Genomic DNA, 143,638 nt, shown 5'->3' with positions numbered 1-143,638 from the left:
ACACATAAATCGATAAGTGTGAAATGCCACCCAAACAAACTAAAGGGTAGGAAAACACAGAGTCATCTAGAACGATGCTCAAAAGGCATTTGGCAGTTCAATATGTCTTCGTGATAAAAGTCCTAGAAATGGCCTGGTGTGATGGCACACACCTTTAATCCCAGCACTCGGGAGGCAGAGGCAGGCGGATTGCTGTGAGTTCGAGGCCAGCCTGGTCTACAAAGGAAGTCTAGGACATGCAGAGCTGTTACACAGAGAAACTCTGTCTTGAAAAACAAACAAACAAACAAACAAACAAACAAAGCCCTGGAAATGTTAGGAATAATCAAAGGTAATATACAACAAGCCTATAGCCAATATTATACAAATGGAAGGAGACAAACTGTTTGCTCTACCGTTAGGAAGGACATCAAGATACCCACTCTCTCTTTTATTATTTAATATAGTGCTTAAATCTTAGTTTTAATAATTTGATAAGAGAAAGGCATAAAAGGTATAAACATAGGAAAGGAAGAAGTGAAACTATTTTTATTTGCAGATGACATAATTCTATACTTAAAAGACCATATAGAATCTAATGGAGAACTCTTAGATTTAACAAATACAGTAAAGTTACAGGTTGCAACTTCAGAATAAAATAGTAGCCTTCATATACATTAATAATGTACTAATAATGTCCCCAAATCTCAGTAGGCCCCAGACCTTAGCATAGCTGATGCCATGTTGGAAGTACCATTCAGCCCATAAAAGTCAGCACGTGGAGAGCACCACCTGACAAAATAGGGAGAAAAAAATAAAATAAAATAAAAGGCCTAACCCATCAAAAGTCCTTAGTTATGGAAAAGTCTTTTTTTTTTTTTTTTTTTTTTTCTAAGACAGGGTTTCTTTGCATAGTCTTGGCTGTCCTGGACTTGCTTTGTAGACCAGGCTGGCCTTGAACTCACAGAGATCTGCCTGTCTCTGCCTCCTGAGTGCTAGGGTTAAAGGCGTGCGCCACCACATCCCACTCAAGTCTCTAAATCTTTTTGTTTGTTTGGGTTTTTTGTTTTGTTTTGTTTTTCAAGACAGGGTTTCTCTGTGTAGACTTTACTGTCCTAGGCTCACTTTGTAGACCAGGCTGGCCTCAAACTCACAGTGATCCATCTGCCTTTGCCTCCCGAGTGCTGGATTAAAGGCGTGCACCACCACTGCCCAGCCTAAATCTCTAAATCTTTAAATCCTTAAAGTCTTGCTTTTTGGCTTCTGTACTTCTACTTCTGCCTAATTGTTCTTGCTAACTGAGGTATCAACCTCGGATGTGGTTTTGTGCTTAATGGTAGGCAGCTGGTAACGACTTTCTATTATTTTAAACCCTGGCCTGAGTAGCCTTCTCTGGTGCACACCTCACAACACTCTTAGACAAAGAAATTAGGAAAAATATCCTGTTAGTAATAGCCTGGGACTAGTATGAAAAACAAACAGGTAAACTAGTGGGACAGAATAAAAGACCTGTAAAGTAACCAAGAAAGTTAGGGCCACCTAATTTTTTTTCCGAGGGGGGCGGTTTCGAGACAGGGTTTCTCTGTGTAGCCTTGACTGTCCCGAACTCACTTTGTAGACCAGGCTGGCCTCGAACTCACAGCTATCCACGAGCCTCTGCCTCCCAAGTGCTGGGATTAAAGGCATGTGCCAGCATACCTCGCCTTTTGCTTTGTTTTGTTTGTTTTTGAGTTTTTCGAGACAGGGTTTCTCTGTGTAACCTTGGCTGTCCTCCAACTCACTTCCATCCGCCACCCTCTGCCTCCCGAGTGCTGGGGTTAAAGGTGTGTGCCACCACACCCGGCCTTTTTTTTGTTTTAAAGATTTATTTATTTAGATATTTTGTGTGCATATGTCTATGTGTGGGTATCAGATTCCCTGGAACTAGAGTTACAGACAGATGTAAGCTGCCATGTGGGTGCCGGGAATTGAACTCAGGTCCTCTGGAAGAACAGCCAGTGCTCCTAATCTCTGAGCCATCTCTCCAGCCCCCATAAAAGGTTTCCACACAACAATAACAATAACTAAAAACTAGCAGCAAAGCAAGCAGCCACTTTAAAAGCAATGAAATGAACATATTTCAAAAGAAACACAAATTGCCAAATAACTTTTTTTTTTTTTAACCTATTTCAACTTCCCTTGTGTCAGGGAAATGCAAATTAAGATTAGTTTATGACACCATCTCCCTTAGTCAGTGGGGCTCTCACAAAGTCTGATTAAAGGTGCATGCCTTTCATCTCAACACTCTGGAGGCAGGGACAGGTGAAACTCTGGGAGTTTGAGGCCAACCTGGTCTACAGAGCTAGTTCCAGGACAGCCAGGCTACTCAGAGAAACCCTGTCTCCAGGTGGGCACAGGCCTGTGGGTGTGTGAGACTAAAAACAACAAAGGAACTGGCAAAGAGGAACCCTTCCTTTGTGTGCTGTTGGGAGTGCAAATTAACACAGCAATTATGGAAATTGACTTAGGGGTTCTTCAAACAATTAAAAACAGGACAACCATATGTCCCAGTTATATGTGGGTTTTTGGGGACAGAATCTCACTATGTAGCCTCAGCTAGACTAGAACTTGCTATGGAGACCAGGCTGTCTCAAACTCAAGAGAAGAGATCTGCCTGTCTCTGCCTCATGACTGCTGGTATTAAAGGCAGGCACCACCATCTCTGGCTCTAAAAAATATATTTTTAAAAACTCCTTTAAACTGGACGTGGTGGCACACGCCTGTAATTCCACCACTTTGGAAGACAGAGGCAGGTGGATCCCTGTGAGTTTCAGGTCAACCTGGTCTATAAAGCACAGATCTGTAAAAAAAAAAAAAAAAAAAAAGAAAGAAAGAAAGAAAGAAAGAAAGAAAAAGAAAAGAAAAAAGCGGGGTGGGGGTGGTGGTGGTGCACAGATCTGCAACCTCAGCACTTAGGGATTGCCATGAGTTCTACGGTCAGCCTAAGTCAGTGTAGACTGAGACCCCATTCCAACAAGAAGAAACTCCATGTGATCTAGCCTGTAGAGAATGAGCACTGGTCCAGCCTGGGCTACCTGTCTTCAGACCTTATTTCAGAAAAGAAAACAGGGAGCCTCTGTGATGATGCCTCTAGCAAAAGTGCTTGCTGAATAGGCTTGGTGACCTGAGTTCAACCCCTTGGGCCCCACACTGGGAAGAGAGAACTGCCTCCCTAAAGTTGTCCTCTGACTGCATGGGTGCTGTGGTACAAGCATCCTCACATATCACACACACACACACACACACACACACACACACACACACACTCACACATACACACCCACACACACTTACAGTCACATATATGCTCAAACACACACATATATACTCAAGCACACACACACACACACACAAACACACATATACATATACACACTTGCATTCACATACACACATATACACATATGCAAACACAAATACACACATACACACTCATATATATGCATGCACATACACACACATACACACATATATGTACAAATACATATACATACAAATACATACACATGTAGACATACACATATATACACACTCACATGTACATATGCACACACAAATACATATACATACAAATACAGACACATATACACATATACACACTCACATACACACATACAAACAATAAGATTAATGATAAAATTTTTTAATTAAAAATAATCAAATAGTCAGGCATGGTGGCACATGCCTGTAATCCCAGCACTTGAGAGGCAGAGGCAGGTGGATCTCAGTGAGTTCGAGGCCAGCCTGGTCTATCTATAAAGTAAGTCTAGGAGAGCTAAGGCTACACAGAGAAACCCTGTCTCAAAAAACCAAAAAAAAAAAAAAAAAAAAAAATCAAATATATAAATAAAACAGAATCAGACTCTTTGTATCATCTTTTTTTTTCTTCTCTAATTTGTCCTTCCAGCTGCTTCTGTGGAATGCTTCTAAAAATCCTGTGACCTTCTTGTTTGAAACCCTTCAGTGGCTCTCTGGTGTCTCATGCAATGAGTTCCTCTCAGGTGCGCACCCACAGGCATTAGTGGCCACGCCCTTAGCTGTGTTAGTGAGGAGTCTTGTTTATGTAGATGAGTTTCACCTCTCTCCTGACCCCAGGGGCGGAGTGAGGAGTGCTGGAAGGCTGCTTCCTCCTCCTCCTCCTCCTCCTCCTCCTCCTCCTCTTCCTCCTCCTCCTCCCTCCTTGGGACCTGTGAACCCGCCCCAGAGCTGCCCCCAATAAACTTGACTGTATACTTTAATTTGGCTTGAATTGGCTCATTTCATTGGTGGGAGAACACCTATCACACATGTGGGTGGACTTCTCTTTGTCTTACAGGGTGAGAGCTGTTGTTTTGAAACTGACCAACTGTGTAAGTCTCTGTGGATCAATTGGGGTTTAAGATCAAAGTGTAGGATATCATGGGTCGCTAAGGCTCCAAACGATGGTGACCCAGCTGGATTTTTGTTTGTTTTGTTTTATTGTTGTGCTGCTGCTTTTGTTTGCTTGTTTGTTGGCTTGGTTTTTAAGACAGGTTCTCCTGTAGCCCAGAGAGTCCTTGCTGTTGAGAGCAGGAAGATCAGGAGTTCATCTTTGGCTGTTCAAGGCCAGCTTTCCCTTACGTAAGAGTCTGTCTCAACCACCCACCCAACCAAAACCCCACCAAACTTGCTCTGTGGCTAAGGATTGCTTTGAACCCTGACCCTCCTGCCTCTAGGCCTCCAACGTGCTGGTGTGATACCTGCATTACCATCACACCTGTTTTGTGGCCTAGTTATTAAAATATGAGAAGTTTGCTTTTATTTTTGTCTCTACAGCCTGCTAGGAGCTGCAAGCCAGCCTGAGCTGCAGATTAAGCAGCTGTGGGTTGTAGCTCAGAGGCAGAGCGTGGGCTTCACTTACCTCAGCATTTAGTCCCCAGCAGCAAACACAGTTTTTTTCTAGGGACTGCCTGGCATTCCAAGTCTAGTTAATGTCATGTGTAGATCAATCAGTTTGTTTCTCAGTTAGTTTTTCAAAGGCCTGAGAGGGGTGCTAACTATTTTAACTTAAAAAAAAAAAAAGTCTGTAATCCCAGCACTTGGGAGGCAGAGGCAGGCAGATCTGAGTTCAAGGCCAGACTGGTGTACAAAGTGAATCCAGGACTACACAGAGAAACCCTGTCTCGAAAAACCAAAACTTAAAAAAAAAAAAAAAATGAGGTAATGGTTGTGATGCCAAACGCCTTTGATCCCAGCATTCAGGAGGCAGAGGCAGGGGAATCTTAGTTCGAGGCTGTCGCGAGCACTGAGTACTTTGCACTCAGGATCCCGAATGAACTCAATCCGAGACTGATCAGTGGTTTTGCAGTTGCTAAGTTTATTAACATAAACGGGTTCAAGAATATCAGTCACCACTACACAAAAACAACACCAAATCAGTCCAAAAACACAAATGGCCAAAATCATATAATGATACCATTCCATACTATTCTATCTTACACTCAAGCATTCATAACTATCTTAATTCTAATAGGAGTAGCATCTAACATTCCTAATCAGGGTTATACGACCTGATGGAGAGTCGTGTCAGCGACGACAGGTCCAGAGCTGCGACTTCTGATTACAGCAGTAGGGTCCTAGGAGCTTGAGCCGTCATTCGTGTTTGGGTATTTGGGCAGAGTCTCGGTCTGTTCGGTAGATCTCGTTCCAGGCAGTCGGGATTTATGCAGCCATGGTGGAAGTGAGATACTGAATGGCTTTCGACCGCGGTTTATATACTTTTCACTGAGTTTGTTTACTCTTTATCACATCACACACTCAGGTCTGCTTATCTATTACTATACGCCACTCATGTTTACTAGCTCAGCTGGCTACAGCTGTCCTTATCACTTCATAACACACTTATTATGGTTTTCTACACTGAGCAGTTGACATTGCTCTTACATGCTCATTACAGAGGCCAGCCTGGTCTAAAAAGTAGAGAAGGTGTTAAAAAACAATGTAAAACAAAACCACACACTACCACTAACAACAAAACAATCTACTGCGTTCCAGCAAAAGAAAGACAAGTCTCCAGCCTGTTGCAGTGGTACACCCCTTTAGTCCCAGCATTTGGGAGGCAGAGGCAGGCAGATCTCTGTGAGTTTGAGGTCAGCCTTGTCTACAAAATGAGTCCAAGACAGCCAAGGCTACACAGAACAGCCCTGTCTCAAAAAACAAAAGAAACAAAAAGCCCTGACTGCTTTTTCAGAGGTCCCAAGTTCAATTCTCAGCAACCACGTGGTGACTCACAACCATCTATAATGTGATCTGACGCCCTTTTCTGGCCTGCAGGTGTACATGCAGACAAAACACTATATACATAATAAGTAAATAAATCTTTAAAAACAAAGCAAAAAACGAACCAACCAAACAAAAAAAGATGCCTATAGATATGGCTCAGTGTCAGACAGAGCATTTGTAGTTCCTGGGTTCAGTCAATAGTTGTGTTTAAACAAAAACAAACAAGGTTCTATTAAACAAAGAAACCCTGTCTCGAAAAAACCAGACCAAACCAAAACAAAAAAAACAGGGCTTGAAGCTGGCAGTGGTGGCGCAGGCCTTTAATCCCAGCACTTGGGAGGCAGAGGCAGGTGGATCGCCATGAGTTTGAGGCCAGCCTGTTGTACAAAGCAAGTCTAGGACAGCTAGGACTACAAGAGAAACTCTGACTCAAAAAAACAAAAAGAAAGAAAGAAAGAAGAAAAAACTGAACGAAACAACCACCACCACAAAAAATCTCGGGGTTTTACTCTGTCCTTCTGGCTAACCTGGAACTCCGTATGTAGACCTAGCTAACCTTGAACTCACAATATCCAATTGCCTCTGCCATCCATGTGCTAGGATCAGAGGCATGGTTCATCATGCCTGGCTTAAAATATTTTAAACTTAAACTAAGTTCTATTTTTGGTGCCAAGGCTTGAACCTGTGGCTTTGCACATGCTAAGCAACTGCCCTACCTTTCGGTTGTACTGCAGCCTATTCAGGAATATTTCTGCTATTGTGCTTGCTTGTGGTGTAGGAGATGGGGCCTAGAGCTGGGAGAGAGAGAGAGAGAGGGAGAGAGAGAGAGAGAGAGAGAGAGAGAGAGAGAGAGAGAGAGAGAGAGAGAGAGAGAGAGCGCAAGAGAGCTTTCACTGCCTTCTGTTGAATTTAAAGTAAGTCTTGGGCGGCTGGGGCTATGGCTCCCTTGGTGGAGGACTGAGTTTGATTGAAAGATTGCAAAGAGCTAGGTCTGGAGAGCAAACCTGTGGTCCTAACACTCAGGATGCTGAATGAAAAGGATCAACAAGTTCAAAGTTCTTCTCAGCTATGTATCAAGTTCGAGGCCAGCCTGGGCTGCACAAGACCTTGTCTCAAAAACAAAACTAAAACTGTTTACACTCCTACCAGCTACACCTCGGAGGGGCACAAAAAGCATAATCCAAGAACAGTTTCATGTTTTGGAAGAAACTGAGGTCACAAGAGTCTTGTCTTGTTTTCTTGGAGATTTCTCACGAGCCCTCACAATTCTGACGTGACTCCATTCCTGCACCATGTTTCAACACTAAAACTACCAAATTTAGGGGTGGTTCAGGGTTGGGGGTGGGAGGGACCCTGAACTGGTGTCTTAGTTTCTTTTCTTGTTTCTGTGATAATATATCCTGACAAAAACAACTCAAGGGAGAAAGGTTTATTTCACCTCCTTGATCAAGAGGTCCATACATCATTGCAGGCAATTCAAGGCAGAAGGAGGTCAAGGCAGCTGTGTACATGACATCTACAATCAGGAAGTCATGACCTGATGAGTGTGCCTCCTTCGAGACAGGGTTTCCTCTGCATAGCCCTGGTTGTCCTGGACTCACTTTGTAGACTAGGCTGGCCTCGAACTCAGAGATCCCCAGCCTCTGTCTCCCAAGTGCTGGGATTAAGGGTGTGCACCACTGCACCTGGCTGGTTCTGCTTTCTTTTTCTACATTCGTAAAACCGGCTCAACAACATTTCTCACAGGTGTGCTCTGGACCTAATTACCCTCACAGGTGTGCCTGGGGGGCTCGTCTCCTAGGTGACTCCAGATCCTGTCCCCCTGACAACACTGACTATAGCCTATGGGAAGCTCTGGGTTTGATCTCAGCATTGCATAAATATGTCTGTCATTCCAGGACTGGGGAGTGGTGGTGGGAGGATCAGGATTCCAGGCAGCTTTGGCTACACAGTAAATTTTGGTCGCAGACTAGCTTCAGCTTACCTGTCTTAAACAAAAACTAGTGTTGGGGAGATGGCTCAGCTACACAAGCATGCAAACCCCTAAGACCTAGGTAAGGCTTCAAGGAGAGAACTAAGTCCATGTAAGTGGTTCTCTGACCCTTCCAAATGCACTGTGGCATTCATGCCCATCGTCATCGTCATCAAAAGAAGTCTATTTTACTTCAGCACAAGTCTAGGCAGGTTGGTTTTTCGTTTCCATTACGTTCTGTGAAAACTCCTTTGCCAGGCGTGGTGGGTTCTCCTCGAATCCCGACATTAGGAAGCAGAGGCAGGGGCATTGCTGGGAGTTGCAGGCCAGCCAGGGCTACCAAGTGAAACCTTGTCTCAAAAAACAAATGCGAAAATCAAATAATCAAACAAGAGCCTCTGACATCTAGATCTAGGGCAAATGCACAGTCAAAACCAAACAAACCAAAGCAGAGTAAAGAAAATCGCACAATTGTCCTCGCCTGTACTCACACGGTGCAGAAAAAGCCCTCTCTGTCTAGCCCAGCACACACAGAGCACACTGGGTTAAGCGGTCTGGGTTGTGACGGTCCTTATCTTCCAAGGTTGTAAGCAGTCTTGCCTCCATATTCCTGTCTCTTCCTTAGATAGCAGGCTCCCCAACTCTGGGAGTGTTCCATCTATCACTGCAATCCAGACTGTGACACTAAACATAAGACTCTCCATAAATGTTGAACTGAATTGAACTCATGCACTTGTATTTTCGGCAATTATTTCCTAAGTTCTTAGAAAAGTTAATTTGGAAAATGTCAGCCTGTCTCAGCTGTCCTCTGAGGAGAGAAGGAAAAGGGCATTTGTGCGCTCAGGGACTGAGAAAAAGCCAGGGATGGTGACTGCTGTAGAAATACAAGCGAGAGGTCAGATAGGAAGGGAAAAGTGGCAATAGGAAAAAAACTAGATTAAATGACAGGTGGTTGCCAGGCATGATGGCGCACGCCTTTAATCCCAGCACTCGGGAGGCAGAGGCAGGCAGATCTCTGTGAGTTCGAGGCCAGCCTGGTCTATAAAGCCAGTCCAGGACAGCCAGGGCTACACGAGAAACCCTATTTAAAAAAAAAAAAAAAAAAAAGACAGGTAGTCAGCTGGGGGTTGGCACAAGCCTGTAACCCCAGCATTTAAGTGGTAGAGACAGGTGGGTAAGAAATACATAGCCAAACATGGATATATAAGGTCCTACTAAAAACAAACAAACCCAAACCTGGTTGGTAAGATGGATCACTGGGTAAAGGTATTTGTCACCATGGCTGGTCCCCTGAATTTAATCCTTTGAACCCACATGGCAGAAGGAAAGAACCAATTCTCTCAACTTGTCTTCTGATCTCCACACTTGTGTCATGGCATGGGCATACACTCACACACACACACACACACACACACACACACACACACACACACACACCAAATAAATCAGTGTTTTTGAGTTTTTGTTTGTTTGGTTTTTGAGTTTTACTTGTTGTTGGTGGTTTTTTTGGTTTTCAAGACAGGCTTTCTTTGTCCTGGAACTCACTTAGTAGACCAGCCTGGCCTCAAACTCAGAGATTCGTATTCCTCTGCCTCCTGAGTGCTGGGACTAAAGGCATGCACCACCACCACCAGTGACAGGGAGGGGTAGTTTTGTTTTGTTTTGTTTTTTTAACTGGGAAAAAGACAGCAAGTCCTTGTCACTTGGAAATTACCTTTTCTTTTTCTTTCTTTATTTTTTTGCTTTTTTCTTTCTTTCTTTTTTTTTTTTTTTTTTGGTTTTTGAGACAGGGTTTCTCTGCGTAGCCTTGACTGTCCTGGACTCACTTGACTCACTCTGTAGACCAGGATGGCCTCAAACTCACAGTTATCCACCTGCCTCTGCCTCCCAAGTGCTGGGATTAAAGGCGCGCACCACCATGCCCGGCATGGAAATTCCCTTCTTAGACTTTGTATTTTCTCAAATCTAGAGAAACTTAGATTTTCCTACTGGAGGGCTTAGCTCTTTGAAGGACCCCTTTTCTGTCTGTGCAGTGGGTGGGGTCACCTGCTGAGTGGGACCTGTGTCCGGTGGAATCGAGACAAGAGGGTTGGTGCATGCTTGGCAGATGGCTATTACCCCAACCGCTATATTTTGGTTCTGAAAAACAGAAGAGCCATTGCCTGAGAGATGGGTGAACACAGAACACAGTGGAACATTTTTGGGGGGGCGTGAAGCAGGGTGAGATTGAGATGGGGTTTCAGGTAGCCTAGGCTGGCCCCAAGCTCAGGATGCGGCTGTGAAGATTGGTTTTGACTGTCCACTGGACACACCGTAGACTCACTTGGGAAAGGAGTCGCCAGCCTCCGTGGGGGGAGCTGTCGGTGGAGGCTTATGTTGATTAGGTTGAGACGGGAAGACTCACCTACCATGGGTGGCAGCATTCCCTAGGCAGCAGATTTGGGCTTCAGCTGTGAGTCTGGTCTTTAGTTAAGGCTGCTGAGATATGTAAAAGCGGAGAAATTGAGGCGAACACTGGTGAACGTACTTACATGCGTTCATTCTGCCTGCCCTTGACCATGGGTGTAATGTGACCACCTGCTTCAGTTCCCACCATTTTGACCTCCCTACAACGGCAAACCATAATGTGGAATTATGAGCAAAAACAAAAAACAAAACAAAAAACAACCCCAAAGAACAAAACAAAACCCTTCCTCTCTTTTGTTGCTGTTTGTCAGGATGCTTTAACACAGAAACATGAAACGAAACCTAAGCAGTAGCCAAGGGTGGCCTTGAAACCATCTTTTTCCTTTGTTCTATTTTTTGTTGTTGTTGTTATTATTATTATTACTTCTCACTATGTAGCTCTGACTAGCCTGGAACTCACAGAGTTGTTCTGCCTTTGTCCTGAAGGGCTGGGATTACAGATATGCCCCACCACTGCCCAGCTCAGAATATCTCTGAGATAAGGAGGTGTAGTTTCCCGAGCAAGCAAAACACAGGCAAGGGCATGGCTTCATGTTGGCTTTGTCCTTGCGTCTCCCAGTCTCATTCCCAATCATTTTTCGATCTTTACCCGATGTGCTACAAGTCCATAGTTCTGTTCTGAAGCGCCACTGACCAGGGGCCCCCAGCCTCCCTCTTCTATCTGGACTGTGTTTACTAGCCCTCAGCCTTGAATCCGCTTGTGGCGCTGTCCGCCTTACTGAAGAAAAATGGCTTTTGCCTCAATTCCTCATTCCTGTTTAAATATTTAGTTTAATCAGCACAGGCCCAAGTGCCTTTCCATTTCCCTGGGTGCCTGGAAGCCGTGCTGACACTGGCCTCATAAATACCGCATCTGACCTGAGCAACATGCCACTGGCTGGGGGGTTCCCCATTCCTCAAGTCTCTGGGCCTGCCTGCCTGCAGATGCTTCTGGAGGCTGAGTTACAATGGAGAAGCTCCAAAGGGTTGAACCTCAACGCTACTGCTGAAGAGTCACTGTGACTCCAGGCCAGAGCAGGGGGCCTTTGCAGGAGTGGGAGGCAAGTCAGGAGGTGCTGGTAGTTAGGTGCAAATACGGAGCCTGTGGAATGTTCAGACCTGGATGGAGAGTTGAGGGCCAAATTAGGCTCTGTGCGAATGCCAGGGTTCAGGGAGAGAGCACCAGACTGGCACTGGGGCAGCCAAATTTAAGGACAAAAATGCTGGAAGCCATGAAATTCTGGAAGCTTCTCTCCCTTGTCTACAGAACTCCAATATGGACCTCATCCTTCATTCTAAGGACAGGGTTGAGGTTTCATCAGGTTGCCTGTCTCCTCCTACAGAAAGGAGGGATTTGACTGGACAGGTTTTGTGTCTCCTTAGCCAAAACTTCAAAAAGGTCAAACTGCCTCCAGGTGACCTCTCTCTGGAGCCTGGGCTCTGATCTGGGCAATTAAACATGAATCGTTGCTCCAGTTGCCACTAATGACTCCTGGCCTGGCTGTGTAACAACGGTGTCTTGAAGGCAGCTCTATAATGCATGCCCCTCCCCCAAAAAAAACTTTGCAGAGATAAAAGGAGACAAAAACAATGATTTATTTATCCAGAAGTTCAAAGTTTAGCTTTGAGCTCTCCAAGATTTTTAGTTCTTTTTGAAATCAAAAGAACAAATAAACTGCCCTCTTTCTTTATAGAAGGGGCAGCCACTATAAACCTACAGATAAAGATAAAAAGAGAGGACGGAAGAACAAATTCTAGTCTGTCCCTTTATTTGACCGAGGGTAGGGAGCACTACAGAATCTTCCTCTAGCTTTCCAGGATCAGAGTTAAAAACCCCAAGAGGAGCATGGGAGTCATCGGGCAGGTGGCAGATGTCTTTAACCCCAACCCAGAGCAGGTTGGGGATGCTGGAAACTAGGTTAGACAATTTAGTAAGAACTCTCTTTTTGTTTGTTTGTTTGTTTGTTTGTTTGTTTCAAGACAGGGCTTCTCTGTGTAGTCCTGGCTGTCCTGGACTGGCTGTCCTGTCCAAGATGGCCTGGAACTCACAGAGATCCTCCTGCCTCTGCCTTCCTGATGAAAGCTGCAGGGATTAAAGGTGTGTGCCGCCACCACCTGGTTGGATTTTGGGTTTTTGTTTTTGTTTTTTGAGACAAGGTCTCACTATGTAACTTTGGCTGGCCTTGAACTTGAAATGTGGACCAGGTTGGTCTTAAACTCATAGAGAACCCGCCTGCCTTTGGGACTAGGACTAAAGGCATTCCACGGCAAGCCTGGTTTAAGCTAAATTAGAAGAGGAGGAGGAGGGATTGGGGATGTAAGTGAGCAGTTGAGTGCTAGTCTACGATACAAGAGACCCTGGGTTTGGTGTGTGTGTGTGTGTGTGTGTGTGTGTGTGTGTGTGTGTAGTGTTTTTATGAGTGTGTGTGTGTGAGTGTGTGTGTGAGTGTGTGTGTGAGTGGTGTGTGTGTGTGGTGTGTGTGTGTGAGTGGTGTGTGTGTGTGTGTGTGTGTGTGTGAGTGGTGTGTGTGTGTGTGTGTGTGAGTGGTGTGTGTGTGTGTGTGAGTGGTGTGTGTGTGTGTGTGTGTGAGTGGTGTGTGTGTGAGTGTGTGTGTGTGTGTGTGTGTGTGTGTGGTGTGTGAGTGTGTGTGTGTGTGAGTGGTGTGTGTGTGTGTGTGTGTGTGTGTTCAGATGCTGATTTCTGTGTCCCAAGATCAGCTTGCACTCTGGATGTGGGCACTGTAATTTCTGTGAAGAATCTCCTGTATCAATGTGTAAACAAATGTTCCCCAATTAACTCTGATTGGTTAATAAAAAGCTAGTTGTGTGCTTGTTCCTTTGTTTCTGCTTCTCTCTGCGTCTTCTGCACAGGTAGATGCACAAACGACGCTTTAAAAACATACCGAATTTTTTGGACTATAAGACACACCTGACCATAAGATGCACCTGGTTTTTAGAGTAGTAAAACAAGGAAAACAGTAAAGGCAGCAATTGGATCATAAGGCCCCCCCTAGTCCCCCCTCCCCCCCTACACCTTTGGGAGGAAAAAGTGTGTCTTATGGTCAGAAAAATAAAGTAACTCCATCTTCTAGAGAGCTAGTTTAGGAGTTAGAGTGCTTTATGGCCAGGTATGGTGGTGTTTGCCTGTAATCTCAACACTTGGGAGGAAGAGGCAGAAGTATCTTTGTGATTTTGAGGCCAGCCTGGTCTACAGAGTGAGTTCGAGGACAGCCAAGGCTATGCAGAGAAACTCATTCTCAGAAAAAAAAAAAAAAAAAAACCCAAACCAAAGTGAAACAAAAAACAAATCATAAATTGAACTAGGAATGGTGGAACAGAGCTGTAATACCAACAATTGAAAGGCTGTAGATGTGGGTTTTAAGTTTGAGGAAAGGCTGAGTAAGATTGTTATAAAAAAAATTCACAGGGCCAGCAGGGCAGAGGTGGCGCACACCTTTAATCCCAGGACTTGGGAGTCAGAGACAGGTGGATCTTTGAGTTCAAAGCCAGCCTGGTCTACTGAGTTTCAGAATAGCCAGGGCTACACCGAGAAACCCTGTCTCAAAAAACCAAAAGACAGCAATAACAACAAGCCACAAGGGCTTTAAGAGATAACTCAGAGTTTAAGAGGCCTTGCTCACTTGCAAAGAGTCTTGAGTTCACATCTCAATCCAACACCCATGTCAACTGGATCACAATGGCCTGTAAGCTATCTCCAGGGTTTCTGATGCCCTCCTCTGGTCTCCACTGGCCACACACACGCACCAATAAGCTAGATCACCATCACTCCATGTTTAAACTGTCTAGCTGCTGTGTTTGGTGGCTCACACCTTTAATCCCAGCGCTTGGGAGGCAGAGGCAGGTGAGTTTTGGGTCAGCCTGGTCTGCATAGTGGGATGCCAGGATATCCAGGGTTACATATTAAGACCCTGTCTCAAAAACAACAACAACAATTCTCCTATCCACATCCCATTGTACTTAGAATAAAATCCAAGCCTTTCTGGAGCTACCAGGCTGTGTGTGACCCAGACCCTAGTCACCTCTCTTACTTTACCTCCTACCCACACAGGCCATCCTATGTCATCATTGTCAGGTCTAGCACCTTCTAAGTGTGGGGGATTTGCAGGTGTATTTCTCTCTGCTTGGATGTGCCCCAAATGTCCCAGGGCTCTGGCCTCTCACTGAGGTCTCTGTTTAGTTCTTATAGTGTCGCAGAGGATTTTCTTGACCATACCAACTTTTTTGTTGTTGTTCTTGACTCCTGATTTTATTTTATTTTTCAAATCCTGATTTTCATCTCTGTAACATTCATCATCCATTGCCATCACATACATTTACCTATGCATACATTTATTGTCTGTTTTCCCCACTGAAATACAAGCTCAGGAGGCAGGTTTTTTTGTTTTGTTTTTTTCTGAGACAGGATTTCTCTGTGTTAGCCTTGGCTGTCCTGAACTCTCTTTGTAGGCCAGGCTGGCCTCGAACTCACAGCAATCCACCTGCCTCTGCCTCCCAAGTGCTGGAATTAAAGGTGTGTGCCACCACTTCTGGCAGGAGGCAGGTTCTTGGCTCAGCATGGGCTCTGGTGTGTCTGCAATGTCTTTCTCTCTGTCTGTCTGTCTGTCCGTCTGTCCGTCCGTCCCTCCCTCCCTCCCTCCCTCTCTCTTCTTAATGATTTCTTTCTTTCTTTCTTTCTTTCTGTGCATTGGTGTTTTGCCTGCATGTAGGTCTGTGTGAGGATGTTTGATCCCTGGAACTGGAGCTACAGACAGTAGTGAGCTGTCATGTGGGTGCTGGGAACTGAACCTGTATCCTCTGGAAGAGCAATCAGTGCTCTTAACCACTGGGACATTTCTCCGGCCCCCAGCAATGCCTTTCTCTGTGTTCAATGTGTATTTGTTGGTATTTGGTAAATGGAGGGGCTTTTTTTCTTTTCTTTTTCTGGGCATAGCAGTGCACCGGTAATCCTTGCACTTGGTTTACACGGCAAGTTCTAGGCCATTTAGGATCCCAAGATATAAGAAATAGAGGCCAGAGAGATAGTAAAGTTGGTAAAGTCCGTGCCACAGAAGCATGAGGACGTGCGTGGAGCTCTCCAGAGGCCACGTGAAGGCTGGGTGCACTGGTCCTGCCTCTTTTTTGTTTGTTTGTTTGTTGTTTTTGTTTTTCGAGACAAGGTTTCTAGGTACAACTCTGGCTATCTTGGACTTGAACTCACAGAGATCCACCTGCGTCTGCCCAGGAAAGGATATTTTTGTGAAGAGAAGATAGTTTTGCTAGTGTTCATCCTGCGCTATGGGAATGTTGACTGGCGTCTGAGGTGCTGGAAGGCTACTTAACAAAGAAGCCCCTCACCCGGGCGTGGTGGCACATGCCTTTAATCCCAGCGCTTGGGAGGCAGAGGCAGGCAGATGGCTGTGAGTTTGAGGCCAGCCTGGTCTACAAAGCAAGTCCAGGTCAGCCAATGCTACACAGAGAAAGCATGTCTTGAAAACCAAAAACAAACCAAAACAAACCAAAACAAAAACCAACCAACCAAGGAAACCCCAATAAGACATTAGTGGGGCAATACCTATATTGGTAATACACTGTGTTCATGGGGACATGTGATATAGTTTGGGTGTGCCCCAGAGAAAGAAAGTATCTCTCTCTGATTTTTCAAGACAGGATTTCTCTGGATAGCCCTGGCTATCCTGGTACTCACTCTGTAGACCAGGTTAAGCCTCAAACTTAACATAGATCCACCTGCCTTACCTTCCAAGTACTGGAACTAAAGGTGTGCTCCACCATGCCCTACATACATGGTGGCCCTTTCTGCTCCCCCCCCCCACCCCATTATCACTAAGCTCCCTGTAACAAGTAGGAGAGACACTAAGAAAGGCACACAGATTGAGATGTTTCTGTGAAGTTGCATTGGACTTCTCTGTATGCATTTCTCTTTCATTCTTTTATTCGATTTAATTTCTTGTTGTTCATTTGGAGAGAGCATTTCATCAGCCTAGGCTTGCCTCAGACTCTCATAGTAGCCAAGGCTGGTGTCAAACTTCTGATCTTATACCTCTAGTCCTGCATGCGGCAGTTAAGGGGGCGGGCTATCGTGTCCCACAGCGTGGCTTTTCTTTCTTTCTTCCATTCTTTCTCCCCCCCCCCCCCCCCAGACAGGGTTTCTCTGTCTAGCCTTGGCCGTCCTGGACTCACTTTGTAGACCAGGCTGGCCTTGAACTCAGCGATCCACCTGCCTCTGCCTCCCAAGCGCTAGGATTAAAGGTGTGCGCCGCCACTGCCCAGCTTCTTTCTTTCTTTCTTTCTTTCTTTTTTTTTTTTTTGTGGTGCTGAAGAAAGACCCTAGGACTTTGAGCACAGCCGACAAATGTTGTACCTCCAGGTTCTGCCATTTGATTTTTGTGCCTTTTCTTCTCTGTAGGCCCCAATCCACCCTCACTTTCTATAGAGCCTTCTCTCTGGTGATGTCTCTTAATATATGTCTTGACATTTGTCTTAGGATTTAAGGCCTATTCTAATCAAAGGTGATCTCATTTTGATATCCTTAACTTAATTACATCTATAAACAGTCTCTTCCTAAATCAGGCCATGTCCACAGGTTCCAGGTAAGTGTTCTTCTGTGCTCTCCTTCCTTAGATGAGATGAGAGCCAGGATGGTGGGGGGTGGGGCTGGAGGAGTCATTCAACCCATCGTACCATGGGGGGTGGGGGGCTGAGGGAGGAGCCATCCAATCCACTGTACCATGGGGGGAGGAGCCATTCAATCCACCATACCATGGGGGCATGGGGGAGGAGCTGGGGGAGGATGGGGAATCGGATTGGCTCTTTCAGCCTTTGGTCCTTTCCCTTTTCTGTTCTTTTTCTCTCTCTACCACAGGGGCTAGAAGAACTGAGGGTCAAGGCAGGACACCATGAGGGTATGCTCCATATTTGCTTCTGGCCACAGTGAGAGGGGGCAGCCCTGCCTGGGCACTGTGCCCTAGGCAGTGACTTGTGTGACCACTCAGGCCCTACCTGTTTGCACATTTGGGCCTTGCCTTCCTTGGGCAGAACCCAACTTGTTAAACCTGTTTCTGCTCTTAGGAGCTGCTGCTTCTCCCCGGGGCCAGGGTTTGGCTGACTTCTGAGACCAGACAGGCTGGGTTGTGGGCTAATGGTGACAGGGAAGACAGGGACTCAGGTCTGATCTTTCTCCAACACTCCAGGTCTGTCCATCCAACCTTTCCGAAAGAGGAACTATCTACCTAGACACATCCAAAGACACACCTGGGACCAACCTGTCCATCACTGAACCTGGTCTTGCCTCAACTCCTGCCTATACTCAGGGACCTCCACCTACCTGTCTCCTGCCAGTTGCACATAAGCCTTACGGCTTTCCTTTTGTTTCAAGCTCCATCATGCCTTCAGATCTTACTGTTCCCTCTTGGATGAACCCCAAACCCATGAACTGCTCTCTCAGCCTATTGCCTCTGCTCTACGCCAGATCAGCTTTTCTTTGACCCATCTCATGCTGCTTGCCTGCTCTCCTGCTCTCCTGTCCTGGACCCTGTCGTCATTTTTGCCCTCCCCACCCCCCACCCCGAGACAAGGTTTCTCCGTGTAGCCTTGGCTGTCCTGGATTTGCTTTGTAGACCAGGCTGGCCTGGAACTCACAGTGATCCACCTGCCTCTGTCTCCCGAGTACTGGGATTAAAGGTGTGTGCCACCATGCCCGGCTTTTACTTTTTTTTTACTTAATACTTCACTTGTTTTTGTTTCTCAAGACAGGGTTTCTCTGTGTAGCCTTAGCTATCCTGGACTCACTTTGTAGACCAGGCTGGCCTCGAACTCACAGTGATCCACCTGCCTCTGCCTCCCAAGTGCTGGGATTCCATCATCTTTGTGTGTTATTCTTGGCACTACAGCCTGATTCATTCATCTTGTTTTTTTTTTTTTTTTTTTTGTTTTTTTTTGAGACAAAGTCTCTCTGTATAGTTCTGCCTGTCTCTATGTAGACCAGGTTGGCCTCTAGCTCACAGGGAGGGGTATTCCTGCCTCTGCCTCTTGAGTGGTAGGATCTGAGGAGAAGGCTACCACACTAAGCTCTGGTTCAGTCTTGCAAACATCCTTTCTACATCTCGTATTGCTCTCTTGAATTTTTTTCTCCTGACCTCATACACTATATGGCAAACCTTCTCTCATTCAAATCCACAATAGGCTAGGAAAAAAAAAAAAAAAAAAAAAAAAAAAGGAGACCCACCAGAATCAATTAACAAATAATCAGCCACTGGGCCCTCATCTCAGTCCCCCCTGTAACTTCCAGGCCCTATTTCCATCTTCACTAGAGAAGGGACCTTCCTGGGTCAGAACCGAATGGCTCAGCTCACACCTCTCTGAGGGCCCTGGGGAGCTACATGGAATCGCAACCAGGCCTGGCAGTGTGTGTTTTAAAGCCAGCACATGGGAGACAGAGGCGGGAGGAGCTCTGTGAGGCCATTCTGGTCTACACTGGGAGTTCCTGGCAAGCCAGATCACACTGTATGACCACAGCTCAGAGAAAAATTAAGGAAAGGAAAAATAAACCTTCCTGGCCAGGTGTGGTGGCGCACGCCTTTAATCCCAGCACTGGAGAGGCGGAGGCAGGCGGACTGCTGTGAGTTCGAGGCCAGCTTGGTCTACAAAAGCAAGTCCAGGACAGCCAGGACTGTTACACAGAGAAACCCTGTCTCGAAAAACCAAAAAAAGAGAAAAGAAAGAAAGAAAGAAAAAGAAACCCTCCTGAAACTGGACTCTGATGTTTTTAGCCAGGGAACGCGTAATAGCTGTGACTGCAGAGTGTAGAACTCTGTGCTGGTTCCTGTCCCCTTAGGGCCATTCTTATTTTGCTTGTTGATGTCACATGCCTTTCTTCTAGGATTCATTTGTCCTTTTTTTTTTTTCCCCAATTTTTATTTACCTTTATTTTATGTGCATTGGTGTTTTGCCTACATGTATGTCTATGTGAATGTGTCAGATCTTAGAGTTACAGATAGCTGTGTGCTGCCATGTGGGTGCTGGGATTTGAACCTGGGACCTCCAGAAGAGTAGTCATTGCCCTTAACCACTGAGCCATTTCTCCAGCCCCTCGTTTGTCCTTTTTTTTTTTTTTTTTTTAACAGCACAGGCCCTCCCTAAAATATCTTATCAGGCTGGAATTTTCCAAAGAAATTTGCTGAAAAACAAAATAAGTTAATGGAAGGGAGGGGGCGATAAATCATAGAAAACACAAACAGGGTAGAGTTTCTTCTCCAAAGCCTGTGCTCCAGTTTCAGATTAATTACACCCGAGGCCCCAGGCTCCTCTCTCTCTTAGGTTCAATATCACAAGGCTCCCAGGCTGCAGCCAGCCAGAACATACAGCACTCTTTTTCTCCCACAAAAAAAAAAAAAAAAAAAAAAATTCCCTGACTGAAGGGAAAAACTGAAGGGAAAAAACAAACAAACAAACAAAAAACAAAACAAAATAAGAACTCCATCCATAAGTTGGGACAAAGCCAAGTTCTCTGCCTCATTCATGTGTGTGTGTGTGTGTGTGTGTGTATATATATGTATGTACACACACACACACACTATGTCACTTATTTTATTTATTTATTTTTTGTGGGGTTTTGTTTTTTTTTTTTGTTTTTTGTTTTTTGAAACAGGGTTTCTGTGTAGCCTTGGCTGTCCTGGAACTTACTCTGTAGACCAGGCTGGCCTTACAGAGATCTGCCTCCTGAGTGCTGGGATTAAAGGTGTGTGCCACCACGCCTAGCTCTTTTTGTATAAGTATTGTATGTTCAATTGTGTGGCATGTGTGTGCCTGTGTGATATACATGTGGAAGGTTGGAGAATAATTCTGCAGTAGCTATTTTTTTTTTCTTTCTATTATGTATGCTCTAGGGATTGTATTCAGCTCCTCAGGCTTGGTGGCAAGTGCCTTTGCTCACTGAGCCTTTTCAGCAGTGACCGCGTCTCTTTCTTTGTCTTTCCATTCGCATAAGGTCTCATAAATTAGGGTTTGACTGTGCGCACCTTTAATCCCAGCACTCGGGAGGCAAAGGCAGGTGGGTCGGATCGCTGTGAATTCTAGGCCAGCCCAGTCTACAGAGTGAGTCCAGGACAGCCAAGGCTGCACAGAGAGACCCTGTCTTGAAAAAAAAATAAAGATTTATGTGTATGTATGTGTGTTTGTGTGTAGGCATGTGCAAAAGCCGGAAGCTGCGCGAATTCCCTGGAGCGTGAGTTACTGACAATTGTGACTCGTCTGATACAGGTTCTGGGATCCTAACAGGTCCTCCGGAAGACCAGTGTTCACTCCGACTGCTGAGCCACCCCCTCCTCTCCCATTCTTTAAGATATCGAGCATTTCCTATAAGGAGGCCCCTGTCTTGGAGCTGGAAACGGAAGGGCCTTACTAAAGAGAAGCTAGGGGAGGTGAGGGAGTCTGGTCTGGCCACCACGTACTTCCTGTTCTGCCTCAGGCCTCTACGGGGCTCCAGGCTATGGCTGCTCCTAAGGAGAAAAGTTGAGTATGGGTGGGTGTGGGAAATGTTCTTAGCACTTTTCACACACTTATTGTGTGGTGAGTACAGAGACCTCAACAACCTGAGGAAATGGGACAAGCAGACAAGGAAGTAACAAAAATGCAGAGAAATATTTTGAGGAAGAAAAAAAAATTTTTTTTTTTTACTTATTGTTTCGACTTTGAGACAGAATCTCATAGAGTCCAGAATCTCTTCAAATTGTGTAGCTCACACCCACTGCCCTACCCCGCCCCACCCTGCCGCCATGCTCTTGTTTATTTATTACTTAAAAATAATGAGAAAACCTTCTAGAACGAATGATCCGTTTCCTTGAAGTTTGCAGGCCTCATTCTTACTAGAAGACAGACAGACTTGTGGTTCATACAGTCTGTGAGCCAGAGGGAAAAGGACTGAATTACATTTAGCGCTGATGCTGCGAGACTTAGGCCAGGTGAATTATTCAGCCCATTTGTGTGCCAGCTGAGAAATGGAAGGTAGTGTCAGATAAGTCACTGTATATTTTTGGTGGGATCCCCAGTAAAAGAATTGTGATAAATAACAGCTATCCTGACATTGTACCAGAGCAGGTTGGCTTTCTTCTCTGGGCCAGAAGGGCCAAGGGCTCACAGTTTGGAGCATGCTACAAACTGTGGTGCACGCCTTTAACCCCAGCACTCGGGAGGCAGAGGCAGGCGGATCACTGAGTTCGAGGCCAGCCTGGGCTACAAAGTGAGTCTAGGACAGCCAGGGCTACACAGAGAAACCCTGTCTCAAAAAAGAAAACAAACAAACAAACAAAACAAAACAAAAAAACCCCAAAACAAAACAAAAACCAACCAGCCAACCAACCAAACAAAAAACCAAACTCCTCTGGAATCTGAGGCTTTCTAGAGTAAAAAGGAAGCAACCAGCACCCACTATTTGTGTAGCGCTTTCCACTGTCTGGTTTACAAAGCGTCTTCAGATATCATTACTACTGATCCTTAGCACACCTGTGCCGCGGAAGTAACGTCTCCATTTTATAGATGAGCGAATAGGCCAAAGGATAATCAGTGTAACACTGGCAAAACCCATTTATTTGTCTCAGCTATTCATCAGATTATTTTTTCTCAGTATTGTGTGTTAAAGGAGCATGAGCCAAAACGCAGGCTTCTTTTTTGGGGACAACTCCTGCCCTGGCACAGACCTTAAACTCCATACTGCTGAACACTCCAAATCCACAATAGTGGATGTTTTCTTTCTTTCTTTTTTTTCTTTTCTTTTTTTTTTTTTTTTTTTTGTGACAGGGTTTCTCTGCATAGCCTTGGCTGGCCTCGAACTCACAGTGATCCGCCTGCCTCAGCCTCCCAAGCACGCCCCCATCTTCTTGTTTCTTATGCCACAATGTCTGGGATGTAGTTTGGAATGCCTGGGCTTCCCTAAAGGAAGCTATTTGCTCATTTGAGAAGAGCCAGGCAAGGCCTTGCTCTGTATCCCAAGCTGGCCACCAACTGGAGAGCCTACTGCTTTGGCATCTAGAATGCTGGGATTGTAGACAGGCACTACTGTGAGGGCCTTCTATACTCTAAGCCCCACAAAGGGGGGTCGGAATGTGGAAAGGGGGTGCATAGTTAATCAGCATGGAGAAAGTAGCCATTTAAAAGCCTTCCAGTGGAGCGTCACCCCACATCTGTAATACAGTCCCAGCACTTGAGAGGCAGACGCAGGGGGTCCCAAGAGCCAGCATGAGCTGAGAACCTGCTTAAAACAAATAAGGCTGGTGAGATGGCTCAGCAGGTGCTTACAGCCAAGCTTGACTGTCTGAGTTCAATCCCCGGACCCATATGATAGACGTGTGTCATGGCATTCATGCCCTCACATAAACAAGCAATTGTGCTACAAATTTAAAAACAAACCAACAAACGTGAGAGAGCTGAAAGTATAGCTTCAATCTCTAATGCTGGAGGGAAAAGTGTGTGTGTGTGTGGGGGGGTCAGGAGCTTTTTATATAAAACTAGTTAGCTGACACCAACCCGGAGCTGTTTGACATGACCTCCTCTTTTTGCTGCGGGGTGGGGGTGGGGGGGGCGGCGGCAAGGGCAGTTTATGGAAACCACGCTCCTCTACCTACCCGCTAGGGAAGCCCTCCTGTGTAGAAGGTCTCTGCTAGTCAAAGAACACGTTGTACACAGAGCCTGTTTAGAGGCAGGGCCTGAGCATGTGGGGGAGTCTGTTCTGTTCAGCTCGGTTTCAGCACAACCACCATAGACCGGCCAATGTGGCTGGGATGCCAGAGCCCACTTCTAGCTGTTTTCCTCACTGGGTCTCAGACTAGGCAAGTTGCAAGCACGTTGGGTCTTTTTGGCCCCAGGGCCTGCCGGCTCCAAAGGCACCAAACACCCTCTCATCACGAGGGAGGGACGCAAGCATCTGTCGCCTGCATTGACTGCATCGGAGAGTTGCGCCCAGAAGGGCGTTCATGTGCTTGAGGTCACACATAGAGGGGTGTCCCGGGGGGGACAGAAGGAGGAAAGGAGAACCTGTCCCAAGGTGGACAGGTGACGCAGGCAGGAGAGACGCTCAGAGTGGTTGAACCGCTGCCCTCACCCGGGTTCTTCCACAGCCCCCGGCCCTGCTGTGCAACCCAAGGACAGTGCGGGTGGCCCACGGGGTCCTCGGCCCCCCGCAGCCCGCCGCCCGGTTCCCGCCGAGCTCGGGCCTCCAGGGCCCGCTCGGCGTCGCTCGGCCGGCGCTGGGGGCGGGCACAGCCCCCTCCCTCGGTGTCCCCTCCCCGTCCCTCCCCCTCCCCCGTGGCGAGGCGGCAGCGGCGGCGGCGGTCGAGGCTGAGGCGGCGGCGGCGGCGGCGGCGGGCGGGGCTCGGCTCGGGCTCCGCGGGCGGGCGGGCGGACATGGCGGCCAACATGTACCGGGTCGGAGGTAGGAAGGCTCGGCCCTTCCCGGCCCGTCGGGGAGCGGGCGGCGGGAGCGGGGGTCCGGGCGGCGCACGCTAACCTCCCACAGCCCGGGAGCCTGGGCCGAGGGCGCCGCGGGCTGGGCGCAGGGTGCTCCCCACCCCCACTCCCCTCCCCCACCGCTCCTGCCCGGCGTCCCAGGGCCAGGCCTTTTCTGGGGCCACACATCGGACACCCCCTTTACGAACGCCCCCAAAGGGACAGGGCCCCAGCAAACCCTCCAGCTGAGTGGCTTTTCCTTCGCGTGGCTTTTGGGCACTGGGGGGCTGGGGACACCCCCACGCCCCGCTTCTGCTTCTGTGTTAGTGTGGGCTGGGGGCTGTGGTGGCCCAGATAGGGGCGCAGCTGGATAGGCTTGTTTGCAGAGCCAGGGCCCTGCACCTTGGCTGCTTTGGTTTCTCGTTCAGCCCCCCCTTAAGAGTGGGGCTGTGTGTGGGTCCCGGGGAGCCGCAGCCCCAGGTGGGGAGTTGAGCTCAGCCTGGACGTTGGCTCAGCGGTCTGTCTTCCCAGCCTTCTGCAGAAGAGAGAAATAAGGTCAAACAAACTTTCTCTGCTCACGACGCCCTCCCTCCCTCCTTCCTGGTAAAATAATAATTCAGATAAGCGGCGTGTTTGTGAGTGAGACTTGCTCTTCCGTCTTTGCTCATTAGCTGAGCTCCTGATGGATGAATGGTGGGGAATGGCCTGGCTAAATGAGGCCACTTAGCAGCAGAGAGCCGGGAGAGAGCCTCTGAGGTAGACAGTGACGGTGCAGTCTAGTGTCAGGTAAACACATAGTGGGAAGTTTCCAGCGACTCTGTGCAGAAAAAGCCACTCTTGGAAAAATCCTGCACGTTTGGTTGAAAACTTGGCATGGCTTCTTTGTAAATGGAGTTGGATTAAATATAATAAAAGGGTAAAAATCCCAACACCCTCCCCAGAGGACTCAGCCCCATTCCTCACCTTTCCAGGTAGAGTATGGAAAAGTTAGGCTTTCTCCTACCTATTATGCCCGCTGGAATTCTTTTTTTTTTTTTTAAAGTTTATACTCGAAATGAAATTGGGCTGGTAAGCCTTTCTTTCTGCTGTGATTTTGCCTTAGGTCAACAGTTTTATATGAGAAACATTGTCCAGGGATGACTGGGCTAGGATAGGGGTGAGGATGCTACCTTGGGAGCTCAGCTACACAGTGATGAGAGGGTCTGCCTAACAGTGGAGCACGGTTGTAGTTGTTGGTTGTTTTGTTTGAGACAGGCTGTCTACATAGGCCTGACTGCCTGCCACTACATAGACCATGCTGGCCTCACAGAGATCTGCATGCCTCTGCATCCCAAGTGCTGGGATTTAAGGTTTAGGCTTTTTCCTTCCTTCCTTCCTCCCTCCTTCCTCCTTCCTTCCTTCCTTTCTTTCTTTCTTTCTTTTTTTTTTTTTTTTGAGGCAGTCTTGCTATGTAGCTGAGACTGGCCTCTGCTTTGTGATCCTGTCTTTGTTCCTCCCCCCCCCCCCGCACCGCCCCCCCAATTACACCAAGACAGGCTTGCTGTCTGTTTCCTCCCCCTCCCCCACCATGGTTTCTCTGTGTATCCCTGGCTGTCCTGTAGACCAGGCTGGCCTCGGATTTACAAAGATCCTCCTGCCTCTGCCTCCCTGAGTGCTGGGATTACAGGCATGCGCCACTAGGCCTGGCAACTTTTTTTTTTTTTTTTTTTTTAAATTAAATGGTTAATTTAAGGCTGGCCATCATGGCTCGTGCCGGTAACTTCAGACTGTGAGAGATGGAGGCAGGGGATTTAGGAGCTAAGGCCAGTCTTAGCTACATAGTTGGTTCTTGTCAGCCTGGACTAATAAAGCTATTTCTAAAAGCGAAAGAAAAAGAAACTTAAGCAGGATGTGGTTGTGTGGTGCGTGCCACTAATCCCGACAAGTCGGAGTATGAGGACAAGTCGGAGTATGAGGCCCAGGGCCTCCTTAGTGAGAAGTGGGAATTCTAGGAAAGTAACAGATGTGGAACAGCTCATTGAGGCTGTATTCCAGGAGAGCCATTCCGAACTTCAACTGCCTACTGTAGAGAGTTGTAGCCTTATAATAGATTGCTGTGGATTTTAACCCCAGCACTTCAAACCCCAGCCAGAGGCAAGCATGTCTCTGTTGAGTTTGAGGCCAGCCTGGTTAACATGGCAAGTCTTGAGACATTCAGGGCTACATAATGTGACCCTGCCCCCCCTGTCAAGTGTGAACTTTTTGCTGAAAAGATCTGTAATGTTTCGATTGCAGATTATGTCTACTTTGAGAACTCCTCCAGCAACCCATACTTGATCAGGAGAATCGAGGAACTCAACAAGGTGAGCACTGTTGCGTCATCCGCTAAGCACCAAGACGCTTTCCCTTTAAGGGTGGCCGGGCAAAGGCCTCAGAGGGGATTTTCACTTTCAGTTCCAGACTATGAAAGTCAGATTTTCATAAATTACAGAGTTCTGCAGGCGTCTCAATGTTTGTTTACTTTTTATAAAGACCTTTGGATGTTATTGAGTAAAAGATTGCGAATTTCTTTAAATTGCTTTGAGCTTACAGATCAGGTTCCTGTTTAGAACCTGTAGTGTGTATTTTTGTTCCTTTGAGCCCGGGCTTTTACTGACATCGGTATCTCAATCCTCCTGCCTCAGCCTCCTCAAGCAGCGCTGTGCTTCGCATTTGTTAGCGAGTTAATATTTTCCTCCTCGGGGTTCAGGAGGAAGAATTTAACCTGGGCATGGCGGTTTATGCTAACAGTCAGCCACATGGGAGCTCAGTGTCAACCTGGGCTACAGCGTGGTCTAAACCGCCCCTCCCCCCAGCACACAGTAAAATGAGTCAGTGTGATCCTAGCACCTGGGAGGCCGACACAGGAACTTTTTATCTATCTAGTTTGAGTCTGGCCTGAGTTGTATTACTGAGACTGTCTTAAGCAACAAAATAAGAGTCTGGGGAGATGGCTTAGTTGACAAAGCACTTGGCTTGCAAGCAGGAGCACCTGGGTTCAATTCCCAGAATCCATGTTAAAAAAAAAAAAAAAAAAAGAAAGAGAAAAACCGGTTTAGTGGCTTATGCTTATCCTTGCCCTGGGGCTCACCAGGCAAGCAGGCTAATTACTTGGTCAGTTCCAGGCTAGTGAGAACCAGATCTCAAAAACACACTGGGTGTGGTAGTGCACGCATTTAATCCCAGCACTTGAGAGGCATAGGCAGGCAGATCGCTGTGAGTTCGAGGCCAGCCTGATCTACAAACGGAGTCCAGGACAGCCTAGGCTACACAGAGAAACTCTGTCTCAAAAAGACCCCAAAAAAACCAAGCCAAAACAAACAAAAAAACCCCCACAAAAAAAAAAAAAAAAAAAAGAAAGGGAAACAAAATTTAAAAACACAATGAAAAAGAAAGGCCCTCTCTAATCCTAACATTAGGGAGGCAGAGGCAGGTGGATTTCTGAGGCAAGCCTGGTCTACAGAGTGAGTTCCAGGATAGCCAGAGTTACGTAGAGAAATCCTGTTTGGAAAATCCAAAATTAGCAAATGAAGCGAAGTACTTGGTGAATAGTAATATTATGTATAAGCATAAACACGAGACAATTTAGGAAATAATTAGTTCAGCAATTATTATTTTTTTCTTTTTCTTTTTCTTTTTTTCTTTGTTTTGTTGTATTTTTGTTTTTTTGAGACAGTTTCTCTGTGTAGCCCTGGCTGTCCGGAGCTTGCTTTGTAGATGAGGCTGGCCTTGAACTCATGAAGATCCACCTACCTCTGCCTCCCTAGTGCTGAGATTAAAGGCGTGTACCACTACACCTGGCAACAATTGTTTTCTTTCTTTCTTTTTTTTTCTTCTTTTTGGTTTTTCAAGACAAGGTTTCTCTGTGTAGCCCTGGCTTTTCTGGGCTCTCTCTGTAGACCAGGCTGGCCTCGAACTTACAGAGATCTGCCTGCCTCTGCCTCCCGAGTGCTGGGATTAAAGGCGTGTGTCACCCCTGCCCAGCTAACAATTGTTTTCTTAATGCCTTTATTCCAACTTAATGCCATTATTGTTAATGCCAACCATTTATGATACACACTAGTTTGGGAAAACAGGTAATGAAAATAAATAATACAGTATGTTTTTCTCTGTATTCTTCTTCCAAAAGATTACTGTCCTCTCATCTGAGTACAGGTTAGAGGACAGTAAAAAAGAGAAGTTTCAACTGTTTTGGTTCCAGTTTCTGATTTTGAGACAGGGTTTCATGTAGCCCAGGCTGGCCACAAACTCCTGGTGCTCTAGCCTGGGCCTCCTGAGTGCTGGGCTTAGAGCCTTGTACCATCTACAGCGAAAGAAGAACACAAGATAAACAATATTGCGCTATGTTGGTCAAGAGGTTTTAGTTTTGAATCCAAAAAGCTCCAGAATTTTAAGGAGAGTGTGCAAGGTTCTGGCTTCTGTCAGTCTCCTAACTCAGAAGAGGCAACACATTGAATCCAGGTTCCATGTTCACAGAACAGTGTCCTGTGTGTGACATTTCAAACGTAGCACTTCTTTAATTTTGTTTTTATTTGTGAGACTATGTCTAATGTCTTTGTCTTGTAATTTTTACATCACTAGAGTGCTTGCCTAGCACACACAACGCTCTGAATTTGATGCTCAGCATTGAAATGGTGGGGCGTGGGGAGTGATCATCAGCTGTAGAGCGCTCAGGACCAGCCCGAACAACATGAAAGAGACCAGAAATGTCTCCTGCTTGCTTTTTTCCATGCCACTTATCACCTTTTTTTTTTTTTTCTGTTTTTTAAATTATTTTTTTATTTTTTTATTTTTTTGAGAGAGTTTCTCTGTATAGCCTTGGGTGTCCTGGACTTGCTTTGTAGACCAGGCTGGCCTCGAACTCACAGTGATCCACCTGCCTCTGCCTCCCAAGTGCTGGGATTAAAGGCGTGTGCCACCACTGCCTGGCCCACTTACCACCTTTAAATACTTAATTCAAGGCCATGTGGCCCAGCAGCCTAGCACTTGCTTACCGTTTCTAAAGCTGTGGGTTTCATCCCTAGCACTGTATACAGAAGGAAAGAAACTTTAAGAGGAAAGAGGGAGTCAGTGAGATGGTTCAGTGGGTAAGATTGCTTGACACCAAGCCTGAGCACCTGAGCTGCATTCTATCCTCGGAGCCTACCTGTTAGAGGCGGAGAGCCAACTCCAGAATCTCCGATCTCTTTGTGTGTGTGTGTACACACACACACACACACACACACACAGAAACACGGACACAAACACACATACTAGCCCATACATGTACCCAACACATACCAGACACACAGACACAAAACAAATGCACACACACACAGATACACACAAACCCGCATACACATACACACATACACATACACACACCACACGCACACACAGAGACATATACACAAACATAGACACACACACATACATGCCCCACACATACCCAACAGAGACACACAGACACACCACACACACACACACACACACACCGTAAAAACAAAGATTAAACCTGTATACTTTATTTTATTTTTTGAGACCAGGTTTCACTATGTAGACCAGGCTGGCCTCAAAAGCACAGAGGTCTGCCTCCCTCTGCCTCCTGAGTGCAGTGCTAGGCATTGAGACGAGTCTTGCTGTGTTCCCCAAGCTGGTCTTGAACTTTCTTGGTGGTTCCTGCTGATCCCAAAGTCTATTTCTTTTTTTGAAGGAGAGTCACACATAGCTCAGACTGGCCTCGAACTCACTATGAGGCAGAGTCTTGAACTCCTGATCTCCTGCATGCTGCAATCGACATGTGTGACTGTGCTGGGAGTGTTGAGCTATACTTCCAGCTTCATATCTGTCCTCACCTACCACCACACTACTCAGTGCTAAACCCTGAGCCAGTGTCCTGCCACTGAGCTGTATTGCTTCTGAGACCGATTGTCACAGTGTATGTAGCCCCTGGAATGGAACTTTCAATGCAGACAGAGCTGGCCTGGAACCTGGGCAATCCTCCTGCCTCAGCCTATTGAGTGCTGAGGTTATAACATGGGTGCTGTGCTGAGTTACCCTACCTTCACGTACAAGCTTTTGCAAGTGATTCCCAAAGATTCGCTTGAGCCATTTCTTGGGGCCTTAATCAGGATCCCCGTGGCCACTTGAGAGCTATTGGCAGCAGGCGTGGAAATTAGGAAACTTCCCCCATTGATTTTCCCCACTGTTCATGTGGGGTGTTGGGAATTGAACCCAGGGCGCCTTGAACACGCTAGGCCAGGGCTGTGTCATTGAGCTGTGTTTATAGCCCTTGATTTTGTTTTGCGGCAAGGGCTCAATGTGCAGTCCAGGCTTGTCATCAGTTCTTGATGTTCTGTCTCTGTTATCGTAGGAGTGACGTCCCCCCAAGCTCAGAGCTAACCCTTTACACTCATGACACATGCATTCCCCTCCCCCATCCCTGCACTCGCTCCTTTAGAACTTCCCTTGAGGAATGGCTCAGTGGATCGTTATTTAGAAGAGCAGAGTGCAAGAGAAATGGTGTGTATTCTGTGGAAGGAGAGCCGTGGTGTCTTGTCTTGAGGGAAGAACAAGACTGCACTATTGAGCAATCCAACAGGCAAGAGTGTGTATTGCCCAGGAGGTTTCTGTTGCTGGGGATTGAACCCCAAGGCTGTGCGCACGCTAAGAAGCCACACCCCTTAGTCCCTAGGATATTATTATTTATTTTAGTGCATTGATGTACGCTAAGAAGCCACACCCCTTAGTCCCTAGGATATTATTATTTATTTTAGTGCATTGATGTTTTGCCTGTATTGCATGTCTGTGTAGGAGTGTTGAATCCTCTGGAACTGGAGTTGCAGACAGTTGTGAGCTGCCATATGGGTTGCTGGGATTTGAACCTGGGTCCTCTGGAAGAGCCGCCAGTGCTCTCAACCACTGAGCCATATCTCTAGCCCCAAAGAGTTTCCTCTTCCCAAGATAGTGTTTCTCTGTGTAGCCCTGGCTGTCCTGGAACTTGATCTGTAGACCACCAGGCTGGCCTTGAACTCATGTAGATCTGCCTGCCTCTGCCTCCCAAGCTCTGGGACTAAAAGTTTGCACTACCACACCCAGCCCTGCCCAGATATCCTAATGTCCTGGTATGATCCTGCACACCTATTAATTCCAGCACTAGGTAGGCTGAGGCAGGAGGACTGCTAGTTCTAAGACAGGCTGTGCTGTGTAGTGAGATCTTGATTTAAAAAAAAAAAAAGTTAAAAGAAAAAATATCTTGAGCTACGTCTTTATCCCTCAAGCCGGTTTATCTGAAAATTTAATCATCTTTGTAGAGTGTTCCTGTTAGGCGAGCACATTAATGAGACAGGAATGAGAAAGTGCTTAAAGTAAAGCCCTAGATTTTATTTACATAGAAATATCGGCCTGTTCATTTAGCAGATGGCTGGCTCATTGCTTCTGGAGGATGACTTTGATCACAACATTATGAAATATATTGGCATTTGGGTAGAAATTTAATATGATTTCAATTTGAAGGGGCAGTATCTCCACAGTACCATTTCTCAGTAAAACAATATTGCTGCCGATCTTGATGAAATTGACACATTTATTATGGTATATGCTCTTTATATTTGAATATATCCATAAGTCCAGATCCGTTCTGAAACGTGTGCCACATACGGTAGGAATTGGACATTACAGTAAGTAACCCTTTATTGTAATCGATGTGTTTTTATGACGAGCTTGCCAGTGAATGATGGACCTGCTTGGAGGCCTGCAGACTTTATCGAGATGAGAACAGGAGCCTGGGCCTCAGCTGCAGTAAATTACAGCTGAAGACTGCCGATTGCATTCTAGACTAGTCAGAAAGACCTGAGAGATTCAGTGTTGGGAACTTACAGTTTTGGATATTGTTCATATGCAAAGGTCAACTCCGGATATTGACTCTGCGCAGGGTGTCTTTTCAGTTCTGTCCTGCAAGCTGGCTACCGCCCCCTGTGAAGGGTCAGAGAGCTAGGGCTAGGTGACCTTATACTTGGGGATGGGTTTGAGGGGCAATAATTCTCAACATCGTGAGCAAATTATTTGTGACTTTTAAAATTGGAGGGGTTAATTTTTCTGGTATGGTTGTGCATGCCTGAGGACCGTGGAGGCAAGAGGGCAGTGAGTTCAAGGCCAGCCTGGGTTATCTGAAACCCTGTCTTGTAACACACATACACACAAGATTAGCTCTTTCTCTCCAGGTTACGCTGTTGTGGCTTGTGTTTTGAGACAGTGTCTTCTATGTAGCCCCGGCTGGTCTGGAACTCTGTGTAGATGGGACTGGCCTCTCACTATGTACAATCCCTTTTGCCCGAGCTTTCCAAGGGCTGGGATTATAGACATGTGCTGCCAGACCCAGCTTTTAAGCACATTTTATCTTTGAGACTTCAGGTCCCGTTTGACTTTTATTTTTTTCTTATTTCTTAGACTGCAAGTGGCAACGTGGAAGCAAAAGTAGTGTGCTTTTATAGACGACGCGATATCTCCAACACGCTTATAATGCTTGCCGATAAGCATGCTAGTAAGTGAAATGGCTTTCTTTTGGGTCAAAAATAATGTTTTTATGTTTTTCACACACACAAAAAAATGTTTTCTGTTCCCATGAAACCTTTTCTTTCTTTTTCATCTATTTGTTTTTTTAATTTAATTTTTATTTTTTGTGTATGGATATTTTGCCCATGTGTATGCTTGTATGTCTGTGTTTCACGTGCATGCCTGGTGCCTTCAGCGGTTGAAGAGGGTGTAGGAACCGCTGGAGCTGGAGTTAGAGATGGCTGTGAGCTGCCGTGTGGGTGCTGGGAACTGAACCTGGGTCCTCTGGAAGAACAGCCAGTGCTCCCAACCTTGGAGCCAACTCTCCAGCCTTTCTCTTAAAAAAACAAAAAACTAATTTATTTTATAAATATGTGTGTGTGTGTGTGATTGTGTGTGCCATGGTGCCTAAGTGGAGGGCACCTTTCAGGAGTCCTCCGTCCTTCGATCTTGTAGTTCTGTGGATCACTAGGCTTGGTGGCAAACAACTTCATCCCCTGGACCATCTCGAGAACTCACTCCCTTCCTTCCTTCCTTCCTTCGTTTTGTTTTTTCAAGACAGGGTTTCTCTGTATAGCCTTGGCCATCCTGTACTCTGTAGACCAAGCTGATCTCCAAATCACACAGATCCACCTGCCTTTGAGGGCTGGGATTACAGGTGTGCACCACCATGCCTGGCTCTTTCTGCATCTTTTAATTTCCCTTTCAGTTTAAGTTTTTGTGTAATAGTGTTCGTCCTCTTTCTTTCTCATCTCAGTGTTCATACAGGCATATACTTTATGTATACTAATATGATTTATATATTTATAATGTTTGTGTGTGTGTTAGGGAGTGAACATGAGACCTCATGCATGCTAGGGATGTGCTCTACCTCTGAGCTACATCCCAGGCCCTGGTCACACTTGTTTAGATTATATTATGCATATTTTATTAAGTAATTAACATATTCAAATAACAACCTTTTTTCATTTATTTATTTTATGTGTATGAGTGCTGTATCTGCTTATATACTTGCAGGCCGGAAGAGGACATTAGAGGGTATAGTTGTGAACCACCATGTGGTTGCTGGGAATTGAACTCCTGACCTCTGGAAGAGCAGACAGTGCTCTTACCACTGAGCCATCTCTCCAGCCCCTAAATAACAATTTTGGAAGTTGGCATTAGCAAACCATCAGAGTAGTCGTTTTGTGTTTGCTTATTTTCAATAGTTTCTTTGTGGGTATGGGTTTAAGGACGTTTATGTTTCATTGTGAGGGGTTTTAATGGAGGATGCTTTTCTCTAAAACACCTGGGCAATATCTTGATTGTTTTTGGTTTTGAGTATCAGCTTTGTGTATACTCTGATCTTCTTGCCTGTCTCTCTCTCTCTTGTTTTTTTTTTTTTTTTTTTTTTTTTTTGGTTTTTCGAGACAGGGTTTCTCTGTGTAGCCTTGGCTATCCTGGAACTCACATTGTAGACCAGGTTGGCCTCGAACTCACTGAGATCCACTTGCCTCTGCTTCCCTGAGTGCTGGGATTAAAGGTGTTCACCACCACTGCCCAGCTTGTTGTTTTCTTTTTCTTTTTTTAATCTTAAAATGCCTCTGTGTGTGTGTGTGTGTGTGTGTGTGTGTGTATCAAAAGTTGACACTGGCATATTGTATTAGTTACTTTACTATTGCTGTGACAAAACACTGTGACCAAGACAACTTATAAAAGAAAACTTATAATTAGGCTTACAGTTCTAGAAGGTTAGAGTCCCTGATGGTGAGAGGTAACATGAAGTAGGCAGCAGATATGGTAGCAACTGAGACTTCACCTTATATCTTGATTCACAAACTTGAAGCAGAAAACACATTGGGAATGGCTTGAGTCTTTTGAAACCTTAAAGCCTGTCCCCAGCGATGTCCCTCTGCCTACAAGGCCACACCTCCTAATCCTTCTCAAACAGTTCTGCCAACTGTATTCAATATATGAACTTATGGGGGCAGTCTCACTCAAGCCATTGCAGGTGTCTTCCTATTTGTTTTTGAGACTAGTTTTCATGTATCCTAGGTTGGTTTTGAACTTACTACATAAGCGTGCACCACCACACATGGGAGTTGTTTTTGTTGTTGTTGTTTTTGTTTTTCTGTCTATCTCTTTAAGACAGGGTTTCACACTCTACTGCAGGCTTGTAGCTAAGGCTGGCCTCAAACTCTTGGCAATCTTTTAGTCTCATGTTCCCTAGTCCAAGGATTATGAGCCACTATGTCTGGTTTCAGTTCTTTATAGATTCAAGGTATTTAATCCCCCCATCAGATGTTTACTTGGCAAAGATATTCTTCTACTGTGTAGGCTGTCTGTTCATCCTTCTGGTTTTCTTTGCTGTGAAAAAGGATTTTGTTTTTGTTTTTTGTTTTGGTTTTTTTGTGAGAGGATTTCTCTATGTCACAGCCCTGGCTGTCCTGAGCTCACTTTGTAGACCAAGCTTGCTTTGAACTCACAGAAATCCACCTGCCTCTGCCTCCCGAGTACTGGGATTAAAGGCATGTACCACCTCGTCCAACATTAGTTAATTCTTTAAAAATACTTTTTTTCCCCCTTGAGACAGGGTCTCACTATGTAGCTGTAGCTGGCTTAGAATTCTCTATAGAGACCAGACTGGACTCAAACTCAGAGAGTCTGTTTGTCTCTGCTTCCCGAGGCCTGGCACTAAAGGTGTATGTTATTTGCCTGCATTAGTCAGGTTTTTTGTTTGTTGTTTCAGTTTCTTGCCTTTTGTTTTTCGAGACAAGGTTTTCCTGTAGCCCTGGCTGTCCTGGAACTAGCTCTGTAGACCAGGCTGACCTTGAACTCACGGATATTTGCCTGCCTCTGCCTCTGTGTTAGAATTAAAAGCGTGCCCCAACACCTGACTATTTATTTTGTTTGGCTTATGTCTTAGAGTTTTATTGTTGTGAAGAGACACCATGACCACAGCAACTCTTTTTTTTTTTTTTAAAAGATTATTTATTTATTTATTTATTATGTATAGTGTTTTGTCTGCATGTACACCTCCAGGCCAGAAGAGGGCACCAGATCTCATTTCAGATAGTTATGAGCCACCGTGTGGTTGCTTGGTATTGAACTTAGGAGGTTTGGAAGAACAGGCAGTACTCTTAACCTCTGAGCCATCTCTCCAGCCCCTCCCCCCCTCTGTTTTTAGAGACAGGGTTTCTCTGTGTAGCCTTGGCTGTCCTAGATTCACTCACTTTGTAGACCAGGCTGGACTCAAATTCATAGTGATCTGCCTGCCTCTGCCTCCCCAGTGCTGGGATTAAAGGCGTCGCCACCACGCCCGGCTCACAGCAACTCTTATAAAGACAAATATTTAATTGGGGCTGGCTTACACTTTCAGAGGTTAGACTGCTATCATCATGGCGAGAAGCATGGCAGTGTGTAGGCAGACATGGTGCTGGACAATCCAAGAGTTCTGCATCAGGGATGGGGAGTGGGGCAGGTGTTCCAAGACAGGGTTTCCCTGTGTGTAGCCTTGGCTGTCCTGGATTTACTTTGTAGACCAGGGTGGCCTCAAACTCACTGCAGTCTGCCTGCCCCTGCCTTCTTGGATGCTGGGATTAAAGATGTGCACCACTGTGCAGGCCTGAGTTCTACGTCTTGATCTGGCAGGCAGGCTGCAAGGAGAGACTGTGTACCACACTCGGTGTAGCTTGAGCATGTGAGACCCAAAGCCTGCCTGCAGTGTCACACTTCCTCCAGCAAGGTCACACCTTCTAACTACCTCTGGAAGAGCCACCAGCACTCTTAACCACTGGGCTGTCCTTCCGCCTAGGCTGTGTATTCTAGTGCATTTGTCGTGTGTCTGTTTTGTGCCAGCACATGCTGTTTTGTACCTGTGGCTCTAGCGTAATTTGAGGTCAAATATTTTTAGACCCTCTAGCATTTCCCTTTCTCTTAGGATCGCTTTGGCCACTCAGTGTCTTGGTGTTTTCATATGAACTTTAGGATCACCTTTCTATTTCTGTGAGGAGGGTCATTGAGTTTTTTGTTGGTTTGTTTTGTTTTGTTTTTTGAGACAGGGTTTCTCTGTGTAGCCTTGTCCTAGAATCTCTTTGTAGACCAGGCAGTCCTCGAACTCACAGTGAGCCACCTGCCTCTGCTTCCTGAGTGCTGAGACTACAGGCGTGGGCGGGCCATTGTGCTCAGCTGGTCATTGGGATTTTAATGGGGATGGTATTGTATTTGTAGATCCCTTTAGTATGTATGTATATATTTTTTATTTTTGTGTGCATTGGTGTGTTTTGCCTGCATGTGTTTGTGTGAGGATGTCAGATCCTCTGGAACTGGAGTTACAGACAGTTGTGAGCGGCCATGTGGGTGCTGGAGTCCTCTGGAAGAGCCAGCTAGTGCTCCCAATCCTTGAGCCATCTCTCCATCCCCTCTTCACTTTCTTTGTGTTTTCTGTTTTATTTTTATTTTTCACGCCTGGGTCTCATGTTGTCCAGGCCAGCCTCAGACTTGCCTCCACTTTCGGAGTTCTGGCCTGACTGGTGGGGATGACCACTTTTGGATTTTGTGGGGCTAGGGATGGGCCTCTTTGAATCTTGGGGCAGCACTCTTCCTACTGCCTTGCATCTGCCACTAGTCCTCTCCAGTTTTTTTCTTCACTGTTTTCATTGTGCCTCCTTGGTTAGGCTTATTATTAGGTAATTTAATCATTTAATATTTTGTTTTGAGATAGTGTCTCAAAGTAGCTGGGCTATCCTTGGATTCACTGCTCAGTGGAGGATGGTCTTAAGTGTAGACCCCACCATTTGCAAATAGGGATAATCTGACTTTTTTCCTACTTGTAGGAAAATACTTGCTGTGCTAAAGAATACAAGCACCGTACTGAAAGGGCGTGGGGAGAGTGGACCCTCACGATTTTAGAGCGAGTGTTATTAGCTCTTCTTTGCTTGCTGTCATGTTGGCTGTGTGTCTGTCCTGTCTCACCTTTGTCGTGCTGTGGTGGTACCCTTCTGTTTCAGATTCCTTCAGGCCTTTTGTTGTGAGCCGATGAGGGTCTCTGTCAAAGGCCTTTTCTGTGTCTACTGAGGTGGATTTGATTGATGGGTCGTGTTTTATTTATTGATTGCCAGGTGGTGAAAGGGGAGTTCTTGGACTGAAACCGACTGGATCTTGGTGTGTGATCTCTTTAATATGTTGCTGAGTTTGGTTTGAAGGCATTTTAAGTCATTAATTAGTTTGGACTGGAAGGGATCAAGCACATGACCTTGCTTGCTCTATGATTTCCCAGTGGTTTGCAGCTGTTTTATTGAGAACATCCATGTTCATCCAGGGAACTGGGCTTTAGCTTTTTTGTTGTTATTGTATATTACTTGGTTTTGGTGTCAGTCACCCTGCTTTGTGGAATAGCAAAATAGTCCCTCTTTACTCTCAGGAGTAGTCTGGCACAGGTGTTTCTTGTCCTCCTCCTTTGTTGCCTCTTGGTTGGGGGCGTGGGGGGATGGTACAGGGTCTCGAGTACCTCCTGCCTCACCTCTAACTTACATGTAGCTGTGGAGGACCACAAGCTTCTACCCTTCCTAATTGTGCCTTCCAATTACGGCATCACAGACCTGTTCGACTTCACCTGGTTTGCAGTGAGGATCCATTTCCAGCTCCGGGCATCCTGGGCAAGTGTTACGCCATTGCCAGCCACCTTCTGCTGAAGACTGAGCCCAATTCCTCCTACATCTGGCATCTAGCTATGGCACCAACCCCTAGGTGTCCTGCCACCGACCCCCAGCCCCCACCCCCACCCCATCCCCTCACTAGATCTTTGTGCATTCTCTCTCAAGGTCTTCTAGAATTGAGTGACTCTGTCTGCTTCTGGCCTTGCCTTTGTGCAGAGATTGTTGCTACCCCAGTCTCGTTGTTTGTTCCGGCTGTGGTGCTTTGCATCTTCAGTCCAGCCCTCCTGTAGCAGCAGATGCTGCCAGACAGTCTTTCTGCGGACTTAAGGCTTGAGAGACCTGTGGGTGTCTCTGCTGCTAGGACCGCAAGTGGCGTCTGCTTCGCTTCCCTCTGAGGAACTGGAGCTGGGGTTGCATTATTTTTCTGTATTTGTCTGTCACTTTGTTTCTCTGTGCCTTTTAGCTGCCTTGTCACCTATTTATTGATTGGTTTTTTGAGACAGGGTTTCACTGGGTAGAATTTACAGAGATCAGCCCGCCTCTCGGTCACCCAGCTGTTGTTGGCATTACAGGTCTATACCACCATGCCTGGGTCCATATCTACTTTTAAAGACTTGTGTATTTCTGCCAGGTGGTGGTGGCACACGCCTTTAATCCCAGCCCTTGGGGGGGAGGAAGAGACAGGTGAATCTCTGTGAGTTTGAGGCCAGCTTGGACTACAGAGCCAGTTCCAGGACAGCCAGAGCTGTTAAACAGAGAAACCCTGTCTCAAAAATCCAAAAAACCAAAAGAGAGAGAGGAAACAACAACAACAACAACAACAAAAACAAAACAAAACAAAAAAACAAAAACAAACCAATAACAAAAGACTTGTATTTCCCAGGTTAGAGAGATGGTTCAAATGTTAAGGGCACTGGCTGCTCTTGCAGAGGACCTGGGTTATAGTTCCAGGACCCACACGGCTGCTCACAACCATCTGTAACTCCAGGGCAGCGCATCTGATGCCCTCTTCTGGCTCAATGGACATCAAGTTATATGGCGCACAGCTGTACATGTAGGCAAAACACTCACACACATAACACAAATACACGAACAGAAAGGTATACACCTATGCATGCATAGTCAGAAAATAAACACATGAACAAAGGCTTAGAAAGGCTCGGCTTTCCTCTTCGTGGCCTTGTTTGTCTTCCCTGCTTCTTGTGTCAACATCACCTTCATTTTTCCATTGTGTTTCATTTTGCTGAACTATGTCCTTATTCAGTGTTTTTTTTTTTTTCCCCCACAAAATGTGTTGATGGTAAATGTTTTAAGTCTTAACGTTCCTTAAAATGTCTTTATCATCATATATATTGTTAGTTTGGGTCTTTATATAATTTTGGTTTCAAAGTGTTTTTCCCTTAGAACTTTGAAATTTGCTTGTTCTGAGGTATTCATTGTGAAATTTGGTGTCTTTTTTATTTTATTTTATTTTATTTTATTTTATTTGAGTTAGAGTCTTTTCCTATGTAACCCTGGCTGTCCTGGAACTCTCTGTGTAGACCAGGCTAGCCTCTCATGGAGATCTGCTTCCTGAGTGCTGGGATTAAAGGTGTGGGTCACTACACCCAGCTCTGTAGATTTTTATTCTTTTGTAAGTAAGGCTTTGTTCTCTTCCCGTGGTTTGTCCTTTAGCGTAGGTGTTCTGAAAATTTACCAGGATGCCTGTGTGAGCTTTACATCAATAAGCTGCTGTGTGCTTTTGGTGGCGTTTCTTTTCATCTCTGGGGATTTCTCTTAAGATGCCTATTTAGTGAGATTCATTCTGTGTTGTGCAGTCCTTTTGTTAATTTTTTTCTCTAGAGACAGGGTCTCACTGTATAGTCCAGGATGACTGCCAGCTCACAGAGCCCACCCTGGCCTCTAACTCCCAGTGGTCCTCCTGCCTCCACTGCTTAGAACCGAGAAGTGTGTAACTGCCCCGGCTTCTTAAAGTTGAAGGAAGTCTGTCTTAGTGAGCCTGGTGTTCTCCTTCCAGTCAGGTCTAAGGCCCCGTCTGGTGGTAGGGTGCCTTTCTCTACTCCAGGCACTTGGGAGGCAGAGGCAGGAGGATTAGGAGCTCAGGATGGCCTGGGGTACATAAGACACTGTTGCTGGGCGTGGTGGTGTATGCCTTTAATCCCAGCACTCGGGAGGCAGAGACTGGTGGATCACTGTGAATTCAAGGCCAGCCTAGGACAGCCAAGGCTACACAGAGACCCTGTCTCAAAAAAAAAGACACTGTCTCAAAAAATAAAAATCACCTGAGACAGAGTGCTCGTGGTGCCTTGGTGACACTCCTCACTGTTTTCCCTGCCTGATGGTGGGGGGGGGGAGGGGGAAGGAGTCCACATAAAATCTATATTCTGCTAGAACATTAAAGTAATAAAGTTGCATCTCAGGTTATTTTCCCCTTGCTGCTTTATAATGTTTTTATTTTTGTGAATAACATTTTATAATTAGCAGTTACAGTGAGTTTGTATCTCATTAGCCAGATTATTATCAACTGTAACTATTACAAAGTTTTATTGTTTGACAAGTTAATTATGTTTTATGGTATACATTTTCTTATTGATCTGTTCTTTCGAATGTTAATGGTTTCTATTTTTCTAAACAGCAAGTGCTATATTCCTACTTTAAAATGTATGTCACGTTGCTTATTGACCACCAAATGAGGCATTCTAGTAATTGGGTAATTCCTCTGCTTTTTTTTTCAAGGCTTTGTGTGGGTTTTACTTTCATAATTATGTGACATGATTTATGGGTTGGAAAAATATGTACTCAGATTTTGTATTTTTATGAATAGTTGAATGAAAGCCATTTTTATAATCAGTGTAGCTAGTCTCAAAATTTCCACAGATGATCTTCTCTGTTTTGTTCTGTTTTTTTGAGATGAGGGCTCAGTATCAGTCTCGAACTCACTGTGTAGACCAGGCTGGCCTCACACTTGGTGCAGTCCTCTTGCCTCCTGCTCTCCAGGCCTGGGCATGCTGCTGGGTTGGAAGTGCTTCTCTGGCATCCATGAAGCCTTGGCTTTGTCTCCAGCACCTCATAAGCTAGGAGTGGCGATGAGTGGAGATGTACGCTTGTCAGCCCAGCACCAGGGGGAGGCAGGAGGATCAGAAGTTCAAGGTCATCCTCAGCTACATAGCAAGTTCAAATATGGGCTACATGAAACCCTGTCTCAACATACACAGCATACTCAACAACAACAAAATAACAAAGAAAATAATTTGAGACAGGGTTTCTCTGTGTAGCCTTGGCTGTTCTGGACTCACTCAGTAGACCAGGCTGGGCCTGAACTCACAGAGATCTGCCTAGCTCTCCCTCCCTGAGTGCTGGGATTAAAGGCGTGCACCACTATGCCTTTGGTCAGAGTGTTAGTCCATTATCATCGTGACAGAGGGTGTGGCAGCAGGCCGACACAGTGCTGAGAGCTACATCCTGATCTGTAAGCAGAGAGAGTGAGATGGGTGTAGGGGGGGGGGTTGGGGGGCCAGACAGACAATAAGACATGGCCTAAGAACAGGAAAAATAAAGCAAAGAAAGTTTGAAATCTACACACATATACATTCTCCCCTCCTCACACACCACACAGACACACACACACACGCACACACCACACACACACACCACACACACATACCACACACACACTTATAGCTATTACTATTAATGAAGCTGTCCTTAGGCTACAGGCATCGAGGTCCCTCTGGCTCGACCACTCTTACTGAGCAGGGAATACAACTCTCTTCCATGACATCTGCCTCCCACGTTAGGGTCCTATGAGAAGTGTGTAGCAGGGAGAACCCCAGGCAGTGGCTGCTGAGAGGAGAAACAGAGGCTGTTTTCCATTCCACTTGACTGAAACCATCTTGATGAAGCAGTCTCAGACATATGCTCTCTAGGTGAGTCCTGGTCTAAGCATGCACTGGGATCCTTACTATGCCGATATTAGCGAGAACAGGAGCCCCAGGCTAAGGGTGTGCGCTGCTTTCACAGAGGACGCGGGTTTGATTCCCTGCAGCGACATCAGGCAACTCACAAGCTCCTGTTACTCCAGTTCTAGGGGATCTGATGCTTCCGGCCTCTGTGGATGTAAGCCTTTACCCATACCTACACCCGGATACAGACACCCGGACAGCCAGAGACACATACACATACAGACACCTGGACACCCAGAGACACACACAGACACACACACCTGGGCACCCACAGACCATACACACTATACCCAGACACACACACTTGGACACCCAAAGTCACACACATGGGTACTCAGAGAGAGAGAGAGAGAGAGACACACACACACACACACACACACACACACACACACACACACCTGGACACCCAGAGACACACATACACAATTAGTATAAAGAAAATTAAGGTAAGCTACTAAGCAAGACTACACATCTGTTTAACATCTATATATTACACAATTCTGTCTTTGCATGTGCTTCCAGGTATGTGACACATCTCCTTCAACAAGGCCACACCTCCTCATCCTTCCAAACAGTTCCACTTCCTGGTGACTAAGCATTCAAATGTATGAGCCTATAGGGGCCATTCTTTTTTTTTTTTTTAAGATTTATTTTATGTATACAGTGCTCTGCCTGCATGTACACCTGCAACCAGAAGAGGGTATTAGCTTACATTATAGATGGTTGTGAGCCACCATGTGGTTGTTGGGAATTGAACTCAGGACCTCTGGAAGAGCAGCCAGTGCTCTTAACCTCTGAGCCATCTCTCCAGCCCCCATAGGGGCCATTCTTATCAAACTACCACCATAGTTTTTTCAATTAATTCTATTTTTTGAAACAGAACCTTAGCCAGGTGTGGTGGCGCACACCTTTAATCCCAGCACTTGGGAGGCAGAGGCAGGCAGATCACTGTGAGTTTGAGGCCAGCCTGCTCTACAAAGCAAGTCCAGGAAAGAGAAACCCTGTCTCAACCCCACCCCCACCCCCAAAAAAACCCCCACAACTAATAAACATAGTCTTGCTTTGTTCAGGCTCGTTTTGAACTCAAGCTCGCAATCCTCTCTTTGTCCAGTGCTGGAATTACAGATGTGTGTTGTTTCATCAGGCCACTTCAGTAAATTCTTTATATTTCTGCTGCTACTTAAAACGCTTTGTTTTGTTTTTTGCTTCTGAGAAAGTGTTGGGGAGGAGCCAAGGCTTGTGCGTCCTAGGTGTGTGTATAGTGTGCAGATCAACGACTGAGCGCCTTCCTCTTTGCTGTAAGCAGGCTCGCCATGGATTTCCATTGTGTTTAACAGACTAGCTGGCCTTCGAGCTGCTGGGGATTCCCCTGGGCACACGTCCCTGCGCAGACCCTGCACATCTGCCAGTTTTATGTAGCTTCTGGGGATTCAGACAAGTGCTATTACGCACTGAGTGTCTTGCTAGCCCTTAGCTAATTTCCTTCTTTTCAAAGGCCTTTCCAGTGCTATTTTCCTCCCCTGTGTTGGGATTAAGTCAAGCTCCCCGAAAATCCTAAGAGATGTGGAAAGCAGTGGTCTTTGTATCAGTCAGAGTCAGAGAAATGAAGCAGTCGGGGTTGGATTTCTCACTGGAGACCAACGCTGATAGAACAGAGCCTACTTAGCGTTTTAGGGAACGGACCGTGTAGGTACCCAGCCCCTCTGAAACTCTCTTTGGAGCTGTGCTGATAGCATGCTGTTCAGGTGACTCAGCTATGCAGGTGGGAAATAGTCTTCTGAAGGTTGGAGCACAGTTTTGGATGCCCATCAAGAAGCTGGCAATGCTAGTGCCTTTTTTGCCTAGCAGGAATGTAGCACAGAATAGCTCTCACAACTTGGGTTGCAAGAGATGACAGTTTAGAGCTCCTGGAAGGTGTCCCCACACATCCTGTGTGGAGGTCAAAGGACAAACATTTAAGACTCCGTTCTCAGCTGGGCGTGGTGGTGCAGGCCTATAATCCCAGCACCCAGGAGGCAGAGGCAGGTAGATCACTGAGTTCGAGGCCAGTCTGGTCTACAAAGCAAGTCCAGGACAGGCAAGGCTACACAGAGAAACCCTGTCTTGAAAAACCAAGGGGGGAAAAAGACTGCATTCTCTTCCTCCATGGTGCTGTGTTCCTGTAAGTCATTTTAACCTTGGTTCTGGGGTGTGGTTTCTTTGGTTGTTTTGTTGCTGCTTTGTAAACAGCACCATGCATCGTGTCTGTTTCCCGTGTTCTGTTGGGGAACAGATGCTCATCACAGCCCTGTGAGAGTTCAGGTACTGTTCCTCCTTGGTCCCTGGCTGCTAACACCCCCCCCCCAACCCCCTCTTTGCTGTTTTGGGACAAGGTTTCTTGGTGTAGCCTTGGAACTCTGTAGTTCAGGCTGGCCTCAAACTTGGAGGTCCGCCTGCCTCTGGCTCCTGAGTGCTGGGGTTAGAGGTGTGTACCACCGCCGCCCATCGGCTTCTCTTCTTTTCTGAACACCATGTGTGCTTCTGGAGGGCCTTCTGTAGGCTCTAGGGTCTTTGTTCTCTAGAGCTCTGTCTTCTGAATTCTCTTTTCCCATTTTTGGGCACCCTGTCTACCAGGTCCTGCCTCTCTTTCCCTCCTGGTTATTTTTATTTATTTATTTTTTTAATTATGTATACAGTGTTCTGCCTGCATGTATACCTGCAGGCCAGAAGAGGGCATCAGATCACATTATAGATGGTTGTGAGCCACCATGTGGTTGGTGGGAATTGAACTCAGGACCTCTGGAAGAGCAGTCAGTGCTCTTAACCACTGAGCCATCTCTCCAGCCTTGCTTCCTGTTCCTTTTTTTTTTTTTTTTTTTTGGTTTTTCGAGACAGAGTTTCTTTGTGTAATCTTGGCTGTCTTGGACTGGCTTTGTAAATCAGGCTGGTCTCGAACTCACAGAGATCTTCCTGCCTCTCTGCCTCCCGAGTGCTGGGGTTAAAGGCGTGCGCTACCACTCCTGGCTCCCTCCCTGTTCTTTATATATACATATACATACACACACATGTACACACACACACACACATATATATATATATATAATTTTATACTTGTATATTTTATACTTATCTGCATGTATGTTTGAACATGTGCATGCAGTGCCCATGGGAATAGGAAGAGGGTGTAGGATCCCCTGAGTCTGGAATTGCAGATGGTTGTGAGTTATGTTGGGGTGCTGGGAATTGAGTCTAGATCCCCTGGAAGAGGAAACAGTGGTGTTAACCTCTGAGCCATCTCCAGCACCCCCAACTCCTCCTGCCCCCTATAAGACAGTGAGTAAGGCATGTCTGGTTCCCTCATGTTACACAGGGTTTTCTTCTTCGTCTCCTATGCAGTGGCCCAGTGTTAAAACAATGATGCTTTATGTCTTTTGTGTTCATTAATTATTTATTCTGTTACTAATAGTCAAGTAGATCTGGTTTCTGTCACTTCTGTTTGCCTAGAAACAAAAGCAAGTTGTATTTAAAATTTTTAAATTGAGCCGGGCCTGGTGGCACACACCTTTAATCCCAGCACTCGGGAGGCAGAAGCAGGTGGATCTCTGTGAGTTCGAGGCCAGGCTGGTCTACAAAGCAAATCCAGGACAGCCAAGGCTAACACAGAGAGACCCTGTCTTGAAAAACCTAAATAAATAAATAAATAAATAATAAATAAAAAAAGAAAACAAAACAAAACAAAGAACAACAACAACAAAAAAGATAAGAATTTAGAATATAGTTGGAAGCTCTGTTATTTAAGGAAAATGGCTGGAGTAGGCTCTCCTCTAGGGTCTGTGACCTCTCCAGCTGTGAGGCCTTGGCTAGGCTTACAGTACGAGGCATGAGTTCTCTCATTCTGAGCAGGCCTTAAGTCCACTTAGCTATTGGCTACTGTTGGGGGATATACCATGAGGCTGGTCACTGTTGTGGGTGGAAAGCTTTACAGCTGAGCAGGGCTATTGATTGCGCTTCTCCCTTGGCAGTTTGTATAGAATCCCCTAACACTATGAGGAGTGGTCCCCAGGGAGGAAGCTTCAAGGCCATAGCAGCTAGATTCCTCCAAGTCCTGTGACCAAACTGTGTGGAGTATTGAGCTGTAGGGTCTGACTCTCAAGATCCGGGAGGCTACCAGGGCAACAGCAAGAGTCTCCATTGCTTTGAGGATCTTCTGAATAACAACTTAGGTGAGGTGGCCGGTTCCTGTCACTGGGGTTTTTGTTAGTCTTTGGCTCCTGGGAGAGTAGTATCACCCTGTAATAATAAAACTATATATGTATATGCACGTGTCCACACATGCACCCCCCCCCCCAAGATGTAGGTACTATTAAGTACACCTATAAATGGAAAGGTTTTTTCCAGCATCCTTAGTGTTATTTATCCCTCCTCCCTCTCCTTCTGAAATACCCATTTTCTCCCTCAGTTAACTATCCCCATCCCATTTTAAGTTTTTTGTTTAACATTTATTTGTTTGTTTGTGTGTGCCATGGTGCATATGTGGTGGACAGGACAACTTTATGGAGGTGTGTCTACATTTAGGTACTGTAAATTGTAGTCCTGACTTCCCTGGAATTCACTATGGCTGGTTTTAAGCACATAGCAATCCTTTCTGCCTCTGCCTCCAGAGTGGGATTACAGGCCTGTGGAACTTTTTTCCTCGGTTTTGTTCTGGGACGAAGTATTCACCTGTGCTCAGGGAAGACAGTGTTGGTAAATTCAATAGGGTGGCTTTGGGAGGACAGTGCTGGTAGTGGGTTCAGGAGGAGGAGGATGCTCTGGGAGGATGGAGCTGGTAGTGGGTTCAGGAGGAGGATGCTCTGGGAGGATGGAGCTGGTAGTGGGTTCAGGAGGAGGATGCTCTGGGAGGACCGTGCTGATTACTGAGCTGGGAGGAGAGTGCATAAGAAAGCAGGCTGAACAAACCTTGAAAAGCAAGCCAGTTAGAAGCACCCTTGATGGCCTCTGCTTCAGTTCCTGCCTCCAGCTTCCTGCCCTGTTTGAGTTCCTGTCCTGGCATGCCTTCTGGTCATGGTGTTCTGTCACAGCAATGGAAACCCTAGCTAGCACACATGTGTTTCTTTTATTTTGTTTCTTAAGTTTCACAGTTTACAGCAAGTGGAAAGTTGCATGGTGGCAGGCTGAGGCTGCAGAATTCCAGATGGACTTTGATTTATTATAAGATTGGGCAGCCTTTGCCAGATGCAGTGTTCTTTGAATAAATGTAAAGCAGAAATAGCTTAAATTTTTGATGGGCTCCTAACTTGGTGTAGAACAGCTGATGAGTCATTGTAGCTCACTGTGAAAGGAACAGTTCGGAGACAGGCTTGTTTTTGTGCTTGACTTCTTGGGCATTGGCTGGTCATTTCCCACTCCCTTCTGTGGGGTCAGTGAGGTCAGGATAACATTCAAAGTGATGCTAAAACTGGCTTGCTCGTCCTCTCACGCATGTGCCCCAGAGTTCTGTGGAGATGGCATCACTGTGTAATGGAATGCGTGCTTGCAGTGTGTTTAAACGTGTGTGGCTGTATGTATCATTACACGCCTGTAATCCCAGCACTCCAGAGGCAGAGGCAGAGGCAGGTTTGTCTCTGTGAACTCAAGGCCAGCCTGGCCTACAGAGTGAGTTCCAAGACAGCCAGAGCTACACCAAGAAACCCTGTTTTAAAACACAAACAAATAAAAACAAATTCTGAGGCTGGAGAGATACTCAAAAGTTAGGAACACATGCTGCTTTGGCAGAGGACCCAAGTTCTGTTCCTAGCATCTGTGTCTGGCAGCTCATAAGCACCTATGATCCACCACTGGAGGACCCGATACCTCTGATTTTCAGGGATACCAGCATTCATGTGCACATCCCCACCCCACACATACACATCCCACCTCCATTTGTTAAGCTTAAAGAAATAAATTCTGCTTTTAGAGGCTGTAGAGATAGCTCATACTGTACTTGGAGTTCAGTTCCCAGCATCCACACTGGGCCGCTCACAAATGCTTGTAACTCCAGCTCCTGGGATCCAGCACCCTCTCCTGGCCTCTGTACTTACGTGCATATCCTCCCACACATAATTAAAAATAAGTCTAAAGAAATTCTGCTTTTTACAGTAACTCTTGATAGATATTACCTCCATTAACAAAAGCTTCGGGTCTTCAATAGGACTTAAACGTGTAAGCAACTCTTTAGGCTACAGAGCGGGAGAACTGGGTAGGTGTTCTGCCAGAAAAACACATTAAAATTGGGGTTAGAAAGTTTTTAAGGGACTGGGGAGGCAGCTCAGTCAGTGCTTCTTCAGCATGCATAAAGCCCTGCACGTGATCTCCACACCACGAGAGCTGGGCCAGCTGCTCATGCTTGCAGTTCCAGCATTCATGAGCACCAGGCAAAAGGATCAGAAGTTTTAATCCATCCTCAATTGTATAGATAGATCAGTGCTAGCCTGGGGTACATGAGACCCTTCTAGCAGCAGCAGCAGCAGGGGAGGGGGAGGAGAAAGAGGAAGAAGATGACCCCCAACCATTTAATAATGATTCTTTTTAAAATTATTTTTTGTATGCATGTGTATGGGACATATTTTGTGTGTGTGTATAAGTGAGGAGTGTGCAAGGGTGTGGAGGTCAAAGATTATGCTGTCTTTTTGTTAGTCACTGTTGTATTGCTGTGAAGAGACACCATGACCAGGGCAACTCTTATAAAGGAAAGTAATTGGGGCTAGTTTACAGTTCATAGGCTTAGTCCTTTCTCATCATGGTGGGAGCGTGGCAGCATACTGGGAGCATGGTGCTGGAGGAGCTGAGAGCTCTACATCTGGATGGGAGAAGAGGGAGGGCAGCAGGCCAGCCAGTCACTGGGCTGGGCCTAGGCCTGGCTTGGGCATTTGAAACCTCAAATGACACCCAGTGACACACTTCCTCCAGCAAGGCCACACCCACTCCAACAAATAGTGCCTCTTCGTAAGCATTCAAATATAGGAGTCTGTGGGGGCATTCTTTTTCAAACCGTCACAGTCACACTCATGGATTGAGCTAGACTGCCGTATAGCAAGCTTCAGGCATCTGCCTGTCTGTGGCTCCACTTTCTTCTTTTTTGATACTATCCGATTAAGCACACACTTTTAATATGAGGTCCAATTTAGTTACTTGTTTTTCTTGCTTATGCTTTTGCATATTGGCTAAGACACCACTTCCTAGTCTAAAGGGTCATGGGGATACCTGTCTTATTTTGAGTCTTACCTTTTACATTTGGCCCTTTGGTGTATTTTTGAGTTGATTTGGGTGTATGGTTTGAGCTGTGGGAGTCTATGGGAATTAATTCCCCACCCCCTTGTTTTTTTTTTTTGTTGTTGTTGTTTTGAGATTAGGGTTTGTCTGTGTAGCCTTGGCTGTCCTGGACTTGCTTTGTAGAGTAGGCTGGCCTCAAATTTACAGTGATCCACCTGCCTCTGCCTCCCGAGTGCTGGGATTACAGGCGTGCATCACCACGCCCGGCTGGAGTTAATTCTCTTGTGTATGGCTATCTAGTTGTTTCAGCCCCATTTGCTAAAGGAAGTATTGTCCATTCTCCGTCTGAGGACTGGTCCTGGTCACCTTGCTTAAATTCCATCGATGGGATGTTCAGGCTCGGCATTGCCAGCTGTCCTTTGTTCACCCATGTGTCCTCCCCTATGCCAGTTCCACACACTCTAGCGTTAGGTTCATTCTTACTCATGATGATTCTGGCTATTCTAGGTCCCTCTTTGTTTTTTTGTTTGTTTTGTTTCGTTTTTTTCGAGACAGGGTTTCTCTGTGTAGCCTGTTCTGGTCTCACTTTATAGACCAGGCTGGCCTTGAACTCACAGTGATCTGCATGCCTCTGCCTCCCAAGTGCTGGGTTTAAAGGTGTGTGCCACCACGCCTGGAAACTCTAGGTCCTTAAATGCCCATATGGATGATCAGATCTATGTTAATTTTAATGAAAAGGGCAGTTGGAATTTCATTAGGAATGGCTTTCATGTATAGACCCACCTGGAAATTCACTGCCATTTCAAGCAATGTTAGCCTTTCCAACAACAGTGCACCTGGGTTGTTTTCCAGTTGATTTGGTCTTTGGCAATGTTGTTGTTTTTAGGGTACAAGTTCTGTCATTTTCAGATGTACCATTATTATTGCTATTCCTTTGTGTTTTTGAGAGTCTTACCGCATACCCCAGGCTGGTCTCAAACTTGGACTTGTCTGACCATCGTCCTGGACAGCCATTAGTACTTAGAACCACAGGGTACTTCAGCTTCAGAGAAGCAGAGCTCTCCAGCCTCCTCAGGCACCTATAGTCACTCATTCTTATTCTTATTCTTATTTATTCTTGTTCCTGTTCTCTCTCTCTCTCTCTCTCTCTCTCTCTCTCTCTCTCTCAAAATTATTTGTGTATGTGTGGGTGTTTTGCTCTGTGCATGCTTGGTGCCTGTGGGTACCAGAAGAGGGCACTGTGTCACCTCCCCTGGACCTGATATTATGGATGGTTGTCAATCACCATGTGGCTGCTGAGAATCCAACCTGGGTCTTCTGGAAGAGCAGCTTTTAACCACTGAACCATTGCTCTAGGCCTTCACATGCACACTTAAAAAAGAAAAGCAAAAGCTTGGAGTAGCAGCACACATGTTTTGTCCCAGCACCTGGGAGGAGAGGCAGGTGGATCTCTGTGAGTTCAAGGCCAACCTGCTCTATATAGTGAATTCCAGGACAGCCAGAGCTACACAGTGAGACTCTGTCTCATAAAACCAAAATGAAAGCCAAAACCAAACCAAACAAAATTTTAGCAGGAGTATAGCTCAGCAATGGAAGGCTCGCTCAGGAGCCCAAGTCCTGTCTTTTATCCTCAGCACTACAAAAAAGAAAGTCAGCATTTGGTAGACTGAGGTAGGAGGAGGGCCTTGAGTTTAAGGCCAGGCTGGACTATGTAGTGAATTCCAGGCTAGCTTATGCCATAAACAAACAAACAAACAAACAAACACTGGGAGGCAGAGGAGGTAGAGGTAGGAAGATCTTTGTCAATTCAAGGCCAGCCTGGGCTACATAGTGAGACCTTGTCTAAAAACACAACAATAGCCGGGTGGTGGTGGTGCACACCTTTAATCCCAGCACTCGGGAGGCAGAGGCAGGTAGATCACTGTGAGTTTGAGGCCAGCCTGGTCTACAAAGTGAGTCCAGGATAGCCAAGGCTACACAGAGAAACCCTATCTCAAATAAGATAAAATAAAATAAAAATACAACAATAAATGGGTTATTTTATGTCATGAGGTAGACAGAGAAGAGCCTATCTATATGGCCTAAGTATTTGTGTGTCTGCATGTGTCTGCTTTATTTATTAATTATGTACTCCTGCATACCAGAAGAGGCTACCAGATCTCATTATAGATGGCTGTGAGCTACCATGTGGTTGCTGGGAATTGAACTCAGGACCTTTGGAAGACCAGGCAGTGCTTTTAACCTCTGAGCCATCTCTCCAGCCCCTACAAATATATTTTGAGTATCATGAGTCTTTATTCTGGGAACTCGGGATTGGGAGGAAAAACCCCCATAAGAATTAAAAACTCTCTACCAAGAAGAGACTTGATACCCTATGAGCATATACAGGGGGAGGTAATACCCCTCAGGAACAGTCATAGGGGAGGGGAATAAGGGAAAAATGGGAGGGAGGGAGGGAAGAATGGGAGGATACAAGGGATGGGATAACCATTGAGATGTAACAAGAATAAATTAATAAAAAAATCACACACAAAAAAATAATTAAAAACATTCAAACCAAAACAACAATGAAACCCAACCAGCCCCACCCCCACAAAAAACAGGCGAGGTTTGCTGTTACTACATGCAATGCTGCCTTTTGCTCTGTGGGGCACCATTAGAATTCAGCTAGCCATGCCTTTTAGAGCAACAATTTATCAAATTCCAATTAGGTCAGAGCGTAATTGTGCATGTGATATTTGCTGTACTAATAGTGCCAATGTAACAGTAACTTTATCGATCTCCGATGGTGTGATGCCAGTAGACCTGCAAGCGGATGGCTCTGTTAGTGCAGGGTTCCTCTTTGTAGACATCATGAAAAAGATCATCCAAGGAATGTCGAATTGCCTTGTTCTTTGAGCTTGGTGAGACTTTAGCTTTTGCTATACTGATTGAGTGTGTGTGTGTGTGTGTGTGTGTGTGTGTGTGTGTGTGTGTGTGTGTACGTACGTGTACGTGCATGCTTGCCACCTCTGTGCAGAAATAGAGGTTAGATAACAACTTGGTCCTTCTGTTATGTGGGGGCCCAGGGATTGGAACTCAGGTCACCCAGCTCCCTGGCATGTGCTAAGCTACCTTGCCTGCTCCCAAGTGAAGCTTTTAAAATCAGCCAGTTTTCCAGGCTTGTTTTCAGTTCAGAGCTTTAAAATTTGAAATTAGAGAGGATGGCAGGCATTCGTGCAATTAAGTGACTAAGACAGTGGGCTTGGGGCGAGCTTCTGCTCCCTAGCTAGAGTGCCTCCAAAAAAAAAAAAAAAAAAAGACGCATCATGTAGAACTTTGTCTCATATTCGCTTTGCCTGGTCTCTAGCCCTGCTTCTCAATGGCCAAGGAAGGGAGTCATTTCTCAGTCACGCGGTGTCCCCAGCACCCTGATGAGCACCCGCCTCACTCCCAGTCCAGGCCAGTTGAACAGGCGAAAGGACCTCTTCACTCTGCTCCCAGACTGCAGAGCTGGCTGCAGTCTGTCCCCGAGTGGCCATCACCACATCATCTGCTCTCCTCTTGGGTGGCATTGTGACGCCATCTTAACACAGGGCCACTGGGATCAAGTGGCTTCGCTTCTATTCCAGTTTCTTATGTTGTCACCTTTAAACAAATGAAGTGTGTGGAGGGCGCTGGAGGTGAATCTCCTTCCGGAAGGGAAGGGTTTCCTGATGCGCCCCCTTTCTCTGCCTGCCTGCGAAAAGGAAAGAGAGAAAAGATGGCCACATTCCTCTTCTCATTTCTGGGACTTTTTTTTTTTTTTTCTTTTTTTTTTTCTTTCTGTGATGTTGGTCTTCATAGGTTTTTGTTTTTGCTTTGGGAACAGGGTCTAGACTATAAAGCCAGGTCGACCTTGAACTCCACCCCCCTGCATCAGTCTCTGCTATTAAAACCATTTTTCCCCTCCCAAAATGATTGGGCTTATAGTGTTCACACAAGACAGTAAAGGATTAGTGTTATACACCTGATTCCTGTATAGACAGAGTAGGGTATGAGGCCCTCCAATACTGGGCCCAAACAATTTCTTTTGCTTTTTAAAGACAGTTCTCTTAACATCCCATGCTGGCCTTGGACTATAGCCTATGATGACCTTGTATCTTTTTTTTTTTGCTTTTGTTTGTCTGTTTGTTTCGGGACAGGGTCTCTCTGTGTAGCCTTGGCTGTCCTGGACTCGCTTTGTAGACCTGGCTGGCCTTGAATTCACAGTGATCTGCCTGCCTCTGCCTCCCAGTGCTGGGATTAAAGGCGTGTACCACCACTGCCTGGAGACCTTGTACTTTCTGATCCTTCTGCCTTTACTGTTGTTCTAACACCCCCACTCTGGGACAGTGCATCCTGGGGCTCAGTCTGAGGGTTTTCCTGCACGCTCGGCACTTGCAGATCCACGTCTGGGCTTTATAAAATGGCTTAGTTTTCTTTCAGTTATTCATTCCCCGCTTCAGGTTCTAATTTCTGGGCTTTTTATTTGTTTTTTGAGGGTTTCTCTGTGTAGCCCTGGCTATCCTGAAACTCACTTTGTAGACCAGGCTGCCTCCAGAGTGCTGGGATTAAAGGCATGTGCCACCACTGCCTGGCCACGTTCTAATTTCTTTTTTTGTTTTGTTTTTGTTTTTTGTTTTTGTTTTTTTTTTTTTTTTGTTTGTTTGTTTGTTTGTTTTTCGAGACAGGGTTTCTCTGTGTAGCCTTGGCCATCCTGGACTCACTTTGTAGACCAGGCTGGCCTCGAACTCACAGCGATCCGCCTGCCTTTGCCTCCCGAGTGCTGGGATTAAAGCGTGCGCCACCATGCCCGGCTTGCCATTCACATCTCAGCTGCCATTTTTTCCAGTCATTTACTTTCAATTTTACTTATTTTTTAAAAAGAAATCTATGGCAGCTGATGGTGGCACACGCGTTTGAAATCTCAGCACTTGGGAGGAAGAGGCAGGCTGATCTCTGAGTTTGAGGTCAGTCTGGTTTACAGAGTGAGTTCCAGGACAACCAGAGCCACACAGAGAAACCCTGTCTCAGAAAACCAAAACCAAACCAAGAACACTGGTGTGTATCTGTGTGAGTGTGTCGTTGTGATGTGTGTTTGCAGGTGTGCCTGAATAAAGACAGAGTTTTCGGTGTCCTCTTCTATTCCTGTGAGGCATGGTCTATCTTGACCCCAGGGGTCCCCCTCTCTCTGTTCCCAGATGTGGGGCTACAGGGTTAGTAAAGACCTGGGGCCTGTTGTGTGGATGTCAGGGTTCTAATCCTGGTCTTTGATTGTGCAGGAAGCGCCAACTCTCTAGGCACTGCTCGCTCGCTCGCTCACTCGCTCGCTTTTTATTTTGTTGAAGACAGGGCTCACCACGTAGCACTTGTTTACCTTGAACTTACTGTCTTTCTGAGATCGTCTTTGTGCTGGCGATCCTCCTGCCTCAGCGGGGATCACAGGTGTGTGCTACCGCGACGGATTCTGCCACTTTAACATTTGTGTTTGTCTTCTTCCTTGGCATCCCAAAGAACTGCACTTAGGGTTGGGATTGTAATGGACGGTTTAATGTGAAGTTCAAAAAGAATTAGTTTGAAGAAAATATAAAATGTATTAGTCTAACCTGTCTGTTCATTCTGTTTCGACATCCCATGAGGTGCACTAATGGGTTCTTTGAATCTTGTTTGTGTAGAAGAAACTGAAGAAGAAACCGAGACAACGGTTGAGGCCGACTTGACTGAGAAGCAGAAGCATCAGTTGAAACACAGGGAGCTCTTTCTGTCCCGCCAGTACGAGTCCCTGCCCGCGACGCACATCAGGTGAGACCGCTGGGAAGCTGCTCTTCCGCGCCTGGAAGCGCTGCGCCCAAAGCCTTCTTGGAAGTCCTTCCCAAATGCTCTTCAAAATCTTGGGACTTGTAGCATGTATTAGCAGACAGAAGTCCTGACTGAGCATGCTCCGCGGTGATGTAGGCATCTTCTCATTGCCTCATCGCTAACAATTTGTTTGAGTCTCTTAGCATTACACACAGTAATGCTGGATTTCCTCAGATTCCTAGCGCATGATGCAGTCGTGAGAACACAAGGAAAACACAGGGTTTGGTTTGCAGACACGTGACTTTAGCTCTCATAGGACATATATAGCCTTTTATTTTCTTGTAGGTATGTCTAGGATGGAAACCTCGCTCTTTATTTCTTTTTTTTTTTTTTTTTTTTTTTTTAAATTTTATTTATTATTATGTATACAGTGTTCTGCCTGTGTGTACACCTGTAGGCCAGAAGAGGGCATCAGATCACATTACACATGGTTGTGAACCACCATGTGGTTGCTGGGAATTGAACTCAGGACCTGTGGAAAAGCAGGCGGCGCTCTTATCCACTGAGCCATCTCTCCAGCCCCCTGCTCTTTATTTCTTGATCACTGGCATCAGCTCTGTGTATTTACTTAGTTTTAAAAAATGATAGATGAGTTTTTCAGTGTTAGAAATTGAAGCCTGGAGCACGGTAGACAAGTGCTCTGCCACCTTTGCTCTGTCCACTGGTGGCATCCAGCCCTTACTCTATAATTTGGAGGACTGCGCTGGAGTGGTGGTTGTCTTTTTTTGATATACTGATAGGAATTAAAAGATAGATGCAGGCCTGGGTGGCGGGGCTGGTGCACACTTCTAATCCCAGCACTTGGGAGGCAGAAGCAGGTGGATCGCTGTGAGTTTGAGGACAGCCTGGTGTACACAGTGAGTTCTAGGACAGCCAGGGCTACATGGAGAGACCCTGAGAGAGAGAGAGAAGGGGGCGGGGAGAGAGGGAGAGAGAGAGAGAGAGAGAGAGAAGGGGGCGGGGAGAGAGAGAGAGAGAGAGAGAGAGAGAGAGAGAGAAGCCAGGGGTCATGTGCACACCTTGGATAGCCAGGGCTATTATTACACAGAGAAACCTTGTCTCAAAAAGCCAAAAAAAAAAAAAAAAAAAGAAAAGAAAAGAAAAGAAAGAGAAAATTAGGCACCATTGAGCTTTTCATTTTTGCAGTGTAGTCTGTAGTAAGGTACATCTCAGCAGTATAATGGAAATTTTGAACTCAGAAAGGCAGGCGGTTTCTGGGGCTGTTGATGAAGCTTGGTTGGTAGACTGTTTGCTTAACGTGCAGTAAGCCCTGGGTTTGATCCCTATCACCTTGGAGGTGGGAGCAGGAGAATCAGAAGTTCCAAGCGGTCCCTGGCTATACAGGGACTCAGGGGCAGCCTGGGCTACATGAGACCCTGTCTCAATACCAACAACAAAAAGATGGCTGGCAAGATGACTCGGTGGACAAATGTACATGCTCCCAAGCCTGCGGACCTGAGCTCATATGGTGGAAAGGGAAAACCAACTCCAAGCTGTCCCTTGACCTCCACATGTGTGTACCATAGTGTGTCCAACGATACCCCCCTCCTCACATAAAATAAGCAAATGTAATAATAATAATAATAATAATAATAATAATAATAATAATAATAATAATAATAATAATAATAGTACCGTTAAATTAAAAAACAAAACCAAAAGACAAGCAGGTTCTGACCTTTGAGATCTGTAAAACTACCAAAGTCCTTGGGTAGAGGGAGCTGGTGGTGTATGCAGAGGGAGCTGGAGGCCAGGGCCGGGGCTGTGGGACGGTTTGGTATTGCTGTCAACGTAAACCTTCAGTTTCAGTTCAGAGTCTTCTTTGTTCTTTTCTTTTCTTCTTTCTTTAAATCCAGCTCCTTGCTGGTGGTGACAGTAAAAACTTGATAGAAAAGTCGTAAAGGTTTTAGAAGTTACCCATCCGCTTCCCCCAGTGTTAATGGTGAAACAGTCTGTGTTGCTGCTGTAAGGGCTGAGCGTCTTCTCTAAAGCTCTGGCTTGGTCCTCCTACCTACATACACGTGCCGGCTGGTCTTAGGTCAACTTGACACACAAGCTAGAGCCATCTGAAAGGAGTGACTTCAACTGAGAAAATGCCTCTGTAAGATAGGCCTGTAGGCAAGCCTGTAAGATGTGTTCTTAAACAGTGATTGGGGGAGGAGTGGGGGGGCGCAGGTGGGCTCAGCCCGTTGTGGATGGTTCCACACAGAGAGCAAGCCATGGGCAGCAAGCCAGTAAGCAGCACTCCTCCATGGCCTCTGCATCAGTCCCTGCCTCGACGTTCCTGCCCTATTTGAGTTCCTGTCTTGACCTCCTTTGATGATGAACAGTGATATGAAAGTGTAAGCCAAATAAACCTTTTCCTCCCCAACTCGCTGTTTGGTGATGGTGTTTTGTTGCATCAGTAGACGGACGCCCTAAGACAACACCCAAACTCAGGGCCCTTGCCTCTTTCCTGCACACACAAGCCTGAGGGTCTTTTATATGTAATTTATTTCTTCATGACTCGACACAGAGACAAGTTCCGGAATAGCAAATTTCAGAAAAGTTGACTCCCCCTATAGTGAGCACCCTGTTATGGCGTTCTTTAGGAGTTAATGTATTCTGTGTGACTTAAGGCCTCTGCAAGAAAACACAACCAGGTCAGACCATAGGAAAATCTATTCACTGGTCAGGATATTTTCAGAAAGAAAACTAGGTATGCATGTTAATACATGCATAGAATAGAACATGAAAACATGATGAGATTGTTTTATCTGTTTTTATTTGCATATATTAATTCCACATAATAATAGTTTTAATTATGATAGTGTCATGCATTATTTTTTACCTGTGCATATTTTTTTTGAGATAAGGTCTCTCTCTCTCTCTCTCTCTCTCTCTCTGTTTTTCGAGACAGAGTTTCTCTGTGTAGCTTTGGCTGTCCTGGATTCACTTTGTAGACCAGGCTGTCCTCGAACTCACAGGGATCCACCTGCCTCTGCCTCCTGAGTTCTAGGATTAAAGGCGTCCGCCACCACCACCACCCCCTGGCTGAGATAAGGGCTCTTATAGCCCAGGCTGGTCTTTACCTTATCATGTAGCTGAGGCTGGCCTTCAACTCCTAATCCTCTTGCCTCTACCCTCGAGGTGCTGGGGTTATAAGCGTGCACTACCTTGCTCAGCTGAAATTTTCTTAAAGATGTACATAATTAATTAATAAATACTTCAAAACCATTTGCATTAATTATTTAATTAGAAAAAGTTAGACTATAAAGATTCATTTTGAGCTTAAGAAGTTGTGGGGCCAGTCATAGATTCCTGTTAGAACACGAATCTGACAAATGGTTTAAAGAATGCATCCAAAACACACAAGTGTATTTTTAATTTACCCTTCTGATAGCTTGGAATCTGTTTACAAGTAATGTTGGTTTTCTTTAACAGATTGCTTGGAATGGAAAAATGGTGTTTTTCATCTTCCATAAGGCCCGAGAGAGTGTATTGGAATATAATTATCAAGACACTTATGCAAGGGCTTTACCTAGTGACGATGCTTTGAATTCTGATGAAGAGACATTTATGCCTTTTTCTCTCTGTGGTTTCCTGGTTGAGAGGGAGGAGTGCACAGCCATGCTTTCTTCTCGATGGCTCCCTTTTGCAAACACTGAAGGCAGTTAGAGACAGTCTCTAGCGAGGCACAGAGCCTGGCTAGGCGGCCCACATGCTGATATGGAACAAGGGCACGGTAGAGTGGTCTTGACATTTTGCTGGTGTTGAAGTCCTGCCCTATCTGCCCCTGCCTTAAAAAGAGAAAATTGCTGAAGCCCCATTGTTTTTTGGCAGCTAGAGGGCTAATTTGGTGAATACTGACTCTTTGTTCCCAGAGACACCATCAAATGCCCAGAATTTCCTTCCCACTGAATGGAACCCAGGGGAAAGCCTGACTGCGGTATTCTTGGGCTCTCTGGAGCAGCTGAACTTCAGTGCTCACTTTCTGTAGGCCTCCCATGTGGCTCAGAAGCAACTCTGTGTTCCTCTGACTCCACTGGGATTGAGAGAGGCAGCAAGGACTGGGCTCGCTCTGAGCAGAGTGAGAGGTTCACTTCACCTTTGTGAGCTGGGGCATGAGCTGTGAACATCCTCCCTCCACAGCATCCTCAGGAGTAGGGCCGCTGGGCACAGGCCGCGCCCTTGGGTTTTATGCTGCATGTATTATAAAGCACAGAGACTCACTGTTATTTTGGCAGTTCTTGTTTATTTCCATATATTAAGTCTTTTCTGTGTAGGTCCAAAGGCTTTCATGTATACAGCAAATGCTGCATGCTCTTCAAGAGCATTGTAGGATTGGTGAGCAGCCGTTCATTCATCCACAGGAGACGGAAGGTTCTAAGTTCGAGGATGGTAACACAGTTACAGTTGGGGAAGGCTACTGTGCCCATTATTTAGTGTGGCCACTGACTTCATCTCTAAATGTAGCCTTCTTTTTGCTTTGTGGCTCTGGGGCTCCTATATTTAGTTTTACAAAAGGCCCCGGCTTCTGTGCGGTTCATGTTCTAACAGCTATTGGGCTTTTTATGGTAGGGCTGCTTTTCCTGTGTTTAATCCTCACAGCGACCCGTAGGATCTGTTATTACCCCTGTTTACAGAAGAGGGGCCAAAGCACAAAACAATTATGCACTTGCCTAAGCTTCCGACTTTATAAATTGCATGGTTAGATATTGTCTGATTCGCATTTGCAGAGATTCAGCATTAGTGACTTATACACAGCCAACTCTTGACACATCAGATCCCATGCAAGCTACACACTAACTTCTTGAGTAGGTAGGCTTTCTGAGTATCAACATCACATCTTTCGTGTGTATGTATGTATGTAGGTATGTGTATGTATGTATGTATGTATGTAGTGTTCTGCCTGCATGGCAGAAGAGGGCATTAGATCACGTTATAGATGGCTGTGAGCCACCATGTGGTTGCTGGGAATTGAACTCAGGACCTCTGGAACAACAATCAGTGCTCTTAACCTCTGAGCCATCTCTCCAGCCCCACATCTTTCTTATATAGATTCCGGTCAGTTGGGTAAAGTCTAAAATCAAAGCTATTTAAGCATATAAGTTGTTTTATTATCCCAAAAGATACTGTTACAAAGCTAGCGGCAACAACCCTCTCAACCTGCGTTTATAGATGTATCCTTTCTGTATCTGACATTAGCTTCTCCACGTCGCAAACGCACCAAGCCCAGCTTTTAAAAAGCTGCTAATTACAGCATTGGTACGTGTAATGGTTACTCCCCTCCAGGCTGTGGCACAACTAGCCATAATTAAGAAGGGCGAATTCTTTTCTTCTTGCCAGCCCTGAGATTGGACTACAGCCTTTGAAATTGGGCTTCTGCGTGCCTTAAATTTTCCTTAGCATCAGGTGGTCGTTGGGCCCAGTATGTCCTCTAGCAACAGTTTTTGGACCTGAATATTCCCTGTAGGCATCACTTGTTGCAAAGCATGAACAGTGATGGAGACATCCATTATATCCATGCCAGTGGACCTTTCCCCAGTCCTGGGACCCTGTCTTCCCCATTGTTCTAACTCTGGCTGTGCTGACACCATACTTACCTCTCTCCCCTCCCCCAGCAATACTGGGATTGGAGCCAGAATGCTGTGTATTTTCAGACCTACTGTGCTGTTTTTTGTTTTGTTTGGTTTTTGTTTTTTTTTTTTTTTTTTTTGAGATAGGATTTCTCTGTATAACAACCCTGGCTATCCTGGACTCACTTTGTAGACCAGGCTGGCCTCAAACTCACAGAGATCAGGCTGCCTCTGTCTCCCAAGTGCTGGGAGGCATGTGCCACCACACTCAGCTGTGCTTTTCATTTTATTAAAACAATACTTACTGAATTTGTGTGCTTTAAGACAGAGCTTTGCTCCGTAGAGTGGGCTGGCCTGGCCCTCCCGATCTTCCTGATCTCAGCTTCCCAAGGGCTGGGATTACAGTCATGTCCACCATCTGCTTGGCCAGCTATGGTTTTTTTTTTTTTTAATTAAAAATTTTTTTACATTTATTTATTTATTATGTGTGTGGGACTGTGGGCATATGCATGCCAGTGACTTGTTGGAGTCAGTCTCTCAGTTTTTTTCAAAGGGATCCTGGGGCGTCAAACTCAGACTAGGATCAAACTCAAATTGTCCCCCTTAGCTGGTGGCAAATGCCTGTGCCTGTGAGCCCTATTGCTTTCTTAAGGGGACCAGAGAAACTGTTTCAAACCTAATTTTGCTAACAGTAGTAAGATAAGTTTTGAAGACGCAGGTGTATAGTCTCTGTGCTTCAGAGAAAGCCTGGGGCTCTTTTGAGCAGCTGTAGGTTACTCTAGAGAGTACAGACATCACCGACCCATTCCTGCCGCCCTGCAGGAAAATGGCTACCACCGCCATCTGAGAACACTTCCTTGCCTAAGGATGCCATGTGGCAGCTCCAAATGAGGAGTTGTCTGCTTTCATTCAGTTCTGAGAGTCTCGGACAGCTGTTAAAAATCTTGCACCTTATGTAAAATTTGCCTAAATAGTTCTGTCCAGACTACATCTTGGGCTGCAAGATCTCTCAGAGGTCAGCGTTGTGGTGTCTCTTTCTCTCTACTGTGGAGAACTGACCCAAGGGCCATTCAGAACTGGCGGCTTGCACAGAGCCAGCATTTAACTTAGGAAATAAATGTCGTTAGCATATAACAGACATGTTCTTCTCACTTACAGTTGACCTTACACAGAATTTGAGATTGAGAATGACAATTAGAATCGAATTTTATTTAAATCTCATTAGACTTAAAGATTGCGTGTATGACAGACAGGCCGCTCAGGACTTTTGGGAAGGAAGAATGACTTTCTTCAAGTGAATACCAAACTTCTAGATGGTCCACAAGGCAAAGCTGGAGAGAGTTCCTCTTTTTCTGTAGACTGTTGCCAAACAGAATCACCTAGTGAGCGTTTTACAGCAGCCATTGTGGGAGAAATGAAAATGTGTCAGGGCAACAAGAGGTTTTTTGGGAGGGGCTACTATAGTTCTGTTAGTATCTGTGTCTGTGAGGGTGGGGACCCTGCTCTGTGTGTGTGTGTGTGTGTGTGTGTGTGTGTGTGTGATGCATCTAACTCTTTTCTTTCAGACAGCCTAGCTCAGGCTGCCCTAGAATTTTCTCAGACTGATCTCAAATATGTACCAGCAGCAGCAGAGTTGAGGCAGACAGTGACTCTGACTGAGGGGGAGGGTCCATCTGCTTGGGTATGAGTTACTCCTGAGTGCCGAGATTTAGGACAGCCAGCCTGGTTTTCATAAATAAACAAGTATTATGTATCACATCTAACGTATTTTGTATATACATATGTGTGTGCGTGCGTATGGGTGCCAAGGGTGACCATGGGCCTTCTTCTTCAGGTGTTGTCTACCTGCGCTCGTGTGTGTGTGTGTGTGTGTGTGTGTGTGTGTGTGTGTGTGTGTGTGTATGTATGTGTGTGTGTGTGTGTGTGTGTGTTGGGATGTATTTGGCAGTTGTGGGTGTGATGGCAGAGGCCAAAAAAGGAAGGCAAATCCTCCTCTGGGCTGGAGTTAAGGCAGTGGTGGAGTGCCTGACATGGATGCTGGGCATGGAACTCAGGCGCTCTTAGCCAATGGGCCATCTCTCCAGCCCTATTTTCAGTGCTTTGATCAGGGACTCTCACTGCGACCTCAGGTTTACCAGTGAGGCTAGACCAGGCTGCCTGCCTTCACTTCCCAGCTGCTCAGATTTCCTGGAGCTTGCTTTATAGACCAGGTTGGCCTCAAGCTCAGAGACCTGCCTTCTTCTCCCTCCCAACTGCTGGGATTAAAGGAGGGTGCCACCATTCCAGGCTCCCCTTTTGTAATGTATTTGTTTTTACATTATGTACATTGGCATTTGGACTGCATGTATGTCTATGTGAGGGTGTGAGATCACCTACAAAAAGAGTTATCAGCAGTTGTGACCTGCTGTGTGGGTGCTAGGAATTGAACCCAGGTCCTCTGGAAGAGGAGCCAGTGCTCTTAAACTGCAGAGCCATCTCTCCAGCCTCCTCTTCTTTTGTTCTTTGTTTTTAAAGAAGTGTTCTGTAATGAAACAGGAAGTACACATAATTCACTTCTGCTTATTGAAGTGTGGTGCTGTCTTGAGAGAAATGGTTATAGGATTGTTTGAATTATGAGCCGAATTGGCTGTTTCATAGAACACCATTTTTATGTGACATACCCATTGAAGGATAAAGCCTAGCTGTCTAGATGTATTCGGCTGGGCTGGAGAGATGGCTCAGCAGTTAAGGGTACTGATTACTCTTCCAGAGGTCATGAGTTCAATTCCCAGCAACCACATGGTGGCTCATAACCATTTATAATGTGATCTGATGCATACTGTTTACATAATAAAAAAAATAGATGTATTCGGCTGACTTGAAAATGAAGTGTACCTGTTACATGGATGTCTAGTTGTGGGTCATTTGCCAGTGTGTGCATCAAACCATCACGTACTATTTAATGTAAACTTTTTGCATATTAGTCTCGGCTAGCCTCAAACTTGAGTAATTCTCCTGCCTCAGATTTCTAAGTCCTGGAATTACAGGTGTGTTCCACCCCACCTTACAAAATAATATTTTTCATTAACTTGAAAAATATGCTCGTTTATCTTTCTTCCTTTTGCTCTCTAACATGGTAAACTGTTGACAGACATAACTCGCATAAGCAGAAGGTCCTTGGATCATCAATAATTTTAGGGCTATAAATTGAAATGTAAGGTCAGAAAGTTTCAGAGCCATTCCGCGCTCTTGAAAAATGATGAAACAATAGACTTTGTGTTTAGAGTCACCTGGGAAGAGGGCATTCAGGAATTGCTTCTGTCAGATTAGCCGATGGGCGGATCAGTGGGGTGCATTCCTCATTAATGATTGATGTGGAAGGACCCAGCCTACTGTGGGTGGAGCCATGCCTGGACAGATGGTTCTGCGGGGTAGAAAACATGTCGCTGAGCATCCAAGAAGAGCAAGCCAGTGTGGCCTCTGCTTCGGTTTGTGTCTCCAGGTTCCTGCCTTGAGTTCCTAGGTTCCCTCCATGATGGACAGACAGTACATTGTAAGATGAAATAAATCTCCTCCCCAAGTAGCTTTTTGGTTATGATGTTGTATTACAGCAATGGAAGTCAAAAAATGCAAGGTCTTAGTAAGCAGACTGAAGAATAGACTAACAAAACAAAACAAAACAAAATAGCTAAGTCCAGGTGGTGTCACCTATAACCTCAGCACTTGGATTGGGATTGGGGGTTGGGCAAGGATTGCCAAGGTTGAGGTGAGCCTGAGTTTATGTAGATAAGACCTATTTTTTAAAAAAAAATCAAAACAAAAGAGCTGGAACAAACTCACATGTACAATGCAGCTTGATTTCTGGTACAAGTGTCTTGGCATAGACTGAGGTGGTCTTTACAAGGCCCTTGGTGGTTGAGGGGGAAGAGCATTTCCCCCCTCTTTCTCGCTTTCCTTCATATTTTCGCCGGGCAGGCGGTGAAGAAGTTTGTTTTCTCTGTCTGTTTTTCTGTTTCCAATGCTTCTCTTTACCTGGTTTTTCCATCTTGGTGCTTAGATTGATGACGTGGCTGGAGGTGGGATGGGAGGACATGACTCTTAGAGACTGTGTGGGATAGTGCTGAGTCTCCTAATCCTTCTCACGTCTTGCCATGTCCTGATGACTAAGCATCTAGCTATATGAGCCCATGCGGGCCATTCTTATTGAAGCCACCACATTCCACTCTCTGCGTGCCCCCCCATAGGTTTGCAGCCATATCATAGTGCAGAAATGCACCCAGCCCAACTTCCAAAGCCCCTGTAGTCTAGAACACTGTTTGAAAGTCCAAAGTTCAAAGTATCTTCTGACAATCTCTAAACTGTAACCTCCTTTAAAATAAAAAGAGCAGATGACGTGCTTTCAATGGCACAGACTGTGTACATCACCGATCCAAAAGAGAGGAACATGCTGCTCACTCTACAGTGAGGACCGAAACAAAGCAAGTCGGAAAACCAGCAGGGCAAACTCTTAAGTTTTGCATTTCCAAGTCTGGTGTCAAAGTGCTCTTCAGATCTTCAACTCAGCTGACTGCAGCACACTTCTCTTTTGGCCTGTTTCTACACCCAATGCGCCCCTTTCCTGGACATGTATCCCGCGGTGACTTGGCATCTCCAACATCTTGAGGTCTCCAATGAAATTCAGGGTCCACCTTCACAGCGTCACACTGTGGCTTCTCTGGGCCTCTACGCAGGTGCACCCGTATCACATGCCTGGCCTAGGTGGCTTTCCTTAGCCATCGAGAGACATTCCACTGCCTACATACAAGGTAGCTTGTATGCTTGACTCTACAGCCAGAACCATGTGGCGGAAGCTGCCAAATTCTGCTGCTACGTGGGGCTGGAGCTTGCTTGGTCCCCGTTTATCAATTACATTTGCACCAGCTTTCTTTGCTTAAGCTTTCCTTTAATTCCTTCTCACAAGTTGGAAGCTTAGCTGGGTATGCTCTGTCCCTGAGGTCACCACTCCCTTTAATTCCATTTAGCATCCGGATTTTCTCTAAACTTTACCTTTTTGAACACTGCCCTTAGCTCCATTACATTTCCTGGTGCTCTTCTCAAACGGTATATTTTGTACTGCCCCACTTGCTCCTTTTCATTGTAGGTCTGTGTAAGAATGGCCACTAGTAACCTCTCTATATGGCTAGTACTAAGCTATTGTGAAATCTGCCAAGGCCAGTAATCCAAAATTCTTCAATTTAGCCTCAGGCAGAATTTTAGGACAAGGGCAAAAGGCAGCCACTGTCTTTGCCAGAATATCACAAGAATGGTTCTTGGTCACATACTAATATTCTTCCCCTCTGAAACCTCTTGGTCTGGGTTCCTGCCGATCCAATTGCCCTCAGCACTGTCTTCTGAGCTCCTACTAGGATGGCACAGTAAGTCCCACTGCTCTCCTAGTCCAAAGTCCCCAAGCCTCCAAACAAAAAGCGTGGTCAGGCCCGTCACAGCAAAACCCCAGTCTGTAGGACCAATTTTTGTCTTAGTCACTGTTCTATTGCTGTAAAGAGAACCATGACCAAGGTAACATTTAATTGGTAGGTTGCTTACAGTGTTAGAGGCCTAGCTCATTATCATGGCAGGGTGCATGGTGCAGGAGTTGTGGCTAAGAGCTAGAGTGACCCGTAGGCAGAGAATGACAGTGTGTGGTGGGGGGTGGATGGAGATGCAGAGACAGAAGGCCTGGTTTGGGGTTTTGAAACCTCAAAGCCCACCCTCCCCCCCCCCCCAGTGACACACTTCCTCCAACAAGGCCACACCTCCTAATCCTTCTCAAGTTGTGCCGTTCCCTGATGACTAAGCATTCAAATATATGAGCCAATGGGGGCCCGTTCTTTTCCCTTCTACCCGCTACCCCCGGCAGAGTTTCTCCACATAGCCCTGGTTGTCCTGGCTTTGTAGCCCAGGCTGGCCTCGAACTAGCATCAATCTGACTGCTTCTGCCTGCGATGACAGGCATGCACCTTCATGGCTATGGAGGCCATCCTTATTTAAGCCACCACCTGTTGTTTGGTTGTCTCATTCTGGGGCGGTTATCTAGAACGACACTGACCCTTCTTTGTAAAGTCACTGGAAAAGTTCTCTGAAGAAAATCTTCCTTTTGTTAAGGATTTGATTGTGTTGGCATATCAACAAAACTCAACTACGCTGGCAGTGGTGGTGCACTCCTTTAATCCCAGCACTTGGGAGGCAGAGGCAGATTACTGTGAGTTCAAGGCCAGCCTGGTCTACAGAGAAAGTCCAGAACAGCCAAGGCTACACAGAGAAACCCTGTCTTGGAAAGAAAAATGAAAAAAAAAAAAAAAAACTCAACCACTTTTATGATTAGAAAATGAAAACGGCCACTGGCTGGGTGGAGACAGCTCGGTGAGTGTAGGACGGGGCTCCCTGCCAAACTCCAAACCCAACCCCCAGTCAGACAAGTAGCAGTGATGACCAAGCGGCTAGTGTGCGGGAGCCCTCCGCAGACCTGGGGCTGCCTCTCTGTGGGCCGCTCTCTGTCTGGGCATTCTTCAACACTAAAAGCGTCCTGTCCCTCTTCCCGGCGTCAGTTCCCTCACGGATCTGTATCCTTAATGTCTCGGATCTGAGAGGGAAGTGGTGTTCCCTGTTGACCAATGTGCTCTGCTCAGCCTCTTCTGTTTTTCAGGACATCTCTGACGTCTGTGATGGAGTCCTGGATTTCCCTTTACAGTTGTTTGGGGCCTTTTATTTGACTTCTCTTGCTGTCACTTTAAAGGCATCTCAAAAACCACTCGTGTGGGCTTTCCTGCCATTTATTGTTTAATTCGTTTCTATTGTGTTGATATTCTGGAATACCCCTCCTCCCACCCCATGGGGGTGCTTGCAGCTTATTTCATTCAGACCAGCGAATTAAAATGCTTTGCAGTAGACATGGGTGTCTCTGAACATGCTGAGAGAGAGAGAGAGAAAGAAAGAGAGAGAGACAGACAGACAGACAGACAGACAGACAGACGGAAAGGTGTTGCTGTTTTGGGACTGCTCCTTTCTGAAAGTAAGTCCTCGTGGCTCAAGTTATTCAGCACAGGTAAAGCATTTTCATATCTAGAGCAAGAAATTTTGAAGGCAGAATTTTTCTTTAGGTGGCTCTATATATGGAAGCTACTAAATAATTGAAATTCTATAAATAAATAAAATGTTTTAAGTACTCTGCATAGCTAAACTTAGTAGATAGGTGGGCAGAAAGGATTGAAATGGGCAGTGAGGAGGAGTTATGCCCAGTCTGGATGAATGCTTTTGTAACCTGGAGCCCAAAGTGGCAGGAGATAAGCTAGCCCTCTTGTGCATTTAAGGTCACAGAAAACTGCTAAGCCTCTCCACCTCTCAAAAACGGACACTTTCATTTTTGGTGGGGTTGGGTATGAGATAAATGGACAGAGTACACAAATAAAAATATATAAAGTGGATGCACACTCTTGCAGAGCCCATCGATGTTTCTAGATTCTTCTGAAAACTTCCACAAACACTTTGCTGATGCAGAAACAATGAGGGCTGTGCACCTGTGACCCTCACTAGCAGGACGTTGTGATGCTGTAGTGCTGTGCCCTCTCCCAGCACCCTCCTGGGCCACGGAATGGAACCCGGGGCCATGCTTGCTAAGCAGTCACTGCCATTGAGCCACACGTCTGGCCTTGACACATTTTCCCTTCTAGAACTGGAGATTGGACCTGAGTTGTTGTATGTGCCACACACACACTATTCACACAGATGGAGCCCCAGCACTTTCCCCTTTTCCCTTTGACACAAGATCTTGCTGGAACTCATTCTGCAGCCTAGAAAGTCTTCCCTGTGTAGCTCTGGGTTTCCTGGAACTCCCTCTGTAGACCAGGGTGGCCTCGAACTCACAGAGATCTGGCTGGCTCTGCCTCCCAAGTGCTGGGATTAAAGGCATGAGCCACCACTGCCTGGCTTAAAATTTTTTTTTAATTACTTTTTCATACAACATATTTTGATCATATTCTTTCCCAATTCTTCCCAGATCCTTCTCACCTCCTGACCCACCTGACTTTCTCCCTCTCTCTTTCTCACAGAAATAAACAGGAACAACACAAAACAGAAATCAAAACAAACAAACAAACAAAAAGGATCAATGAGATAAAAAACAAAATATTACCCAGACCTCCCCCAAAATAAACAGACAAACAAAAAAACAGCATAAATGTGGAGTCTGTTTTGTCTTGGTCAGCTACTCCTGTGTTGGTCAGCTACTCCTGGGCATGGGGCTGCCTTGGAGTGGGGGAGGTGCCCCGTGTCTACTTCCCTTTTTCAGTGCTGGGATTTTGTCTGGTTTGAACCTGTGCAGGTCTGGTGTGTGCTGTCACAGTCTCTGTGAGTTCATATGTGCAACAGTCCTTTGTGTCTGGAAGAAGCAGGTTCCGTGGAGTCACCCAGTCTTGGGCACAGGCAGTGAGGAAGGCTGATTAACACACCCCACCATCTACATCCTGGTGCAAAGGAGCAGTCTGTTCTGCGCCCTGTTTGGTGTTTATTGTGGCTTATGGTAAACATTTTAAGCCAATGGAGATCTTTCTACCTGAGATAACTTTAGTTTTTCTCAGAGCTCGCCTTTTAAGAGATTCTCAGCCAGGCATGGTGGTGCATGCCTTTAATTTCAGCTTTCAAGAAGCAGAGGCAGGTTTGTCTCTGAGAGTACAAGGCCAGCCAGGGCTATATCATGAGACCTGTCTCTTGGGGTTTTTGTTTTGATTTCTTTTTTTTGTTTTTTGTTTTTTTTTTCCAGACAGGGTTTCTCTGTGTAGCCCTGGCTGACCTGGACTTGCCTTGTAGACCAGGCTGATCTCGAACTCACGGGATCTACCTGCCTCTGCCTCCCAAGTGCTGGGGTTAAAGGCATGTGCCACCACACCCAGCAAGACCTGTCTCTTGGGAAAAAAAAAAATCTCAGCAGGGTACAGAAACAGACCTCTGTGAACTCTGTGAAACGAGCCTGGTTTACTACTAACCAAGACTAAGCCAGCCAAAGCTCCACAGAGAAACCCTGTCTCGAAAAAACAAAACAAAACAAACAACTCATTTCTGAAGTCCCACTAGGGGCTGCAGTCAGAGGTGAATGCTGCTAGCCCTCTAGACCTTTGCTTTGCCCCATGTTCTGCACGAGTTACTTGTGTTTAAAAATTGAACTAGCCTTTAGAGCAGTTCCAGCAAAGGCAAGTCAGTTTCCTGCAACGTTACCCCCAAGTTCTAACTATCCTCTGTGCTGGCTTGTATGGGACGACCGAGGATCCCTTGCGTGTGATTTTACCTCAGTACTTTTATGGATTGAGAGGCTTGTGTTAGCCCAAAGGTTTCATTGACTTCTCCTCTTTTGTAGTGAATAATTAGGAAGAGCCTGTAAAGTGTCTCTTGTAATGATTTGCTGTCTAGTCACATCGCTGGACCTGGCTAGATTCTATAAATGCCTGTCAATGCAGCTTTATTGTACAGGACTGAAGTGTTTAAATATGTCCCTCATGGCACCTAGACTTCCCTCCACCCTTACAGTCTGGGCATTCCTAACTTGTGTATGTAATCACTATGAATCTAACGCCTGCCATGTTCCTTTCTTTTAAACAGGGGGAAGTGCAGTGTTGCTCTGCTGAATGAGACAGAGTCGGTCTTGTCATACCTTGATAAGGAGGTAATTTGCAGCCCTTTCGCTTTGTGTTTACCCCCATTACTCCATATGAAGTTCACATCTTGTACTATATTTCCTTTTGTGTCATCCTGGCAAAGAAGTCACCGACCCACCGCATTTGGGAAATGGCTTTGTCCTGGCTGAAGTCAGCAAAAGCAGTGGCTCTCTGGCACTTGCCAGTGAGAGAGGCTCAGGATGGAGACAGGGATGCTTATCTCTGATTCTTGTCTTTCTCCCCGGGTCCTTGTTTTTTGAGTAAATGGCTCACACTCTAGTGGCTCTGCAGAATTCATAAGAATTGGTGGCCAGGACACCATGCTTATTAGCTCTTGGGCCCTGGAGCATTTTTGCTCTTAAAACGTAATTAAGTAATTATTATATGTGTATATGCCTGCCCACATGCACATGTATGTGATGATGTGATGGGCGGTGGTGGGCACGGATGCCACATATGGAAGTCAGAAGACAACCTGGTGGAGTCATTTCTCTCTGTCTACCTTCTATATGGGTTGCAGGCATAAGACCCAGGTCCTTAGTCTTGGGCAGCAAGCACCTCTACCCTCTGGGTCGTCTTGTTGGTACTACTGAGCCTTAGTAGGAGCCAGTGGGATGTTTAATGTGCAGATTGGTCGGTGTAATGGTATGTTTAGTTACACTTGTGTCTATCTTTTTTTTTTTTAGTTTTTTAAATTTTTTTTTTTATTAAGATTTTTATTTATTTATTACATATAGCTGCCAGAAGAGGGCACCAGATCTCATTATAGATGGTTATGAGCCACTATGTGATTGCTGGGAATTGAACTCAGGACCTCTGGAAGAACAGACAGTGCTCTTAACCTCTGAGCCATCTCTCCAGCCCACTTGTGTCTATCTTTGTGCACATGACTGTGCATCACAATTGAGAAGAAAACGGCAGAGTTATAATAATTATTTAATGGGATTTGTATGGCTATATTAACAAGCCACAGCAAGGAGGCTGAGGGATGGCTCCGTGGTTAAGAGCACTCGATGCTCTTGCACAGGACCAGGATTCAGTTCTCAGCACCCACATGATGGCTCACAACCATCTACAACTCCAGTTCCAGGGCATCTGGTACCCTTTCCTGTCCTGTGGGCCCCAGGTATACACGTGGTGCACAGACATACATGTACATGTGCACACATAATAAAAAGAAACAGATCTTAAAAAATCAAACTGCATTTAAGTTCCAGTCTTGTGTTTAGTCACTGTGTGGTGGTTTTTGTTGGTTTTAAGATGGGCTCACTGTGTCTCAGTGCTGGCCTGGAGCTCACAGAGATCCACCTACCTCTGTTTCCTGAGCGCTGGGACTAAAGCTGTGCACCCCACACCATAGCTTCATTCAGTTTTTGAAACAGTGTTTTGCTGTGGAGCTCAGACTGACCTCAAAAGACCCTGCTGCCTCAGCCGCCCTGCCAGCCGCCCTGCCAGCTTTGCAAAAACTCCGCTCAAGAGTATTTAATGGCTTTCTTTTATAGTAAAACAAATTATAAAATTTCATATTCTTCTTAAAGTAATTTGTCTTGGCTCTATGTAATTTCGTGCTATTGTACATGATGACAATATTGCCGTGTTTTCCCTAAAGATTAATCTATTCAGCAGGGCGGTGAAGGCGCACCGTTTAATCCCAGTGCTCGGTAGGCAGAGGCAGGCAGAGTTCTGTGAGTTCAAGACCAGTCTGGTCTACAGAGAGAGAGAGTTACAGGATGGCCAGGGCTACACAGAGAAACCCTGTCTTGAAAAACCAAAAAAAGAAAAAAAATTAATTTGGTCATTAAACTGAAATGTTATATACTCAGAAGTTAAATTTACATATTTCGATACTGTGATGCTGATTTGATTGCTTTACAAAAAGTAGAAGGAATTCAGCTTACTTGGGTGGTTTTTGTCTTTTTTTTTCCAGGATACCTTCTTCTACTCATTGGTGTATGACCCTTCAGTGAAAACATTATTAGCAGACAAAGGTGAAATCCGAGTGGGCCCAAAGTACCAAGCCGACATTCCAGACATGCTGCCGGAAGGTGTGTGTGCTTTGGCTTCAAGTCCTGGGGAACTGGTGTTTTAAAACGTGAAGGTTCCGCTCCTGGCGGAAGAAGTATAAATGGAGAGTTTAATAGTTTGAGCCTTCAGCTCGGCATGGTGGCTCATGCCTTTAACCCCAGCACTCAGGCGGGCAGAGGCAGGTAGATCTCTGTGAATTTGAGGCCAGCCTGGTCTACAAAGGGGAGTCCAGGACAGCCAGGGATACACAGAGAAGCCCTGTCTTGAAGAAAACCAGAAAAAAAAAGTTTGAGCCTTCCAGTTTTAGAACCATAATAAGTATCAGAGAATAATCTACTTGCCAGCTCACTCCTTCCTGACTCATGACATCGTATTTGTTCGTATGTATGTGCGTGCGTGCATGTATGTCTGTGTGTTAGTGTGTGCGCGCATGTGTGAATGTGTTCGCAAAACATGTTTGTGGTCTATGAGTGGGTGTGTATGTGTGCACCTGTGTGTATGTGAGCAAGCACTCGGAGTGTTTGTGTGTGTGTATGGTGTGTGTACGTATGTGTGCATGTGTGTGAATGAGGGGTGGGTAGGCCAGTGGTCACCATTAGGTAGGGTGTCTGTCACCTTACCTTTTGAGACATGGTCTTCAACTGAACTGGAGCCTGTTGACTGTGCTCAGACTGGCTGGCCAGCGGGTGCCAGGGATCACCCCAGCCCGACCCCTCCTCCTCCTCAGAGCTCATTTCAAGAATGCACAGCTGTGCCTGCCTTCTTTTTTTATATGGATGCTGGGGATAAAAGTGAGACCCTTGTGTCTGTGTGGCGAGCACTTCAGCCACTGAACCCTCCCTACGGCTCTGTGTCTAAAGCCAGCTTTAGAGTGTTCATGTTGTGAAGGGTGTGGGTGCACCTGCCTGTAAGTAGTTTGAGGGAAGCCTGGTCTGCACAGTGAGGTCCAGAATAGCTTGGCCAAGGCTACATAGACCCTGTCTCAAACAACAACAACAAACAAAGCAAAACAAAAACCCCCCAAAAGTATAAAAGCTTTGTTAGTCTTGAACTCTGGAAAATGTGCAATCCCCATTCATCCACATACTCCTCCTCCCTGTACCCCACCCCACCCCACCCCCAGCATCAGGGCACCCCTCTACCAATTGAGCTATATTCCCAGCCCTCTGTGTTGAGGTTCATAAATAGTTTAAGCTCTCTGGCTCAGGGACAGTGCAATCCAGGGAACAGTTACGTTTTGGTGAGAATTTGGCCCTTCCGTATAGTTCATGTGACTGAGAGGGTCACTGTTTTAAATTTTTTTAAAAAACCTTTGACTAGTTTTATCTTTATGTGTTATATATGGATCATGTGAGTATATGTCACATGTATGTGGCTACCTGAGGGGTCCCTAGAGCTGGAGTTCAAGGTAATGCTGTGGGCTGTCTGATACAGATACTGAGAACTAACTCAGGTCCCCTGAAAGAGCAGGAGCCATTGAGCCATCTTCATGCCGAAGGGAGACAGTTAAGGAGATCTTTCTAGAAAGTTGTATTTTTCTTTATTTTTATTAATTTTTGCTTGGCTTATTTTTAAAGTTATTACTGGTTAGCTTTATTTCTGTGTGTTTAACTTTAACAAAAAATACCACATTTATAACTCTTAGAGAAAAATGTCATTTAAAATGTGTTATTAGTCTAGGTCAACCTAGTCCACAGAACACAGAGGGAGTTCCAGGACAGCCAGAGGAACCCAGTCTGGAAAAACCAAATTCAAACCAAAACAAAAACAAAACAAAAGGCCTGGCCTTTGCTGGGTGATGGTGGTGCACTTGGGAGGCAGAGGCAGGTGGATCCCTGAGTTTGAGGCCAGCCTGGTCTATAGGGAGAGTTCTAGGACAGTCAGAGCTACACAGAGGAACTCTGTCTCAAACAAAACAAAACAAATTTGTTACGTTGTGTGTGTGCGTGTGCGCGCGCGCATGCGTGCACATGTGTCGAAACAAGTCAGAGAACAGCTTCCATGGTATAGTCCAGGGGATTTGAACTCAGGCTGTCAGGCTTGGAGGCATGTGACTTTACCTGCTGAACCACCTCCCCGGCCTAACATGGCATTTAAAGAAGTCATACATGAGCAGGTCATTTGGATTCTTCCTGGAGCCTCAGGCGTTACAGTGTTTCTTCTCACTTGTAAGTGGGGTGCCTACTGGATGCACGGCTTAAAGAACCTTCTTTCTCTTTTTCTTTTTGTCTTTGTTTCGAGACAGGGCCTCTCTGTGTAGCCTAGGCTGTCCTAGACTCACTCTGTAGACCAGGCTGGCTTCGAACTCACAGAGATTCGCCTGCCTCTGCCTCCCGAGTGCTGGGATCACAGGTGTGCGCCACCACGCCAGGCAAAGAACCTTCTTTCTAATTACTCTCTGGTAGGAGAAAGGAGCATAAACATTAACAGTGGATGTGTACAGGCATGACCATGGGCCTGGCGTGGCTGTAACCCAGCCGTGGAGAGGCTGAGGCAAGATGGTTGGTGAGTTCTGTCTTGAATTACACGGTGAGGCTATGTCTTGAAAAATAAAAGCAACAGACAAAGAACCAAACAAACTGCAGGCATTGCCACCACACAAGCAGCTGTACGCAGCCAAGTGCCTGGTTGCAGGGCAAATAAACAGTAGCGAGTGCTGTATTTGAGAACAAGAATTCAGGACCCGCTACAATTAGCGCTTCTGAAACCATTGGCAACCTCCAGTGGGTGCGCTTTGACCAGGGGCCAGATTTGCACTGGCATGGGAGGCAGACCTGGAAACTGTCCTGGGTAGGTGGCAGCAGCAGCTTGCCAGAACCTGACACAGGCTTGCTCTCGTTGTGACTATGTCCTGATGGATTCTAGATGGTTCTTGTGGTGTTTTAACATTCCCTTACGGCTCGCTGTCCCTCGACACGGCTCGCTGTCCCTCGACAAACACGGCAGATCTGGAATGATGAGTGTGTAGCTTATAATTGAAGGTAAAGATTAGAGTTTAAATATTTCATTAAATTCAAATAGAGCACCGAGTTTTCCATGGAAGAATATGTCGTGTAGGAAATTTAAAATTATTATTTAAATGTATTATAACACTAGAATTTTAAGAAAAATCTATTCTATATATGAAATGTTTAATTGTTAAGTGGCTAAACTAAGATTGACCCTAGATTCCCAGATTTGGGTAAAATGTGGCTAATAGATCTTAATTATAACCTTGGGAAATAGTTGAACCCATCTAACTTAACCTTTTCTTTCTCTTTAAAGAGAGTGGGAGTGGGGCAGTGCAGCGCTGCTCAGTGGTTAAGAGCACTGGCTGCAATTCCAGAGCACCCGGGTTCAATTCCCACTCACATGGCAGCTCACAACTATCTGTAACTCCAATATCTGACACCTTCTCACAAACATACATCTATGCTAAACACCAGTGTACATAAAATGAAAATAACTAAATTATTTTAAAAAAGAAAGAAAGAGCATGTGGCAGTAGTGGGTGATGCACACCTTTAATTCCAGCACCAGGGAGGCACAGGTAGGCAGATCTCTGAGTTTGAGGCCAGCCTAGTCTACAGACTGAGTCTATAGCCAGCGCTACAAGGAGAAACCATGTCAAGAAAGAAAGAAGAAAAGAAAAAAAAAGAGACCCTCCTGTCTCAGCCTCCTGAGTGCTAAGATTACAAGGCAAGTGCCACCACCATTTGGGAGGGGCTCTGTTTTGAAGACTGAAGAATAAACTTGTCCCACCACTCTGAGAGACAGAGGCAGGCAGATCTCTGTGAGTTCAAGGCCAGCTTCATCTACCAAGCCAAAAAAAAAAAAATAATAATTTGTGCATATTTCGTTGTTTGTTGTGTGTATGTGTGTGTGTTTCGTTTTTTGTTTTAGGTTTTTCAAGAGACAGGGTTTCTCTGTGTAACAGCCTTGGCTGTCCTAGACTCAATTTGTAGACCAGGCTGCCCTTGAACTCACAGAAATCCACCTGCCTCTGCCTCTCGAGTATTGGGATTACAGGTATGTGCCACCACCTTCTCTCCGCCTCTCCCCGCCCCCCCCCCCTTTTTTTCCAAGACAAGGTCTCTCTGTGTAGCCTTGACTGTCCTGGACTTGCTTTGTAGACCAGGCTGTCCTCGAACTCAGAGATCTACCTGCTTCTGCCTCCGGAATGCTGGGATTACAGGTATGCGCTACCACGCCTGGTTTTGTTTGTTTGTTTTAAAGATTTGTTTATTATGTATACAGTATTCTGCTTGCATTTACTCCTACATGCCAGAAGAGGGCGCCAGATCTCATTATAGATGGTTGTGAACCACTATGTGGTTGCTGGGAATTGAACTCTGGACCTTTGGAAGAGCAGCCTGTGCTCTTTAACCTCTCAGCCATCTCTCCATCCCCATTGTTAAGTGTTTTTAAAACAAGATTGGCTGACCTGTAGTTATGAAATAGGAAAATGTTGGCAGGTGGAGCAGGAATAGTGTCCATCCCTGCCGGCTCCGTGTAGTGCTCAGAGAGACTTAGGAGGAGAAATGGGGAGCTTCCTGAGGAGCCCTTCCATCCCACACAGGCCTCCTGGAGGATCATCTGGCTTCAGGGTCCACTGCCCTGCTCTGCTATGGACGAGTGATATGAGAGGCTTGGCTTCTAGAAAAGCAACTGTGTTTGCAACAGGGAAATCACTCCTGCACCTCGGATTTGGTTTTTAATCCCGCTGAACGCCTGTGCCAGTCGGTGGAGGCCAGAGCTCAGGGTTTAAGGAGCTAAAGATCAGCCAACCTCTGTGCCCCCTGCAAATGTCAGTGGAGCCTTCATTTTGGCAAGGTTTTAGTTGTCATTCTTTCGGGTCATTCATTTAGCTGCTGAGGACAAGCTCTCCAGATTTTGAAAGTTCTGTCCATTTCGCCCATAAACCTTGTTATTTTCTTCCCTTCCCCTCTCTTTCTCTGATGATTGAACCTGGGGGGCCTCACACACGATAGACAAGAGCTTGGTCAAAGAGCTACAACCCTAGGTCAACTGTGTTGCATGCGATGGATGGCTAATTAGTTTTATAGAATGCAGCTCTCTCAATACCGTGTTAGAAGCTGATGGGCTTAAATAGGAATCTCATGCTGGGAACAGGAAAAAGTTGAAGACTGCCTCCTGTTTGTAGCCCTAGTCTCCAGGAGAGAGACTTCACAATCAGTTCTGGTTTTTATGAGTAGTTTCTCACTGTGTAGGCCTGGCTGTCCTAGAACTCACACTGGAGACCACGTTGGCCCAGAATTCAGAGATCCGTCTGCCTCTGCCTCTCAGAGTGCTGGGATCACAGGTTTGCAGCACCTTGACTGGCTGCCTTGATATGTCCCGGCCTGTGGGACAAATCGAACCAGGGTTCACCTGAAAGAGGGAGTGAGGATTGAAAGTGGGGTACAGAGACTTGAGAAATAATGAGTCAAGTCTGGAAATTTCTTTTTGTTTTGTTTGTTTGTTTGTTTCTCCAGACACAGTTTCTCTGTGAAGCTTCGGCTGTCCTGGACTAACTTTTTAGACTAGGCTGGCTTCAAACTCAGCGATCCGCCTGCATCTGCCTTGTGTGCCACCACTGCCCAGCTAAATCTGGAAATTTCTGATCAAAACTCTTATGAGTAAGACTATATATAGCAAGGTCAATAGGATCTATTTTAATCCCACTCTCCCTAGCCCCCAGGCAAGAATACAATGGCCTGAATAGCTCCCTCAGGGATAAAATAACTAGTAACCAATCATTTTAAAGGAGGTAAAATAGGAATCTCCTTAATCCTCTTGGTGGTTCCCTGCAAGAATTTCCCTATTTCTTTCAAAGGTAAATAACCCAAAGATAGCCCAGAACACAAGACCTCCTTCTGCAAAGGTCTAAGCGTAAGCATGGAATTTCTAACATGGCAGAATTTAGCACAGCTCCCCACACAGTTTTGCAGGAGAGATGGAGAAGAGTCAGTGATGGGCAGGGCCACACCTTGGCCACACCCTTCCTCCCTGCGTGGTCACATTGATAGCCTCCCCTTAAGTTTAACTCTAGGCAGATATACATCGTTGACAGGTAGAACAGTAATTCTCCACAACAGGACAAGTTTTCCGCTTAGGAACATTAGGCAATGTATGAACATTATTGTCATATTGGTGAAGGAAGTGTGTAAGTGATAGTCTACAGGCACACCATAGATAAAGCCCAGTGATGCTCTCAAACATGGGGGACTGCACAGACTGTCTTAAGCCCCGAGTGTCAAGTGTCTAGCTTGAGAAAGTCTGCTATAGTGGCTTCTTGGGACACTGTGTTCAGTTAGTGTCATTATTATTTATATGATTATAATGCTTAACATTTCAAATATATATTACTATATACTCTAGTATATTTCTGTTTTTTAAAATTTAATTAATTTATTTATTTTTTATTTTTGAGACAAGGTTTTGTTAGACTTTGATTGCCAGAGTCTATTCCTGGAAGCCAGATTGAGACCCAGAGTCCAGAGTCGATGCAAAAGCAAGGGAATTTATTAAGCTGATGTGTCAGGGTCCACCATACGCCGGGGATATGGAAAGACCCTGTTCTGTAATGGCGGAGGGTTTAAATACCCTTACAGCCGCAGAACTTAGTACAAACATGATTGGTTAGTTGACCTTTAAAATGATTGGTTACTAGTTATTTTATCCCTGAGGGGCAAGAGCTCAGCTTGGGACATCACGTGCTGTCAGGTGCTTGGGACAGATATGAGGATGTGGCTTTTCTTGGCTAGAATACAACAGCCCTGAGGCCATCCGGGAAAGTACCGAGTAGCCAGGGTTGTAAAACAACTTTTCTGTCTCTTCGGTTTCTCTGTGTAGCCTTGGCTGCCTCTGTCTCCCAAGTGCTGGGACTAAAGGTGTGCACCACCACTCCCAGCTCTTCATTTTATTTTTTGAAGTAGGGTCTCATTTAGCTTAGGCTGCCCTTCTCCTGTCCATTCTCCTGCCTTCATCTTCCGAGCACTGGCAAAACTACCAAGCCTGGTTCTGTGTGGTGTTGGGGCTTGAACTCAGCTTTAGGCATGCTAGCAAGCATGTACCCGGCTGAGTCGTGTCCCGGTCCGTTCCTGTACTTCTGTGAACTCTTTTTGTGGTGTTGAGGATCAAGCTAAGCTCATCAATGCTTGGTTTTCTGTTGTCCTATATTAGAATCCCATTCAGAGATAATCCCATTTCTTATTAGCTTAATACTGCTTGATTTGTAGATTAATAAAATAATTTATCTGCTTCCAAAATTAAGTTCTTATATTTATACAATGAGAGAGTTGTGCAAAAATGCTATCAGAAAGACTTAAAACTTTACTATTTATTTATTCAAATCATCTTTCTTTTGGAAGTTGTAATGATTATATAAATATACTGCCAATGTTATTTGTATTTCTTATTTTCATTGTCACAATGAATGTGATTTTTTTCTTATATTACATTTTCTTTGGAATTCCACTGAGCTTTTTATATTTGTATTTATGATGCTATTCTAACAACTTATTGTTCCTTTGATTCATATCTCAGTATATCATCCAGAGTTTTCTGAGCATTATTCAACAAAAATGGTGATAAATGGCACCCTTGAGTGTTTCTAATTTAAGTATAACATAAAAATGCCAGGCAGCGGCAGCTGGTACAACTGAGATGAATTTTATTTAGGAAGCAGATATTTCCAGTTGTCCAGGGAAGGGCTTCTAGGATGTCTGGTACAGCCTTGGTCCTTCTACCACCACATGGGGGGGGGTACCCCGGGGGCTCGTAAGGAATAGTTTGTGTTTCCCAACATCTCAAAATGGTTGGATGATCGGTTCTCTGTAAGAGCATTTCTGGATCTATGTTTCTCCAACTTTATGTGATAAAAAAGTGGGAAGTTAGACAGTCTTGTAATTAGTTAGATAGAGCCTCTGTGTTGTCCTGGAACTTCCTGTCTCTATCTCCAAGGTAGAGGGGTCATGGGTATGTACCACCACACCTGGCCTGGGATCTCAGGAGATACTGGTGCTGGTGCTGGTGCTGGTGACGATGCTGGTGCTGATGCTGGTGCTGGTGCCCATGCTGATGTTGGTGCTGGTGCTGGTGCTAATGCTGGTGCTGATGCTGGTGCTGGTGCTGGTGCTGGTGCTGGTGCTGGTGCTGGTGCTGATGCTGATGCTGGTGCTGATGCTGGTGCTGGTGCCCATGCTGATGTTGGTGCTGGTGCTGGTGCTAATGCTGATGCTGATGCTGGTGCTGATGTTGGTGCTGATGCTGATGCTGGTGCTGGTGCCCATGCTGATGTTGGTGCTGGTGCTAATGCTGATGCTGATGCTGGTGCTGATGTTGGTGCTGATGCTGATGCTGGTGCTGATGCTGGTGCTGATGCTGATGCTGGTGCTGGTGCTGGTGCTGATGCTGGTGCTGATGCTGGTGCTGATGCTGGTGCTGGTGCTGGTGCTGGTGCTGGTACATACCACAGTGTTGATTTGGTTGTATCACAATCTCTATACACCTGCTGTCAAAGGTTGCAGTCAGATGTGACCACTGTGTACCTGATATTTGAGCGTCTCTAATTCGTTAGTGACCATAGTCATCAACCATAAGCTACAGTGTGAATAACAACACTGCCTTTCCTTGTCTTCGGGCAGGAGACTCAGATGAGAGGGAACAATCAAAATTGGAAGTTAAAGTTTGGGATCCCAATAGTCCACTTACGGATCGACAGATTGACCAGTTTTTAGTTGTAGCCCGGTGAGTATGCCATTATCAATCAAGCCTTTTAATGAAGAAATTACACTTATTTATAGTTCCTTTTTAAAAAGAGACTTGCTATTTTTATTTCATGTGTATGAGTATTTACCTGCATGCATATAAATGTACTATATGAATACCTGTTGCTTTTGGAGACCAGAAGAGGCCATCAGATCTCCTGGAACTAGAGTTACAGACAGTTGCAAGCCACCATGTGGGTGCTGAGGACCAAATCCAGGTCCTAGCAGCAATTTCTATAGCCTCCATTTTCCTCCCCCCGCTTCCCTCACTTCCTCCCTCCCTCCATACATTTTATTTATTTATTTATTTTTGAGGCGGGTTTCTCTGTGTAGCCTTGGCTGTCCTGGAGTCACTTTGTAGACCAGCGATCCACCTGCCTCTGCCTCCCGAGTGCTGGGATTAAAGATTTGTGCCACCATGCCGGGTATAGTTCTTTTCTTTATATTCTAGCCTTCAGCCCATTGATTGTTTTTTTTTGTTTTTTTTTTTTTTTTTTCCTAGTCTTGTGAGAAAACCCAATACATAGTCACACTGTCCACTAAATAATGTGACTTACTGTCATTAATTTTGTTGTAAGGGAAAATGTTTAACTTTGATTAAGAAAGTGGAAGCAAGGGCTGGAGTTGCAGCTCAGAGGTAGAGTGCTTTTTTAATATGCAGAATATCTGGTTCAGCCCTCAGCACTGCCAACAGCCTGAGCCAACAACAGCAAAAAAAAATGTATTGTTTGCTTTTTTAAAAAGTGGAATCACAAGGAAGAAATTGGACACCTGAATCCCAGGTCCTTTTGTTGTTGTTGTTGTTGTTTGGTGGTTGGTTTTTTGAGACAGGGTTTCTCTGTGTAGCCTTGGCTGGCCTGGACTCACTTTGTAGACCAGGCTGGCCTCGAACTCACAGTGATCCATCTGCCTCTGCCTCCCAAGTGCTGGGATTAAAGGCGTGTGCCACCATGCCTGTCTGAATCCCAGGTCTTTAATGAGAAAAAAAAAAAAAAAAAAAAAGCCCTTTGTTCAGGACATTGCTGCACTCTAAACTGGCTTATTCAGCTGTCTGTAGAAATGTGCAGCTTCATCCAGGGGTGGTCACACATACTTGTAATGGTGGGTGGAAGAAGGATGAGGAAATTGAGGCTAGCCTGGGGCTGTAGTGAGTTTGAGACTAGCCTAGGCTACTTAAGACTGTCTCAAAACGAAAGGGAAAAAAAAAAAAAAACACAAAAAACCAATCACAAAACGAGGGTGGGAGGGAGGAGGAGAAGAAGAGGAGATAGGCTGTGTGAGGCCGGGCAGAATGAGCCTGCTGCTTAAGCAGGGCTTTCTTCCGCATGCTTGGTTGCCTTGCTTCTTCCCTGGGCTCTTTTGTTAAGCGATGAACGGGGGCAGGATTTTATTTTTATTTCCTCAATTATAAAAGTGAATGATGCTTGTGGGGGAAACTGCCATAAAAAAGAAGGTGAATGAGATGAACATGCCATTGTAACAATAGATAAATTAGAAAAAACAGTGGATATATGAGCAAGCAACTGGTGTATGAATGAGTCACACGCATACACTGGGACAGTACTTTACAGCAATGGAAACAAGAGAGTGTGAACTTGGTGTAACAAAGAGGTGAATGTTCAAATATTGAATGAAGGTCCACAAAGTATGGCTGTTTATGTGTATGTACTGTGGTTATTTATTTTAAAAGACGATGTAGTGCACAAAACAATGTTTTATTTTATTAATGTTACACATTATACATTATGGATGTGAGAGACTGTGACTGAATTTATAGTGTTTACTTCCTTATGAATCAGACATGGCAGAATATTAGGATCAGCCCCATCCAAACAATGTCTGGAAGGGTCTCTGTTCTACTGTCTTATTTTCTGTTGGAAATAATGTTAGACTGTTTTCAGACAGCGTCCTTTATAAGGACAGTCACCGGGTAAGGTCACGCTCTGGTGCTCAGACACTTAGGGTTCAGAGCCCTAACCTTACAGCTGTGTGCCTGCATGAAGGCGTTAGGTGTGGCTTGCTGGCCAAGGGGTGGCCAGTGGAGTGGGAGGCTGAAGAGCTGGGAGCAGCAGTGAGCTGTGGGTGTGGACGTGGACATGGCGCCGGCGTGTGTTCAGGAAAATCTCTGGTGGTGGGTTGTTGGGGAGGCCTGCAGTTTTCCAATCTCTGGTGGTGGGTTGTTGGGGAGGCCTGCAGTTTTCCAATTTGGTTTACATTCTGGCTTTTCCCCCCCTTTCTCAGAATACTGTGTGTGTGTGTGTGTGTGTGTGTGTGTGTGTGTGTCTGTGTGTGTGTGTCTGTGTGTGTGTAGATATATATGTATATATATATTATAACTAAACATAGAAACAAAACCCCCAAATACAAATTCAAATTAAAATCAATTATTTTTAGCTTTTGGTTTTTTGAAACAGAATATCATTCTTTTTTAAAATTACTTACTTAATTAATAATTTATTATTTATTTATCAACCAGAATCTCCTTCTGTATAGCCAGACTGTCCTCAAACTTGTAGCAATCCTCCTGCCTTAGCTTCATGGATGCTGTGAATACAGGTTATTGGACACCATGCCCAGTGCCTGTCCCAAACACATCACTACAGCTATAACCCCCTACCTCCCACACACCCACTTGGGAGTTGGGTGAACTTTGGCCAAATTCACTTTATACTGTGGTAGAGTTTGCTTTTTCTTTTTCTTTTTTCCTTCCTTCCTTCCTTCTGAGACAGGGTTTCTCTGTTACACAGAGCCCTGGCCATTGTGGAACTCACTTTGTAGACCAGGCTGTCCTCGAACTCACAGAGATCCACCTGCTCTGCCTCCCCGACTGAGTGCTGGAATTAAAAGTGTGCCCCAACACCTTTTGAGTTTGCCTTTTCTAATATATTAGGTTTTGAGTACAATGAGAGGAAGAACTGTCTTCCGCAGCCGTCCTGTTTGGCAAAGCAGGCAGTCTATACACCCTGCACCCCTTGGGGCGAGGCTCCTCGCTTACAGAAAGGCTCTAGCTTATCACCAATGGAAATCAGTGCCATGGAAGTTGCTTTTTGGAAATGCTACAGTAACAAATGTATTATTTTGAGTCTCCACAGGAAGGGGTTTCTGTTCCAACGTTCTCTGTGAGAAATGTTACTGGGATTTCACAGTTGGTATTTAGAACTTGCTTTGCAGTGGTAGTCAAACTCTCAGTCAGTTTCCTTTTCCTATTTTGGGCACATCTGCATAACAAATGATGTGCCCTGTGGCACCTTAGATGCCATCTTCCCTCTCCTTCTCTGTGACCACACAGATTTGGTTTTTGGTTTTTTCTTGCTTGAATGATAATTACCTACACCTGCTGAAATGCTTGGAACCAGAGCTTTTCAGAGTCCAGGTATGTGGTTGTTTCGGATTTGGCATCTATGTCTTCCTGATGAGTTAGTTGTCTTGAGGAGGGGTCCCAAGACTAAACATGACGTTCTCCTATGTTCTGGAAGGAATTTCATTCAGTATCTTTTTGTTGTTGTTTTGTTTTGAGGTATGGTCTCACTATGTAGCCTTGGCTGGCCTGGAACTCACTATGTAGACCAGGCTGGCTTCCAACTCAGAGATCCTTCTGCCTCAGACTCCCGAGTGTTGGGATTAAAGGTATATGCCACTGCACCACCCTTTTTCTAAATGATTTTGTACATGAAAAAAAGTCTCCTAGAATGGAACTTTTTATTGTGTCACGTTAGTACTCATAAGCTTCAAACTTTTGGAGATTTTACTTCTCAGGATTACTCAGTCTGTATTAAATCTTAAAAGAGAAAAATGCTTTTCAACTGATGCATACTTCCGAAACATGCAACAGCTCTGCTTCCCTTCCGCTTAAGTGTTCCTCCATGGTCTCTGCTTTAGTCCCTGCTCCCAGTTCCAGCATAAAGGTGTGTGTGTGTGTGTGTGTGTGTGTGTGTGTGTGTGTGCGTGTGCGTGTGCGCGCGCGCGCGCGCGCGCTACTGAAGCTGAGTGTGTGCTTGTAACTCCAGTGCTGGGCAGGCAAATGGGGAGACCCTGGTGTTCCAGGCATGCTGTCCTCAGTGTATGAAAAACTGTCTCAAAAATGAGGGGACAGCCTCAACCATGAAGGCTGGAGCTGCCTTCTGCATGCATGTACACGCATACATACGGCTTTGCCCGCCCCCCACACCACATACACACCACACACTACTTATACACAAATTATAAAAAGAAAAATAAAGTAACAGGTGGTATACTGGGTTAGTTTTTGTCGCAACTTGACATAAGCTGAGGTCACTCTTGGATTGGCCTGTAGGTAAGTCTATGGGGGTATTTCCTTGATTAGTGATTCCCATCGGAAGCTCTGATATACTGTGAGCTGTGCTCCCCAGGCAGGTGCTCCTGGGACTTAAGAAAAACCAGGCCGCGTGACCCTTGGAAAGCACACTGGGGAGTGGCACTCCTCCCTGGGCTGCGCCAGCCTCTGCTTCCAGCTTCCTGCTTGGCTACCCCTAAGTGATGGACTGTGACTGGGGACATGTAAGGCCCATAAACTCATCCCTCCCCTCCCCGGGTTGCTTTTGTTCGTTGGGTTTAAGCATTTATCCCCGGCCTAGAAAACAAACCGGGATAGGCGCAGGAGAGATGTTAGCTCAGCGGCTGGGAGCACTGGCTGCTCCTGCAGGGTCTCCAGCACCCTCACACAGCTCAGTTCCAAGGGATCTGACGTCGCTCTCTGCCTCCCCCTGCAGTAGGCATGCGAGTGGTGCTTTTAAAAACATTCAATCCATAAATAAATCAGTAAGATAATCTTTTGTTAAAGGAGTAGCCGCTTTACTGTTCTCACCTGTGTTTGGCTTCCTCAGTGCTGTCGGGACCTTTGCCAGAGCCCTGGATTGCAGCAGCTCCGTGAGGCAGCCCAGCTTGCACATGAGCGCCGCGGCGGCCTCCCGGGACATCACCCTGGTAAGATGCCTTTTGCCATTTGGGGTTATTCCTTTGCTGCTTGATTAATTATAAAACCGTTATAACAGTTCTGGAGACTGGAGAGTCCTCACTGTTAGCCCGTAACTACTAAGTTGACTCAGGCTGGCCAGTTGGTTAACTAGGCTCCTGAGTCACCTCGTGTTTGTGAGCAGAGACAAGAAAGCAGTGTTCAGGCGTAGGTGGAGAGGAGCCGGTAGAAGTTGTGTGGGGAAACGTACCTCACCATTTTAGCGCGCTGTTCCTTCTGGCTTTGTGTGTTTCCCTGTTCGACTGCTCGGTTGTAGACCATTTATAGTATTTTGTTCTTTTTTATACACTGTTATCACTGTTGGTACTATTGCTGTGGTAACCATGCATCCAGTTTTTGGGTTAATTTTTAATAAATTTTAGTGCACAAATAATGGGTTGTATTATGACATACTTATTGTATTTTGCTCATTTTCAGGCATTTCACACATATTCCCAACCTCCTCCTTTAAAAAAAAAAAAAACCCCAAAACCCTATTTGAGATAGGGGCTCATGTAGCCAAGGCTGGCCTTGAACTCACTATGCAGATGAGGGTGCCTTGAAACTCCTGCTTCTACCTCAGTGCTGGGATTACTTGGTGTGGGTTTTTATTGTTGTTCCTATTTAATTTAATTTAACTTTTTACTGTGTGTGAGTGCATGGTGCACGTGAGTGTGTGAGCATGGCATGGTGGTTTGCGTGGAGATTAGAGGACAACTCTGGAAGAAGCTTGGTTCTCTCCCTCTCCCTTTATGGGTGGGTTCTGGGAATCGAACCCAGGCTTTAGCAGCAAGCCCCTTTACCCACTAAGCCCCTACCTCCTACCCTTGCTGTCGAGGCAAGGTCTCACTCTGTAGCCCTGCCTGGCCTGCAGCTGCTGGAAATCTTGCCTCAGCTTCTCAGATGCTGGAATTGAAGGTGCGAGCAACACACTCTGCGTTCTTTCCCTGCTTGGGGGTGGGGGTGCCATGTAGCTCAGGCTGGCACTGAGCTAGCTCTCAACCCTCTTATTTTGGTCTCAGGCATTACTGAGATACTGGCACATGCCATTATGCCAGGCTAGAATGTTGTTTGAAGAAAGAATTGGGGTTTTTTTTGTTGATGTTGTTTGGGGTTTTGGGTTTTGAGTTTTGGATTTTGTTTTGTTTTGCCTTTTTTCAAGACGGGGTTTCTCTGTGTCCTGGAACTTGTGCTGTAGACCAGGCTGGCTTTGAGCTCAGAGATCCGCCTGCCTCTGTCTCCTGGCTGCTTAGTTGCTGGTGTTGCTTAGGTTTAAGATGGCCTTGAACTCTGGGCTCAGGAGAACCGCCTTCCTAAGCCTCTGCTCCTGGTCCACATTATTCGTGTTCTATTACACTTGGAAACATTTTCCTTTTGCTTTTACTCATAATTCTGTGTTTTAAATTCCACAGCATTCTTTGTGAGCTCAGCACAACTAGTCCCTGACACAGCTGGTGTGGATTGAAGTGCTGCCCCCCAGGGCACTGCTTCTTTAGAGTGTGGCCACATGTTGCAAAGTCACCCTGCATACCAGGGTGCACATTTATAACCTCAAATGCCTTCTCAGTGTGATCTGCACTTTTTTGTTGTTGTTGTTTTTGGGGGTTGGGAGCAAGTAGCTTTATTGTCCACTCTGCTCCCATGTTCCCCTGATCTGTGCTTTGGGTGATGATGGGGGAGGCCATGGGATTGACCGAGCCCCACAGGTGCTGGCCATGCCTTCTATCACTGCTTTTCCTTGTCATTTTAAGCCCCTGCCCCCCACCCCCAGTGTTGCGTGTTCTCACTTTGTATACATGGAGTGTTGTCTGTAACCAGGATGGTCTACAGCACCATCCTCGGGAAATTGAGTCTCTCAGATGTAATGGGGCACACACTCCAATTACACTGTAGCAAGTTCTTTCTGCCCCAACTGAGGACTCAGATTGGGAAAGCCAGTCCCCAACCAGTGTCAAGCTGTGTGGCAGTTGGTGGTTGGGGCTGCTTTGCCCGATGGTGGTCTGTAGGGTACAGAGCCTGGGAGCCGCATGACTCTCTGCTAGTGAGCATGTGACACTGCAAGGGATTTGTTGAGGAAGACGGCAGAGTTTAGTATGCATCTTGTCTGTGAAGGCTCTGAGAGGTGTGTGTGTGTGTGTGTGTGTGTGTGTGTGTGTGTGTGTGTGTGTGTAGTATTACAGTAGTATATGTGCATTTCCCCCTTTTGAGCTGACATGTTGCTATGTTGCCCGGGTTAACCTGAAACTCTTGGGCACAGACAACCCTCCTGCCTCAGTGTCCAGAGTCATAAAGATGATGCCACTATACCTGGCTGAGGACTGTTTGTAAAACAAGCACTTTAAAGAGCCCAATTTCTATGTCTGTGTACTTACTAAGAAGTCTTTTTATTTGTTCTTGGGTGTATGACTTGTGTGGAAGTCAAGTAACTCCTAATCCTCCTGCCTCCACCCTTATGTGCTAGAGTTACAGGAGTGTTCTACTGTATACTAGACTTAATACTTGCTCTTATGTTTCTTCTAAGAAGGCGGCTTCCCTTTTTGTTTGTTTGTTTGTTTGTAGGTCACCTTTATATCGCATACGTTATAGGGGCGGGCGGGCAGGCAGGCAGACATCTTAACACCTTGGCTTCCTGTTTAATCTGCTGTAGCTTCAGGTTCACTTGGAATCCTAAGCTCCTGGGGATTCATGCACAAACTGATGGGCCTGGTTAAAACTGATGCTTAAGGGGCTGGAGAGACGGCTCAGTAGTTAAGAGCGCTGCCTACTCTTCCAAAGGTCCCGAGTTCAGTTCCCAGCAACCACATGGTGGCTCACAACCATCTATAATGTAACCTGATGCCCTCTTCTGGCCTACAAGCAGACAACACTGTATACATAATAAACAAATCTTTAAAAAACAAAACAAAACCTGATGCTGAAACTATGGACACAAGGTTTAGGGATTGCTTGCCAGAAGAGGTGCGTGAAAGGCTCTTAGTAGCGTTTTCGTGGGAGTTTTGTGGAGGAACTCCAGCAGGCTTTTAGCATTCCTAGGCTACTTGTTTATCCAGGTCACCCACACCTGTTGTCAATCACCAGTAGTATTTTGGGGGCAGGTAATTGTATGTGCCTGGTGCTGACTTCCTGGTCTTGAGGTCTGTTATGAAAGCAGCTGAAGTGCAGATTTCAAATGTTGTTACTCTAAGATGTGTAAAATTTATATTGTTAAAAGATACGGAAGTCCCTGGGCAAGGTGGTGCACACTCCCCCACCCTCCCCCAGCCCCCACCCTCCCCCGCTGTCAGTGCAGTCCTAGCACTTAGGAGGTAGAGGCAGGCCGATCAAGAGTTCACAGTCAACTATGAGACACTGTCTCAAAACACAAAACAAAACAAAAGTCACTGGACTTTTTGACACTCACCTCATAAAGTAGAAAGTAGCTTATATAGTATGCCAAAGGGGAGAACATCAACCAGAAATGCTTATATTCAGCTGGCATCCCCCCCCCCCCCCACACACACACGCCCCTCATTTGAGGAGTGAGAAGCCTTACAGTCATACCACAACCTGTTGTCTCGTGGGAACAAAGAAAGATGGCTGCGAAGTCACTAGGCAGTGTGACCACGGTGCCAGTGTTGTGTGTGGCTTGTCTACAGTCTGTCGTGGATTGAAACTTTGCTACCCTATTGTGAGCGGCATTGGTAGAATGCCAGCCTACTCCATCCCCGACCGTGGTGATGGCTACAAAGCTACCCCTCGGCCTGCAGAGCAGTGTCAGCATCATAGTGACCTGTTGCTCACTCCTGGAGAAGTGGTGTTCTGGCTTCTCTCTCCTGCCTGGACTCTGAAAACCATGCTGTTTTATAGGTGATGAGCCCAAAGTGCAGAACCATTCGTAAGGCAGGCTTTCCAGTGTCAGGTCTGGACTGAGGAAAGTTGGCTGTGTTGGTTCTGTAAGAGATGGACGCACTTAGAGGAACAGCTCCAATGCTTGCACTGCAGCTGATCTTCTGAAAATGCACCTCATTTCCCTGCTCCCATTCTATGTCTCTGTGGTGTCATTTAGCTGTGCTTATGACAAAATATAAATCCTCATGATACCAGCCAATCTCCTGGCTTTGACTTCTTTCTTGTTGTTATCGTAGGGTTTTGTTTGATGGTTGATAGAGGTGCTCACCGTGCTGGCCTAGAATCTCCGAGATCCACCTGCCTCAGGCTTTCAAGTGCTGGCATTAAAGGTGTTTGCCACCACACCTGGCTTATCCTAGACATTTGCCTGTGATTATTTCTCTTTCTTTCCTCCTCTGCCTCCCTTCTTCCACTGACTACTCACTTCTCACGTACCAGTTTTTTAAACTCTCCATCAGTGAGCAACTGTATCTGCTTGTCTTCACTGTTGACTCTCTCTAGCACCATGCAGTGCCTGCTATATGTATGAATTTGCTTAAAATCTGGTGTGTGTGTGTGTACATACATGCAGATACCAGAGGAGAACATCCTTTGAGACGGTCTCTCTCTGATCCTGGATCTGGGATGGCATCCAGCAAGTTTCAGGCTGTCCACATGCCACAGTGTACAAGAGGCCATACCTGGCTTTTCAAAAGTTCAGGTGTTTGCACAGCAGGTGCTGGCACTGCCCACTGGGGCACCTCTCTGACTCTGTGTGTGTATGTGTGCCATTGTACGCACACGCCTGTCTGATGACAAGTTGGAGAGAGAATTCAGGTTGTCAGGCTTGGTGGCAAGTGCCTTTGCACACGGATCCCTGTTCTGGTTCCAAACACTGATTTCCTTCTTTTTAACATTTGGTTTTTTCAGAAAGGTTTTAGGTATCCTAGTCCAGCCTTGAAACCCCTGTGTATCAGCCCTCCTGCCTCTACTCTCTGAGCACTGGGATCAAGGCGTGCGCGCGTCACTGTGACGGGTGTCATCTGCTGCTGGCTATTGGGCCCAGGGTTCTTGTGCATGTCAGGTGCGAGCCTCTTCGGCCAGTGCCTTACTTTTCTTCTTGAACCTCAGAAGATCTCACCATATTTGGATGTGGGAGGAATATACTAGAGAATTTTAAGTGCTCTTTGAAAAGGGGTTTGGACTTAGAGACGTGGATCAATAGCAGCTTATCATTCCTTAAGTAAACTCATAGTGCCCTAATAGAACCATGTCTTTGTATTTTGGAGTCTCAGAACAGTACAAAGGTGGCTTGTGTCCCTGTCAGATTGACCCCACAGCCCTTGTCATGGTCTTTCTCTCATGGTCAGGAGACCAAAGGATGAATAAGTGAATGTAAGGCTCTGACTGGCTTTATCTATATTGCTAGCAGCAGACAACAGGTTTTTCCTGTGGCCTCACAGAAACTGGGCCCTGACATCTGTAGGCGTTAGACTCCTGTTGGGTCTGATCACTTGGCTTTGGCAGAAGAGCCTCCATTCTGATTTGGTCTAGCCTGGTAATACCTACTGCAGGCGCCCAGGCCAAAAGACACAATGGCCACCTATCAATTTTAACTACACATGAGTTAGTTAAATGGCCACTTGTCAATTTTTAACTGCACACGTGTTATTTCCAGACAGCTTGAGAGTGAGTTTCAGAATGGGTATTTCCTTATTGGTAAGTGTTTGTTCCTAAATAGTAATTTTCTCCTGCACTAACATGGTACAGTGTCGCACTGTTACTGTAGTTAATGAAAGGCTTTATTCCAGTAAAGTCCACTAGAGTGGAAGACACAGCTCTTTTCTTACCCTAAATCTTGCTAATAGTTTGTGACAGTTGTCATTTGTGTAGTACCCATTAGTACTGTACTTTTGCTCAGTCTTTGTTTTTGTCTTTGTGCTCTTGTCTCTCTCTCTCGCTCTCGCTCTCTCTCTCTCTCTCTCTCTCTCTCTCACTCTCTCACTCTCTCACTCTCTCTCTCTCACATACACACACACACACACACACACACACACAGAGCAAGAGTTTTGTATTCTCTTTGATAGCTTTGCCATACACCTTTTTATTTATAAAAATGAGTTTTTATTGTATGTTTTCTACTAAATTTTAATTTTCCTTTTTTTTTTTTGGCCTTTTGAGATAGAGTTTCTCTGTGTAGCGTTGCCTGTCCTGGCTGGCTTCGAACTCAGAGTTCTGCCTGCTTCTGCCTCCCAAGTGCTGGATTAAAGGCGTGTGCCACCATGCCCGGCAAATTTTTTATTATTATTATTATTATTATTATTATTATTATTATTATTATTATTATTATTAGTTTTTGGTTTTTTATTGGCATTTTGCCTGCATGTATGTCTATGTGAGAGTGTCAGATATTGGAGTTACAAATAGTTGTGAACTGCCATATGGGTGCTGGGAATTGAACCCAGGTCCTCTAGAAGAACGGTCAGTGGTCTTAACCATTGAGCCATCTCTCCAGCCCTTAATTTTCCTCTTTATTTTCTACTTTCAGATTTAGTTTGATACTCCTTTTCCTGATTGAGGTGTGTGTGTATGTGTGTGTGTGTGTGTGTGTGTGTGTGTGTGTGTGTGTGTGGTGTAGGCTGGCCTTGAACTTGCAGTCCTTTTGCCTTAGCCACCCAAGTCTTAAAGATCACTTTCAGCCAATTCTTATTTTTCTTGTCCTTTATACATTCTAGATTGTAAATGTTCCTCTACCAACTTGGCTTTATTATTTATTTTTTAAAAGATTTTATTTATGTATTATTATATATATAATATTCTGCCTGCATGTACACCTGCAGGCTAGAAGAAGATATCAGATCACATTATAGACAGTTCTGAGCCACCATGTGGTTGCTGGGAATTGAACTCAGAGCCTTCAGAAGAGCAGTCAGTGCTCTTAACCTCTGAGCCATCTCTCCAGCCCAACTTAGCTTTAACTAGAATATTTTTTTTCAAGACAGGGTTTCTCTGTGTAACCTTGGCTGTCCTGGAGTTGCTTTGTAGACCAGGCTTGAATTTGCAGTGATCCTTCTGCCTCTGCCTCCCGAGTGCTGGGATTAAAGGCCACCGCCTGGCTAGAATATTTTCATTTATAGTATTTTTCTTATTATGTGCTTCTAATTATTTCCTTATTTTATAACTTTTTATTTGAAGTATTAGTTTATTTTTTGATAAAATAAAGTTTATAGCTGGATGGTGGTGATGCACACCTTTAATCCCAGCACTTGCAAGGCAGGGCAGAGATGAATCTCTGAGTTCAAGGCCAGCCTGGTCTACAGAGTGAGTTCAGTGCAGCCAAGGCTACACAGAGAAATCCTGTCTCAAAAAACCAAAATCAATAAATATAAAGTTTATAATGTAAATTAATTCTTTGTAGGGGGCGGGGCTTGTCATCAGTGGAAATGTGTACATTCCCAATTATTTTAATATGTTTCAAACTCTACATTTTTGGATGTTATTGCTAGAAGTTTCACCCTGGGGGTGGCTAGGCAACATCTGCTCTCTTCCTCATGAGGGCTCAATGGCTAGCCATAGTTTGAGTCCACCAAAGTTCTCCCTGGGGAACCAGCGTGGTACTAGGGTTACTTGCCAAGCATGGGAGACCCTAAGGCAATCACACTGGAAGGTCTGCATCCAGCATAGATGATGGTGTCCCCAAGCCCACATAGATGGAGATGTCCCCAGCACTAGCACTCAGACTCTCAGTCCCTGAGGCCAAGTACACTTAAGGGCAAAATTACATCCAACTGGTTGGGAGGTGTGGCTGGATACTGGGATGGGGTGCCACAAGCCTCCCCACCCCTCCTCTGTTCTCAGAAGGAAACTCAGTAGTCAACAAGTCTAGCTGTGATGAACATTTGCAAGTAGTCACAGCTGAACTCATGACCGTGGCAGCAGCTTGGCTCAGAGCACACTCCTACACAACAGAGGGGCATGAGGGGTCACGTCTGAGGCAGAGTCGTAGCCCAGGCTAGCCTGAAGCTCAGCATGAAGGTCTGGCTCTGACCTTCCTGCCTCCACCTTCCAAGTGTCTGGATTACAGCTGTTTACCACCCGTGCCCAGCTGTAAGTTCTCCTAAGGCTTGAAATCAGGATATAGTATGTGAGAAAAGAATAAAATAAACAAACTCTTTTCCTTTTAAAAAAAAAAAAAAGAAACATGGCCTCTATATATTGTTTCCATTGAAGCGACCATTGACAGTGGGTGGTGTACTTTTGTGTATAAAAACTTTTGCTTTGATCATATTTTAGATTTTTTCAGAAGAGTTTGTGTTCACCTTCTGCCTGGAAGGGAAACTTGGGTTCAGTATGCTTTGAATTGACTTAACATCTCGAATGTTGTAGTGTGTGCTGGAGGTAAAAAGTGTAAAGTTGCCGGGCGTGGTGGCGCACGCCTTTAATCCGAGCACTCGGGAGGCAGAGGCAGGCGGATCGCTGTAAATTCGAGGCCAGCCTGGTCTACAAAGTGAGTCCAGGATGGCCAAGGCTACACAGAGAAACCCTGTCTCGGAAAAAAAAAAAAAAAAGTGTAAAGTTTTTGTGAAATTGTTCCTGAGCAAATCAGTGCTTAGTATTGAGCGTGTGCGTGTGAGGCAGTGTAACTGCGGTCCACGGCAAGCGTGTATTCTCCGGGAAGCAGATTCTAATGATGATCTTCAGGCCACACGTCTATTGAAGGCTTCTTTGTGTAGCCATGAAGAGAAGTAGAAATAAGCAGTACTGGAAAACTGGGAGGGGCCGTTCTCCCTGCAGTCTGAATAGAAGTCGCAGCTGACTCGTGGGGTGCACCGAAGAGATGTGTCAGAGCAGGCTCTTTACACCCCGAGCCACCCACTCAGCCTAAAGTTGAAACAGTTCCATCTAGACCAAATGTGGAGGTGTCTGCCTGCGGGACTTGGAGCACCGCCATGAGTGTGTCCCGTTCTCAAGTGGCATCAGTCACACACTGACCCAGACAGAGCACAGAGCTTTATCCAGTACACCAGTACACGTCTCACCTCACACATTCAGTTGCAGATCTGCTACAAGTCAGCTCCGTGCTGGGCCACTCCCGCCCTCTGCGTCTCTTAGCCTTTGAGCACCTGCAATAGCACAAGAGACCAAGGCCAAATGCACAAACACACACCGAAGATTGGTTATGCTGTTAACATCCTCCTGGCCAAGCAAATCACATGGCACAACCCACTATCTGTGTAGGGGCGGAGTAGCCTCCTCCAGGGTCCCGGGCAGGGGGTGAGGTGTTTGCCGAACAACAATCCTTTTTACCAGGGTGTGATTCTGTTTAATGAACAAAAGATGAAAAACCCCACTGCCAAGATTTCCTTGTCAGTCTTTCTCCTAAAATACTTCTATTTGTCATTTCCATCTGTTATGAATGAGATGAAATGTGACAACACCTTTGCTTTTTGGCAGCGGGAACAGCTTGTGCTCAGTTATGATTTTTCAGAATTTAGATTTGAATGGGTCTTGCAGCGTGTGCTTGTATCTACTGAAAAGATGTGATCTTTGCAAGGTGGTTATCTGAAGGAAGGCTTAGCTAGCTTTATGCTTAGTTTCCTAATCCATCTTTCATTTTAAATTGAGATATCTGTGCAATCACCTATGTGGAGTGCCCTTCATGGGTGGAACACATACCTCCATGTAAACCCACTAGTAGGCGCAGATCAAGTGTACAGTGTCCTCAGAGTTAGTTCCCTTTTTTCCTCCCTCTCAGTATTCTGGAACACAGAGAAGGCTGCAGGACACTGAATTCATATGGCCTCTTAATTTTATTTTACTTATTGAATGCTGTTGTAGAAACTACGTTCTTTTTACTTAAAGCGTTTAAAGAGTACATTAAAAAGCAACGTCTGTGTTTCTCAGAAAGATTACACTAATAGGGATGTGTGAGACAGAACCCTCTGGTTCCCATCCTGAAATTGACCCACCCCCTCCCCCTTCTCCCCCACGCCTCATTCCCTGCCAAGGTCCAGCTCTTTCTGATTGCACAGTCCTCTCCACCAGACTCTGGTGTACTTACTAGAGATGACGAGTGTTGTTAATGCAGGCCGGAGCTGACTGGTGGGCCAGAAGCTGTCCTGCAGAAGCTGTCCTCCTGAGCAGCTTGTATACGGCTTCAATGGGGGTTTCTTCCAATCAAGCAGTTGACAGGCCGCCACCTGAGACAAATTTAATTCGGTGACATTTTGGTTTCAGAGCACCAGTTAATCATAAAAGTTGCTTTTATCTTTTGAGGAATTTAAGCATCACGGTTAATTTGCATAAATTTCTAGAGGAGGTGTTGAGGATCAAACCTCTGGCTGAAGACAAGTCTGGCACTGAGTCATTCTAGCCCTTGTGTAGTTATTGATTCTGTTGTTTTGTTTTTGTTTTTTGAGGCAGGTCTAATATATTCAAGGATAACATTGACCTCCTTCCTACACCTCCACATCCCAAGTGCTGGGATTGGCTTTTGAATACTACCTAGTCTTTTAGTTTTATTACCTGTTGTCAATTTAGGACATTACAAAGTAACAGTTTATGATCCTATCCTTAGTTGAAAGGATCCCTAAATACTGTAGATCATTCTATTTTATAGTGAGACAGTCTGAAAGAGCACTTAGATTTGGAGACAAATGAAACCGCTAAATCACAGGGTCTATTTAGTGTAACCTCACTAAATAGAGAATCCGTAATCCCCGTGTGAAGCTTGGCTGGGTGCAAGCAGGAGGCAACAGCAGGGCCAGTGTGCTGAAGCCCCGGTGTGGCAGGCAGAACTCTCAGAGGATGCTGCCCCACCATCAGTGCCTGCAGCAAACAGAGGCCCGAGCTGTGACTGTCAAGGGGGAACTATAATGATGTTTCTATTTGGCTTTTTTTTTTGTGTGTGTGGAATCCAGTGATTAGTTTTAAAGTTAAATTTGTGCAAACCTTGTTCACCCAGTTACTAAGCAGATCTGTACTAGTTATATTGTCAACAAATTCAATTTATGCTCGAATCGGCCATGCTGGTTAATGGCTCACACTGTAAATGCATCCTTGTTGTAGGATTTCTCTGGCTGGCTTCAAATCTGTAGTCCTCCTGCCTCATCCTGAGTGCTGGGCTTACAGACACGCACTACCACGCCCAGCTGTAAATATATTTTTAAATTAACTAATTAATATTTTATTTGTTTGGTTTGTTGAGAGCCAGGGTCTCACTATGTAGCCCTGGCTGGCTGGAACTCAGCGATCCATGCCTTTGCCTCTCAAGTGCTGGAATTAAATAAAGGTGTGTGCCACTGCACCCTGCCCATTTGTGAAATTTTAAACGGCCAGCACAAAGTGCTTGTGTAAAAGACGCAAGGCTTGGCATTCATGTGCACCAAAGCCTTTTTGTGTGGTGGGGACAGACACAGAAGCGGTATCACCTTGCCAGGCAGTCTGTGCTAAACATACTTGTGTGTATGTGTGTGTGTGTGTGTCTGAGCATGCATGTGTGGGCATATGCACGCGTTGGCACATACACGAAGATCTGGTTGTCCGCTTTGGCACTTTTCATGGTATGCATAAATGTGTGTGCACATATATAAAGGACCCTTCCTCCCAGTAGAAAAACTATCAGAAGTTGTCAGAGCTTGAAGTCTATATTTGCTGCTCATTGGGGGCCAAATAGGGTCCTGGGAATCGAGCCTAGCTTGGTGCATGCCAGGAAAGCACACTACCACACTGCCTCACCTCTAAAGTGGTCCTGGAACTTACTGTGTAGAGCAGGCTGGCCTCGAACTCACAGCGATCCACCTGCCTCTGCCTCCTGAGTGCTGGGCTTAAAATTTCTCTTAGAATATGAAACTTGCACTGGCCTCGCTGTTCTAAGCATGCCTGGTTGTCTATTACTGCTCTTTCCAAAGTCTCAGCCAAGTTGTAGGTCAACATGGATTTGTAATCTTACTTGTTTTGTGTTAAATATGAATTCTATTCCTTTTACTTATTTACTTTGCATGTATATGTATGTGTGTGAGTATATATGTTCCATGGTGTGTACATGTAGCCCAGAGGAGTCCTTCAGAGTCAAGTCCCTCCTTCTACTATGTGGGTAGGGAATTGAACTCAAGTTGTCAGGCTTGGCGGCAAGCAACTTTTACATGCTGAGTCATTTTGTTGGCCCAAATATATAATTTTGCTTTAAATATCATGCTTCATTCCATTCTTTCTTTCCATCTCTCATTCTTATTAATACTACGTTATTCTCTTAATTGAACCAATGCTTTTTCTCTTTCACGTAGTATATTATTTCCTGGTCAGTGAAGATTTTGCCAGTCTTCTCCAATAACTGAAGTGACTTGGCTATTTTGTTGTTGTTTGGTTGGTTGGTTTGCTGGTTTGGTTTTTCGAAACAGAGTTTCTCTGTGTAACATTCTGGGCTATCCTGGACTCACTTTTGTAGACCAGCCTGGCCTTGAACTCACAGTGATCCTCCTGCCTCTACCTCCTGAGTGCTGGGATTAAAAGCATGTACCACCACACTGCCTGTGACTTGGCTATTTTTAAGTAAATGAAATCTTGAAGTCAAATTGATTGTGTCTTTTTATTTTTATTTTTGTAGATTCTTTTTGGTTTTGTTTTGAGACAGGCTTTCTCTGTGTAGCCCTGGCTATCCTGGACTTTCTTTGTAGACCAGGCTGGCCTCAAACTCATAGAGACCCACCTGCCTCTGCCTCCCTGAGTGCCAGGATTACAGGTGTGCACCACCGTGCCTAGCAGATGGATATATTTTTTAATACCTTAAGTAGTCCAGTTAGCATTCTCTTAAAGCAATTATTAGGAAGTGTCAGGCTGTTTGATTTTGTTATTTAAAGGGAAATAATACAGCTTCTGTTAATTGTGCATGCCCTACATTCAGCGTCTGCGCTCTTTGCTGGCCTGGAAGCATATGTGCCCACTGACATTTCCCATTTTGTCTCTCCCCTCCAGTTCCATGCCATGGACACACTGTACAGACACAGCTATGACTTGAGCAGTGCCATAAGTGTGTTAGTGCCACTAGGAGGGCCGGTCCTGTGCAGAGATGAGATGGAGGAGTGGTCGGCCTCCGAAGCCAGCTTATTCGAAGAAGCACTGGAAAAATATGGCAAAGATTTCAATGACATCCGTCAGGACTTCGTAAGTGGAAACCTGGGAATGCACTTGGGATGGCAATAGCGCTCTAGCAATCCATTTTATCTGTTTAGTGACACATTCAGTGTGCCCCAGGTGCAGCTTTTTGTTGGTGCCTAGGATCAAAGTCAGGGCCTTGAGCATTTGTCCTGCCTCTGAACCACACCCTCAGGCCCCACAGTGATTTTATTTGCTTAAAATAGAATGACCAGCCACTTCTAAAGGAGAAAACTGACATTTACTTTGCATTGCGAATCTGACCCAGGGTGAGGAGTCCTGAGATCCTGGAATTCACCGCAGTTGCATGAATTTACCCACTGTGCACTCTGACTCCCAAGCAGAAATATGGACAGTTCTGAGCATCTGTGCACACTTATAGCTCGTGTGTACACTGACCCTAACTACCTCTAGTTGTATTACTAACTGTTGATGTGGATTTGTAATGTAGGTGGACGCCGACCAAGCAGAAGAGCCAGATTTGCTTTCCAGTTTTTGTCCATCTTTGACTCATAATGATGTGCAGTGTTCTACTTAAAATTTTATTATCTCTAGAATTTTTCCCTTTTCAGATTCATTGAGAAATTGTGTATTCAAGTTGTACAGTATGGTGTGATATGCACACACTGAGAATTGATAACCACATCTACTGAAGTGGTGTGTGTGTGCATGTATACGTGGATCTGCGCACATGCACACACAGGCACTTGTGTGTACATGTTCACTGGGGAAGACCTACTTTTAATTTTCAGTACTAGAGAGCAAACCCAAGTGTGTGACATGTCAGGAACACTCCATCATTGAACTATAATCCCAGGCCCACTCACACCCTTTTTGTTAGAGATTTGCTAAATTGCACAGACTGACCTTGAACTTGAGATCTCTTGGCCCCCGCATTTGGAGTAGCTGGCATTGTAACTGCACAGCCACCCCATGTGCAGGTGTCTTGCTCACCTTAGTTAAACTTATTCTCTTTGAAAAAGGATTTTTGTTTGAGATCTTCATAAATTACTTCCTATAATAACCATCCTTCATTTTAATTGGAAAAATAGACTTGTTTGTTTGTGGTAGGGCCTCACTGTGTAGCCTTGGCTGGTATTGAACACTGGACTGGTCATCCTGTGTCTGCCTCCTGAGCGTTGGGATTACAGGTGTATACCGTTATACTCACCTGAAAGAAAATACATACCTTGACTACCATACATTAGATATGAGCTGGTGCCCTGCCTTTCAGTTTATTGCATATCTCCTGAATTAGTTCTAAAGCAAAATTGCTACTGTCAATATGGATTGAATTATTAAATTCCAAGCACAGTACTTTTATGTTGTTGTCAATAATGACAAGAGCTCAGTCACACCTAGATTGTTACTTGCTATGACAGTAAATTCTAAAGCCAGGCAGATGACGCATCTCCTTAATCAGGAGGCTGAGATTAGAAGATCTTAAGTTCAAGGCCAGCCTAGGGATCTACATTTTATTAAAGGCTGGTTAGGTGACCATAGCAGCACAGTGCTATTGATACAAAAGTTATTAGCATAATAGACTAAAAGTGCAAGCTTAAAAATCTCCTGAAGATCCTATTCTGAGGCCAGTGAGATGCTTCAGCCAGCAAGGCCCTTCCCCAACTGCCCAGCCTCACAGCCTGAGATCCATCCCTCAGACCCACAAATTACCCTTGTGTGCGGGTACTCACACTCACACTCGTACTAAGTAAATAAGCAAAATAAGGTTCTTATTTTTATAAAGAACAAAATCTAGAGTCAAATATGGTGGGGTACCCGCTTATATAAGCCGCACTTGGGAGATGAGGCAGGAGGATCAGGAACTCAGACCAGCCGGGCTGAGTGAGAGCCTCTCTCAACAGCAGCGACACAGACCCACAGCTCTCAGGGTGGAGTGTTAGAGGAGAGACACTAACGTGAAACAGCTTCTCCTGTTTCTGTGTTCTGCTGCCAGTTCAGAATTCAGTGCTTATACGTTACTTCTCTTGGCTAGATCTTGCCAAAGGTAGCTGTGTACAGCAAATGCCAGCAGTTGGGTGGCAGTGTAGGCTCCTCCCCCTTTGCCATTATAGGGTGTGCCTTTTTGAATAGCACCTTGATGTCATCAGGATTTGCATCTGTGTGGCCAAAAGAACAAACACATGGCTTCTAAGGGCCCTCAAAATGTACACTGGGATGTCTTCGCTGAGGATCAGAACTAAGACAGTATTTTAAACCTCTGCCTTTGATCTGGAAGTCCCTACCAGACTGAACTGCAAGCTTAGGTTCTAGATCAAGTATAAAAATTCTACAAAATGCAGCTTAAATGGCAGAGCTATGAGACTGCACGCTCCCTAAGCAAAGCTCCAGGATGCTGAGGCTAAAGCCATGGGAACGTAAGACTGGGTGCTTGGCCAAACTGACCTCTGTGACTTGGCCTCATCCTTCGCTGCTGCATCTCTCACACAGCCCCTGTCGCTCCCGGCCCAGCAGGACATGGCTCCATTGCCCTAGTGGCTTCCACAGGCTAGACACACTACCCCAGTGGCCAGGGCGTCATACTTCAAATCTGTTGAATGCAGGCCACAGAATCCACGTACCTAGAGCCAGTCTTACCTCTCTCTTAGTCTTTTACTTCCGATGAAATCCCTACACTGTCCTCCTTGCCAGCTGCCATCCTCAGTGTTAATTGGGGCGGGGGCACAGCAGAGATGTGCTCGTGTGTATAGCCTGTACAGGGTTCTGGGTTGTTCCTCATACCCCACACCCACACAAGTGTACACTCTATTAATAGACGTATCTTAAAGTTTTTACTTGAATTTTCTAGCATTTGGGGCTAGTTTAGGGCTGGGGTCTGTCTTGACCACTTAAATCCCTTACAATGAGTCATTTCTTGTTTAGCCTGTGTGGGTGCGTGAGTGAGTGAGTGAGTGAGTGCGTGCCTGTTGTCAGATGCAGAGTTACCGTGTGCAAACTCTAACAGACTGAGTTTCCTACTGGCCATATGCTGAACTGAGCAGCATGTCTGGTCTGTTGAGGTCCATTCAGCTGTCCCAGGTCTGGGGCTCACTCTGAGTTTTCAGCAGTGCACTGGTGTATATGCTCCCATCTTAGCACCTCAAAGATCTGAGTCCCCTGCTTCTGCTGGACATCTTCCTCACCCAGCAGGAAGGGCTTCCTACCTGGCTAGCTCCCCTGGCACCCCACCCCATCCCAATCCTCACCTAATGGGTTTTACTGCCTGGCTAGCTTGCAAGATTATTCCAACAAACCCACTTCATGCACCCATGGTAACCTTCTGCAGTATCCAGGAGACACCTGGATGAGTAAGCCAATTCATCTGTTTGGTCTGTCGCCTTTTGTTATATCTTGCATATTTAGCTAATTGTACTGTTTGGGACACTGATGAAGATGAGGTGATCTTAGCCAAAATACTTCAAATTATTTTCTATTTATTTTTATTCTGTGTATATGAGTGCTCAGTCTGCATGCCTGTGCCTGGTGCCCATAGAGGCCAGAAGAGGACATTGGATCCCCCGGGACTGGAAGCACAGGTGGTTGTGCACTACCATGTGGGTGCTGGCAACTGAACCAGAGCCCTCTGACAGAGTAGCCGGTGCCAGCTCTCCAGCAGCCTTCTTTCTGATTTTTGAGAGAAAGTCTCCTTTAGTGCAGGCTGGTCTCAAACTTCATCCTCCTGCCTCAGAACCTAGGGCTAGGACTACAGGCATGCACCACCACACCCTGCTTGTCTAGTGTACTTTTCCTTCCATTCCAAGTAGCAAATCAGACAGCACGAGGAAATGTGCTTCGGTGGCTTACCTGGTCACTGCTGCAGTCACAATGCTGCGGCCATGTAATTCTGACAGGCACCAACCATCAGTTAGGCATCACCCTCTGGTGAGTGAGTGCCAGAGGGAGCTCTCTTGAAGCCATGGGGAGGTTGAGAGAGAAGTGACACTCCATCGTTGCCTGCAAGTGTCCTTTGTTGGAAGGCGCTGGAGCCGGGCCTGCCCTGTTTGCACTTACGGGCTAGATGAGGTGCAGCGTATGATAGTTTGGCCATTTGCCTTCCTTTCCTCAGATTTCCAGGTAAATGCCTGTCAGGTCCCTGTTTTCCAAGGAGAGAAACCAGAAACAGCTCTTAGCTTGCTCATCTCCTAGCCCCACACCAGGGCTGACCTGTGAGGCCTGGCTGGAGGCATCTTTCATGGACTTTCAGACACTTGATTCCATTAGACAAATGCATTGGGTTTAAAACCAAAAGTCCCAAACAGCTGTTTGCTTCAGCTGCAGTTCCTGCAAAGATACCACATTTGTAACTACTGTTTAAGTTGCCACCTGAATCAGCTTAAAGTGCTGCCTTTTTCTAAAATTCTTGTTTTTTTCCTTAGAGCAGGTAGGTAAATAACTGGGGGAGGGGATAGGATGCTGTGGGTGTTGTGACGTGGGTCCCAAGCAACCCCTAGGTAGCATCGCCCCTCACACACACACACAACTTTAACTGACCACTCCTTGCCAGGTTCTGGGAGTTGCAATGTAGTCGAGTTACCTTTGCAGAATCAGCCACAGCTCAGGATGGTCCTGTCAGCCCTCTGCCACCATGGAGGCGTCTCCACCCTCACTTCAGGGGCCTGTAAAGAGTATGTTCTTAAAAAAAAAAAGAGTATGTTCTTTGCTCTAGGCCTCATGAGTAGGAGTTTTTTTTAAAAAATATATTACGGAAAATAGCAAAGGTGAGCTTTTTAAAATAGGAAGCACACTTAGCTATGTCTTTTTGGTTTTAAAGATACATTTATGTATTTTATGTACTGTTGTTCTATCTTCATGAACATCAGAAGAAGGCATCAGATCTGAGTACAGGTGGTTGTGAGCCATCATGTGGTTGCTGGGAATTGAACTCAGGAACTCTGGAAGAGCAGTTGAGTGCTCTTAACCTCTGAGCCATCTTTCCAGCCTCCTGTTGTTTTATTTATAATAAACGAAATAGAGTTGTCAGGAAAGGGTTGAGAAATATTATGCCATATACCAAAAGACATCCAGTGCAGTGATGTCATTGGAAGTCAGAGTAACTTAGCCTCAGACTGCTTAAGTAATATTTCTAAAGTTGTGCAGCCCAGCGGATGCTTCAGGGCACAGCAGAGCCATTTCCCAGCATGCAGGAGGGCCACGTTCACTGGGTAACTAATTGCACCTCACTTCCTCCTGTTACTGCTTCACAGGGCTAAAAACTTCCCTGAATAAGTCAGGAAATATTCCCAGTGGTGATGTTCATAATTTTTAATCAGATTGATGAGAAACAGAATGCGTGCATGGGGTTGGATCTCTTACTAAATGTATATAACTCAATTTCTTTTGCTAAGAATTAATTTTGGGGTTTTTCTCCTGAAGCTTTTTTTCTAAATAAGTCTTTAACATATAGAACCTTGCTACATCCTTTCAGAGAAGGGGTTTTGAAGGAAAACACTTTATGCCATAGGTTGTTTCATTATCATCTTAAATATTTTTCAGCTCCCGTGGAAGTCCTTGACGAGCATTATTGAGTATTATTACATGTGGAAAACTACTGACAGATACGTGCAGCAGGTAACTTCTTGTGCCACTGGCATGGCTGCCTCGTAGCGAGCTTTCTCCCCGTGTTTGTTAGCAATGAATTAATCCTGACCCTGTTTGATCTTTCCTACACTGCTTCAGGTCCCATGACTTCATTCTTTAGGATATGACTTCTAATATTTTCACCGAAATAGCTCACTCCTTTCAGCCTTCACAACTACTTGAGGAAGATGAGAGGGAAGGGTATGGCGGCAGAGGCATCGAGTCCTTGTGTGACTGATGGTTCACCTCCTGCTGCAAGTGGGGTTTACTAGAAATACAGAACTGTCATGAACTGCTTGGACAGTATGTTCTTATGGATTGAAATTTGAGCCAGAGCCCATCAGCCTTATAGATTCAGATACGACCATGATTTTCTAAAACTTCCATACGTAACATTTTTGTGGACCTATCCCATAAACTCTAGTCCCCCCAACTATGTTTGGGGTCACCTCTTCCAGATGCTGGGTGTCACATCTAGAGCCTTGTGTGTGGTAGATGGGCACTCTGTCACTAAGCTACGTGCCCTGCCCTCCCCTGAGCTTTTGACCTTAATTGTAACACATCTGTTGTTATTTTTAGACAGGGCCTCACTGAGTCGCCCAGGCTGTCTCAAAACTTGAGTTCCTCTTGCTTCAGCTTGCAGAGTGGTAGGATGGCAGGTGTCTGCCACCAAGCCCGGGTATGGTAGATTTCGTCTTTATAGTTTGATGCTTTCTTCTTCAAAGTCATTTTAATGTGTGGAATCATTAAATGTTGAGTTCTTCACAAATGTCCTAAATTCATGCACTCTTAGTTACTTATTTTTAAAAATCTACCTTTGGAGAAAGGCATATAAGTGCCTGTTTTAAATTCTTGTAGTCACATGTTGGAGCAAGGCAAAGATTAAAAACAGACAGCATTTGCCTAAATGTGCAAGCTGTACAGTGGCAAGTACTAGATGCTCCACAAATTCGCTTTAAGGCTCACTCAAGTCCCAGGCACTGCCGTGGTCATGAATAGTGAATAGAAATCTACAGAGTATTGAACAATTTCCAGTGTCAACACCATATGCAATTCAGAAAGTGCCCATTTTAAACAACTGTGGTGGAAATGAAGGCTGTGCAGTCTGGGACCCTGTGCTGTTCAAGTGTCCCCAAAGAAGGCGCTAAAGACAGTTAACTGTGTTTGGGAAAGATGATTTCCCAAGAGTGTTGACTCCATTCTAAGTTTCAGGTTATCCTTGAACCTTTGTTTTCATCTGGTTGGACAGCTAACAGGAGGGTCGCCGCAGTCTCTCTGGGGACAGGAACTCTACATTCTCTCCCTTTCTATTTGCTTTTATTTTTGTGTTGATTAAGACCTAGATCTGATTATATATTTCCATTCTTTTTCTGCATTTGGCTCCTGGTTGACTTCAGTACAGCATTCTGTGAGTTCAGCCAAAGTTTAAAGTTACTACAGGGCCAGGCGCAGTGCAGACCTGTACTCCTTACACTGGGGAGTTTGAGGCAAGGCCGAACAACACAGTAGTGAGTTCCAGGCCGGTCTCAGCTACAGCTACACAGTGAAACCCTGTCTCAGAACTGACCGACTAACAGTTACTGCATATGGTCCCTCATTTGAGAGTAAAGCTTTGTTTAATTCTATTTAGAGTAACCACAGTCACTCCCTCTTTGTATGGAGTTTAGAGACTGTGTCTAAATATTTTTCTAAAAGCAAAGGTTGTGTGTGCACACATGTGAGAGGGTAGTGGTGGTAGGACAGCGTGTATGTGCATATTCCTTCTAGAAAGGCCAGAAATAAAATAGAAAACTAAATGTGCAAAAATAAGAATGATTATTGTCACTGTCCTCTGAGCGCTGGAAATGAGGCTCAGTGGTAGAGTGTGCACTTAGCATGTGTGAGGCCCTTAGGTTCAACCACATATGTGGACTCTTTCACTCACTCCCTCTCCCCACCACCCCATCCCTCTCTCTCTCTCTCTCTCTCTCTCCCTCTCTCACCAGAAAAGTCCTTTTTAGTTTCCTCATACAATAATTGCCAGACTATAGTGGTGCACGCCTTTGATCCTGTCACTCAGGAGACAGAGGCAGGTGGATCTCTGTAAGTTCGAGGCCAGCCTGGTCTACATAGTGAATTCCAGCACAGCCTGGGCTACACAGAGAAATCCTGTCTCAAAAAAACAAAAACAATGCAAAACAAAACAAAACAAAAGAAACCAGATTGGGAAGTGGAGTATTTTTATTGCATTACTTTAGAAATCTATTTGGAGCATGTCATGTGTGTTTACAGTTCTGCAGTCCAGAAGCTAATTAAACACTTTCTTAAAAGTCACTGAGGCTGTAGAACGGAAAAACTCTTAAGATAGTGAATTGTACTGTAGCACAACTTGCCTTCTTGTGTGTCCGAGGCGGTGAAATTTCACGCACACTGTTTTTGTCCATCTTTTGAATTAGAAACGCCTAAAAGCCGCAGAAGCCGAGAGCAAGCTGAAGCAAGTTTACATCCCAACTTAGTAAGTAGCTGAGTCTTCTGAGACTCGACCTGCTCTTAAGCCTGTCGTTCCAAGCGTCTCATTTGTTCGTTGTGACAAACCTGAATTTCTTTGTGTGTCTTGCCTGTCTTTCCTCCTCAAAGCCCAAAAATTGTTTTCTGTTGTCCACTACAATAGCCATGGAAAGCAAAGGGAGAGCTCAGAGGAAGGCCTGAGGTGACCAGCACAGGGTTCCAGGTGAAGGCCCGGCTTGCTGTTCTTGCATTAAGCTACCGGGCAAGAGTCCCATTTCCCAGGGAGAGAAGGAAACTGTGTTGCTTGAGGCAACTGTGTTCTGTAGAGCTAGAACTTTTTGAGACTTGTGCGTGGCAAATGAGTCTGTTTGCAGTTGGCATGCATCACGCCTTGGAGGTATGTTGTCTATGTGACTTGTTGAGGATGCCACGGTGTTTTCTCGGGCGGGGCTTTGTAGATGGTCAGCAGGTTTGGATTGCTTCCTGTGTCTAGCATTCTGTCACTGCCTTTAGGATTTACAGGTCACCATCCACGTAAGAGCTTCTGTCCATGAGGTCTTCGGTTTGCTTACTCAAATCTACTACAGCCTTCTCTGTACTGATTCAGATGTTTTCTAATTCTTTGAGCTAAATACAGTCATTTTATATAAATTTTTCTTTGCTGGATTTGGATATATTGCATAATACATGCTTTTACATGTAAGAGGCTTCATGGACAATTTTACCTCAAGACGTATAACTGGTTTACTTGGTGGTGGTGGTGGTGGTGGTGGTGGTGGTGGTGGTGGTGGTGGTGGTGGTGGTGGTGTGTGTGTGTGTGTGTGTGTGTGTGTGTGTGTGTGGTTTTGTTTCTGTTTTTGAGACAGGGTCTCATTATGTAGCCCTGGCTGTCCTGGAACTCATTATATAGACCAGGCTGACCTCAGACTCAGAGATCTGCCCACCTCTGCCTCCCAAGTGCTTAGATTAAAGGCGTTTGCCACTATGCCTGGCTCTGGTTTACTTTGTAAAAACTGTAATTTATGCATCGCACAGTTATTCTCTATCTTCTGCAGTGTTGTTTTGAGACCCTTTAAATTATATATTTACTTCACAAATTCAAAATGTGTCATCCCACAAGGAAAACACTGGTTGTGACTCAAGTATAATCTTCTCAGGGGCAGACAGCCCTCCGTGGGCCTTAGTGTGGACACCTCAGAGAGAACATTTAGCCAGGGGGGACTCAGCGCCCAATGGCTGTTTTTACCCAGCTCACATTGTCTTCTCTCTCTTTATCCAAATCAGGGATCCACACAATGACCAACTAGTTCTGTAACTAAGTCTCACTGGGGCATGGGCCTGTTTGTTTGTTACATATTGCCCAAGCACAGACGTTAGTAGTTCTGACTGTCACACACAAACCTAAATTCTTTATTAGGGAGCCCTTTACAAGAAAAGTTTTCTACATCTGATTTAAGTGATCCTTGGAGAGCAATTTCTAACCATACTCATAAAAAACGTGCCTCATTTGCATTGTTTAAAAATAAGCTGAGTTACAGAGTCATGTATGTCTGAGTCCCTCAGTGAATTTCCACATTAACGCTGAAATAGAATATTGTAGGGTTTGGGGGCTTTTTTGTTTTTTTGTTTTTAAGTTTTTTGAGACAGGGTTTGTCTGTGTAGCCCTGGACCCTGGACCTGCTTTGTAGACCAAGTTGGCCTCGAACTCACAGAGATCCGCCTGCCTCTGCCTCCCCAAGTGCTGGGATTACGGATGTGCGCTACTGTGCCCCGAATATTATTGTTTTTTAATACATTAAGAATTCTCAAGCTGGAGAGATGGCTCAGAGGTTAAGAGCACTGGCTAGCTGCTCTTCCAAAGGTCCTGAGTTCAATTCCTGGCAACTGCACATGGTAGCTCACAACCATCTGTAATGTGATCTGGTGCCCTCTTCTGGCATTCAGGCATACATGCAGGCAGAACACTGTATACATAATAAATACATCTTAAAAAAAAAAAAGAATTCTCTTTTCTGTCATGCTTCAGGCCTGGCAGTCTCCTGTAGGCAAAGCTTTGTGTTTAGTAGTGGGAGTGAAAGGTTAAGAAGACAGGTTGACTTCTTGAGGTTCATAGTACATTACCTTGCCTGCTGAAAACAGTGACCAAGAACATAGCTTTTTGGTTGGAGGGGGGTTGGCAGTTTATTATGTCCCCTGACAGAAGTCTTTGAGGAAATCTGAGTTCACTCTGCTGAAAGCTGTTGTGCTAAACAGCTAGTCGTGTCCTGAGCTGGGACAGGGCCGAGCCTAGTTGAAGAGCCCAGAGAAAGACGGTATGGTTGGTGTGGAAACAGTAGCCAGCCAGCCACAGGGTGGGTGGGGGTGCGGTGGGGTGCCCATGACGTAAAGAGTGGGAGAACTTTAAAGATATGTCATGATTGTGTTTGAAGCAAGCAGTAGGGTACATATAGGGACACCTCTTGTGGGTGCTCAGTAGGAGAGGTGACACTAGCTTGACTTAGAAAGAGTTCTGGGGGCGATGCTACCTTAGGAGGTGGGTTATCTTGCCAGTCACCAGGCTCAGAAATGGTGGCACAATATTAGGTTAGGCCTTTTTGAGTTTGTTCTATCAAAAAAAAAAAGGATAGTGGATATGTGTATAGTGCATACTGAGCATACACAACTGTGAACTTCACAGCGCACAGTAATCCACTTCAAACCGTAGACTAGGTCTCTGAGGGAGAGCAGCCAGGAGGGAGTCTCCCGACTCTGAATGAATTCCGTGTTTACAGAGTGGAGGGTGGCCCTGCAGAGCTCAGCTGCATCTTTGCTTTGTCCCCACCCCTTCAGGAGCCATGCGGAGGCCACAGGCCACCTTGACCAGGAGCAGTGCCAGGGCTTTCCCAGCCACACAGCACTGCCTTTAGCTTAATATTCAATCCAAAAAAAAAAAAATCTCAGGAAAATTTATGATGTGGAGGATAAAGTCTAGTGATGTGTATCTTTCAAAGGCACAGTGTGCTCTGAAGAAACTGCAGTGCCGTGACGCAGGAGACACCACATCTACCTCAGAGTGCCTGGCACGAGATAAAACTGGCTGTTTTATACTTTCGTTTGTAAAAATGTGTGCCTTGGTTTTATTTCATTTTATTTCTTCTTATCATTCTACCAGATATTCCCTCTTACTTGAGTCCCTGGAGTCATGTGTGCTTATGTATTTCAGGTGTGTGTGTGTGTGTGTGTGTGTGTCCTTAAGGTTTGTTGCTACTGTTATTTTTTGTAGGTTAGTATACAAAGTCCTGGGTTCATCGGAGCATCTTTGTACATGCCTATCATTACATTGCATTCTCATTCTCTCTCTTCTCTGGCCCCCTTACTTGGGTTGGTTCATCTTAGTACCCTGCTTTTGCCGCTCCGTTCCCTCACTAAATACATTGAGTATTTGTCTTGTGTTTTGGGGAAGGTAAATTAGTAAAGAGGTGCCAGCTTTTTGCCTTGTCCTAAAAATTATCTTTATCGTTTCACCTTGCATTTCACTGAAAGCAGCAAACCAAACCCCAACCAAATATCCAGCAGCAATGGCAAGTCTGGCACTGTGAATGGAGCTGTGGGGACCCCGTTCCAGCCCCAGAGTGCCCTCCTTGGGCGGGCCTGTGAGAGCTGCTATGGTAAGTTTGCTCAGGCGGTGCCTGGTTCAATGTGGGGAGCTGTCCTGCACTGTGGTTGCAAAGAAGCTTCTAGGAAGCTCAGGCAGCTCAGTGTGCCCTCAGAGTGAGCGGTAGCCCTCAGTCCCAGCTCCAGCCAGGAGAAAGGGGGTGCTCGCCAAGCACCCTTGCTCCACTCAGCTGAGGTGGGTGTACTTTTGCTCTGCTTTTCTTCTGTGGGCTCTGTGTTTGCTGGGAGGTTTGTTTTTGTTTTTGTTTTTGTTTTTGTTTTTGTTTTTTTTTTTAGTTTTTAATTGTGTACAGCGACATTAGCTTTGCCCAAACCACAGTACTGCAATACATACTAAATCCCCTTTTGGAGTTCCTCAATGTCATCTGACAAATTAAATGTGTCTGCTACTTCTTGAAGGAAAGGCAGATGTGTGGATAAACCAATGCTTACAGCCCTCAGGCTCCCAGAGCACCAGTAGGGGAAATGCCACGTTATGATATTTGCTTTTGGCCTCCGGCCTTGCTGTGTCTATCTCCACTTGCAGGGCTCTTATGTGCGCTCCTGCTGTTACTTGGGGTTGCTGAGATGATCTGGTGGGCAGTTGACACCGTGTATGTTTATTTAAAATCTCAGAGCAGCAGCAAAGCTCTCCTTTCTATTGGCGCTTCTCTGAGGTGGGTTTTTGAGGCAGCCTAGTCTGGCCTCCACCTCATCCTCCTCCTGCCTCAGCATCCTCTTGAGAGGTTTGATCACAGGTGGACAGGTGGACAGATGGATACGTGTGCATGAGTACTTGGTGTCCTTATTTGTATCTAAACAAAGTCAGCCTGTGGGCTAGCGAGCTGGCCCAGTGGTGAAGCCCAGGACCCCAACGACCAAGTTCTCAGCTCAGAGGAGCTTTATTTGCCCCAGAGCGCAGGGAATAAGAGACAAAGACAGGATACAGAGGATGAAGGAGACGAGGAAGGGGACTAGGGAGAGGGGGCAGGGGTGTGTCCTGGAGGGGACACAGGACTGCTTCTGATAGAGAGGAGACGGACAGACCATAGGAAAATGGTGGTTTATAAAGGTAAAAGGGTAAAGCCCCATGTTAGGATGAGGCATCTACTTTTAATTGGGTATGTTAATTAGGTGAACCAAAGGGGGCTTTTGGTTGCTGGACTTCGGTACTTTGATAGTCAGCCTCAGAGGGACGAAGTAGCCAAATAACGGAATAGACCTTGGTGGTAGCTTTAGGGATGTAGTCTAATGGTTTTTAGCAAGACAGAGGGGTGGGGAGAAGGGTCCAGCCTGGCAGAGGCATGGTCGCCATGCCCCCCCTCCCCCGCTCAGGCTGGCCAGAGTCCTTCAGAAGAGCTCATCCTGGTCTTGCAGAGGACCTGAGTTTGTTTCAGCCAACTCTAACTTTAACTCCAGGGGATCCAACATTCCTGGCCTTCTAGTGCCCTTGCATTTATGTACACATGCATGTAATTAACATGTTTTAGCAAAATCTGTCTTAAAAGGTCAACTTTATTGTTTGTTTTCAGTTAAAAGAGGAAAGGGGTTAGCCCTCTCTTTGAAAGGAATCTTCCAAGAATGGTACTTGATGAATGTGGAGAAGTGTGATAGGCTCTGCCTGCATTTTTAACTCTTCCATCTCTGCGGTTTCCACCTCTCTTAGACTCCACTTTGGAAAGATTTAGTGTTGTGTGACAGGAGTGTAAGATGCAGAACCTGACACCGGCAGTGTGTCCAGCCAAGCTGTATGTAAATCAGCTGGGGCCAGGCTGTACTGAGCACGATGGCTGCGAGAGCTCATGTGATAAGGATTTACAGTCTTCAGGACAGTCTGTATTTAGGAAGACATTCTGAAGTAAGGTTTTTGTTTCCGGAGTAAAGGGACAGCAGACAGATCTCTGGTTTTATTTGCCTCCTGGCTTATCAGTGAGTCCCCTCTGGAGGACCTTAGCAATCCCTAGGAGAACATCTGAGACATTCCTTTCAGGTTTAAACACTGCCGAGGAGCTTAATGTGTGGGGTCCACTTAGTTCCAACATAACTAAAATGGCAGGTCAATGCAATGACAAAAGTTTATTGTAATCAAGCCATTACTGATTGATCAGGGCCAGAGAACAGACTGAGGAGCTGAATGGTGACCCTGAAGACATGTTGTACAGCATATGTAAGAAATGAAACTGTAAAGCGAGTGGGGAGGGCTGTAGCGCTGTCCAATCATACTTTGACATAAGGGGTTGAGCAAGGGCGTTTCCATCAACCAGGGTGGGAGTGGCTTCCTGGTGCTGAGAACATGAACTTAGTTTGACTCTGCCAGAAAGATGGAGAAGTTGTCCTTGAGATGTCTGGACTCAGAAAACTGTTTCTTTACAACAGAAACTGTTCAGCTATCGGGAAGTCCCCAGCTCCCCTAGGGCCCGGGACCTTGAACTTAGTTTCTCCCTATGATTAAATGGAGTCTGAAAAGGCAATGGTGGTAGTTGGAATCGTTTCTTTTGCTTGTTCACAACACTTAATAATAACAGTATTGTTCGGAAGACTCAGTTCTAGACATATACATAATTAACAAAACAAAGTCTCAGCTGCCTGAGGCATAAATCAAGATGCATCATCCAGTGGATTCTCTTAATAGACACGACAAACTCTTGATGTGTGACAGAAGCAATGCATTTGGGGTACTGAGAACTGCACGTGTGTGCTGTGCTTTCCCGCGTGGCCTGCAGTCTCGGGAAAGACGGTAACACTGTAATGTAGCTGTGGCTTCAGGGTGTCTCTGAGGTTTGCCTCTAATTGGGATCGTGGATTTCATAGCATCACTTTCCTTCTGTCTTTAGCCACACAGTCTCACCAGTGGTATTCCTGGGGCCCACCTAATATGCAGTGTAGACTGTGTGCGACCTGTTGGCTGTATTGGAAAAAGTATGGAGGTCTGAAAATGCCTACCCAGTCAGACGAAGAGAAGTCTCCCAGTCCTGCTGCCGAGGTACGTGAGCGGGGTCTTCAGGTGGAAAATGCCACGATTCCCAGTTATGGGAAGTAGGAACGCAATACAGCAGCACAACATACAAATGAACAAAACTGGGTTTTAGCACTGTATACTCGTGGGTGTGAACGTAGAAGAAGCAGGGACAAGTCAGATCTTTCAGGTATTCAAATATTAGTCTTTTGAGATTATTCAGAAAAGAAAATAATGTGTGTGGGAGGCATTTGTCTGAGGAGAGAGCTTACAAATAGTCTTGTTTTTTAAAAACAATTTGTAACCTTTAGACGCTGTTGAAAACATCTTATTACATAAAATAACAAACAAGAATTAAACATTTTTCATCCTTGCCTACTGTGGAGGGACAAGAAGGTCTTGAGTGAACAGTAGTTGAAGGATGACCTTGGTAAATGTGTGCAGATCGGGGATGTCAAGGGCCTGTGTCTACCAGAGGGAAGCAAGTTTCTATGAGGCCTGATGGTACCTCAAGACTCCTTGCAGTAAGTTAACTGCCAGCAGGGTTGCTCGGGCAGCCTCTTACTGATGGGTGCATACGATCTGGGATTGAATCCCAGCCCTGCCCCGCATTCTTAACAGTTGTGCACAATGCTTTTCTCTCGAGGGGCAGGTTCCTGAGTTACAGATGCTTCTAAGTGGCTGTGCACTTTGGCAAGTTCTCCTCTGTAAATTTTGTTGTTTTCCAAAATTGCAGGACCCTCGTGTGAGAAGCCACATGTCCCGGCAGGCCACGCAAGGCATGCCGGTCCGGAACACTGGGAGCCCAAAGTCTGCAGTGAAGACTCGCCAAGCTTTCTTCCTTCAAACTACGTATTTCACAAAAATTGCTCGTCAGGTCTGCAAAAACACCCTGCGGCTGCGGCAGGCAGCAAGACGGCCGTTTGTTGCTATTAATTATGCTGCCATTAGGGCAGAATGTAAGACGCTTTTCAATTCTTAACCTTACACGTTCCGCCTCACCATCCTCTCTTTCCCTCGCTCTCTCTTTTTGTTTGTTTGTTTGCAATAAACATAAGTTCTTGTGTACAGCCTTTGTTTTTTTTTTTTTTTTAAACATTGTTCTTGTCTGCTGCCATTTATATCATTGCCACCCTGAGAAACAACATTGAAATCCCTTTAAGATTTTAGAGCAGAACTAATGAGAAAGGTGGTGATGGGGGGGTGACCTTACCCATTGGGCTTTTGTGACACAGTTGCCCAGAGGGACCTTAACCAAAGTGCTTCTGCCTATTTGCTAAAACTCCCTAACAGGACAGCACAACCCAGTCTTAAGGGTTCATTGGGTTTTAATAAAGTTTACTAATTTATACTAGTTAGGGATTGTCTGTTTTGGCACAACTCTCTCATCTTCCCAGGAACCATTTACAGCCATTGTACAGATTGTAGAGAACACAGTCTTCATAACTAATCTCATCGTTGTTAGTATAATAACTTTTAGTTAAGTTTAGGAATCCTCTTCAGGGAAGCTTCCTGCTCGTCCACGTTTAGCTTTTACATAGGACCCTGCTTGGCTGAGCAGTCTCTGTCTGACGTGGTGGTAATTCCAGATCATACGTCGTCACTTAGCGTCTCTATGGCTCACCGCTCTTGTTTCCAACACGTTCAGTCTCGCTTATGTTTCTTCTTGTTGCTGCTGTTGGAACAAAGGTTACCTGCGCCACTGACCTGTGAACTCCTCTCTTATTGACACATGGTTTGTGTTAGATGTGGAGTCATACTTGCCAGGCAGAGCGACACAATTTCTCCCTAAAAGGTTTAAAAAAAAAAAAAAAAGTGGCTATTGCTTTACAAATAGAAAAGCTTAAAGATGTTCTTTTTGTTTTGCTTCGTTTTTGTTTCTTGAGACAGGGTTTCTATATGCAGCCCTGGCTGTTCTGGAACTTACTCTGTAGACCAGGCTGGCCTCGAACTCATGAGATCCACCTGCCTCTGCCTCCCAAGTCCTGGGATTAAAGGTGTGGGACACCGTTGCCCAGGTCAGGTGCTTTTTGAGTGAAATAAAAAAAAATTGACGATGCGGTAGGGTGTGGTGGCAAATGAGTGCCTGTAATGCTGGGGATATGGGGTAGGAGAATCAGAAGTTGAAAGCCGCCCTCAGCTACCCAGAGGATTGGAGATCAGCCTAGGTGACACAAGACCTTGTCTCAAAACATCAAAAACAGAAATGATGACTGAAAGAGAATTTATTTATTTTGTTGTTTTTGTTTTTGTTTTTTGAGACAGGGTTTTTCTGTGTAGCCTTGCCTGTCCTAGACTCACCTTGTAGACCAGGCTGGCCTTGAACTCGCAAAGATCCGCCTGCTTCTGCCTCCCGAGTGCTGGGATTAAAGGCGTGTGCCACCACACCCAGCAAGAATTTATTTCTTAAGATAATTTTTCATCAGAAAGTTGAAAGTTGAAAAGTTTTTAAGTTTAAAGGCAAAAGGTCTTTAAGAAGAGTGAAAACTGGCACCCATTCAATGCCCCCGTGGAGGGAGTCAGCTGTGTTATGTAACTATATTTGAAATTTTAAGCTTATCTTTGGGTCTGTCCTGGTATTTCTGAGTTCAGGGACTTGCCGTTTTTTCACCCATTTTAAGCAACTAGAAAATACATACATCCACCCCACTGTTTAGCTGATTACACATATATTTCTATGTAATTTCTTTTTTTTAAGGATTTATTTATTTATTATGTATATGGTGTTCTGCCTGCATGTACACCTGCATGCCAGAAGAGGACACTAGATCTCATCATAGATGGTTGTGAGGCACCATGTGGTTGTTAGGAATTGAACTCAGGACCTTTGGAAGAGGAGCTGGTACTCTTAACCTCTGAGCCATCTCTCCAGCCCATCTGTATAATTTCTTAAAGGGGAACAAGAAAGCATTCGAGGCAGAAAAGGAATGATTGGCTGGGGACCATTATCATCTTTGTTTCTGGTGAATGCAAGAGAAGCCATCGCCAAATGGACTGGCTGCCTTGAGGGCTGCTGCCACCTTCAGCTCCTGGTCGGTTTTCAGTTTATTTGCACATCATCTTTGTTCTGATTATTCTTGAGTGAAGTGTTTTTGTGTCGCTTCATTCTAATCTTTTGTTAGTTGGAGGCCCATGCTACTAAAAATAGATTTAGGGTTAAATTGTCTATATTCTATATGTTCTAGTGAGTGGAAAATAATAATGAAAGAACAGTCATTTGTTGTGATGAAATGCCAAGAAACATTATTTTCTTCTACTTTGTATTTATCTTCATCAAAGTACATAGAGAAGCAGACTTTTAGAACACTCTTACCTTACAACTTAATATTTCAGTGTTGCTCACCATATTTTTCCTGAACTCTTCTTCTAGCATCTAATTGAGTTTTACATGGCCTTTTGGCTTTTATCTCTACTTTGTTATAACCTCTTCATTAGATGCTTTTATCTCAGCTCTGTAGTACGATTACCATGAGTAACCTAATGTCCATAGGCAACTAAGTCTCTGATTCATCGGAATTGAAAAGTCCTTTGTGTGCGCTAGTGTTTGCCTATCTGCGTGCCTGCGTGCGTGCATGCGTATGCCTGCGTGTGTGTTCCCGCTGCCCAGCCAGTGTTGTAGAATTACAGGGCATTGGAACAGGAGGGAAGCCACAAGCTTGCAGGCCCAGGGGAGCATGGCCCCACACCTAAGAACCTGACTCCCTGTTGTTTTTTGGTTTTTGTTTTTTTAAGATTTATTTATTATGTATACAGTGCTCTGCCTGCATGTACACCTGCAGGCCAGAAAAGGGCACCAGACCTCATTATAGATGGCGTGAGTCACTATGTGGTTGCTGGGAATTGAACTCAGGACCTCTGGAAGAGCAGCCAGTGCTCTTAGCCTCTGAGCCATCTCCCCAGCCCCGGGTAATCCCTATTTTAAGAGAGCAGTTCTGATTGGCCGTGGAAGCACTCATCAGCCTTTCCTATGTTCATTAAGGAACATGTGCTGAGGTTTGCAATATTGTAGATGGGGGTTTTGCAAGAAGTAATGGTAGCTGTGGGAAGGGAAGTGGGAGGCTAGGAGAAATGGAGTGAGATCCCCCCCCCACCATTGTTCATCTTTTAGGGGAATGTATTGCCTATTAAATAGATAAATGTATTTCTTATTACATAAATAAATAAGTATTTCCTATTAAATAAATAAATAAGTAAGCCTCCCAGCAGGTGCCTGTAATCCCAACACTCAGGAAGCAGAGGCAGAAGAATTATTACTCCTTTAAGGCCAGCCTGGGCTACATAATGAGTTTAATTAATACCAGATCCTATCTCAAAACAAAACACAAGTATGTAGGACACGTATATGATAAGTACGTAACAAAACATTTAAAACTGAGCACATATAGTTAGCATTCAGAGTGCTCACACTGAAGCCGACTTAAAGGGCATAGGCAGCATTTCAGAGCCAGCTAAACTCCCGAGCAGCAGGGCCGCTCTGGAGGATTTGCCTGCCACCTCGTTAGCTTGTGAGATGATGGAGTCGTAAATTCACAGGCCAGCAGCAGTCCCATCATGAAGTTACCGTGTGTGTCTTGAAAAGGGGTTGCTGTTTGAAGATGTGAATTCATCTTTGCAAGTATCCAAGAGCACATTACTTGAGATACTTGTCACGTGGAGAGGTTTGGTTTTGTTGTTGTTAGAGTTCTCCTTCCTTCCTTCCTTCCTTCCTTCCTTCCTTCCTTTCTTCTTTCTTTCTTCTCTCCACCCTCCTCTTAAACAGAATTTCTCTATGTGAAGGCCTGGCTGTCCTGGAACAGCCTTGTAGACGAGGCTGATGGCTTTGAACTCACAGAGATCTGCTTGCCTCTGCCTCCTGGAGTGCTGGGATTACAGGTGTGCACCACCATGCCAGGCTTCTGTTATATTTTCTAAACTTTTTTTTTTTAAGTTGAGACAGGGTCTCTATGTAGACCAAGGCTAACCTCGAACTCACAGCAATCCACCTGGCCTCCGCCTCCCAACGGCTGGGATTAAAGGCATGCGCCACCACCACACCAGGCTACATGTTTCTATCAAGAACTGTTTTTCAGCACCTGAGTCCTGTGTTTCTTCTGTTCTATTGATGATTTTATGTGCCCATGTCAAGTTTTTTTTTAAATGAGAATTTTGCTTTGTGTGTGTGGTTACTTGTGTGGAAAGTGAGATGCAGGCCTGCAATGTGGCAGAGCATATCTGTGTAGGTCAGAAGACAGCATTCATGAGCTTCTGGAGATTCTCCTGCCTTTATCTTCCCTAGGGGCACAGTCAGATTACAGAATCCAAATTTCAGGTTGTCCGACTTGTGCTCCAAGCTTCACTCACTGAACCACCTTCCCAGCCACTGACTTTGTGCATTTTAATTAATCGCGTATATTTTGCAGCTTTTCTATTTTATAGTCTCCCTCCACCCCCAGTATTTCCAAAACATTAGAGAAAAGGTTGGAGATTGGTATAAAGTGTCGCCATCCTATGTTTACCTCCAAGGAATATACGCCCTGCTATATAGGAAGCTAACGAAATGAGCTAGCGCCTAGTCAGTGGCTTGAGTGGCGTGCTGTGTCCTCTCTGGGTGCCTTTGAGTCCCTCTGGCTTCTGTGGGCAGTCCTCAGTAGCTTCTCTTACCTGCACACGTGTAACAGCCCCCCCCCCCACCCCCCCCCCCCCCCCCCCCCCCCCCCCCCCCCCCCCCCCCCCCCCCCCCCCCCCCCCCCCCCCCCCCCGTTGAGCTAGAGAAGGTGAGTCATTTGGGGATCAGGACTGACACAACGCTTGGTGTGGCCTGGCCCGTAGGCCAGGATTGCCGCAATGTGGCTAGATGGTCTGCTTTGTAAGCATTCCTGTGAACAGAATGTGTTTTCCCTACTGAATGGCTTCCATTTTTCTTACGTTAAAGGCAGGCTGGCCCGTCTTAGCACTTATCATCCTAATTTCTTTATATATCGCATGCTGACTGATAACTCTCAACACCGACAGCTTCCTTGAAAATAGACTCATTGGTGAAGTTCAGCTTCCGGCTGGAAAGCCCTGATCTCCAGAGGGGGAACGTGCAAATCCCCCCCCCCTCCGGAAGACCACATAATTGGTGCAACTAGCCTGAGAAACTAGAGGCAATTGGCCGTAGTTCAAAGTAAACACGATTGGTCCTGTGCTGGTGCCCGTCTGTGACGGACCTGCTAGCTCTTGTCAAAGTGATGGTAATATCCTGGTGTCCATCTCTTGTACCATTTTGACAGTTTTCCTGGTGTTCCCACAAACTAAAGGGCAAAGTTTATATTGCTGCTAGGACTACAAACAGTGCCTTTGTCCAAAAATGCTGAGGAATTTACCAAGGTGGTTCACCCAAGCTGCTTGAATTTACAAAGAAGAAAACAAAAACAAAGGCATTTCCTCTCGTCTCTTTTCCAAATGTGGCTAGAACCTCAGGCAAAGTGGCCATAGGAAGAAGGGCGTTTGGTGTTGATGCTTGGTGGTTTGACCAGTGGTTCATCCTTGCCGCGTTTGGGACACTTCTGATATTTATTTAGATCGTAGTTCTAAATATGCTCGTTAAAGCTGTGCTGAATTCTGCCTCTGTCTTCACAACTTAGAAACTCTTCCAGAGGTGATCAGCTGAGCGAAGAGGGGGAGGGCTGGGGTCATTTAAAGTTGTCAGTGGCTGCTTAATAGTTAAACAGCACCTGGCCCACTGATTCCAATTCCTGGTGGCTTCAAGCTCCCTGCAGCACGGGCTTTGTCTATTTTAACGCTTTTTAAAATGCTATCCCTACCATCTGCTTAATAGTTTTAAAAACACTTCCCTTGATGAACAAGGGCTGGCTATCGCTCATGACAGACTCAGTCCTTTTAAGTTAGTTGAGGTTCCAAGTTGAATGATATGTTTCTACACGAAATGTAAAGCACGCCGATGGATGTCAGAGGCAACTTCCGTATGTGTGCCTAGGAGCGGGGTCTCACCTTGCAAAGGGAAAAGATCTCTACTAGGATCAGAGAACTCCGAGGAGACATTTGCCACACATTTAGAGACGGGGCAAAGCATAAATATAATAATAGATCTATACTAGCTAAAGCAACTGGATAAGATTGATGGCAATGTCTGACTTTAAAATTTTTTTCCATTTACTTGGGTTTTTGCTGCTGCTGTTGTTGTTGTTGTTGCTTTGCTTTTGTCCCTTCAAACTATTTGACCTTAGCTCTTTGGTATGGCAGTGTCCCGCTCACTCCATCCTGATGACAGTTTATGTTGCATGCTTTATTTCCTTTTCTGAGATAGTTTATGGTAGGGGATAAGGGATGAAAACGCAGTGGTCAGTGTCGGCCCTCACAGTGTGACTGTTGGAGCACATAGAGACCTTTAAAACCTCAGCCCAAGTATCATTGTATCAGATGAAGAACAGAGGACCATGATGGGACCAAACGACTTTGCCATCTGTTGGAATTGAGTTTTGTTAAGATAGGTCAAAGCTTCTCAGTGGAGCACATGGGGCGGGCTGAATGTGTTGCCTTGACAACTGTTTTTTTTTTTTTTTTTCCAATCCATATTAATCTTACGTTAGGATTGGTCCCACCTTGAGTGTACTATGTTTTCTATTATAGTATAAATATGTCACAGCTAGAAAGGAAAGCTGTTTCCATCACTTTTCAGGTAGGCACACATAGGGGCGCACATGGTGTGCGTGAGATCCCCACTCACTCACATGGCTTTAAGGAGAGCGTCGGCGTGAGTTTCCCCGAACCCAGAGGAAGGAACAGGAACGTGGTGGATGGTCTGCATTTTTCCCCCCACCTGCACCTTTTATTTCTGTGATTCGTGTTCATGGTAGAGGAAGCCACCTCACTGCTTGTCTCCATGTTTCTTTCTCTCCCCAGATGCAGACAGACATGCCGAACTTTCTGGAAGCCCACTGAAAAGCAAAAGCACTAGGAAGCCATTGTCATGTATCATTGGGTATTTAGGTGGGTATCTCGTGACACAGGAAGAGCTCAAGACACCTTTTACAGGTTGTAGGTGTCTCCATTACAAAAGCTGCATCCTTGGGCTGCGTTCAAGTCCTTCAAATGGGCGAAGTTGGGGACCTTTATAGTTTTATTTTGGCTTAGAAACCTTTTATTAGCAATGCACAGAGTTAAGTATATATGTTTACTTCTCTTAAAAGTTTGTTGAATTAAAATATGTCTTAATCAGTAATAGGCACAGGCTGAGAAAAAAGAAAGTCACATATGGTGGCTCCTGCCTATAATCCCAGCACTTGGGAGGCTGGGGCAGGAGGAATGCTGGAAATCCAAGAGCAGCTTAGCCACCTAGCATGACCCTGTCTGAAAACAAGAACAAAGACAAGCAAATTAACAGGGTGGGCCATTTTAAAATTATTCAATATGCAGGATGAACGTCTTTAACACTTTAATTTTTACTCAGATCCTTATACTATCTCTAATTTACCTTTCCCTTTGGCTAGAGGGTTGTTCTTAAAACTGAATTAAATTGATTTTCAGCTTACATTAAGAAAAAAAAAAAAAAGCAATAAGTCATAGTGACTCATGTCCATAATGTCAGCACTCAGAGGGGACAAGAAGAGCCATGAGCTCAAGGCCACCAAGGCCACACAGCAAGACCTGTCTTAAAAACCAAAAGCAGCCAAGGGTGGTGGCAGATCCCCACATCTTGGCATTCTCCAAGTAGAGGCAGGAGGATCAAAACGTCAAGGTCAGCCATGGCTGCATAGTTGAGTTGAGGACCCATTTGGGCTACACTAGGTCTTGCCTCAAAACAAAACCCAAAAGTAAACTCCCTTCAAAAACAAAAAACGAACAAACAACCCCTACCCCTGTAACAGTGAAGTGTATAGCTCTGGGGTAGAACACCTGCCTGGAATGCAGGATCCTGGGTTTGAGTGCCAAGTGCCTCTGAAACATGAACGCTGTAGCTCTGATGCGCAGCTGCTTTGAAAGGAAGTGTTTCTATTGCTTTCTAATATCTGCTATGCCATGTGACTCAGAAATCCACAGACAAATGGTTCCATTTACACGATGATATACAATTCCTAAGAATAGTGTTAAGAATTACTAAGCAATAACATTCTCCCAAAGTTTTTAAGATAAATTGAGTGGAAAATAATGAGTTCCCTCTTTGAAGTAAAAAGACCGTGTGTTTTGTGATTCCAGTATTTCTTTTTCATTTTCTCAGTAAAGGTGAAATACTCTTGAGTTGCATTGAACCTTATTTTGCTGCCAGGAAGACTTACGTGTTTGAAGTATTCAGACTTTGGGCATCTAATCTTTGAAAAATCAAAGTGTGGCCTTGAACTTGACTTGTTATCTGACTCAGAAGCCCGTATCTCTGTCTTTGATGTTCCCTTGGTTCTTGTTTTAGTTCTCAAAGGCGAAAGAGCTTGAAGTCTCAGCTACATAGTGAATCCCAGGCCCGCTTGGCCTACACAGGATCCTGCATAAATAAAACAAAATCACCATAGAATACATGCCTAGTCCCAGTACTTGGGAGGATCGGAGCTTCAAGGTCAGCCTCAGTTACATGAGATCCTGTCTCAAAAAAAAAGTTAAGGAAGAAAAGAAGGCTTGCTTTCACATCCTCCCACATCTCACGTGGTTATCAGTATGCCCTCAGTAAGGATACTGCCTTGAAGACTGCTGGCCCTAGTCTCTTCCAGGAACTCCTGGAAGCCCCCTCCCACCTGGCAAGGAAGGCACTTAGCACTGCAGAGTAGGCCCCTGTCGCCTGTACCTACCAGATAAGTCCCAGCTGTTCTGTCCTTAATATGAGCTGAGCCCCATCTCCGTGAGTGTGCTATTCCAGACACTGTGGAATATAGTTTTGAAAGACCAAATACAAAAAACCTTGCCCTTAAAACTTTTTTGTCAAGTGGGGAAAGCACACAGTAAAAGCAATCAAACAAAACGTTAGATGTGGTAAATTGCAGGTCTTAATGTGCACTGGGGGCACTTGGAGGAAGGACCTTATGTATAGTTGAGGGGTTTGAGGAATTGAACCCAGGCTGCTTGCATGACAGGCAAGTGCTGTACCACAGCCCTGTACCACAGCCCTGGGCAAGGTTATCTCCAGTGAGTGCTAGGCCTGCCTTCTTGGCAACAGTGGTAGTTGATCTTAGCCTTGAAAGTTTTGTAGGTTTTGAATGGATGAAAAACACGGAAATGAGGCCGGGCGTGGTGGCGCACGCCTTTAATCCCAGCACTCGGGAGGCAGAGGCACGCAGACCGCTGTGAGTTCGAGGCCAGCCTGGTCTACAAAGTGAGTCCAGCATAGCCAAGGCTACACAGAGACACCCTGTCTTGAAAAACCAAAAAAAAAAAAAAAAAAAAAAAAAAAGAAAGAAAAACACGGAAGTGTAATTTCCACACCTCACAAGGTTGAGAGAACCAGAGAGACAAAGGCTCAGTACATCTAAGGACTGAAAGGGTTAAGTCCCATTCGTTGTCTCACTCACGGTGGTTATAACGGAAAGTGAGGCTGCCATGTTGGCAGACATCATTAGTTTTGGACGATGCTGGCAAGCCATACCTAAATTTTAAGAAGGGAAAGATTTTGATCAGACCAAGTTGTAGAGTGACTGAAACAGTGTGGGTGGGTTTTTCTAAATTTCAGGAAACCTGGCTAGCTTGGTCTTCACATCAGGCAGGTGAGAAGACAGGCCGGTTTGAGCATAGTTGACAAGCTAGGTGACAACTCTGAGGGTCAGTGAATGGAAGAGGATTTGGAGCGAAGGTGTTCATACTAATTACCACCAAGGGCTTTATCCTACTTACCAGGATATTGCAATTTCCGCGTAACAACAAGTGGTGCCGGGTTGTTATGTGGGGCACAGTAAAGACTCATGTACCGTATACACAGTACAGTTTTGTGACATGGCCTTGGTCAAAGTGTGCCATCCACATTTTGCCTCCGGTTTCAAATTTCATCCGTTCTGGAAATGTTCTGCCTAAGAGTATTCAGCACTGGCGCTATACCTACTGACTGCACAGCCAGAGGAGGAGGCTGGTTTTTCCCAGCGCTCTCCCGCCAGATGTGCTGCGCGCTCCTTGTGGACAGAAGACAGAGGTGGGCTTTTCTGCGGCTGCCTCTGCAGATGATCTTTAGATTTCTAATGTGCTCAGGAGCCAGGTGCTTTATTCCCTTAGCAAATCTCAGGTTGCAAGTGACCTTCTGAAGTGGCTTCTGTGTGTTTGCCTTCACAACCTGAGGCTCGGTGCTCCAGCCAGCAACGGGGAGCCAGGTTCTTTGATAAGCAGAGCCATGGTAACAACACTTGAAGCTACCTCATTTATGCAAGGTCATGGCTGGCTCATAAGGAACCGACTTTCAGCTCATTAAGAAAGAAGATGTGTGCCTATTAGCTGGTGTTAAGAGTTCACACACATTACCAATACCATGTTCTGAGCTGATAAACCCTTTCCCCTCTCCCGTCAGAGATCCATCCTGCAAAGAAACCTAATGTAATTCGATCTCCACCAAGCCTGCACACCCCAACCACCAAGAGGATGCTCACAGCTCCGAATCACACATCTCTGAGCATTCTGGGAAAACGGAACTACAGTCATCACAATGGCCTGGATGGTATGTAACCTTGGAAGCCCTGCTCTGTCTGGCCAGGACCACTCTGTCATTGCCTGCTTGTGGGTGTCCTTGGCTAAAGTGCTGCCTCATGCCTGTAACCCCAGCATTCCAGAGGTGGAGGCAGGAGGACCAGGAGTTAGAGGTCAATTCTGACTACCAAAAGAGTTTGAGACTATCCCGGGCTCCATGAGCTCCTATACAAAAGAACAAACAAACAAACAAACAAAAAACCCAAAATAGATTCCACACCGTGAGTGATGTGACTGTGTGAACTGGTAAGGGGAATGGTGGGGAAAGGCTGCCGTGGGCCAGTGACACTGCTGAGCACAATCTCTCCACTGCTTGGGGGATTCCTCTCACACACATTTGTCAAGAGCATAGTTTGGAGGGGCCTCTCTGTAGCCCCTGCTCCTGCTGAGGGGTCGTCTTGCCCTCGTGCAGGCTCGCTGCTCAGTTTAAGTGTCCTTGCCTAGGAAGAGGTATTTTGTTGCATGTCAAGCCATCAGTGCTCTCCAGGGCTGCTTCTGTGGTTCACTTTGGACTTGGCATTTGTCTCTGACTGCTTTCCCCTTATCAGTTTTTTTTTTTTTTTTTAAATTGCCTGAGAGTGCTACGGATCATGAAAGGAATTGCCTGGGTGATATCCTAAATACAGAAATAATTTGCTTGAAATGGCAAACCGGAGAGATATCACCTCTTACCCATGGCATTTCTCTTAGGCTCGCCATGTAATGACTCTTCAGGTGAGATTGAATTATCTCAGCATTTGGGCCCTAAACACCTCAGCAATAAATCATCCCGGGCAGTGTGTATTGTTCATTTCGGTCATCCTGGAGTTCGAAGCTGTCATTATGCTTTAAGTGTTGGCATTTATTTATGAATAAAACTCTCCAGGCTTTTCATGCCTTATGAACTCACGTTCTTCGGTGACAGTAAATTACTTATAACAAGGCCCTAGAGCAAGGACAAGGAAAAGGCCTTCTAATAACAACTTCCCACGGCTCACTTCCTTTTCTGTGGCGTTTGATGGCCATAATCGCGCCCAAATGGATAAAATACTGAGGTGAAGAGTATAGTCTGCTTTTGTAAGGTATCAGCGTGGTAGAAATGCAGCTTCTAAGGATTTGGCCACATAGCAGGGTTACACAAACACTGTCCTAGTAGGAGAACATCGGCTCCTGGCCCCCCATACCCCTGATACAGAGGCAGAAGACCAAGGAAAGAGTATATCAAAATGTAGAAATGGGGTTTCATAGCCCCTTTGGCTCACAGCTGAGGGCCTTTGGGTTCAGAATTAAATAGAATATTGACTCTTTTTTGCCTAATCATGTCCTTCGCTTTTCTGGAATATACAGCGCTGCAGACACAAAGTAGGTTGTGATTTCTCCTCCTCCTTTTTGGGGTGGGCTGGTCTTAAAGTATTATGTAGTTGAAGACAATCTCGGGTCCCTGCTCCTCCGCCTCTCCCTCCCAGGAGCTGGGATTACAGGTATGTGCCCTGATGCCCACTTGATGTGGTGCCAGGGGATCGACCCAGGACTCCATCCCTGCTAATTCCATGTCTTAGTTATTTTCCACACTGCTATGTCAGAACTACCTAACAAGAAGCAACGTCAGGGGTTGGAGAGCTGGCTCAGTCACTGTGGGGCCTGCTGCACACATATAGGAGAACCTGCCTTGGATCCCAGCACCCACCTAAAAGCCATGCATTGCATCCTGTGTCTGTAGCTCTAGCAGAGGGATGGTGTGTGTGTGTGTGTATGTGTGTGTGTGTGTGTGTGTGTAGACCCCCAAAGCTAAATAACCAGTCAATATAGCTAAACCAATGTTTCAGGTTCAGCGAGAGACCCTGTCTCAAAATAAGCCAAGGTGGAGAGCAATAGGGAAGACTTCCACACACATGTGCACACACCCACTCGAACATACACACCCACCACACTCACATACATACCCACAAAACCATGTGCACATACCCACATGAACATATACACCCACCACACCCACACATACACACCCACAAAAACATGTGCACACACCCATGTGAATGCATATACCCACCACACCTGTACACCCACAAAAAATGTGTACTCACACTTGAACATCTACACCCACCATACCCACACCTATACACCCACAAAAACATGTGCACACACCCACTTGAACATACACACCACCACACCCACACATACACACCCACAAAAACATGTACACACACCTTTTTGAACATACACACCCACCACACCCACACATATACACCCACAAAAACGTGTGCACACACACATGAACATACACACCCACCACACCCATACATACACACCCACAAAAACGTGTGCACACCCACATGAACATACACACCCACCACACCCACACATACACACCCACAAAAACATGTGCACACACCCACTTGAACATACACACCCACCACACCCACACATACACACCCACAAAAACATGTGCACACACCCACAAAAACTTTTTTTTTTTAGAAGGGACTTAAGAGAGGGAGATTTTGTTTTAGTTCACAGCTCTAGGGAATATAGTCTATCATGGGAAGGCATAGTGACCGGTGAGTGGCAACTGGCACACTGCAGCAGCAGGCAGGAAACAGTCAATGGAAGATGGAGCCAGGTGATAAAATGCTGAGGTCCACCCCCAGTGACCTACTTCCTCCACCTCCTAAAGCTTCCACAGCCCCCCCTCCCCCCAGATAGGGCCACTGTGTGGGAACCGAGTGTCAAAACACATAACTTGGGGACATTTCACATTCACACCGCAGCACCAGGTGAGCTCTGTACCAATGAGCTACATCCCAGCCCTTGACCTCTCTTTATAGTGATGGATGTTGGACTAACTGCTTTAGAAAGGCTTGCTTCACCCCCTCGCTATGGCTGTTCTGGAGCTGGGTCCAGACGTGCAGTGCTCTCTGCTTTGGTCATCTTCTCGGCACCTGGTGCTCAGGGTCATGGGTCCCTGTCTCCTTGGAGATCCCCCTGTGGTATTCCCTCTCTAGAACAGCTTGTCCTGCTTCTCTCTGAGTGAATGCTGTGGCAAGGTCACTGCCTCTGAGCTCTCAAGAGGACATGTGGGCACAGCACACAAGTTGTTCCTGGTGCTGTGCCTGATGCTTGGGCTTCGGTTTCCAAAGACGCCCAGTTATTGGGAGCATTTTTTTTCTTCAGAACTCATTGATCTGCTGTCACAGCTTGGAAAGGAGGCTGGTGACAACATGCCTTGCAGTGTGCGAACCCAACCTGGTCTACATCTTCTTACTCAGTTCACACAACAAGAAGACCTTGGGGGCAGGGCTTGTCAGGGCACACGATTGTGTCTGCGTGCTTAACCCGGAGCCTGGTTCTTAGGTGCGCAGTATAAATTATAGAAAGTGTTGAGGAAAATGGGCCCAGAGGAGTGGATTGGAACTTCCCAGATTACCAGATATGCCTTACACACGTCTCCAGGTCAGGCACAACTAGTTTCACAATCAGTTTCTAGGAACTGCTATAGCAAGCAGAGTGTGTGCTGGTGCACACACAGCCCTAGCACTCGGGACTTAGGCTTTATAGATGCCTAGGTTACGTAGCCAGACTCTATCTTAAAGCAGAAGGGGCTGACGAGACAGCTCAGGATTTAAAACCATACTCTTGCAGGAGACCCAGCACCCTTGCCAGGTGGCTCACACCAGTCTTTAACTCCTGCCTCCTCTTCCGCCCTCCTCAGTCACTGCACTCAGTCAGTGCACAGCCCCTCGCACACATAATTAAAAATAAGATGAGACGTTTTAAATGTTTCTTTATAGTTTTGGTTGTGAGCCCAGCTTTTAATGGCTCAGTTATCTCTCCAGCTCTAAAATGCTTAAAAAAAAAAAAATATGAGTGCTATTTAGAAATATAGAAACTATATAAACTTTTAACAGATAACTCATTATAAGAAGTCAATAGGACAACAGTTGGAGAGCGGAACAGATCTACTGACGTGGTGGGATTCAGGAACTGGGCACAAATGTTCTGGGTTAAGAGGGCACAAGAAAGTGGAACACCAGGCAGTGGTGGCACACACCTTTAATCCCAGCATTCTGGAGGCAGAGGCAGGCCAATCTCTGCATTCCAGGCCAGCCTGGCTACAGAGCAAGTTCCAGAACAGCCAAGGCTACACTGAGGGGCTAGAACTAGAACACTCAGCTAGAACTCCTGGGTCTGACTGCCTGGAACAGGAAGGAGCCTTGTGGCTCTCTAGCACCCCCTTCTGGAAGAAGAGGGAGCTGGTGGCAAAAGTTTGGTTTTTTTGTTTTTGTTTTTGTTTTTATATAAAGAGACTTAGTGGCAAGAGTGAGGAAGCCATCAAATGGATGGGTGTGGAGCCTAGAGGCCAGACTGCTACAAAAACAGATTCCTCTCAAGTCCATTATTCTCTCCGGACACAAGTCCTGCCTAACCTCAGTGCACGATAGTGCTGGCCAATGTGGTAAGCTTCCATGGTGCAGTTAGTCGTATTAAATGCCATAGTAGTTACAGACTCCCGGGAGAGCCTTACCCTGTGTTCTCTCACTCATCTCCCATCCTTGCCTTTTAGCTTTTTTTCTTTTAGGCACAAAAGAGTTGTCTAGCTTATGATTCCTTGGGGTTCAGAGTCCACGTCCCTTGGTTCTGTGTTTCTGGGCCTGTGGTGAGGTCAGAACATCACAGCAACATTGTTCACCTTGGTGGCAGACCAAGGGTGCACTTGCAGTTGCTGATGGTGGGAACTGAAGATATTTGCAAGAAGAAAGGATTTTTCCAAACACTTAAAAGAATTTTTTTTTCTTTTTTTTTTTTTGGTTTTGTTTTGTTTTTCAAGACAGGGTTTCTCTGTGTAGCCCTGGCTGTCCTGGACTCACTTGTAGACCAGGCTGGCCTCGAACTCACAGAGATCCACCTGCCTCTGCCTCCCGAGTGCTGGGATTAGAGCATGTGCCACCATGCCTGGCCTAATTTTTTTTTCTTTTGAGACAAGATTTCACAAATCCCAGGATTCTCTCAACCCCCGTATGTAACAAAGAATCACCTAGAACTTGCGGTCATCCTGCCTAGAGCTCCTGAATGCAGGATTCAGGCAAGTGCCAACATGCCTAGTGTATACAGCACCCCAGGGCTAGGTGCAGGCTGGGGAGCTCTCTACCCGGCTGAACCACATTCTAGATTACCTCACCTCCAAAATAGACAGTTTCACACCGCCTCCCTGAAAGCCACTGCCTTTTACCTGGCCCTGGTGTATAGGCTAGGGGCAGAGAGCAAGCATATGACCTAAGCCAGTCGTGAGACCCTGGACCACACACAGACTGTACCCACCCGATGGAACTAACTCTGGTGGTAAAGATGGACTTATGTACCAGAAGCCTCAGAGCAAGGAGCAGGAAAGGCAGAGCCGATTAAACCTGCAGGTAGCATGTCAGTGCCATCCAGCGCTATGCCCTGTGCTGTCACCCCATTGGCCAGCATACATGGAAGGGCTCTGATGTCTCTTGTGTTGCTGGCCCATTCACCTAATGCCAGCTAATCAGAGGGAGCTCTTTGAGGGATGCTCTCTGTGTCTCAGAGCCTGAGAGGGCAGAAGCAGGATGGATGCATCTGTGCCATGGGCAGGGGAGACAGGAAGCCGAGTGTTTGCAGGAGCTGCACTTCATCTCAGACTTCTCCGATTGCTCCAGAGAGGCCTTGGGTGACTCCCTTGGCTCCTTTGCACCTGTTTTCTCTTCTTTAGATCTGTAAAGTGGAGATCACATTTGCCTTACAGAGCTGTTCTCACGATTCAATTTTTTAAAAAACTTTATGTGGTTGCATCATCCCAACAGTTTATGATGTAAATGTTAAACTTGCCTTTTAGTAGTGGGGAAAACCAACAGCCCAGAGAGGCTAAGTGACTCGCCCACTCACATTGCTAGCAGGTAGCTGCGGTGGGATTTGAACTTCCAACCTTGGGTTGTCCTCCAGATGAATAAGGACCCTGGGGTGTTTTGAGTGAGGCATGTACATGAGAGATGTTGGTGCTTCCTGGGTATAAGAGACATGTGTCTGTTTGCAAATGCCCAGGAGCACACAGTGGGTATTCAGGTATTGTTTTGTTCATTTGTCTCTCAGACTCTGAACTAACAGAAGCCTGTCATCTCCATTCTCTGTCTCCCCAAATCTTCTCCGTCCATATCTTGCCCACTGTAACATTCCTTTTCCAGTTTTCAGAAGGAAAGGGGAAAAAAGGAAAGAGAAAATGCAGAGAGCCACTTGAAAGTGAAAGGTGTTTAAATTAAACCAGGCACTCTCCCTGCTGCCTCTGACGCATAGTAGGTGTTCAGTAACTCAATCCAGGCCAGGGCTGAGGCACAAAGGAAGAAGTGCTTGCCCTGCCTGTACAGGGACCTGCTTCATTTCCAGGCCCCGGTTTGTAAAGGAGGTGGGGTGGGGTGGGGTGCAAAGTGCTGCGCAGAGTGATGTACATCGGTGCAGAGGCAGACAGATCTCTGAGTTCAAGGCCAGCCTCATCTACAGAGTGAGTTCTGGGACAGCCAGAGCTACACAGAGAAACTGTCTCTGAAAACCAAAAATGGGGTGGAAGGACACACTGGAAAAATAGCTCATAGTTAAGCGCACCGGCCGCTCTTCCAGAGGGCCCAGGTTTGATTTCCATATCCTTCAAGGCAGCTCAGAACCGTCTGTAACTCCAGCCTCAGGGAACCCAATGACCTCTTCTGGCCTCCAGGGACACCAGGCACATATGTGGTGCACTGACATACATGTAGACAAAACACCCATAAACAGAAAATAAGTATATAAATACATTTTTTAGAAGACACCTGTTCATAATCCCATCTTGGAGGAAGTCAATCCCTGGGGCTTTCCAGCCATTCAGCCTGACCTACTTAGTGAGTTCCAGGATACTATCTTAAAAAAAAAAAAAGTAAACACACCCAAGGTTGACCTCTGGTCTATATGTCTTACATGCAGACATGTGTACTTGAGCATGCATGCGAGCACGTGCGCGCACACACACACACAGATACACACACACACACACATTAGCTCTCCAGTGGGTAAGGCGATGCATACTTGTAATCCCAGCATTTGGGAGATGAAGGCAGGAGGATCAGGAATTCAAGCTGTCTTTTTGGAAAGTAGTAGTTTGAGGGCAGCCCCTCCCCCTCTCACTGAGTCCCCTCCCCCTCTCACTGAATCCCCACCCCTACTTTCTTGTCTTCTGTATTGTTGTGACCCTGTAAGTTTAATTAGCAGTGCCGGCAAGAGCGTGAATGCGGGATTGTTTACTGGACCTTGGCCCCATCTTGTGCAGGTAACCTCAGTTACTTGGAGTTCACGAGTGTAGCGGCCACGTCATACATATATTCATGGGGATTGACCTTGGGGCCCTGTACACACTACACAAGTGCCCGACCCCGAGCTACACGCCCAGCTATCTTTATTTCTTACCTGAAAGTGTGATTTTCCTAGTGTGACTCTGGGACCACACACAGTACTTTTTACTCACAAGCCCAGCTATTGAGGAAGCTAAGGCACATAGCTGTGGTTTTCCTGTGAATATTTGCACATCAAGAAGTGTGACATCCTTACAGAGAAATTGACTTTGATTAATTAATTCTAAGGATCAGTAAAGACAGGAATTGCGTTTCTAGAGAGGGCTTGCTTACTTGCAGGCTTGTATAATTAGAAACCTACAGCCGAGGGATGGAGCATCAAGATCTTCAGACAGCAGAGTATTTTTCACAGTGAAGACCAAATCTGAAAAATAAAATATCCAGAAAGAAAAGAGCAGATGGGCTGAATAAACCTCCGCTGACCTCCCCAGTAGACAGTTGCCTCCTGCCTGGGTCAGCTGCTTGAGTCTTGGTTGGCCCACTGACCTTTCATTACACTGCTATCGTTGTGTGCTGTGGCTCGGCCATTATCACATGGGGACCTGCAAGAAAAACCCTGCTTTGAGCTGATATTGATCACAGGCGCACAGCTGGAGGTGCCCTAAATCTAAGGTGGCATGGCTCCTGTCTCAAGGGCCCTGAATAAGATGGGAGTGTGTCATTAAAACCAAAGGAATAAGCCCCAAAGAAAAGTGGGGTGGAGCCAGGGCAGCTGGTCAGGATGAGTGATGAACAGTAAGGGCTCCCTTCTAAATCCTCTCTCTCCTGGCTCTTCCCCCTCCCCCATCCCACCCCACTCCCCCCCACCCCCACCACCCCCACCCCCGCATGCTGGGGCACTGTAGATTATTCTCTTCTGGTTTGAGGGATGGCAACTCTCTAGCTCTCCCACGGAGAGAGCTTCCACTGCCGATGGCCCTCCAAGGACAGTATTTTATGATCTGGGATGCAAAGAGTGTCCTTTCCATGAGTTGTTTCTGGAATCAGTGATTCAACAAGTCTGGCTGTTGACACCCCAGGTCTGGGAAATGGGTGGTTGTGAAAGCCAGTGTTTGAGTTCTGGGGCCACATCTGCTGTCTTCACAAATGCCAGTAAAAAATAGACTGCCAGGGACAGTGGATGGCACGCCCAGGCATGCTTGCGCCCCGGCTGCCTTCTGTCAGCAATCTTAAGTCATTTCCAAAGACCACAGTTTTCCTTGTGAATGTTCTAAAACATTATTTATGGGAGAAAGTAAAATTTCTTTAGATTCACCTCTGATCTTTTAGTCTCATGTGTAGTATCATGACTTGGCTAAATATATATTCCTAAACTCTGGATGTAAAATCATTACTTTGGGCTAGAGATATAGCTCAGTCGTTAGAGAGCCTACGGACCTTGGAGTTAACCCCTACCACCACACAGTCTGATTGTGGCGGCACACATGTGTAATCCCAGCACTGGAGGGGATAGAGGCAGAAGGATCAGAAGGTCATCCGTGACTATATAGCAGTTTAGAGGCCAGATTGGGCTGCTAGACCTGGGAATGCGGCACAGTGGCTGAGTCCTTACCTGGCGTGTGCATTATCAAAGATGGCGCACAAATGTCCCAGGAGCCCTTGCAATATCAACACTGAGACATTTTTGGTTTTTTGTTGTTTTGAGAGGGGGGTGGGTTTCTCTGTAGCTCTGGCTGTCCTAGAATTCATTATGTAGACCAGGTTGGCCTCAGACTCAGAGATCCACCTGCATTTGCCTCCCAAGTGCCATGGTTAAAAGTGTGCACCACTGAGCCTGGCTTATTTATTTTTATGTTTTCTGTGTAGGAGTGTTTTGCTTGCATGTATATATGTGCACCATGTGTGTACCTGGTGCCCAGGGAGGCCAGAAAAGGTGACAGATTCCCTTGGGCCTGGAGTTGGAGATGGTTGAATCATTGTGTAGGTGCAGGGAACTGAACCGGGGTCCTTTACAAGAGCAGTATTTACTAGCTCTTTCTCAGCCTCCCAGTATTGAATCTAATGACGCGGTAAGTAAAGACTAACCCCAGAAGCCGCCGTATAAAGGCTCTTCCTCGGAGATGTCCCAGACTCCAGCGAGGAAAGGGGGAAGATGCTCTGCCTTTGGCACCTCATTAAGATAGTGCAAGGGGGAAGGTTTATGTGGCTCACCGTTCCAGGCTGCAGTCCGCCATGCTGAGGAGGGCGGAAGCAACCGGCCACACCAGATCTAGAATCCGGAAGAAGACAGGGAATGCACACGTCTGCTCAGTCCCCTTTCTCCAACTGTACAGTCTAGGACTCCGGCCAGGGAGTGGTGCCACCAACAGTGGGCGGGTGGGTCTTCTCATCTCAGCTCAGCATAGCCATGACACTGGCTGACGTGTGCATGCCCAGGGTCCTCCTTGTCAGGACACTGTCTCAACTTAGCTTTCCAATCTGATTTGTCTGCTCTCCCGTTAGTTAGCGTGTCAGTTTTTGTTTGATGTATTTTTAAATTCTGTCGCTGCATGTGTACGTGTTTATGCATATATGATTCTTATGTCTTTTAATGTTTTTTTAATCACTGTGAAGTGACTCTCTTTATCACTGTTAATACTCCTTATCTAGTGCTCTACTTTTTTCTAATATCCGTTTCACCACATCACTTTTCTTTGTTTTTTCCATCTCTTTTTTAAAAAAATTGTCTTTAGGGCCAGAACGATGGCTCAGCAGGTAAAGGCGCAGCCACCAAGCCTGTGACCTGAGTTTGATCCCTGGGACCCTCATGATGAAAGGAGAGAAGCGACTCCTGCAAGTGCCCTCTGACCTGCACACGTGCACTGTGGTACGCACATGCTACACACACACACACACACACACACACACACACACACACACACTAACAAAATGTAATGGAAAATTTTATAAAAATATAAAAAAAAATATTTAAAAATAATAAAATGTAATGAAAATGGTCTTTAGGTGTTTGTTTTGTTTTTGCACTGTTAGACGTCAAACCCAGGACCTCGTGCACACCAGACAAACAAACGCTCCTACCACCGAACTATTCTAGCAGCCTATTCTCAGTTTGTTGTTCTTTTCAGTTCTCAGGGTTGAATCCAAGCCCTTCTGTGTGCTGAGCAAGTGTTCTTTTTCTTTTTCTTCTTCTCTTTCCCTCCCTTTTTGGGACAGTCTCACTGTGTGGCCTCTGACTCAGTTCTCCTGCTCAGTTTTCTGAACCCTGGCATTACAGGGCTGTGCTTTCTTTCTTTCTTTCTTTTTCTTTTTCTTTTTTCCAGTTTTTCGAGACAGGCTTTCTCTGTGCAGCCTTAGCTGTCCTGGACTCACTTTGTAGACCAGGCTGGCCTCGAACTCACAGAGATCCACCTGCCTCTGCCTCCTGAGTGCTGGGATTAAAGGCGTGGTGTACCACCACTACCCAGCAGGGCTGTGCTTTCAACGAGCCTTTTCTTATTAAATTTGAAGTGAAATGACACAAACCACATCTCTAAAACCAGCGTACATTATTCCATCACAGATTTGAAAATCCCTCAAAACAATATTCTATCCATTTAAAAATAAATAAATGATTTTAAAGGGAGGGTCTCTGTAGCCCTAACTGGCTTGGAACTCACAGAGGACCACCTGTCTCTGCCTCCTGATGCTGGGATTAAAAGTGTGTGCATCATGCTTGGCCACCTAGTCCTTTTATATTACTTTCTTTTTCTTTCTTTCTTTCTTTCTCTCTTTCTTTCTTTCTTTCTTTCTTTCTTTCTTTCTTTCTTTTTTAGACAGGGTCTCACTGTGTAGCCCTGGCTGGCCTGGACTTGCTATGTAGATCAGGCTGGCCTGAATTCACAGAGATCTGACTGCCTTTGCCTCTCGAGTGCTAGAATCAAGGTCATGTGCCACCACGCCTGGACGCTCCTTTTGAAGTTCTGAAACCCATCATGGGGCAGCCATGCCTGTAATCCCAGCGCTTGGAGTCTGAGACAGGAGGAGTGTGAGTTCAGGGCAAGCCTAGGCACATGTCAAGTTCAAAGCCAATGTGGGTTTTAGATATATAGTGAGACCCTGTCTTTGGAAGAAAACAAAACATGCCACATTGTCACCCATCACAGCTCCTTTTCTGTATAGCTTCTTTGATGTATTTACAGCTGCTAGCCTGATCCCATGTCTGCTCCTTCTAACACTAAGTCTCACATTTATTTCCTGCTGATGTTTTTCTTTTGATTGTTGGTTCCATCTTCCTGTCTCTCCTCTCTGACACTTAGAATACAACCCCCTGTGAAGGACCAGCTCCAGAGACCCTGGCTTTCATTGCCTCCGCCATGTCCTGAGTTTCGCTCTAGCAAGTAGTTAAATTGGGAAATCACTTTGATTCATATCTTTTCCTTTTCCCATTTGAGTGGCAGGGGGAGGAGGTGCATGTCTGTGTGTGTGTTGTTTGCCTGTGTGTGTGTATTGGGGGGGGGGGCGCTTACCAAGGCTGGTGCTGAGAATCATGGTCACTCTCTCACCGCACTGAGGCAGGGTCTTTCAGTCTGGCCCAGTGTGACTGGCCTTGCTAACCAGCTTGCTCTGGGGATCCTCATCCCCACTTCCCCGGCTGGGAATGCAGGCAGGCCACCATGTTCACCTGACATTTTACGTGCCTTGACCACTGTGATTCTGTGGAAGCTTACTTTAAAGCAGCGGTTCTCAACCTGTGGGTTGCAACGCCTTTGGGGGTCACATGCCCCTTTCACAGGGGTCTCTGAAGACCATCAGAAAACACAAATGTTTACATTATGATTCATAACAGCAGTGAAATTATAGTTATGAAGTCACAATGAAAAAAAGTTTTAAGATTGTGGCACGCTGGGGGGTGGGGTGGGGTGGGGAGCAGTCACCACAACCTGAGGAACTGTATTAAGGGGTGGCAGCCTTAGGAAAGTTAAGAACCACTGACTTAAAGATTTGAGGTCATCAGATTTGCTTAGCCTTGTGGGTTTTCAGTGGAAAAATCATGTTGACCCAGCCCCTGTAAATTGGTGCCTCCCCAGCCCAGGTGGCTACAGCCGTCCCTCACAGATCACTGGCCATCCCTGAAGATTCCAGTGCTCTTGGAGAGTGTGGGGGATGTGCTGGCAAGAACATCTGAAGTCTCTTTGGTTGCCACTGACTAGGTAGCCTTAGACTCACGCCTCTGATGACTCGTCCGAGTTAGACCACAGCTTTGTGCCTGAGCGGCGGTTTCCGCAGTGGCAGAAAGGGGCCTTCACTTAGTCTTGGCCCTATCTCCACTACCTCCAAATAGACAGTTGATTGGCTGGAGAGTTAGTCCAGTTGTAAATAGCCTAGCAATGCAGGAAGCAGAACTCCGCCCTTCCATGCCTCTCCACCTTAGTTTTCCTGGCTTTAAAAAGATGAGAGAGAGAGAGAGAGAGAGAGAGAGAGAGAGAGAGAGAGAGAGAGAGAGAGAGAGAGAGAGAGAACATCTTGCTGTTTAGGCTTTATGGAAACTTTTTTTTTCCCCCACTTCTCAGACAACATTGATAATGACTTGTTTTTTATGTTTGATCTCTAACATTTATGTTAGAGATGGTCTCCTGGTGACCTTTACTTAAGGAAAGTGAGAGCTTGCCTAGCACAGGTCAGGCCCTGGGCTCAGCCTGCAATACTGAAGAAAACAACAGCAACACACTGGGATGGTGAATGGTAGCTGGATGGCTCCAAAGGCTGGGACCTTGATACTGCACCCCAGTGTCTCCTGCCCCATTCCTGGTGTCAGTTTCTAAGCCCTTTGAGGATTCTTTGGACAAAATGGCCTCTCAGCTTCCCCGCCAACCTCACCTAGCTTTGAGGCATGCGTGCATGTGTTTGTGTGTGTGGGTGTGTGTGTATGTGTGTGTGTGTGTTCATGCACTCATGCATACATACATGTCAGGCCATATATATAAAGGTCAAGGGCAGCTCCCTCCACCATCTGGGTCCCAGGGGCTCGAACTCAGGTCATCAGACTTGCACACAAGTGCCTTTTACCTCCTGAGCCATCTCACTGGCCCGCGTCTAGCTTTCTTACATGCATAGTCTCACTCACCATCTGCTTTCCAGCCTCCAAGATTCGGATGGTGAATTCTCTGATTTTCGGAAGGGGAGGACATGAACTCAGAAGCCTGCAACTAGAAACTGTAAAAGAGATTGCTTTTGTGGCATCGGTTGATCAGAGGGCAGAGTCTCCAAGTCCACGGGCTTCAAGTACTTCTGAGTAGTCAAACCAGTAGGGAACATTTTGCAGAAAACAAAGTAAGTGCTTACGATTCAGAGTTAGCAACGACAAAAGTGGCCAGTGTAGGTGAGCACATTTGCGCATGCGCAAAAAGATAAACGGCTTGGGCTTAGAAGGAGAGCTGGGAATCAGACCTTTTCCTGGGGCCACGTGCTCCTGCTGCTGTGGCGCATAGCTGAAGTCCTGAGGGTACCCACTGTTCTTGCTTCCACAAAGTGTGGAGCTGGGGAAGGTCTGGGCAGGGAAGAGTGGAATGTCAGTCTTGCGAGGGCTGATGTGAGCACTAAGTCTCTGCAGGGATACAGAGAGGCTGCCCGTCTCAGGGCCTGTGTGGGGAAGTGTGCCTAAACGCCAGATCCAGAGCTACCAGCAGGGAAAGGTTGCTCTGAAACCCAAGTAGGTAAGTTTAGCAAACCTTCATCATGGTAGGGCAGAAACATGGCCTCTGTATAGTTGGTGTTCTATTTCTGTGAGGACAAGTGAATAACAGAGTCTGCACCTTCCCCACTGGGGTTGGGGAGCAGACTTCCGAGAGATACTAGCAGGCACACTTATAACTCGGACATTGAAGAAGGCGTTATATTCTTATTGGGCTGTAGAATATTCTACTCTTATTGGGCTGGATGGAGAATGGGAGGCTCACTGGAGTGGGGAAATGTGATCTGAGTTTAAATCTTGACTCTATGGTGTCCTCACTGTGGAACGTTAATTAAGTTCTCAATCTTTCTGATCTTCCAACGGTTCGGGCAGAGGTTAGATAAAGCAGTCATATGTAACACACAAGGGACCAGTCAAGCAGCTGTTGTTGATTGGTTCCTGAACTAGACAGGAGCCTCTAATACTTGCGAGGACCCCCCTGTTGGATACCAGGCTGTGCACGCACGCCTTCCCTGTTCTTATGAAGAGATGCTGTAGCTCAGGGCATCCTCTGTTCCTCAGGATGGATCGAGGCTGTAAAGGTGGTCCTCTTAGGGCTGCAATGGATTCTGGGAGAGAGTGCCTGAGCATTTTAGGCAGCCATGTCTGCTGTTCCATTGCTCGTTTCTATCACATGCCCAGATGTACAGAGTGGACAATCCGGGGGATGGAGAGGGGGGATGGGAACAGCTCTGACCCTGTGACACGGGGAGGTAATGCTCACTCTCCTACAGAGTATAGTCATAGCCAGTGATTACGTCATAGCATCATGATGGTTACAATGGCTGCAGACATTGTGGGCTGCCCCTCCCAGCTGGGCATGTTCCTTAGTCCTCCAAGTCAACAGGAAGTTCTGAGAGGACTGTGAGGTCTGTGGCTGAACACAGAACTACTGACCTGGGGTGCGAGCTCCTCGCCAGCAGTCATGCACCTGCATCTAATCCTGGCTTCAGTGCTTCGGTGTCACATGGACACTTTCTTGACATAGGTGAACTTTCCCTGTGTCCCATCCTAAACCACACTGTGAGCCTTCCTTTCCCTGACGGTCACCATGTTGGTGGGAGGCTTCCGCCATCCACTCTCAGCGTGCATCTACTGTCAGAAATCATTTAGCCTTGACCTTGTTTCTTCCCTTTTCCAGAACTTACCTGCTGTGTGTCAGACTGAGCTGTTCCCTAGTCCATCCTGTACTTCAAGACCTGCTACTATCCCCGCTGGTGGTCACAGTCATGCCTGGCAAGAAGGCAGCCCCTTCAGTGGGAGAGCTCCGTGTACACCCCCTTTGAGGCCCAGAGGGGCAAAGAAGGAACTCTATCTGAATGCACTATCCGAATCTGTGACTCCATGTGTGTGACCCAGCGGCACCTAGCCTTATTCCCAGAAACCTTGCTGTCCCGGAATGGACCTCTCTGAGAGCTAAGGCAAACAGGGAGCTACCAGCCTCCTCGCTTCCCAGTTCCCACTTCCCAGGAGCAGCTGTCTCAGCCATGGAGGCTGCCGAGACCCCAGAGCCCCACCACCCTGCATGTGTCCGGCCTACTGTTTCATGCTGTGAGATTATGTACTGGAGGGGACACAGCATCTTTCTCAGTGGACTCCCCATCAGAACGTGCCAGTGTTTCCATGGTTCATAGTATTTCCCTGCCGTTGCCGTTGTATCTCTTGGCTTCTCCTCAATAGGCTTCCTTCCTTTCCTTTCTGCATTCTGTACGGGTGTTTGCTCCCACCCTCAGTGGGGCCAGAGCACCTGAGGAGCAGAAGGTTCTTGACCTAGCCTGTGAGTGACTCTCAGCATCTGTTTAGTCACTGGAGAGCTCCCTAGAGAGCAGGTTGATCGTGCCAAGCGTGTGCATCACTGTGACAAGCTGTTGGCTTACTGCCCTCTTCCCTTATAGCTAAGCCAGCTGACAAAGACCTGTAGCCAGGCTGGAAGGCTCCTGTAGTGGGTCACAGATGCCCCCACTTTATTTTAAGTAGACTCTGTTGGGCTTGTAGATATGAATCTATGTGGATGGCTTTGTGATCGCTTCTGCCTCCAGCTCAGTGTTTCTGTGAGCGTATGTGCCGAGGCCCTTGGAGACCTGCTTATTTTACTGCCCTGAACACCAGCCCTCAGTGACATCCCAGATGGCTCCTCTGCCAGCCTCCACACTTAGCTGCAGTCACCAAAGTAGCTCCCTGAGCAGAGGGCATGGCCACCTCTCCATTAGCAGGGACAAGCTATGAAGCACGGAGTCCCAGCTCTGTGACAGATGACTAGAGTCTGACCTTGCAACCACCTTGGGGCCTCTGTCTCAAAGCAGCCGGGTGGCTGATAGGAGGTGCTCCAAACAGGTTGCTGCAAGACAGTGTGGCCACAGCTGGAATTGAACCCCCAAGAAGTGTAAGTTGTCACAGAAACGATGACATCTGGAAGTCTGTGTTCCATGCAGCAGAGAGGAGAGGTGTGTGACTGAGGTCAAAGGTCAAGGTTCCAGCTGCCTGTCCTCTCCCAGGGTTTTTAGGCCTCTACACAGCTTTGGCAAGTTCCCACGCGTGCTGGGCCCTTGGCTTGGAGCCCTGCAGATGGGGCCTGAGTCACTGGTGCTCCATGGAACAGTTGCAGATGGCTGGCATTTCCCTATGTGCCCCCATCAACAAAGACCCAAGAGAAGAAACTGGCCTTTGGGAATATCATCTTACTTAGACTTTTACTGCTGTGAAGAGACCCCAAGACCATGGCAACTTTTTATAAACAAAAACATGTAACGGGCTGGCTTACAGTTTCAGAGATTTGGTCCGTCATCCTCATGGAGAGAATCGGGGCAGCACACAGGCAGGCATGGTGCTCGAGAAGGATCCACAGGCAAGAGAAGGGGACTGTGTGCCACACTCAGCATAGCTTGAGCATAGGAGATCTCAAAGCCCACCCCCACAGGGGCACACTTCCTCCAACAAGGCCACACCCAACAATGGTGCCACTCCCCATGGGCTGATCATTCAAACACGTGAGTCTATGGGGGCCATTCTTATTCAGACCACACACACACACACACACACACACACACACACACACACACACACGCGGGGTGGGGGGCGAGAGAGGACAATTGTCTGTCCTTGGCCATGCCCTGGGTTTGTGTGGCACATAGCCATAGGAAGAAGCACTTGCCCCCCTGTTCACTTGTCTCTTCTACCCTGTCACATCACGAGTGACAGCTCATCATGCTGACTATAGTCGCCCCATCCGCTGAGGCTTTGTTCTCTCTACCAGGTCCAAGAGATCTGGAGAGGGGCCTCGCCAGGGCAGGTAGAGGCACAGGAGGCCTGTCCTAGCCTGGGTTGCAGTTAGCTTTGGGGAAAGCACAGCTCATTTTGAGACTCATGTATCTAGAATGTTCTTTTCTCACTTTGTTTGTGAGAGCTGGCTCTTGCAGCCTCACCGTCCCCAACACACAGCTTATGCAATTTTGCTCCGCCTGATTACTGGGAAACCTAGAACACTGAAGGAATGCTCCAGGGTAAATAAGATAGGTTCCAAGGGACCAAGTCTCTTGTCCTTCCCTCTCTGAGCACTTGGTGCTGAGAGGGCTCTCATCAAAGCCTTTCTGGGCCCACAGTGTCCCCATCACTCAGTGAGCAAATGAGTAGATGAATTGAGGCTATGTTTATAGGCACATGGCAGTGGCAGGTCCTCTGGGAGGACGCAAGAAACTCTACAAGGCATCCGTTCTGTCCTCAGACATGGCCAACTGGGGATGCGCAAAGGAGAGGGGACCGACCAAAGGAGGTTGCCGGAAGCTCCCACGGTCCTGCCTTGTCTACGGCCCAGTGTCTACCAGGAAGGCAAAACTTGGTTTTATTGATCAGTGCAGAAGCAAGAACAACAGAGGGCCTGGGAATCATGGGTCAGCTGTACAAGGTAAAAAGGCCATGCCACTGCAGGCCAGGGCCACTGGGAAGGAGCCAAAGCCATGAGGAGTCAGAGAGGGGAGAAAG

General features: G+C 45.9%; 1 protein-coding gene across 4 annotated transcripts; it reads left to right on the top strand.

Annotated features, from left to right (window-relative positions):
* Positions 1 to 26,359: 26,359 nt before the first annotated feature.
* Positions 26,360 to 140,999, top strand: Mta3 (metastasis associated 1 family member 3). 4 transcript variants are annotated; one of them, XM_051161814.1, is made up of 17 exons: positions 26,360 to 26,472; positions 32,576 to 32,669; positions 55,184 to 55,310; positions 70,535 to 70,598; positions 72,518 to 72,635; positions 81,243 to 81,345; positions 86,210 to 86,309; positions 99,178 to 99,366; positions 104,851 to 104,925; positions 107,370 to 107,428; positions 110,947 to 111,068; positions 113,889 to 114,037; positions 114,747 to 114,969; positions 121,895 to 121,981; positions 125,466 to 125,612; positions 139,069 to 139,260; positions 140,802 to 140,999. In XM_051161814.1, exons 2-16 carry the CDS (start codon positions 32,648 to 32,650, stop codon positions 139,224 to 139,226), a joined length of 1,743 nt encoding a protein of 580 aa, XP_051017771.1. In that variant the 5' UTR covers positions 26,360 to 26,472; positions 32,576 to 32,647; the 3' UTR covers positions 139,227 to 139,260; positions 140,802 to 140,999. The 4 variants fall into 4 exon arrangements, with proteins under 4 accessions (XP_051017771.1, XP_051017719.1, XP_051017897.1 ...); XM_051161762.1 differs by having other exon boundaries at positions 110,944 to 111,068; XM_051161940.1 differs by lacking the exon at positions 139,069 to 139,260 and having other exon boundaries at positions 110,944 to 111,068.
* Positions 141,000 to 143,638: the final 2,639 nt, after the last annotated feature.

The sequence above is a fragment of the Acomys russatus genome, chromosome 1, assembly GCF_903995435.1.
Source record: "Acomys russatus chromosome 1, mAcoRus1.1, whole genome shotgun sequence".
Taxonomy (NCBI): domain Eukaryota; kingdom Metazoa; phylum Chordata; class Mammalia; order Rodentia; family Muridae; genus Acomys; species Acomys russatus.
This window is presented reverse-complemented; position numbering and strand designations above follow the sequence as displayed.

Bases quoted from the DNA above. Each gene is read 5' to 3' on its own strand.
- Mta3 (XM_051161762.1), top strand. From the start codon at position 32,648: ATGCTTGCCGATAAGCATGCTA. The intron at 70,599-72,517 runs GTAATTTGCAGC...TTTTTTTTCCAG, and splicing joins TGTCATACCTTGATAAGGAG to GATACCTTCTTCTACTCATT. The intron at 114,038-114,746 runs GTACGTGAGCGG...CCAAAATTGCAG, and splicing joins CTCCCAGTCCTGCTGCCGAG to GACCCTCGTGTGAGAAGCCA.